Source organism: Pararge aegeria, chromosome Z (genome assembly GCF_905163445.1).
Source record: "Pararge aegeria chromosome Z, ilParAegt1.1, whole genome shotgun sequence".
In the NCBI taxonomy this organism is placed as follows: domain Eukaryota; kingdom Metazoa; phylum Arthropoda; class Insecta; order Lepidoptera; family Nymphalidae; genus Pararge; species Pararge aegeria.
In genome coordinates, this window is record NC_053208.1 from 9,901,232 (window position 1) to 10,005,000 (window position 103,769).

At 34.2% G+C, this 103,769-nt stretch overlaps 2 protein-coding genes across 15 annotated transcripts in view; both read right to left on the minus strand.

The window, feature by feature from the left end:
- Positions 1–9,132: 9,132 nt before the first annotated feature.
- On the minus strand, positions 9,133–80,649 carry LOC120636263 (eukaryotic translation initiation factor 4 gamma 3-like). 12 transcript variants are annotated; one of them, XM_039907668.1, is made up of 29 exons: positions 75,652–76,173; positions 64,283–64,308; positions 62,315–62,469; positions 59,412–59,527; positions 58,289–58,423; positions 56,320–56,372; positions 54,847–55,023; positions 52,266–52,328; positions 49,306–49,388; positions 48,434–49,178; positions 38,898–39,281; positions 38,278–38,619; positions 37,895–38,025; positions 37,646–37,799; positions 37,102–37,271; positions 35,651–35,854; positions 35,252–35,392; positions 34,583–34,667; positions 31,111–31,460; positions 30,198–30,365; positions 29,480–29,636; positions 28,724–28,804; positions 27,249–27,531; positions 24,980–25,166; positions 24,653–24,829; positions 24,309–24,467; positions 14,989–15,220; positions 14,217–14,318; positions 9,133–12,347 (listed from the first exon to the last, which is right to left on the minus strand). In XM_039907668.1, exons 1-29 carry the CDS (start codon positions 75,705–75,707, stop codon positions 12,268–12,270), a joined length of 5,196 nt encoding a protein of 1,731 aa, XP_039763602.1. In that variant the 5' UTR covers positions 75,708–76,173; the 3' UTR covers positions 9,133–12,267. The 12 variants fall into 12 exon arrangements, with proteins under 12 accessions (XP_039763602.1, XP_039763600.1, XP_039763597.1 ...); XM_039907666.1 differs by having other exon boundaries at positions 62,315–62,478; XM_039907663.1 differs by lacking the exons at positions 64,283–64,308; positions 75,652–76,173 and adding an exon at positions 80,355–80,649.
- Positions 80,650–84,849: 4,200 nt separating this feature from the next.
- Positions 84,850–103,769, minus strand: part of LOC120636265 (facilitated trehalose transporter Tret1-like) — a 44,448-nt gene continuing 25,528 nt past the window's right edge. For all 3 annotated transcript variants that reach the window (XM_039907669.1, XM_039907671.1, XM_039907670.1), the window contains exons 5-14: positions 100,867–101,022; positions 99,265–99,348; positions 98,383–98,470; positions 97,387–97,520; positions 94,949–95,158; positions 94,021–94,089; positions 88,829–88,927; positions 88,200–88,345; positions 87,403–87,523; positions 84,850–86,864 (exon numbers count right to left, since the gene is read on the minus strand). In XM_039907669.1, coding sequence (XP_039763603.1) covers positions 86,778–86,864; positions 87,403–87,523; positions 88,200–88,345; positions 88,829–88,927; positions 94,021–94,089; positions 94,949–95,158; positions 97,387–97,520; positions 98,383–98,470; positions 99,265–99,348; positions 100,867–101,022 — 1,194 coding nt within the window. In that variant the 3' untranslated portion in view covers positions 84,850–86,777. The remainder of the gene's footprint in view (positions 86,865–87,402; positions 87,524–88,199; positions 88,346–88,828; positions 88,928–94,020; positions 94,090–94,948; positions 95,159–97,386; positions 97,521–98,382; positions 98,471–99,264; positions 99,349–100,866; positions 101,023–103,769) is intronic.

Genomic DNA, 103,769 nt, shown 5'->3' on the forward strand with positions numbered 1-103,769 from the left:
GTTTTAGGCATTTAGTGTAACTTCTTTACAAAGTTTCTTTTACATAAGATAATGGCACAAGGCCTCGAAATTTAGTCGCTTCGGCGGTAGATGGTTCCAAGATCAGGCTTCAGTTCAATTTGTTAAGACAAAACAGGAACCATTCATTAAAGCGAAGAGTAAAAGAGATTCGATACAAGGAACGTTACAGAGCGTTTCATCATCATCATCATCATCTCAACCAATTGACGTCCACTGCTGGACAAAGGTCTTTTGTAGGGAGTTCCACAATGCACGGTCCTGGGCCGCTTGCCTCCAACGGCTCCCAGCTACTCGCCTGATGTCATCTGTCCACCTCGTTTGGGGCCGACCTACGCTGCGTTTACCGGTGCGGGGTCGCCATTCCAGCACCTTAAGACCCCAACGTCCATCGGTTCTCCGAGCTATGTGCCCCGCCCATTGCCACTTCAGCTTCGCAACTCGCTGAGCTATGTCAGTAACTCTAGTTCTTCTACGGATCTCCTCATTTCTGATTAGATCACGTAGAGACACTCCTAACATAGCTCTCTCCATCGCCCGCTGAGTGACTCTGAGCCTTCTTATGAGGCCCATAGTTAGCGACCATGTCTCTGATCCGTAAGTCATCACTGGCAACACGCACGAGCGTTTACAGTGTTCCAAACAACACGTCAAGGCGGGGTAGGTAATTGGGCTTTGAATTATTGTGATAACGGAGAATTTTTGCGTGACCCGAAACCAGCGAACTCCTTGCTGTAGCATTCCAAAAAATACCTTTCTGTACATGTGGAAAAGACTGCGAGCTTAATTACTAGATAGGTACGATCGATAAATGCATTATTAATTTAAAATTGTTGATCCTTTTGGATCAGAATTACAATCAGTATTTTATTGACATCAAACTTTTTGCCCCCAATTATGTGTGGTTACTTGATACTTCCTTTTTTTTACATTTTTTTTTTGTAGTTTTTTTATATATTTTTTATTTTTCCCTTTATACTATATGAATTGTCTATATTATGATTACAGTTATATTTATTAAGTTTATATATACGTATGTGAAATTATAATTTATTTAAATTATATCTAAGTATTATTTTGTATACACCCTAACCCTTAAGGCTTCTTAACAGTTAACATCATGTAGTTTGGTGGGTTGCCCTTTTGAAATCGCTTTTAAGCGATACACGGCGGCGTGTACACTTCCTTTTTTTTCAGTTGTACTTTTTATTACTTTACGAACAATATCCAAAAAAATCTATTTTGATATCATTATATCATGTGCAAATATTATTTTTCCTGCATTAAGTAATGGTAGTAAACTTACTGATCACATTGCTTCAAGAGATTGTTGAAGTTTCGAAACCCGAAAACGAAAAGTCCTTAGTAGTAAAGTTAAGAGTTAAAAGTTAAAGGCCTTTTGAAGGCCACGGCTGTGTAGAGATCACTTACAGACGGTTTCGATGTGTCGTGATATTTAGATGATTTGAGAACTGTCCGGAATTTTGGCACGACAGTGCAGTTACATATTGTCACAAAAATGGTGATTGGTACATACCAATTTAACAAGGGATATACCACGTGCCCACCTGCTAAATCACTGGAACATGGAATAGGAGAAGTTTACCCCCGTTTTTTAATACACATATATTATTTGGATATTATTTCCACTTGTGCGCCAGTGCTCTGAGAGTTGATAAAGCTGTGGGAGAAGATAAATTTATATCCTTTTGTCTCCTGGCCATGCTAGCCGTGCTGGCGGTATAGTTGTATACCCAATGTACTAGTGCCTACCATTGGTACGGTGAGTTTATAACGTGAAGCGGTTAAAAGGTTTGAAGCGTACCCATGTCAATAACTTTATTTGTGCACTTTAGTAAGACAGAGATAGCAATATAGTTTAAGAGGAACAACATTACGTTAGAATGAGACATCACGTTTTTTCAGTGGGTAGATAATATTGTATGTTAATACATTTACTTACGTGTACTATTAACTAATTACATGTAATCAAGCTTTTGTTTATGTACTTAAATATAATGTAAAGGAATATTTATTGTTTCTGTAAACTTAAAACTACTTAGGGCATAATCAAATCACATATGATAGATGCGCATAGTTACTATTTACTATTTAGAACTACTTATTCTACGATTATGTGTATATATATATATTTATATATATATATATATATATATATATATATAAATAACTACGTCTCCTCTGTACAATAAAATAAATATGGAGTAAGTTTTTTTATATTACCGGGAGATCCGGTATGAGAAATGTATATCTGTTATTTATAAGTGATAAACGATAATTGATAGATAATAAACGCATTAACATATCACGAATACGTGGCCTAATCAAATCGCTTATGGATAGTATTAAATAATATTTCTTTAAATTAATTTTAGGAAACCTACTTCCATCATAAATTATTTAAAAAATCCTACACAAGTTAAGATAATATACCCTGCAGAGTTAAAAAAGTAAAGCTTGCCTTATTCCCCCTGTGCCCAACTGTGGGCTTGCCAGGTTTAAGCAGGTGAATGAATGAATGAATGAATACACTTTTATTGTACACCAAAGAAACAAAAAGTAGTTACAAAGATATAAATACAAATCAAGAGAGTACAATTAGGTGAGTACCTACCTAAATGTTATCGATATACATTCATGAGTGATGATTATTTGATCATATTATGTTATATAAAATTAAAGCTATTTTTTAAATTATGTATATTATCAGTTGCCTTATTAAAAACTTGGTTAAAGATGAGATTTACTTTAACCCCTACTTTGTTTCCACGTTTATTTTTTGTTGACTTCGCTTATGCATGGTTGCCTGGATTTAAAGTGCAAATTTAAAAGCGAGCGGCACGAGTTACTGTCTTGCCTGCCTCGGTAAATATATCAGCATATCAATCAATTTCCGGCCCACTACAGGGCGCAGGTCTCCTACAATGAGAAAGGTTTTAGGCCGTAGTCCACCACGCTAGCCCAGTGCGGATTGGTGGACTTTTCATGCCTTTGATTATGGAGAACTCTCAGGCATGCAGGTTTCCTAACGATGCTTTCCTTCACCGTTGGAGCAGTGATATTTTAATTACTTAAAACGCACATAACTAAGAAAAGTTAGAGGTACACACGCTTGGATTCGAACTCGGTCCCCCGAAAGTGTTGCCAAAGTCCTAGCCACGGGGCGATCAACGCTTCGTAATATACATTGATATATTAACTATGTCCATGGACTCATGACGTATATGATAAACGAGGCTAGAGTGCCTAAGAGCTGCTTTGTAAGAAAAAGTTGAAAATGCTTCTGTTTTAAGTAAATCCCACTTTAACATTGCAAAAAAACATTCTTTTGCATAAACGGTCTTAAACAACATGAATTTTCAAATTAAATTAGGTGTATACCTAACGGAACGCATCTAAGTCACACTTGGCGCTCGCGTTTAAAAATTTCGCCTAAAATCTACCATGATTGGACCAAGTTTTTATTAAAAACTTCGCAGTAAGATACAGAATAAAATAAGCTTTCATGATAGTATATCGATAACATTTAGGTACTCACCTGCTTATACCTGGCAACCCCACAGTTGGGCACAGGTGGAAAAAGGCAACTTTTACTTTTTCATCTCTGCAAAGGTATGTTCACTCAAATGGTGTACCATTTTTCTTTAATAACTTATGAGGGAAGTAGATTGCATAAATTAAAAAAAAGTATAAGTATTATTTAAAAGTATCCGTACGCGATAGTACTAGGCAACCTATTCGCGAAATGTCAATGCGTTTATTACCTATCGATTATTTTTATCACTTATAAATAACAGAGGAGGGTATAAATTTCTTATACCGGATCTTAAACTATATTATATATTACTATATTATATATTGTTGTGAACCTTTAATAAGACATGGGTTGATATCAGGAACCGTAGGTACGAAACATGCTTCTATTACCATAAGCAAGTTACCTTGGTCTAGTCCACTCTTTATATCGTCTCAACAATTAGCGTCATTGACGACCGGTTGCTCATTTGCCAGGTAACTTTTCAGCCGCTTTCGTGGCTCCTCTCCTGTGTCCAAAGATATTAATGACAGTTTTCATTTACGATGGACAAGGTAATGCATGAGTACTCAAATAACACCTAATAAAAGAAAATTCCTAGGCATACATTTAACTTTTACCAATCGATTTTCACTAGGCAACTCATATAATCTTGTGTATGGTTGATGCCACTAGGTGGGGTGTTTTGTGTTTGTATCATCACAATTTTCATATAGACAAGGTTAGGCAAGGGATATAGGCAAGGTTATTAAAATAACCGATATTTTTTTTACATCTGTCATGTAAGTTTGAGAGTCCCCGAAACTTTCCGATCCTCCGGTGTCGTACCTAACTATAAATAGCGCCTAACGTTGTTAGCCATCACAAAGGAGTTTTTGAAACAATGCTTTCTCTAGGAATCACTGAAATCGCCAAATGCCTAGGCGTTCGATAAGGGCTATTACTAGGTTTAGTACATAAGTAAACGGACATAAGCATCTTGCGCATAATGCTGGACATGAATTGTATTTCTTTACTTAGGTGCCAAATCGAGTACTTTTTTATTCGGTGTGAAACTGTTTTACGTGATCTTTAGCACCCTGTATTTTCTTAACAACCCGCTCAGGTCTGCTCCCAAAATGATAAGGGTTTAGACCGTAGTCTACCTCACTGGCCCAGTGGGGATTGGTGCGCTTCACACGTCTTTTAGAACAATATTGAGGCATACAGGTTTCCTTACGATGTTTTGTCACCGTTAAAATTTAATCGCTCTAAACACACATAACTTATAAAGTTAGAGCATGGATTCGAGCTCGGCCCCCCCGAAAGTGAAGCCGTAGTCTATAGCTAAATACTAGGCTATCAGTTCTGTATACGAAGCCACAATTCTAAACTACTATTTACCCTTATGTATTTGAAGTCCGCATTTGTAGTCGCTTTGACCCAACTTTCATGACAATATAAGAGAGTGGACCAGTACTAGTCCACTAGGTAGGGTAGCGTAGTTTCCAAGTATGATTGTTGTTCAGAGCAGCGACCTGAGAGCAGAGCTCCGGTGTCAGTCGTAGGCGCAGGCCTTTTTTCACAATTACTCTTAGCTGAACTGCCATGCTGACAGTTAGGCTAAGAGTAAATATTGTTCTTGTACATTGTGATCGTGAGTATAGCTTAGTCCTACACAGGATAATTATTGCGTGGTCAGCAAGTAATTGCGACGGAACTCCTTACCGAGACAGTCTATTTCCATTTTAGTCGCAGTAATTTGAAGTAGATAAACTGACTTACTATCGCTTGAAGCAGTATTACGTATTTTAATATGGTTGACGCTATAGTTTTAAATTTTTAATGCAAATAGGAATATAGAAACGTCAAGGTATTCCATATATAGCTATCATTTGAAAATATTATGCTTTAAGCGCTGTTACTTAGTCTTCTTATGACACTGCTTCAAGTGGTAGTTGGAATTTCGAAACCCAGATTTCGATTAATTAGTTAATTGTAGAAATCTCCGGATTTCCGACGCGACAGTGTTTTACATAATATACTGTCACAATTAATGAGGTAGGTATTTTCGAGTTTGTTTATTTTCTAATCAGTATAATACTTTTCTTTTGAGTCTTTTGGTATTGTTTTATAACTGAGTTTATAGTCCATCGGCATCGAGGATAGATTACTAAATAGCACTAATTTCTTTGTTCCTTAATTAAGTCAGAAATTAAGTTAAAGCTTTTTTTGGTTGTTGGATAATTGTGTATAATAAATAAGAACAATTCCTTACCTACGTGAAAGTGAAACAGCCATAATATTATATTATTATAACTTATGTTTATATACTTATATATAATTACAGGAATATTATGTGTTTTTGTTAATTTAAACCTACTTATGGGATACTAAAGTTTTAAATAACAAGCATTTACTATAAACTATATTGTAACACTCCTTTGTAAAATTACATAAATAGATACCGGTCATTTTGACCATTTCATATATTTATTATTAATAAAAAATAATGAGATATGTAGAAATATAAATATGAACGACATACGGTTAGGCACATGTTTTATATCTACTACACAGGTGGCGATATTCTGCAAGGGTGCTATCCTTGCTAAATATCGCCACATAATTTACGTGGCGCAAAAATGTTTTTTTTTTTTTAATTATTAGTCCTATTTCTGGTAAATATATTATTACTTTGCCTCCAGCACCGCTACCATAGGCAGGAGACCAAAAATGTATCACTCGATTATATCCACTGACAAGAGATAAAATAGTCATGTCATTTCCATTAGACAAAGCAGGGCGACAGGGACAAAGCCTGTTTGAAATTACATTTATATTATTGGTATAGTATTTCCACTAAACTAAAACTTGTGGATAAAACTATGGAGGATGATAAACATTTTGTCCTTTCTCAGTAGAAAAGTGTCTTTGCCCATGCTAGCCATGCTGGGACTTTAAGCAGCATAACCACGACAGTAACATTTATTTTACATCAAATTATATATAGTTTAGTACGTGTTACGGGCCAAGTGATTGCAACAAATAGTTGCGAAAGGTGCAATTTTTGTATCTGCGTGGTTGTTCGGCACTATTGTTAAATATATAACAGTTCTGACCAAAAATGTCATACAAAACTATTTCAGACAACCAACAAACTTTCTTCAAACGGCTCCCGATGCGTATTTAAATGACCTAGAATATTACATCCAAATTCTCAATAATCTAGACACCGGACAAAAACACTATTTTTTCCAGGTTCAGATACTTCGCTCACAACTTTTGATAGGAGCCAATTCCTCCATCAGCTATCTTAGATTTACAGAGGCCATTTTTAAGAGTGCGAGTATCTTTCTCTTGTTTGCTTGTTACTTATGTACAGGTCAATCGCCGCTATCTTGATATATTGCTTATAGATATCTGCATCATGTTAACGGACAAACACTTTTTATCCCGGAATAGCTAATGGAGGAACGTTTTCCTAATACAAATTAAATTTAGCGCTAAGTGTCTACCTGGTAACTATTATCTGAAAAAATTTGGTTTGGCCAGTTTCCATACTTTCATCTAATCTAGCTTCTTTATCATTTTTATTATTTCCGGTCTTAATTTACCTATCCTCTTTAGGGTGTAAACGAGGAATAAGGGCACCGTTAAAATCTTAAGCTATCCTTACACTCACAGCAATTATGTAAGCCGTATCTCATATAAAATAAGATGTCGTGATAAGTCACAGGTCTAGATAATCGTTAGGGTTCTAACTTCAATATGAAACTTAGAATCCCGGTTTACTGGTCTATGCGTATGAAGTAATGCGTCCCTTGTAAGTTCCTGCTTTAATAAATATATTTTTTAATAAAACAAACGCGCGATAAAATTATCTAATAAACTGTAGGTAGGACTTCGAAAAAGGAGCTTACCGAGACCAATTTCATAGGGAATTTTAAAGTTCCGTAGCAGTAGAGTCGGAGTTCGAAAGCTTTACTTTGATAAGGCGGTGGAGTTCAAAAATATCGAGTTAACCTCAATTTTTTTTTCTTTAACGATAATAGTATTTGCAGTGTCGATTGTATCGATTAGAGGTGGGCGTTATACATACAACCCATTATAAACATACTACAGTCTTTATAAAGAGCTTTATTATTTTTAGCGACGATTCGCTTCAGTGATCAACGTGGTTCTACAATCCTGCTCATTCTGGTTCGTTAAATAAATCGTTTTTAAATAAGTGGTTGCGTCGCAAATTCTGTAATCTAGTTTTTATTTTATTTTGAAAAACGGTAAAGTTTTAGTTTTGCTGTAGAAAATGTTGACGAATTCTTCCTTACAAAAACAAAGTATGCGAGTTCCTTTTGACTCTTGACGCTACAAAGTTTCGATATATACCTAGTAAGGGTATCGATTAATCTCTTACTTAATGAACTTCTGTATGTGGCAAAGATTATTACTTTAGGGATAAATTATCTACAATGTAACAATTATTTGTAAGTTTAGAGAAAGTTCTATTATTATTTTACTGGGATATTTCTAATTATTACCACTTTGATTGTTTTGTTTTATTGATTGTATTCAAGTACATATTAATAATATATAAAATGGTACATTTAAAAATAAGGAGTTTTGATTATAATATATATTATACCGGTAAGTAAGTTTGAGTTTCTGGCTGATATTTCCACGAAATAACTGCAAACCACAAAAACAATAGAATATAGTTTCATAAAAATTTACAACAGATGTTATATAAAATTACAGTTCCGCCCACCTCTATAGAGTAATATTGTTTATGATTAACGATAGTTCTACGCCTAATAGTATCGGCGGTATATTCTTATTTTTGTAAGTGGTTATGTCCCAGCTGAATGGTTAGTTTGGGATTTATTACATTATATATCCAAATTAAAACAGGAATGCTATATCTTAGTAAGCACTTAGATAAAGCATAAGCATAGAACAAATTAACGAGTATTATAATGTAGTGTATATAGTACTTTTAGTCGTGTATTTCTTACAAGTTATCAATTGTGTCATAACAATAATATTACCTTCAAAGTCAACACACCATGACGGGCAACTAAGGAACTCTACAATGCGCGCCGATTTATCTACGGTTTCATGTTACATTTTCAATTGATTATACATACATTGGAATAGGAAGCACTCAGTTGATAGTCTTTTAATTTTTTTGTTAAGTATCGCAATGGGGGTTGCATAGCAAATTATACATGCCCCATATCATAAAATGCGATGGCATCTAAAAAAATCTAAAGACTTTTTAAGCCGTGATGGCTAGGTAAATATATAATGGTATTTTATTTTAAGGCCCGTTTAATTTAATCTACAACTATAAAAAATGTTGTTGATAAATCTATTATTGCAGCAATTATTACCCTTTAGTTCATAATATTATATGATTATGATGAAGTAAAAAAAAAGATGACAAGGAGTGCCAAAAAGATCTGAAGTAAATATTGAACTATAACGTACTATAGTACGAAGAAATAAAAAAGACTAAAATAGGATCGAAAAATAAAAAGGGTATACAATAAATAAAGATTATATTTCTTCATATAAAGTTTATTTACATGCAAATAACAGATAGTTAAAATAAAATAAAATAAAACTCAGTAGCGGAGCGAGCAATGCGAGTCGCGCAGCTCATCACATATTTGAGACAAAAAACGATGAGAAATTATCTGTAAAACTGTTTAAAATTGTATAAATTAAAAAAAAAATTATAAATTATGAATTTTAATTATTTTCCATTGAGTTAAAATTAATAATCAATTGTTAAAATTCGTTAAAATGATGCAAGTTAAATCCATTGCGAAAAAAAGACAACTAAGAAATACTTAAATAAATAGAAACTGAAATCATATGGATGGAAATATTCTTCATCTATTTATATTTAACTACCCTATTTATTAAAACTTTTTTGTAATTATATATTTTAAAATGGTACCAATTCTGTTATACACAAATTTCGAAACTAAAGGATGTCCCGTTGCGAAGGACCTACCAATTTCATTACTTTTAAAATTCATGCTCGGCGCATTTGTATTCAACATCAGTCAAGCAAATAATAAAGGTGTTCCTTTTAAAACTTCACTGCCGAGAAACTAAACCCGTGTATTGGGAAAACTTTTTTTGTATTTTTTTTTATATTTAATTAGCATAGCTGTCTATTTCTATACAAAATAACATGAACTTTATAGAGCTAATTTGCCATTTTCAATAATATTAACTAATGATTATTATTATAATTATTATTAAGTTGTATATTTTTATTATATTAAAGGATTATGAACATCAGCTGTCAGCAATTGTTGTTTCATGTGTGTTTTATTGTTTTTACCAATTAATAATCTTAAATAATTCTGAGCAATATTGGGTTGGTTGGGATGGCATCAGACATTTGATTTGGAGTTTCTAAAAATTCTATAACTATTAACTTCTATGGTAATTCTATGAATACAATAATTTCTATTATATAATATAAAGCGGATTCGTTCATATTTTATCAGCGGTATTACTATATTTATACATAGATGATATAACTAAGGCACAAGCCACGCTAGTACAAGCGCGCAGGGAGCTTAGATACCTTGCGTGGATATAGGTGATTGGTGTTTCCAACAGAAGTAAGCCATATTGAGGCGTCTACGTTTTACATTTAAACGTACGTACATTAACGTTTGGCAATACGTCCGCTGGTCGCAACCGTGGTTCACCACTCGTTTCGCAAGGATGAACTGCACTAGACGGTAGATCTGCGTATTAGAATTCATTATTCGGCAAAATATTTGACGCAGACGACAAACACAAAAATACGACCATCGACACAGAGGCGAATCGCAACGTACAGGTTTCGTATTTAAATATATATGCGCTCCAAAAAGCCTACTGAGAACAGGCACATGGTGCCAATTTTTTTAAAAGTACATTTCTTAGCCATGTTTTGGCGTGTTAATCACGCAGATCCGTGTCCAGTCCAGTGCAATAGGGATACGCACGCGCTGTACCAACGTGTCGTCATATACACTCTATTTAAATTTGGCAGCATGCGTTTTTTTTAGTTTTAATTTAATTTTATATTTTAAGGCATATGGAATTTGCATTAATAGCAACAGTTTTATAAAATGACGTGTAAATACAATAATTTGATGCATTATCCTAATAATATATCGCAGAAATCGCAGTACAATAAGAATGATATATATTTTTTGTACGATACATATTTTGTGAACCAGAAATTGTAATTGTTAAAGTTTTCATTTTTAAAATACTAACGAAATGGAGTTCCTATAATGTTTCGATTTGATAGTAGAATAATAATAGCATAACGAATATTTTACAACTTTTTCTAACATGCAAATTTTAGCATTAATTAAAATTTAAAACAATATTATACAGGCGCGTCATTTTGATAACGTCAGTGAAAGTCAGTAAACCGTAAGTTGGGATATTTGTTTCTGCCATCTATAACCAATTATTGTCAGAATATCAATTTTGTAACCGGCGAATTCTGCTTTAACATCACACATGAATTTATATACATGTACACAAATACAATATATATATATATATATATATATATATATATATATATATATATATTTATTTATTTATAAGACATCTAATAATAATGTATTAAAATAAATATAATCCGAAAAATTTAGTTGGTTTCTCATGTTGCCCTTCAAACAAATAATGTTAACATTATGATTACCAATTGATACTCTTTTTCTTATGAATTTTGAGAATTATTAAGAGAGTTCACATCTTGTAGGTAGTATTCTACAAAAAGAAACAAGTCAAAAATAAAAAGATACAAACATTAACGATTTCCCTATCAAGTTCCTAACTTTCATAGTTGTTCTTTTATAAAATTCTTTATTGCTTATTTATCTTCTCACTGACCGTTTTCAAAATAACCCCTTTATATTACTTTTTAAGCAAAGGCCATGTACTTAGAAGTAAACATCAGACGCCTTGTGGCAGTGGTGTGCAAATTTGCATACGGCGTGCAAACAATAACAATACGCACTCAAACACAGACGTCTTGGTTTAGCCTTTACTGTATTGCATATCAAGGGTTTATTTATTTATATTTGCCGCCAGTGTGGATTGAAAAACATCATTGCTCAACAAAAGGTGGATTTGTAATTTATGCTGTACGACTAATGTCAGTTAAATGTAAGAAACATCGTTTTTTAGACATTTCATTCAATATAGTGGTTCGTAGATTATTTTTCTAAGGGTTGTACCCTAGCATTAGCATTAAAATTCCAACTTTTGCAAGTCCAATCCCGTACTGGCTGAGCATGGGCTTAACGAGGCTTATGGGTCTGTTGTCCGAAGGAGCGCCGTAATATTTTGTGACAGTTTGTATTTCAGTTTTAAATAGATTGCTGGCTGTCATGCTTGCTATTTTGACATTTTAGTGTGACATCTGAATGAGTAACAGCAATAGCGTCTGTCAGAAAATGTTACGTCTCGTACGCCACCGACGGACGACACTATCATCATAAGCACTCGCACTTAATTACACTACACGCACGCGAGTCGGTCAGCAGGACGCCGGGGCGTGCTGCGGGCCAACTCGCGTGCGCGAGTGGAAGCCTGGGCTAGTAAATGAGAAGGTAGAAGGTGTTGCGACGCGGGGCGGCGACTATGATCGCGGAGAGCAGCGCTCCCGCCGTGGCGGCGCGTCAGTCCTCGCTACAAGACTCTTCGTTGTCTGCTTCTTTAATGTTCGTGAAAAATGACGTGAGCGCCTTCAACATCACACCTGCAATCAATCATTATCAACGTTTCATCATTCAAATTCAAAAACCGGCCAAGTTTTTTTTTATCTTAATACAAGCCAGCCCTCGACTGCAATCTTACCTGCTGCTAAGTGATGATGCAGTCTTATATGAAAAATTCAGAAATTATAAATTAAGAAATTGCCCCCACCAGGAATCGAACCAGGGACCCGCCGAGGTCGTCAAGTGCGAGTCAGGCTCGCGCACGAAGTGCTCCGTACAATAATTATAATTATCTTTTGCATAGGAGATTGCCTTAAATATTTGTTTTATTTTTATTTAATTATTTATTATTAAAATAAATATATCAAGCATCTACCTAATGCTGTTTATCAATACAGAGCCAAAATGGGGAAAAAAATCATGTTCTTTTAATGGGAGCTCCATTAAATAATTATTTTATTTTTTAGTGTTGTTGTTATAGACACATAACTATAGAGCCAATAGGAATACGTAAAAGTTCAACTAACTATCACGGTACATCATAAAGACAGACAGACAAACGAAAAACAGTCTCAGTAATATCGTCCAGCTTACACCTTAGGTACGCAACCTTAAATATCTTTATTAATGTAGGCCTATCACAGGCACTTAAGCGTTCGTATATGTTTCCAATATTGTTAGGTGATGTTGATAGCTACATTCGTTAACTTATACTTAAAACTAGGAGGGTTCCAAACATGCCCTGGTCAAGAAGAGCAAGCAGCTTTAGATGGTCATCACCATCAGCCTATTAACGCCCCACAGCTGGGCACAGGCCTCATCTATCAGTCTCATAGGAAATAGGGTTTTAGAGCATTGGGTCTTATCTGCTCTTATTTTGGACACACGATTATAAGGCCATTACCGAGGCATGGGTGGAGTCTTCTTCAGTTCTTAAAGTAGGGTCCATCTTATTAAAGATGCCTTAATTGTTGGCATGAGATCTAAAGATGTTTGGAAAGATGAATTTCAGAAAAAAGATCTTGGTGAGTTTCGGTGTTCTTTCTTGTCAAGCATGGTACGTCCATGCTGATACCATTTGTTACTAAGCACCTTTGCAAAACAGGATTCTCGATTCTGGTGTGAACAAAAGAAGAAGTCGCAATCGATTGAACGACACGATGACATTCCAACAATTTAACCCACATCCTCAAGTAAAACAAATACCAAAATGTTGTTTTTTTTTTTTAATAAAATCCCTGACCAAGACTAACAAGGCATCACCAATAGTGGAAAGATGAATTTCAGAAAAAAGATCTTGGTGAGTTTCGGTGTTCTTTCTTGTCAAGCATGGTACGTCCATGCTGATACCATTTGTTACTAAGCACCTTTGCAAAACAGGATTCTCGATTCTGGTGTGAACAAAAGAAGAAGTCGCAATCGATTGAACGACACGATGACATTCCAACAATTTAACCCACATCCTCAAGTAAAACAAATACCAAAATGTTGTTTTTTTTTTTTAATAAAATCCCTGACCAAGACTAACAAGGCATCACCAATAGTGCCATGTCCTCTGTACGCACAGAATCCCACCAAACTATGCAATTAGTTATTAAAACAGCCTATATCAATGCCGCTGGTGTATATAACTTTAAAAATAAATATAAATAAAAGTCCACAACACCGTATGTATCTTTTAAGATTGATTCATACGCCATCGAAGTCGCGAGGGGCAACAAGTCTTTCTTGAAACTATCAGTTATCACATTGGACCAATATTGTTCCTGTGTTACCTTTTCATAATAATGCACCAGTGATGATACAAACGTTTATAACCGTAAATAAAGTGTTTATACCGTAAAAGTATATAAACCAAAATGCTAAATTACTTTTTAGTTAATATGTCAATTCTTAAAATAAATACACACCTTTGCCTTCTGGCTCCATTTCTGATACCTCCCATGCAGTGAATCCTTCAACGGATATAATGTATTGTTCATGTAAAAATTGGAATATTTCTAATGCTAAACCTGAAACAGAGATTTTTTTATGTTTAACATAGGCCAAATACTTAAATTTTGGAAGGTATTATACTATTTAAAATTTTGGTGCAAATATAAGAATACTTGCATGCAGTAAAGGCTCTACCATCGCCGGTTTTCAATTGTCAGTCAGTGCGTAACATGCGTATTGGGAGCTAAGTATCCTGCGCTACTAAGAGACTATGGGATAAAATTTACATGTCCACCTGCCATAGCAGGGCAACAGGGAATGTGAGAAGTTTAAGAATAATAATCTTTATTTACAGACATTACATCAATTTTTAAAAAATAATATTAAAGTTTACCCCCATCTCTTATTACACTTGTATTAGTTGGATATTATATCCACACGTGCGCCAATGCTTGGAGAGTTAATGAAGCTGTGAGAAAATATAAAATGTTCTCCTTTCCCCAGGGAGGAAAAATGTCCCCTGCCCATGCTAGCCGTGCAGAGCAATTATTTATATTTGACTCAAAGACGCATGCTGTGGCTAGACTACTGTAGCATTGAAACTGAATTTTGCATATAAACTATCGTCACCATTACCGTAAATCTGTAATTTTATGGGTGACTAAACGTCTCAAAGGTTCACCAACTCAATACAAATTTGGCAGATTTACGGCACCCCAAAGTTGTTAACTTGAAAAGTTACACTACCTGGAGGATGTTGAAGTCTGTATATTAGCTGCTGAATTCCGAAGAGACAGCTCTCCTCCCTTTGTTCACGGGATTCACCGAACTCGCTGATGAGCGGCGCGAATTTGTTCATGCGCTCCTGACTGAAGTGTGGCACGTCGCGGCCTTCGGAACCGAATAGCGCATGCTCGCATATCGCCTGGATCAGTGCGCGAATGAACCAGCTCTCTCTAGATGACACGCCTAAATTATCCTGTGTAACAAGTTACAAAATCTAAGTTATTATGCCCACAAACACTTCAAAAATAGTCATCCTTTTTTTCTGTGTTATCGAGTAACGCAATTTTGGTTATAGCCTCATCATACTAAATTTGCTGACCAAGTTTTGATGGAATTTGGCATTTTATGTCTTATAATAATACAAAGTCAAAGTCAAAAATATCTTTATTCAAGTATACCCATAGGTGGCACTTTTGATGCGTACATAAGAATTACACGGTAGTGAGATGATGGCGATAACCACATTCGTAAACTTAAAACTAAAGCTACGAGGGTTCCAAACGCGTCCTGGTCTAAGAAGAAGCCCACAGCAAACTTAGCCGGGTGTTTTTTTTTGTTATCACCATCTCACATTGTCATTTTAAATTATAAGAAGAGCAACCTGGTTAGAGCAATAATTTACACCCAAGCTTTTTTATCGATTACGTAATCCTTTATACTATAATAGGACTTTTCTATAAGCTTACGTTTAATACAAACTTTGAACTTTTTAACACGTTGACTGCTGCCTAACATTAACAAATACGGTACACGAGTGCGGCAGGATTACACGCTAGGCGTGTTTTCAGCACTGGTGAAGCGTATTCGAAACAGGCGGTACGAACATGCGTAACTTGTGAATGTCATTTACGAATCATGATAAATAAATAAGTAAAAAAACAGTATTAAATACCTACTTACATACGAATGCGGATTGCCGACAAAGAACCAAATTTTAAAATAATATGCATTTTAAATATAATAATCCTTCCAGTAAATATACAGAACCATTGTTAAATTTACTTTTAAATTCGAAACAATAGTAACTCATTCCTGAGTAGTTTATTGGTACCGCTGGCCGCACCGATAACGTTTATTTAAGACGATAAGAAAAAATAAGGATGCGGATGCATCGTTTTGTAATTCTGTCGGTATAATGGAATGCAAACCGATATTTATAAAATAAATTATTGACGATACCGATACCAATGAAAATAGTGCAGGCGAACTCAGGCGTACAAATATTAAAAAATATACAAATAGACGTCAAACTTATGTTGCGGATACCTTTATTGCAGAAAAACATTGTAGAGTATGCTAAAATATAGGACGACGATCCTATATCGATATCAATATCTACTTCGCGTCCCTATAAAATATTTTAAAACAATGCTATTATCTAGGTGGGTATTATTTAGTGATCGATGGTATTATACTATTGTTGCAAATATTTGGTCGAAAACATGTTTTTTATATGAACTTGTTAGTTATACGTGTGATGGTCGATTCTCTCGATGGCATGGGAATTATTAAGAAAAACACTCATGTATAATGATTAGATAACTCACAAAACAACGAATTTTAAGTAGGTATACTGTCTAATATATAATAAAACGTAATTGCGTTAACGTTTAACTAATATTTAATAAAACGTACTTGCGGTAACGTATAACACACTTGTTGCGTAAAGGCCGCTCTAACAGTATATTTAAACAACACAGCGTTTGTGTTTGCCGCACTCGCAGAACGCCGGAAAAACACGCCCAGCGTGTTCGGCCGCATCCTTGTAGGTACATTTATTTTAACACGCCTAGCGTGTTCGAGCCGCACACGCGTTACGTAGTTTTCAAACACAAACGTTGTGTTTTCAGCAGCCAACGTGTTAAGAGACATTTCCAAGATGTCAATTGGTAGTTTATTGTAGAATTGTATGCAATTTCCTTTAAACGAATTATGAATTTTATGTAACCTAGTATATTTGCACTGTAAGTTTATTCTTACTTCTAATGTTTAAATTATTGCAGTCACATTTTTCTTAAATTTAGAAATGTTTTTATTAACGTACATTAAATTTTCAAATATGTACTTACAATACCCTGTCATTATTTTAAAATCTTTAAATTTATCTCTCAATGACTCTCTCGGACCCATTTTGTAGATCGAACGAACAGCCGTCTCCTGCAGCACGAAAATAGTGCTAATATCAGCAGCATTACCCCAAAGTAAAATTCCATATGACATAATGCTGTGAAAGTAACTAAAAGATACCAGTCTAGCAGTTTCTACGTCGGTCATATGATGTATCTTCTTTACCGCATAGGCAGCAGAACTAAGCCTATTCGATAAATTATTTATATAAGGGCCCCATTGAAGTTTAGAATCTAACGTAATTCCTAGAAAAACTGTCGTATCCTCCAGTTTCAGTTCCTAATTATTAAGTAGTACAGTGGTTTTCACGTGTTTAACATTAGGTAAAGTGAATTTTATAAACTTGGTATTTTTTCCGTTAAGAACCAAATTATTAGCTTCAAACCACTGCACTTTAGCGAGAGCGGTATTTACGTCATCAAAAGCTAGTTCACGTCGATTTATTTTAAAAGTCAGTTATGTATCATCGGCAAACATAACTATCCCGTGTTTGTCCTTGAAGAATCACTAATAATGGAAGATTCCACAGTTTTTCTGGGCATGACCTTGGATTGTAAGCTTCAGTGGGGTACCCATATAGATACACTAGCAGGTAAACTAAGCTCGGCTGCCTACGCAGTCAGGAAAATTAGTAAGATTACTGACGTAGAAACAGCAAGACTTGTTTACTTCGCGTACTTTCATAGTGTGATCTGTGAGTCTTACGGGATCTTATTATGGAGCAAAGCTGCTGATATTGAAACTATATTCATATTGCAGAAAAGAGCTGTACGGTCAATATATAAACTTAAATCACGTGAATCCCTCCGTGAAAAATTTAAAGAAATAGGCATACTTACGGTAGCCTCACAATATATTTATAACAATATAGTATTTGTAAGACAACATATTAGTCTTTATAAACAAAAAGTGCATATAAACAGTCGACTTAAAAGAAATAGTCATAAATTAGTGACATCTTCATATCGTCTGCGAAAGGTGCAGAAGTCATTTGTGGGATTGAGTATACGCTTTTATAATATGATTCCTAAGGTAATTTTGGACCTACCAATGCATAAGTTTAAAGAATGTGTTAAAACACATTTATTACACATACATTTGATGAGTTTCTTAATGCCAAGGTTGCTTGGAAGCATCCGGCTCCGCTTTCATCTCTCACAAGATAGAAAAATGAATGTTAAAATGTACTATACATTTTAACATTCATGTTTCGTAAATTTTTGATGTTGGAAAAGAGCAACTGCTGAGTTTCTAGCCGGCTTCTTCTCGGTAGAATCTGCCTTCCGAACCGGTGGTAGAGTCACTACACACGGACAGACTTGACGTTTCAAAAGTGCTTGTATTAGGCCTACTTGAAATAAATGAATGTTGAATTTAGAATTTTTTAGAATTTTTTCCAAGTGTCAAGCGCGTTTAAAATTCTTGGAAAACAATTTAACATAATCCCTAAACTCATCATTAGTGTTATATTGCATACAGCATACAATTCGTACAGCTTTTGCCTATTTTTAAGTTCAACTGTCGCCCACTCACTAAATCAGTAATCACAACCGACTTACTAGTAAATATAGAATGGAATAGTCTATTAAAAGTATTGAAAAAGCAGCTGTACATTGCATTTGGAGTCGCCCCTGAGGGTAGGAATGGGAGGTCATTTACTAGGCTAATTCTCATTTTCTCTATGCCGTTGGATGTTACAGGAACAAATGTTATTTTACGTTTAGAAACATTTTTCTTCACATTATCAAATTGAATAATTTGACCACAGAGTCTAATTTACTAATAATATTTTTGCTTATAGGAATTATATTTGTAAAGATGTTGTCCAAACAGGTGGCGCTAGTAGGAGTTATTCTTGTAGGCTCCATGAACATTTTTGATAGATTGTAAGTTTTAAATAAATTCAATAACTTTTCTAAAATGTTTACATTAAAATCTCTGCATATTATTAACTTTTTATTACACTTTGATATTTTAAATAACACTTCATCCATTACGTTTTCAAAAAGTTCAAAGTTTGACAAGGGTAGCCTATAAACAGTTCATAAATTGCTCTAGTTCAACCGAGGCTAGCTCTATTGTCCGTTCAACAGAGAGGCTCACAATATCGTTTCTGTTTTTAAATTTTTATTTAATAACATTAAAGAGCCTCCATGAATCGCCGTTACCCTGGTGAACGAACTACCAACCTGGTGGTTACAAAAATTAAACAAATATTCATGGGTTTTCAACCGGTGCTCAGTTATACATAAAATGCTAATGTTAAAATCATTTAAAAATAATTCAATCTCTTAAGTCTTTTCCTCTAATACATTGAATATTTTGGTGAACCCAGTTGATATAATTAGAATTTGATTTTTTATTATATTCTTGGTTTAATAGTAAATTGTGCAACCCCTTACTATAATTTTTTTCATATATGCCTGAGGGAGTCTCAGTTGTCTGCTTTTCTAAGTAAAAGAAAACCTCTGTTGTCTCCTTAACTTGTTTAAACTAAAATGACTGAATAATTTCCAAGGTTTTCATTCAATTTCATTCAAAATTACTACACTGCTCAATAAAAGCAGCTGGTTTAGCCAAGTTCTTGGCTGATATGGTATAATAATATGATAGCGAAGCAGCTATCTGTCTTTTAAAATAGTTTGATAGACAATACCTTTCTTGGTACAAATTATAATAAGGATTCACACACTTGCTAAAGTGATTAAATATTTTTTTTTTGTTATATGTACATAAATTGTAGAAAGTCATATTTAAATTATACCTAATAGTATTTTCTTGATGTGGCAATTTATCTAAATAAGGAAATGTGTATAATACAATACTATTCACTTTTAATGAATTTAATGTTTCATAAAGTTTTATCAGGTAGGGTTGGTTAACATTCCCTCTATTACCCATTAATATAATTAAATTCGTTTTAAGGTCATACATTTTCCTATTTTTACAAATGGCTGCTACAATAGCTTTTAAGTCAGAGTTGGGTAAACAGAAGTTCAAAACTGTGTGTCCGTTTAACTGTGAGTTAAGATATGAGCCCATATTACATCCAATTTCATCGCTGTACATAATTGTTTTCATTGAGTTTGTACTGTAACTATTTGTTTCATTAAGGGTATTATTAGAAATATTGATATTTTGTTTTGAGTTATTAAACCTGCCAAACACATCTTCCTTACATTAGAGGGTGATGGCAGACTGTGGATGACTGCCTGTACTAGCAAAATTACAGGTGGAAGTTGAGGCAGAAGTATTGAGGTGATTGTACCACTGTAAGGTTCTGTCTGATGTACATCTGTAGTCTGCGTGTACTCAGAAATCATTTCGTTTTGATATATTTCATATTAAGCTGCCAGTGCACATAAAGAGGTCTGTAGTCTGGCTATTTGTGCTTCTAAGATCTGTGTGTCAGATTCATATCTCAATCTAATACTATCTAGCTGTGAACTATACATTTTTATTATTTTATATTATTTTATAATTTTAGTTTAAAACTGATTTTTAACTTGATATAGGATTGTCGTCGTATATTTTAGCATACTCTAAAATGTTTTTCTGCAATAAAGGTATCCGCAACATAAGTTTGACGTCTATTTGTATATTTTTTAATATTTGTACGCCTGAGTTCGCCTGCACTATTTTCACTGGTATCGGTATCGTCGATAATTTATTTTATAAATATCGGTTTGCATTCCATTATACCGACAGAATTACAAAACGATGCATCCGCATCCTTAGTTTTTCTTATCGTCTTGAATAAACCTTATCGGTGCGGCCAGCGGTACCAATAAACTACTCAGTAATGAGTTACTATTGTTTCGAATTTAAAAGTAAATTTAACAATGTTTCTGTATATTTATTGGAAGGATTATTATATTTAAAATGCATATTATTTTAAAATTTGCTTCTTTGTCGGCAATCCGCATTCGTATGTAAGTAGGTATTTAATACTGTTTTTTTACTTATTTATTTAATGTATATTTAAATAATTTCATGATTCGTAAATGACATTCACAAGTTACACAGGTTAACGTTGCCGCGATTTTGAATATAGTAAAATAGTGTACCTACCAGATGTAAAGCCACTATATTTAAAGCTCTTTAGAAAATAATTATTTATGAAAAAAATAAAATCTGTGTTCACTATATTAAAGTTTTATTCTATTTTATCCAACAAAAAAAATACAAATTGCTATTCAAATGCGACAAATGTTGGGTTAGCATGCCGCATGCTCGTAGCGCATGTTTCGAATACGCTTAATCCTGCCGCACTCGTGTACAGTATTTGTTAATGTTAGGCAGCAGTCAACGTGTTAAATATACTTTTTAAGTTTATTAGTGCTGCAGGGTACCACATTTGTATCCGAGTTAAATTTCAATAATTTAGATAAACCAGTATTGACAGGAGGCATGTCCGTAGCAGCAGGAACCAACTGTGGGGCCCTATCAACTAGTGCTTTGTATAGGCTTTGAGTGTGTAGTGCTGTTGTGTTATGAGCAGCTTCTTCCAGTTCAGTTATATTGTTGTGGGCCCTGCCGCAGATTTGTGATCTGGCTCAGGGCCTCCTCGTACTCAGCACGGCACTCATCAAACCTATCTACCAACAACTGAAGTTTATCTCGCTCTTCTACCATGTCTACATAGTTTAGGTGCAAAGCCGATAATTCCGATTTTAAACTATTATTATTTCTAATGACTTCTAATAATTCCCTCTCGTTTTCATCCCTTTCACTATTCAATTGGGTACATAACTCCTTGCTAGCCTTCAATTCTTTCAAAGCCAACTGTAATTTGGATTGCTCCTGGGGCGCTAAGGCTCTGCGGGACATCATTTTGATCTTGAAATATTTATAACAAGGAGTAATGACACAAGGAATGCAAGATGACAGGTAAGTATTGGTGTGTTTTAACAATTGCAGCGTTATTTGTGGATAACGGGATATTGCACAGGCACGTATTTATGTCTCGAACGCTAAATAATTGTCTTAAAGCCAAAACAAAAACTATTTGCATCCAATAAAATACCAAAACTAAAGTTTAAAATTTGAATTTTACTAACGTAACTGTCACTTTGTTTACATAGATGAAAACTTAATTTAGCCACTTTAAACACTTAACTATAAATATAATTTACTTTGATTGTTTAAATTAGGCGATTAAATTGGATTTGGGCAATAAATACACACAAAATAAATTAAAAATAGAAAAAAAATTGAAGAGATCGTTTGAACAGCTGTTAAACGTAGTCAGTGGCGTGCATCTCATAGATGCAAATAAGCAGTGTATACCCTGACCTCAAGGCCTATCAGACCATAAGGACGACCTAAAATTTAAAGATAAAAAATTAAACAATTAATAGAAAAGCTAAAACTATGAAAGCGCCATCTAGTTTAAACCGGCCGCACTTCTATGTTAATTCAATGTTTGTCCATTGAATGATTACATTTGACATGTGACATGGTTTAGAACTAAAATAGACAAACTGCTTAATATTTCGATTATATTTTAAGTTTGATTGTAAACAGTATCCCTACATAAAAAGTAACACTTGAAATATAATTTAAATCTCATAATATTAGCTGGGGTTTTCACGATTATCCATTGCCGGTTAAATCGTTTATTCGTTGCTCGAATTAATGCGCCGCGCCGCCGCGGTCTGCATAGAAGCACGGCGATTGAATGCATCTATCGGTACTAGTGTGTGCGAGCACACTAGGAAGTTCTGGTGTGTAATGATATAATCGTGTGTGTGCTTACACAATATTTGGCTCTTTCTATGTGTGCCAGTTTTCCAGGTTTCTAGTAAAGGAACTTCGCTTGTGTGCAAATCTTAAAAGCACTGCTTGCGGAAATTAGAAATCCAAATGTATGTTTTGTTTTTTTTTATAAGCAGATTTAATTTGCTTTGTTTGTTATTGTTTTCAACGGCAATAATTCTTTTTTGTAATTAAAAAAAATATCAATGAATTTCCATACATTCAAGGTCTTTAGAAATTTATAAGTAGCTAATTTGCTCAAAAAGTATATTAAAATAACCAAATTAGGAATTGCTGAATTATGTTAAATAAATCTATCTTGTAAAGAGGCCCGCTTCAGCGGATGCACTTCGACCCTCCAGGATCTGTGCTCTAAAATAAATAATTAACGTTTACCAGGTGCCGTTGGCAACTGATGAAGTAATATTCTTTTTATTTATTTTTCAAATAACAACGTTTAATATTAATAGCATATGTGTACTAAGAAAATATTACGGATATATTTTGACTATGATATTTTCATTATCGCTGGCGATCGCCAAGCGCCATTATTGTTTACCTTTTACCTTCTGTCATAACAACTTATATTCACTGAATTAGAATTAACTACTGGTTTTTTCGTTTGCTGTACGTTTGTTTGTAAATAGTTAAAATTATTATTGTTAACATTAACCTTTGTGACAGCTTACTGTTTGTAAATGATTGTGAGGAATATTCGTAATGTAAGAAAGTTCTTATATTCGGCGTGTGATCCGATGGTTCAGTGTGCTTGGAAAATGTAGGTAAGTTTAGAGAAAATTCTACACTAACGTTTTATTGCGATTATTCGTAAAGAAAGGAATGCACCTACAACGAGCGGCACGTAAAAAGATACTGACTCACATAAACAGGCGAATAACAGTGATCAGTTTTTTTTTCATTATTTATTTATAATAATGCCTATGTTAGTTTATTGTTTACACTAAAAAAACATTATTTAAAGTAATTGCCGCATTGGCAGACAATTATAGCTTTTTTAGCTTACTATACTGGACATAGAAGATGCGATCTACATAATAACTACACAAAAAATGTTAGGTTAGGTACTTACTCACAAATAAAATTATACAGTAACATCAAAATACCATGTTCAGTTCCTATTTTTTTTAATGCATACCCTCACCGAAAACCCTGTGCACGCCACTGAACATAGTGTTGCCACACCAAGCTAAATACATATATACATTTTGTACGGCTAAATAAAATAATATTATTTATGCGACAGGTATTTTTTTTGTTGGACGGAACTTCCTCGCAAACATCATCCGAATTTACAACTTCAGTGTGGAAGCGATAGATGTAGTTGACCGTATAGTACCAAAAAAATAATATTCTGCAGGAAACAAATGTTGTAATACCTGAACCCATCCTCGTATGCAATCACAGTTCTCATCGGCATTCATAAGCTGCAAGAGTTTACTCTGCGTCTCGTTTGGCGTTATGATTTTCTTCGTTTCTTCGACAGCGGTGTCGCCCTCCAGGAATTCAAATTTATTATCTTCTAGCCATTTGGGGACCTAAATTTTCATAAATAGATTATTGTAGCATTTATTTACATTTTACGAACAAAGAAAAAACGAATAAATAAGGACTTTTAAGTGACATCCACTGTATATAATGCTTGTTATTTTAAAATAGCCACTTGATTCTGACTTAAATACACTTAAGTCTCGTCGTCAATTATAATAATTTTAATATATACCTGTTCTTCACTCATCCATTGCTTCAGTTCTAGCCCAGATTCTTGCCACTTTGTTTTTACAAAGAAAGGTCCCATACTTTCTTTTAAGTCTCTAATTACAGGTTTTAAGAACATGTGGCCATGATTAGATGTTATAATATTTTCACATAAACTAAATGTCTGTACAAATGTGATATGCTAAAAGAAAAAAATAACTCATTAAACAGTATTCTTCAAAATAAGACACTTTTTTAAATGCACAGTATAATAGTGGCACAACAAAGTGACAAGTGAAATATTTTTTTATTTGTGTCACTATCATAGTAAAGAAATATATAACAATTGTACCTTCTTTTCTATTTGTGGTGCAATAAATTTGCCTAAATATTCATACAACATTGGGATGTCTATGTACAAATCGGGTGCACACTCCAAAATATCAGACATACCAGTCAAGATATTTTTACCAGAAATGGCACCACTTGAAACGAGATGATGCATAGCTTTCGCTATTACATTAATATCTTTTGCTGACCTGCAAAAAAAATCATATTAATACAAAGTTACTGTTACAACAATATCAGTAAAGACATAATAAAGAATGTAAAAAAACTACAAATCCTTCTTTCATCACACAGCTATCATTAACCTAAAAGTTGATTACTTTTGGCTATTGTATCACTGTATATTCTTAAGGAATCTATATATTCAAAAGATGTTGATATAAATTGTTATACTTGTGAAAAGGCTTACGGTGGAAAACCTATATTAATTTAATTATAATTTATCTTTTTAAATCTTTTTGTTCTTATGAATTTACTCCAACATTGGACTTATCAAACTATTTGAAAATTATTCTTGGATGCAAATTTAAATAAAAAAAACTATAAGACATTAAAATGAATAAAAAATTACCAAATTTACTAAATTACGTTTTATTCAAGGTCATTTGGGAGGGGGATACTATGACATGAAGTAAAAACGAGTCACTAATAATCCATATCGGGAAATGAGGATAGAGTTAGTTTTTATACAAAAAAATATTGGAATAAATTATAAACTGACAGCACTTTTGGATGTTGTTTGTATGACTCCAAACTTTAAAAGTAACAACACTTGATAGTATATATAGATCAATATACTATAGACACAATATATTGTAGAATATATTGTAGAACCGTAAAATAAAAAAATTCGCGACAAGCTGCTGTGAGACTGACAGGCTAATCATTTATATGCAATACATTTTTAATAACAATAAGTTTTTTTCTACCATTTAGTATTTTAAAAGGTTATATAAATACTGTACTTTGCCCTAAAACTATTACATAATAATTGATCTTGTATTATTAAGCAGAAAACGGCAGTATGTAGTCTGCCGAATCATCCACTGTTAGTCATGTAATAAATTTACCATGATTATTAATTTCTTACCAATAAATAAATTGAAGATTGACAATTATTTTTATTTTATTGCTTTAATGCTAATTTAAAGGTGTTCTATTTCAAGCTAAGCAATGCATGTTTTAATGTATATTGTAATTTAATTAATTTAAAGATATAGCAAAAATTTTGTAGCTTCAGCATTTAGAATTTTATTGCCTTTTACAACTAGTCATGTAGAATGGCCACACAGTTTATTATTATGTACACGTTGTAAATGCAGTTAACTGGAAACTTTTCTGAGCAACCTATGAACAATTGGTTTATGCTTTTACACAGTATAAAGAACGTAGAATCGACACTAATTATAAAAATTATAAAGAAGTAAAGTTTGTCAGTTTGTGAATTTGTGACACTGTCGGGGGTAATCTCTGGATCTACTTAACCGATTTTGACCAATAGAGCCACATTATTTGTGAGTGCCAAAGGCATATTAAGCTGAACACCGAAAAGAACTTTTGGTGGTAGTTGGATTTGCAAAGTAAGTCTGCGAAAAAACGGTCGAACGAAAACGTTTCTTGCGAATACTGCTTTAATAATGATAGATATATGATTGAGTTCTATAGAAAAGTTGAAGAGCTTGATATTGCTTACAAAAAAGTCCGCGATAGCGTATGTATAACTTTTCTTTTTTTATATTAATAAAATAATTAAAATAGTCATGTTTATTGGTCATATTTTCTAAAAATATGAATTGTTATCAAAGTAAGTAAACTTATCGTCTCAAGTATTTAAACAACCGACTTTCTTCTTTACTGCATATAATTTGTACGAATGGTTGAAGATATAATATAATATTTATCCTATTAGACGGTTTTTTTCACATGTTCAACATGCCACTTTCTTTACAAATAAACTATGTTAGCTTATATCGGTTGACTTATACGCAGACGAAGTCGCGAGGGACCGCTACTTAAAGTATAAAGATATGCAGTAGTTCAGGCCTTTGTTGGACAGCGTCCTGACAGTATATATAGCTGCAGCAGATGATTAGCACTGCAATCAATTTTACTCCAGGCAACTCAATATCACTAATTGCACTTTAGTTATTTGCTCATTAAGTCTAAGTGGCAGGTTAACGCTAACGTCGGTGTGACCGTTAGTTCCCTTAAAGACTTACACTATACATATTGAGGTAAATTTAAATATCACGGTAGTAGCGGGAAACACTTACTTTTCTAAAGCAATGTTAAGTATCTCAGTAACAGCAGCGGCGTGGTACTGCTGGGGGAGTATCTCCTTCAAGTCAGATAGGAACTCTTCATCATTGAGATTGACGAGGTATTCCATAATGAGGATTTTGACAGCCTTCTGCTGAGGCTCAGGCAATGGTTCTTGGGCCAATGGAACAACAGGCGTGACTTCTGGCGCAGGCTTAGGCGCGAGGGTGGTACTTCTGCTGCTTGAGTTCGACCGCGGGACTCCGATTGATCCAGGGCGACCACCGCTATCGTTATCTTATGAAAAAGTACAAATGCGAACAATTATTGACTGTTTACTTAAACATTTATATAATATTACCTATAATTATTTGTTTTTTAAATTTCAGCTTATTTATGTTATTTAACATAGTTTGAAGTCGAATTATTCTGAGTTTTCTCTTTTCCTTTGCCAAGAAAATTTCGCTATCCTTCCAAAGTCCACTCGAGTTGGTTAAATCAGGAATATTCAACGTACCCAAGTTCTTTAATCGAAAATACAAAATCATCATTTCATACGCAGTCAATTTGACGATAGATTAAAAAATACCAAACGTTACTAATCCGCAAAATTCTATGATGACTACTATAATAAGGTAGTTAGAAATCTAGTAATTTTTTTTTTTTTAATTGTTTGTTAAGCTATTTTTCTTACGTATTACGCAATGAGGGGTTAAGTTTTCTTTCAGAAAACGGTGTTTCAATAGAATTTTAATGTTTAATATGTAATGAAATGTAGTAGAGTAACTTCGTCGTGTAGCGTAGGTGCTATGCGCGTTTTTGTCTTTTATCTTCAATGGGGTTGTCATAAGTAAGTTTGTATGGAAAACTCCTTTTGATATATTTTTACACGCACTTTTTAACATTATTTCGTAATTCGGTCACACATTGTTAGTTGCCATTAATAGAATTTGAAAATGACAACAATTTATACCACTTGTAATTGTTGGCTGGTTTGTTGTATTCAATATAAAATTAGATTTTCCCATTTTATTAACATTAAAAATTAACTGAATACACTAATGCCTGTTTTCACTTACGACGAACAAGGCAAGTAACGTTCACCAATCTATTTTCACTAGGCAACTCAACAACTTCACATGTCTATGATACTTTGTCACGAGGCGGCGTATTCTTTTTATCTGTCAAGTGGTTTACGAGTTACCTAAACATTACGCACCGCCGAATCGGTGTTGAAACTTTAGGTGGCGCCTAACTTTGTTACTCATCACCTACTAATGGTAAAACCTTTTTTTTTCGGCATCACCATCATGAGGTCGGTTTAAGCATTTTCTAGGTATAGTGAAAACTGACACAGGATTTATAAAACTCAGTAACTTAATGACTTTATGACATTAATCACACAGCTATCTCAAATTCAAAAGCTTATGAATAGGCAAAATTTCGATTTTTTTTTTGTGAAATCATTCTTTTTGGTATTAAAACTCACTGTAATCACCTCTGGAATTGAAGGTCGATCTCTCGATCGACTTCGAATGATGATGGTAGCTTGCGGGGATGTCCTTGTTGGCTAAACAAAATTTTGATAACATTGCATAAAAGGTATTTAATTAAATTTTTATATATTAACTAACTGTGCCCCGCTGTCATCACGGGGAACGTAGCTATAGTATATCCAATGTAAAAAAAAACTCTAGCAATAGAATCAATATTAAACTGGACTGGATTGTTCTTCTTTGATATGAAGAAACAAAGGTAGCAATGTCCTACTTTTAATCTGGCGCTTTAAATAATAGATACAATAAGTCTCATAACACGCCATGCATTTTCTTTATTCCAGAATTATAATCCCTATTTTATGGACCTCAAGGTATGTCATACAACATTGATACTTTAAAAGATACTGCTTTTAACTACGGTAATAACCACTCAGGTGATCATTGCACCCTTAACTTTATTGAACTTTATTGGAATCTACATTAGACTTATCTGAATGTGAATATGTGCCGAATAGTATTGTTAGGCAAAAGCCTACCAATACAGATGTCAGCAAATAAGAATTTTTTTTTTTTGCACTACTATCTGTTTCCAACCAGCTATCTTATAATGCTCATTTTTTCGACCTTTATTGTCGGATTTTTTTGTTTGTTAACTTAACTAATGATAAAAGGATAGTACAAAAAAAAATTAGGTAAAGTTATGATATTGTGATTCAGGTTTTTATTATATACAGGTTTTTACTTACTGTTGAGTGAAGTTGGATCACCTTGAATCGTATCAAGCATGCTGTACTTATTTTTCGACAGACTGATCATTGAGTTGCTACTTGTTTGGACTGGATTCTTGGCACCTGAGCCATGACTCCAGGGAGACGCTGGAGCTAATTTTATATTACTAAGGCTCTGGAAATAAAGATTAATAATTTGTTATAAGTTTAAGTCAAGTAAAATAAATATATTACGACAGTACACGGTTCGCTCCTAAAGTAAGCGTAGCTCGTGTTATGGGTACTAATATAACGGATGAATTATATACATAAACACTTATACAGGAAAACACACTGAAATAAATTCATGTTTATCACAAATTTTACATAGCCTCTGCATCAGAAAGCAGGGTTACTGCCCACTGCGCTAAGCGGCTGTCTAAGTGTTTATATTTGTGACCCGCCTGGCATGCCTGCCTGCACAAAAGCCTCTATAACTTGTAATAATCAAATATAATATGGATTTAACAAAGCTAAATTTTTTGTGAACTTCTTGCTAGACCAGGGTCTATGTTGCATGGTGCATGTTTGGAACTCTAGTACCTTTAGTTTTTATTTAACGAAAATAGTTATAACCAACAGCTCACTACAATGTAAAAAAAATAACTTAATTACAATAATGCTAAAAAACTAGCATATACTATGCTTTTCGCCGATGATGTACGCGTGTGTGTTCGAGTGTATTGATAGTAAATACCTTTGGAGTAACAGCTTTAAGTTTAGAAGTGTCAACAGTGTAGCTAGTGCGTGGGGCCTTCCACTGGTTATCCATGTATGAGTTGGAGCCTTGCCTCCTGCCTTCTCCACCGCGTTTGCCACGATTATCCTCGCGTCGGAATCCACCCATAGGATTTGCATTCATCAACTAAATTAAATAAAAAAAATTAACATCAACAGGAACAAGAAAAAATAAGCTGACAATATAAACTCTTGTTTTTTTTCACCATGTCATTTTCAATTTCATCCTAATTAACCCGAAAACGATATATATGTTGTAATAAAGTTAAAAAAATAAAATTTATTATATTTGATGCTATTCTACTTGATGCTTCAAAATCAGCTAAAGTTTACAATGTTCTAAACCCCAGGAACCTTATACCACATTAAAAACCTGTTGGTAAGAACTTTTTCTCTATTAGGAAATGAGCTAATAATTTTAACTCTACTCCTGAACGCATCTACATAAAACATAGCTATGAACTATCTCGATCACGCAGCTAAAGGCTCAACAAACCACATCATCCCTTCGGAAGACACAATACCACAGACAGGCATAGATACTGTTAAACCAATTACACTATAATTTTTATATGGAGTCTAAAAAGCATCATCATTCAGCATGAAAAATTTAAACAGATGATATAGGATGGGCATTTGAAAAATACAAAACGATTTGCTATTGTATCTTGTTTGTAATAACTGTTTACTACTGCACAAATTAAAGTTTTTTTACTTTCTACAAGGATCTTCACGTAATAAAAATGACAGTGGTTTAATTAAGGAGACCTTAATAACATTTAAATATGAGTATAAAATTTGCTTAGTACCAATTTAACCGATTTTTTTATTTAGGGTATAATTAATTTTTCTATTATATATTATTGTCTAACCTCGATATTACGTTGGTGCTGTTCCGCTTCCTTCTGTATTTGATCCATCATCTTGGGTTGGGAATCTACCACATTCTTGGTGACCCACCGTCCCCGTCGCAGATCAATAACATCTTGGATCATAAAGCGCACTCGGTTACTGATCTTGTTGGATTTACGATCAACAATTTCTTGCATTCTCTTGAACACGCTCTCAAGCTGTTCTTTCACTTCGCTTTCAACTTGTTCTCCAATTGTGGTAAGCAGTTTGCAGAGGCATTCCAATTTCTCTTCTTCCAGTTTATCAATCAAATATGTCATACAATACACCATGATTTTGGCCGTTAGCATTTTCAATTTATACAGCTCACCTGAAAAGATTGGTATTGTTGAAAACTTTTTTAAATTAAAATTTTTAAAATCATTTTTTATTGCTATTACACCTTCCACTTCAAATTAAAACTAACTTCACGTCTATATTAAAGAAAATCTGTCATTTCATTATAAATGGAAGACCAAACTTAGAATTTAAGAACTGCATACAAATTTGATAGATTTACAAACTTCAAAGTTAAGATTGTCAACTTGACTTGAAAGGTTCGTTGGGGCCTTTGATTGAAATATATTATTATGTTTACACGTTAACTTAAATACTACAATAAACTATTAACGTAATCGTTTACGTATATTTAAAATTGTTAACTCGAATTTTATATAAAAAAGAATTGTCTTTGGTTTAACCGCGTGGATTTATAAGGAGTTAATTTTTATTATTAAAATTTAAGAGTTCTTATATCCAACTTATGTCATCGACGTTGATAAACTATTACAACTTATAATAATAAACATAATCATACAGGCAATCAAGGTAACAAACATATAAAGCTCAAAACATAAAAATAAAAATGAGCAGAAAAACAAACATAACCAGGATTATATTTTATCTTCGCGCGATGCGTGTTAGTGTTCCTACAAATAAATTAAACATTGTTGCAAAACATTATAAGCATTTTGCATCTTTTTGCATGTTCTCACGTTATAAAAGTACCACGCGGTTATACCGAGAACTGTATTTATATCAAGTAGGAATTATGGTGCCAGTTTTTAAATCTCGCTTTATCTTGCGAGAAAATTAATGGATTATATTCAATAATCAATTTTTTAATATTAATTACTAAAATTAAGATCTGCCACACCATTTTTTAATCTCTGCATTTATAAAATATTTAAATGATAGCAATCAATATTTTTTTTAAATATAGAGCATTGCCGGGCGTTAGTGTTTTAGGAATATGACTAAGCTTCACGGCATAATATGGTTGTTAATTTATAATTACTCAGACATGAAATAATATGAATTTTAAATAACATTTTGCAACCAAGCTTAATTTGCAGGAGCTACATAATAAACAAAGTAACTAAAAAAATGTATTAGCATTATGAAATTAAAAAAAAGTATCTAAATCAATTTGTTAGTTCAAAAATTGCATTAGCAAAATAAAATTAAAACATGACTAAGTAAAATATTAATAAGAGAGAAGCGAAATAGGAGCCGAGTTGTAATAGTATTGTAAGCACTTTTTTTCCCTAATCCATTTTTTTTTCTAAGGATGGCGACACTAGATGCAATGAAAAATATTAGAAACATAATGTTAGTAGGTATACGTTCGCGTGATATCAGCTGCGCCTGTGACACATTCGAAGTGGCACAAATTATAATAAAAAATTACTCGTGCATTAATAATAACATTCGCATAGCAATTATAAGAATTTCGTAGACCAAATCATTCTTACTTGTGGTGTGATACGTGGAAAACATGCAAACAAACAAACAGACACATTTTCGCTACTATAATGTTCTATGGATATCAGGAGACCAAATAAAGTCATCAAAACATAATTAAAATCTATTTACTTCGATGCGTTACTTTTATATTTATTTTCAATTGTGATGACCCAATAATAATGTGAAACACCAGAGTTTAAGTATGCAAAGGAAATTTGAACATTATAATAAACGCTGATTTATACGTCTTAATAAATGTACTACTATAAACTATTTTAAATAAACTTCTAACGAGCGTATAGCTTTATAGTAGGTACGATTTATAAATAAAGTTAAAATAATTTATAGCTTATATTGGCGTGCGCTCAAACAGTGTGCAGTAGTACCACGTAACTTTTCAAGTACGTAAGTAATTAACTATTTTTTTACATTACCTACAAAAATGCCGAAAAAATAAAATTTAAAAGAACCCCGTTCACTTTACCGAAATTTAGGCGGATAGAAAATGAGTAGGCATTCGATTTCGCCAATGTACATGAACTTTGTTCTCATTGTGTAATAAAGTGTTAAGACGAGCAATAAAATTATCGAAGGCTAAAATGAATGGTCGACTTTTGCTTAGATGTATAAATGGTAATTAGATAGAATACTTATGCAGCAACCAATATCTATGTGACATTTGCCCTCTTGGTGTTTACTTCACGGAATAACAAATATTTTGTAACTAGAATGTAATTATTTTAATAAACCTATTTCCTTCATCACCATTCGTGACCAATAACGAGTTCAGAACGAAAGAATTGTAAACATATTTACTATGCAGCACAACTTTCATTAGTGGCCAAATTATTTCCATCAACTAATTTTTAGCTTGATGTACCCAGCTACGCTGTTCTATGCCTGAGTCTGATATTAATTACCGTTTATGAAATAAAAGAGAAATTTGAAATTAATCCATCGAATAATTTTCGACTTTTTGCGAAAAGTAACTTACGGGAGCAGAATTTTTACTTTTAAATATTTATATCCGTCGTCACTTCTTTAGAATAGTATGTAGAGGAATTAACGTTTGCATAATCAATTAGTTGGATAAATGATATTTCGAAATTGTGAAATTTTGCCATCTTTGTAGTGTTTCTTTTGATTGAATAATTTGATAAAAAAACGGTTATTAGGACTTAACTATTATAGTAAGACATCAATTAAGTCTTGCGGACTTTTTTGTCAGTAATAAATAATCACTGTCACAATAATATACAGTTTATTATGTTATATACCATCAATAATCTTCGCGATGCACGCCAATAAAGCTGTCAGCATATTTTTTTACGACATATTTAACATTGGTCGTCATATTTCAGCCAATTTCAAGAATATTTTAATTATACTTTCCTCATGAAGCGCAAAGCATACGTATAGGTAGTTTTGAGTTAATCGCGTTCAGATAGATAGACAGTTTTATAATAATATGTAGTGAATAGTGATTTCAAACTAAATTATTCTTATGTTTTTCGGAATACTAAATTGTTTGCAATGTTAGAAAAACATATGTTAATTATTTAATGATATCTAACTTTAATAGAAATCTGTAGTTTTCACAACATTGTTTTTGTTTAGCAAAAGCAAATGCAAGTTCACTCTATCTAATTATTAACAAAAGCATAATTTATCATAAGGTTAAAAGGTTGTTGAATTATAATTACTTACCGATAAACCTAACATTTCCAACAGATCGCATTCTGATGCGCCTATGTTCTTCAGATAATTGATCTTGAATCTCTTTCTTCTTTGCCTAAGGGGATAAAAATAATATTATTAGTTTTATAGATTTCAAATATAAAAAATTGTAACGTAATGTGGTCGTTTCCTATGGGTCTTATAAGAAGGCTCTCGAATCACTGAGCGGGCGATGGAAAGAGCTATGCTAGGAGTATCTATACATGAACAAGTCAGAAATGAATAGATATGTAGAAGAACTAAGAGTTACCGAAATAGCTCAGCCAATCGCTCAGCTATTTCAGCTGTAGAGAAAGCCGCTAGGAAAACCGTCGGACGTTGGTTCCTAAGGTGCTGGATCGGCGAGTCAGCACCGGTAAACGCACTGTAGGTCGGCCAACAAATGCTGGGAAAAGCTGGGAGCCGCTGGAAACAAACGGCCCAGGACCGTGGAATTTGGAACTCACTACAAAAGACCTATATCCAGCAGTGGATGTCAATCGGTTGAACAATCGGTTGAACTGGTGGTGATGATGATGATGATGATGATGATGATGATGATGATGATGATGATGATGATGATGGTGGTGGTGATGAAAAGGTAATGTAAGAAAAATAATAATTTCCCCTTTATGTTAATAACTTTAAGCAAGTACTTACAGGATCAGTACTCTCAGCTAGCTCCTTCTCCATTCTCAACACATTTTCATCCACCTTGTCAGTGGTGAATTGGTTCTGACATTTGCTAATGATGAGTGCACGGAAATTGACACATTGGTCGGGAGCATTGTCAGATGGTACCTGGAAATAAATTTAGTATGTCAAAAATCGTGAAAAAAGTGTTATTACCACTAATTTAATAAAAGCGAAAGAAGTGTTCGTTTGTTTTTCCTACCATCACGCAATAAATCAACTTGATTTTAGGCATAGAGTTAATTAAAAGGACGGAGAGTAACATTGGCCGCTTTTCAGCGCAGGCAAACAAACAGTTCCTCCGGGATTGTAAAACCGTAATAATCACAGACAAAGAACGTGGTCAACAGCTAGTGATTTAAATACCTTTAACATAGACAATTTGCTACACATCGCGGCGTAAGCTTCGGAAAAATTGGGCTCTTCAATAGCCTTCTCAAACACCAAATCAATCACACCCAGAAGGCGAGCCTGGGTGTTGATCTCAAGACCCTTTACTTTATCTAGCAATGTGTCGAATTTTTGTGGTGTCAGCTTGTTCAGGATACCACGGAACTTCTTGTACAGGTCCTGAAAAATAGTGTATGTCACAAAACCGAAATTTAACAATATATATCTAATTAAACCTTGGGAACCTAAACTATATATTTCATTCCTAAAAATCATATTATAATCATTATTTTATGGATCGAAGTTTAACTAATCAAAGTTCCTCTGACCAATTTATGCCGCGTCTCTAAATCACCACAGATTTTTCAACTACGCGGGTTTTTAGTGCACGCGGGTTTTATAGTGCACAAATGCGTGCGAAAACACAGGTGCACTATTTATTCCCTCACTCTCATACTACAATGAGACTCGAGGATCAAACATGCTAACCACTAGATGTTAAATCTCTCAAATAATATTGTGCATGAGTAAACCTAATAACAAATATGTACTATAAGCATAACAATTACTGTCAACAGTTGTTTTCAAAGTAAGACAGATCAAATTACTTGTTTTCGCAAAATGATATTTGACGCGGTTTCTACACTGACTTATGGTCTTATGTATTAAAATATAATTATCATTAATAAACTTTAAAGAAAATATAGATAACTTGACACTTGTCAACCAACTTGGTTGCATAAAGCTGTCTGTCTAAATGTACAAATCCTAAAGAATCATAGTGCCAATTTAGAAAATAAATAGAAAAGCAAATAAAAAATATTAGTCACTATGGAACATGAGTTAAAGGCCGATAAACTTCCAAAGACAGGCGCTTTGGAGAAGCAAATAGGCCCTGAGCCGGTCTGCGGAATACCCAAAAGCCTGGCGCAACTCACCCTACAAACCTATTACAACTACCATACACTCATTCGCTGGAGACAACTCCCACGAATGGACTCGAGTGCTAATAAAACCATTCAACAGAAGGGCCGCGTCTAAGGCATTAGCACTCAACAGAAAAAACCTATGCATCCTAATGCGAGCGCTTACGGGGCACTGTGGGCTTAACAGGCAATTGTTCAACCTAAAGCTGCAGGACACAGATCTATGTCGACTCTGTAAAGAGACTGCGGAGGTGCTGCTGCACTTAATCTGTTCCTGCCCCATGCTTATGCATAAACGCAGCACTCTTTTGGGGAAGCATATAATACAACCAGAGGATGCTAAACTTCTTTCAGCAAATTCCTGGCTGCGAGCAATGCTTGCTGGGAGATCTAGGCAGCGGCGTCACAATAGATATTAGCCGGTCGACGTGACACCAGGGACCAGGCGAACCTGAGCCGCAAGCAGATGAAGATGGAACATGAGTTACTTTTGTTAATTACCTGAGTTTTGAACTCATCCTCGGTAAGGCTGCCCTTCTTGAAACGAGTGGGCCTCCAGGCATCCTTGGACTGGTTCAGCTTTACTTCTTCACGTGACAGGGATATAGAAATATATTGGCGATGTGCACTACTTCCACTGGGTTGAGCGGCCAATTTCATGCTGCCTTTACCTTTGAATTGGGTGGATAAATAATATTTTAAGCACTATATACTTCAAATTGAATGATGAATTTTATCTTTTAGGCAGGTTTTTACAGTAAAAGTTTTCAATGGTTACCCAATGCTTGGTGTCCTTTGAATTGATGGGAGATTACTTTAACAGGTAGTATATTTCAAGAAAGCAATAATAAAGCACAGATAAAGTATGAAACTTGATAAAACACAAGGGAGAGAATACTACAAGAATTTAACACCCATAGCTGAAATGTTCCAGCATTTTGTAATGATCAATATAATTATTTTATTATATTATAATTATTATTATTATTATATTTATATATTATAATTATATTAATTATAATTATTATTATAATTATTAGATTACCACTCTGTGGCATATTTCTTCCATCTTTCTTTGGATCCCTTGGTGTGTTGCTCCTTGAACCAACACCCGAATTCTTCGCATAGTTGGGTAGAAGAGAATCAATTATAGGTCTTGAGATGGTATTGAAGGTCATTGGTTCCTGAATTGGTGTACTCTAAAAACAAACAATGTTTGCAGAAATTAGACCATGAATTATATAACAGAATAAAAAATTAAATACTTTGCAGTAATTATGCTTTATCAACATACCTTAATTATATTGCAAGCATCAAGTAATGGTATATTGGGCTTATCTTTTGTGAGTGGGTTCTCTTTCACTTGCATCAGGAAACCAATGTCATAGGATTTCTTGCCAGATTTGTTGAAAGGTGACCATTGATCTATAATAAAACAAAAAAATCTATAATACAAATGGTTTACATTTAAAATTCTGCTTTCATACATATATGTTGGCAAACCTAAAACAGTTGGATTGATTTATCATTTTTACCACAGTTGCAATTCTATTTAAGAATAATTTTATATAGGTTTAATGCCAAAGTTCCCATGAAATGATTAATTTTTTCACAGACAGGTGTGGTTGGGTTAGCGTAATTCCTATATTTAGTTTATAAAATACACTAATGTGTTACCATCTGAGTATTTGTATTTTGGAGCAACAGCTACTGGTGCTGCTAGTGGTGGTGGTGGTACTGCAGGTATTTTGAACAAAGGTGTATCTGTGTTGGCTGGTTGTTCATCATCTTCTGCAGTTATTGGAGTTTCTACCTCATCACTAACTTTATTATCAGTCTCATCATTTCCATTTTCATAGGATTCGGCTAAGTTTGCCTGTTGCTCGTTTGTTGGTGATTTGCTTGATTTTCTATTATTATTTTTTGCATTTTTTATTTCTTTTTCATTTTTGCAAACTTCATCATTAACTGTCTCAGCCTTTGTGACTTCAGTAGGTTTTCCATTGGCAGTATCTGGTTCTAAATATGAAAAGATATCAGTAAAACGTACAAATCAATATTTTATTAGTCATGATATTACTAATAATGACTATACCCATAAATTAAACATCACACAAGTACATTTATTATACATTAATTTTTTTATGCAACTTTGCCAATGAAGTTTACCATAGGTAATTTGATGGAAAAAAGATAAATACTTAACAATAATTATTAAAAGATAAACATTTAACAATAGTTATTTAATGAATCCTAAGCTTTCCTTTTGGATATAAAATATATTTAAATATACAAACCTGTTTTATTATTGAGGTTTAAATCTCTCATCTTAGAATCAGGATGATTACGTGCTACACTTGCAATTCCTTGGGTTAATTTTACTTGGGCTTGAATAGCAGTAGACTCTGCCTTTAATTGGTCTTCAGATTCTAATGGTTGTTCCTTAGCTAGCTTTTCAATGCTTGCTGATAAAAGTTCAGTGGCAGTGGGTGCAGACTTGGCAGGGAATGTATTTTCTCTGCTAATCACTATCTCAGGTTTCTTGTCAGCAGTATATGTTTCAGTCTCAGGTTCAGCAGGTAATTGTTTCACTATGTTTGTAAGCTCTGTCCCAAAGTTATGATTTACTTGACTAGTTGAAGGATTGATAGGTATCAGCAAACTATCAATTGAACTAATCTCTGAAAATATTGATTTAATTTATAGTGCATAGAAATGATCATGTACACATAACTATCCAAATAAAACTCTTTTAATGCCACTGTGGAATTTACCATCAAAGTTAAATATACTTGAAATTTTTTGATGTTTAAATTGAATTACATAAATGACCATTTATGTTAAAATTAGAAATACAGTTCTTAATTGAGGATTAGTGAGCTAGACTTAATGGAAAAATCATATGAGACATATACAAAGCAATGATGCATAATCTATAAATTTATGTAGTGGTTACTTTCACTTTGAATGTATAGTATATTGACCTAAAATTACAATATTATAATTATATTTATGACTGCTATTAAATCTATATCCTCAGATACTACTGTTCTAGATGCAATACTCATTCCACTCTCTTTAGTCCAACTAAATGTGGGCAATATGTTTAAGCATTCATGTCCCAAAGTGAATGAAAGTTATCTTCATGTGCTTATGGTAATGTCGGCAGCAATGGAGGTCACCAATGTAGAAATCAGTCTATATATGTATATTATTTGTTAGATAACAGATAATAAGAAGTCGTACGCGAATATAACACGACTCGATTAGCACTGCAAAATGGCAGGGACGAAATCTCGAGTACGACGTCTTAGGACTAAAATCTAAATCGAGTTTTTAGATTAACATATTTGAATGTATGACACATTCAAATAATGGGTTTTTCGCTAATTTTTAATATAGACTATTACTTTCGGTGCACCAAGTTCGAAGTCTATAAATAGAGACGTGAGGTATTTCCACGTGGGAGTTGTAACTCGCACTGTACCTGAGAATATTCGTCTAAATAAAATATGTGGCACTGTTAGCTGAATCACAGTTGGCAAATATATTAATTCGAAATAATAATTTAGAGGAACCTTAATTCGTAAGGAGCAATATGGTAAAAGAAAGTCCACTCGAAAGGTCACTCAAGGATCAAGAATAACTTTTAGCACTCGTTTCACATTTAACACTTTACTTATTTTATAACTTAGATAAAACTTTTATTCTATAAAATGCTATATTATGTGTATTAAGTTGTAAAAAGCTTGCAAATAATAATGATTTAAAAATATTTAAAACGCAGCCATGCATGGTACGACTGAGAACGTAAAAGCCGCCATGTTGAATCGTTCCATGTGGATTGCGGACAGCTGCCTGACTAGTGTTGTGCGCAGGCCACTGAATCGATCGATTTTTCGCTTTTAACGATTACTGGAAGTAACGTTTATATTAATTATTTAAATGAAAGAAAAACATTGGACAAAGATTGGAAATGTAATTAATAAATTAGATACTAGACACATACTTGCATCTATAATTAAGTAATAAAAATTATTGTTAATTTTATTGATGAATGGTGTGACTAAAAAAGTAAAAGCTACTATTTTGAATCTTTCAACATTGATTATGATTAGTGTTCTGCGCAGATCGCAAATCGATGGATGTTTATATTTTAACGATTATGGAATAGCATGTTTCTTGAATTTTTAAATAAGAAATAAAAATCATTTTTCACGTAATTTCAACATTATACACTACAGGAACACATGATTTTATTGTGGTTCAGTTATAGGTTATTTTAATGAATTAATATATTGAAAATCAAGAAAGTGACTAAAACGCTATCCACATTGAAATATTAAAGCTATTAAGATACCATTTTTAATATTTTAATGTGGAATGGGGATTGCGGAGAGCTGGGCTACTAGGAGCATTTTGTGCGCAGGTACAGAATTAATTAATGTTTCATTTTTAGCGATTTAATACTGGAAGTAACATGAATATTGATTTAATAAAAGAGAAAAGATTAATAATACAACTAGTGCTATTCATACATTAGATGTTATTTTTAGGGTACACTATTCTTGAATAATAAAAGCTTCGTGTGTTAATGCATTACTGGGACTATTTTGTAGGTTTGGTAGCTTTTCCCGAAGATGGCGACTAACGATAATGCATTTAAAGACCTATGTATTTGTCGGTGTATTTTCTTTAATGTACAGGTATTGGAACGTCTAAAACTATCACGACACCACTACTAAGTTGACTTTGACATCACATCATTAAATTAAAACAGTGAATATGGCAAACAAAACTACAGCAATGCATTTTTATTTATAATAAATTTTATATTGTAATTTTAAATTTATTAATTAACTTAATAGGAATAACTAGGCTGACATATTTCGTCCACATGATTTTTAAATATTATTTTTTGCAGCGGCTTTTATTGCGACGATGCAAAAATAAAAACAAACTAGAACTATAAAATATCAGAATTCTGAATCATTATAGGAGACAACTCAATAGCTTGAGTTTTTGATCCTGTAGCTTTACAAGATTGTCATGTTATACCTAAATACAAAAATATTGAAACCCCTTTATATTATGTTCTTTGTTGTAATATATACTTATTCAAATTAAATGCATGAAGTCAAAATGGGTGTCTCGCCGGCCTTGAACGAACAGGTCATGAGCTTATCACATACAGATAATCATTGCTCATATATACTGGTACATTCACATTACAAGATAACTATCATTACTCTAAGCAAAAAAAAATTTGTGAATTTGCAAAGCTGTAATACTTTATGATACTTTACCAAAGTATCCATAAAAATCGATCTATGGCAAAATAATGTACGCATAGTAGTACATCACTGTTACTATCAGCTGCGAGTTTAGCACACGTTGAATTTACTCGACTATGATCTATGGTCAAAGTCGAGACTAACGAAAATCAGTAGGTATGATGACTAATAAAAATAACTGCCCTATGATGTTCAGAAGTATCTACTATATCCAAAAAATATATTTTTACTGCAGAAATTGAAGGTTATATTAACTAAATAAAGTACAATTAATATTTAAAAAAAAAAACCCGCGAAAACGCGCACCGGGTCTTATGGCCTAACTTGTGACGTCGTAATAGCACATTAGAGCTTTATTATGTCCTTGTTCCATAGGTAAAGATTATTAATTTTCATATTGATAACAAAAAACTTAGCAACTGATAAGTAACAAAATACTTGATACAATCAGTTTTGATGTTCAAGCGGGACAAATTATGTGACGTCATAATTTTGGATACGGCGTATTACGTGTCATGGCGGATAGTTAGATTATGCAATTTATTTATTGAAAATAAATACTCACTTTGGATATAAACAAAAATATTATTTAATAATGAAGTACCAGAAGGTATATTAATAGCGCATTAAGTAGCTACCGTTTTATTTAGTGTCCAGTTATTTGAACATTTCCCCCCTGTGTTTGATCACTATTTTGAAAATCTGGTAGGTATATAAAGAATTTGGTTTTATGCTCTGGAGGGTTGAGGTACTACAGGTAAACTTAGTACTACTATTATCAGATTATGTAGGGAGGTACGCACTTTTGATTCAGTTTTTGAGTTTATTCCAGTTTATTTTTATTTAACTCCCTTATTTTGTTGTTCGCACATTGCGAGTCGAGCCTCTTGTAATATATTTAAGTAATCAATAATAACTGGAAATTAGTGATAGTGAAATGATAACAATAATTATGTAATTATTTTATTTTCAAATTAATTCTTATGGGTGAAGTCACTTTATTTTTGCAAGAATTTTAAGAAGTTATTTAATTATTTTTGTTAGCTTATGTCTGACACTGAGAAAAAAAAGTTATTTAAGTAATTTTGTTTGCTGATGACACTACGATATCTTATCTTGTAGATAAAAAAAATTATGTAATTCAATAAAGATAGTTCGCGTCTAGTAAAAAGAGCTGTAATGGTATCAAAGGGCAGTTAGCGATTATGCTAGTAATTACATAACTACGGCAGTGTTTAGTTTTTCATAAAAAACAATAATATAAAAAAAAAAAACAATTATTCATTTTCACAATTTTACACTAAATAAAAAATAAGTATTGATTAACTATGTCATAATTGAGTAATTTTATAGTAAAATGTAAATTTTATCTGCTACTAAAGTTACTAAATAAGCAAATATGTACAGTACAGCAAATAGTAAAATTTGTCAACTGCGCAGGTCCATCCTCAGAGCTCTTTTTAAATATTACTACGCGTTTTCTAAAAGCTAAAAAATCTTGATATCCAATTAAAACCAGTCCCCTTCTAATAAGAAATATTATTATATACCTATAATTTGGTTTAAGCAGTAAAAATTCAGTAGTTTCAATTATTTACCCAGGACCTATTATATTTTTTGATCAAGGGACGCCACCCATTAACGGCGCAATTTTTCAGCATAAATACTCACTTTGGATGCAATGCAATCGTAATGGGATAAAGTTGTCAAAATCCATATTCGCTGCCAATATATTAGGACTCAGTGCTTAGCGCTCCTCAAATGAGCCTTGTTGTTTCGAACGCAAATAAAATAATTTGTGTGGTGTAAAACACAAACCTGAATGAATATTACGAAATGTAATAATAAATGTACGTGACCGACGTTATAGTATTTTTAATATTTGTAAGTAGGTTTTCAACACTTAAAGTGTTGACCGAATGCACATCTAGACAGTTGTCAGTCAGCACGCGGGTCCTGTTGCTTCAAACAAAGGTGAAACACAAAGGGCGAAGATATAGAGATTACTTCTCAAAAGGATTATGTTATCAATTCCTGAATATGGTTTCTTAAGTATTCTGCGTCTGCCCGCTAGCGTCCTTCACATTTAAAATTTATGATATGCGTATTGTAGTCAACAAGACTATAGGAATAAATGAATAAATGCGAAGCGATTTTTGTCCGCAAAACGTCCATTATTATACGAAGTGAAGTCTTGTCGACTCAAGTACAAAACCAAGCCTAAATTCTGATTTCATTCATGCCAGGTTAGATCTCACAAATTCTGCTAATTCGCGCACGATGAATTAAAGACAAATTTAATTTATTAAACCCCAAACACAAGCAAATCTATTGTTCGGTGTCCTTGTTAACATGACAGATTACGTAATCAAGACTCCATAGATACTAGCTTACAACTTTATATATTTATTTAGTTAGAATTTCTTTACAAAGTCCCAATATTAAAAAATATGTCCAATAAGCATACGAAAACTGCACCATCATCAGAATGGGGTTCACCTAGTTTTTATTGTTCTTTGTCTTAAATATATGACATTATCTTTTCGGAGTTATGTGTAATTAAATATCCAATGAAGATCAGAACATTATAGCAGGTGTCGTTCGGGCCGAGTAATGAAATAAATATCAGAGAACTGGCAGCATCTTCCTCTGCGCTACTACTACCAACGTGAGAGATCCCCATAATGTCCACAAGGGTGTGCAATTTGCACATAGCCAGCGAGGTGGATACGGCCTTAGCCATGTCATTCGTTAAAGAGACCGGCAGAGTGATTAATATCTCGCGACAGCAATGCGACAGGCGTAAATCTTGCAATCACTGCTGTCAAACGTCACTTTTCCATACAATAAATAAACAAAAGTGACGTTTGACAGCAGTGATTGCAAGATTTACGCCTGTCGCATTGCTGTCGCGAGATACTTAATCTCCCTGCCGTTGCCTGTAGTGCGCGGTAATAGATAAAGTTGTTGATGATGATAATATTATACGATATTTTCATTACTCGTTTTTCATTCAACTTGACCTGTATGAAAATGAAATCTTCGGGAAAACAAGCGACCTCGTTGATTCTATAATTCTATTTATTGTCGCGAATCGACATCACTTTCGACTTTCGCTAAATTGCATATTCGGCGGGTTTCATATAAATTGTTTATAGTTTATTTTCAAGTATTTATTTTTGTTACCGTAACCTATATCCTATATGACAATTGATGTAGCAATAGTTCACAAGTGTTATTAAAGTTTTTTTTTATTAAACCTCTAAAGTCAACCAATATGACTTCTTTTGTAAATTTATCCTGTAATAGATGAATATATTTTTTGGTAGGTAGTGTTGAGTATAGAAGAGCCCCGACCAAAATATACTTCTCTTTTTTTACAGTTTACTAATATCGTAGGAAATCATTATCTTGACATAGACAACGTGTAAGTATGACAATTTTAGAGAAAGAACAATCAAGACAAAATAAGAAAGATAAAAGTTTTTCAGCTGACGTTGTTGCAGTTCCCGAATGGTTCACCGGCTAGGTAGATCCTCCATAAATTTAAAATGCAATCCTGTGTGGGTGCTGTAAACTGATTGTTGGCTAATACAGTATATTTTTGCCTTTCAATGAGTTTATTTTTACCTACATTGTAACGACCAAATGGGACGAATGACGTCCGTTTTTCTTTGTTTGGAACGGAGGGAACTTTGTAAAACTTCAATGTTCGATAAAGTTTTCTTTCGTAAATATAAAGAGCCAAATTTAAAAATTATATTTCGTATGACAAATGTTGGATAGATTAATGTAGGACGATAATTTAGTTTTTTTTTTGGTAAAATATAATATAGATAATTAAGTAGTTCACTAATGGGTACCGCCCGCTTTATTAAATGCCAAGTGTAACAAACAACTAAATCTATTAAAAATCGAGTTTTAAATTACATAAATCGAACATTCAGTTGATACAATTATGTAACTATGGACATAGTTACTGAAAAAAAACTATAGTACTATAGTTTTTTGTAAATATGAAAGGTATTTGCAATTTTCTTTCACACAATTATTTGATAAAAAAACTATTAATTACATAACTAATCGTTTCAGTTTTAAATTTGGAAATCATTACACATGTTTTTGCCATGGGGATGATGTCATCAAAAAATAAATGAAATAGTTTGTTTGTATTACAACCTGATCATACAGCATTGAAACTATCATATATACTCGTAACATTCCATTATCGAATAGGTTCATTAACGGTAAAAGACACACCACTCTATTCCTACTCATGAGCCCCCGATCCCTACTCGTAGTCTATCAAAATGATCATCCTAAATTAGACGAAGGTTAGGACATAAAAATTAACTAATCTTTAGACAAGTGGAGATTTTACAATATCCGTAGTGAGTTCTAGTTTTGCTAGTACATTTATACCTCGAATAGAAAAATAATGATAATCACAGAGCCGAAATTAATATTATTGTTGAACGACCGAGCAAAGCGAAGTCTTAAGAGTAAACTTGGACGTAATTGCATCTTGTCAGTTTATTCGTCTGTTAAGAATTCGAAATAATAGTTGTTTACCACTGCATTTGCTGCATTTTGTTTTTGGTGGTTTCGTATCGTTATTATAAAATGAATTCCTTTATTATTTTTTCTATATCCGAAAATGAAAGAAGCTAATCATGGACAACTTAATCGTTACAATAATCAAAACCGAGCCGTGCCGCCGCGGGCTTACGTCACTGGGACGGGAGTCGGGGGGCGAAAACGCTAGACAAACGCGATGCCCGTTACCATACTTAGTTCGTCTTAGGCGCTTGATCAAGTGTCGCCAGAAGAACGCGTCGCGCTCGCAAATCCGTAGTGATTATTACAATATCCGAATTTACAAATTGTGAGTAGAACAAAATGGTGCAATACAGTGTTTACTGAGAATTACGGCCTTTGGGCAGCCCAATGAATGTCGTATGAGCGCGTCTGCGTGGTTAAGGGATCTAGAGTCCTAAAGTCTCTAATAGTGTAAAAGGACAATCAAAGACTGCATCATGACGTCCAGCTCCCTATTCATCCAGATTGCTCCTTCATTCGAATAGGTAGGAAACCTTATTTCTTTCTTTCGACGGCCGAGTGGCGCAGTGGGCAGCGACCCTGCTATCTGAGTCCGTGGCCGTGGGTTCGATTCCCACAACTGGAGAGTGTTTGTGTGATGAACATGAATGTTTTTCAATGTCTTGGTGTGTATATGTATATTATAAGTATTTATGTGTATTATATTCATAAAAAAATATTCATCAGCTATCTCAGTACCCATAACACAAGCTACGCTTACTTTGGGGCTAGATGGCGATGTGTGTATTGTCGCAGTATATTTATTTATTTATTTATTTATTTCTTAGGACGCAGGATAACAGACGATAGCTTGGAACCTATACCCTATGGATAGGGTGACCATAATTATGTATATCAAAGTTCTAATCTTTCGAAATCGTTTATGTCTGTATTCCAATTTTAAACCTGCAGAAACCAACTGTACTTCCGGTTTCCCTACGTCCTTATTCCTCTCTCTTTTATCTCTATATCTCTAGATTATGATTTGATAATCGATGTCCTTGCCGAAATTTTGAGGTAATCTGTTGGGTTTAGGCGTATGATAAATTTCAGACAGAGTTAATTTCGAATTTGTAATATTAGCTAAGAAGTATTTTTATGTGATTTCACAAGTAATTTCATTGACAGTATTAGATTATGCCTTATTGTTTATTATTTCGCGCCATTTATAAATACAATAATTTCGTATGATTTTCAAATGTAAGAAACGCTTATTTACAACATTTTTATAAATTAGATCAATGTACGTTATTTATTTATGTAAGAATGTTCATGTATATTAATGCAATTCTTAGTAAAAGATGATTTGATTTTAAGTTTTAATTCCTATATTATCGTTTTTTTAGTTGACTAAAAAAACTACTACCGCACTTAATTTTCCTAACTGCAGATGTAAGTCGTGCTATTAACGACAATGAGTGTAAAACAAAAAAATCTATAGATGCAAATCATGTAGCTCTTGGCGCAATATGCGATCAATTGGAGTCATTACTCACAATAAATGTCAAAATTAGTTCGTCAAAAGTTCGACGTGAACGGTATATTTATTTCGTTAAATATTACAATTCGGTATTGCCTGAACATATTTCATTTCAAAATTTAGGATACACTTAATTTATTCACCTACCCAGAACTATTGATTTGTCTTAGGTGCGCCGTTATAGAATATTGTTACAATTTTTTTATGTTCATAGAATACCAGAATTATACAAATTTCCATAACATATGCTTCACAACTTGAAACACACAATATAGCAGTTTGCATAGCAATTCCATAATACGCCTGCAATCTACATTTTAAGACATTTTAAACGTAGAACTAAATATCCAGGATATTGGTAGTACTCTATAAAACAGTTATATACACACATGCGCAAATATTTTAGATGTGAAATGGTTTAGGTATATTAAATACTAACAAGTGATTAGATAGTACTCACCAACCGGAGTAGGGCCGTTGGATTTGGGAGTTTCTTGCTCTTGGTCCTTGGGTTTTAAGGCAATTTTTTCCTTATCCTCCGACCGCACTCGTTCCCTGGGTTCTCTTATTCTTTGAGGCTGCGGCGCGGGCATTTCAATAGAAGATGGAAGAGGCGTAATTGATGCGTTCGTTGACGTAGTAGACGTGTCATTAGAAGACGTTGACAGAGATATAGACGCCACTACGGGCATATACGTTGGAGACGTCACAACCGCTTGTATATTAATCATATGTTGAGGAACTATATTACAACTCACTATATCTGATTGCTTTTTTGATTCATCTTGAGGCACATCTGGTTTGCTTGGATTTTGTGTTTGTTGAGTATTAGTTGGTAAGTACTTATTATCTACGGCTAAATGTTGACTCTGTTCACTAATCTTGTTATTTTGTTTAACATTCATAGATATTTTAGGCACTACTACAGGACTATCCGATATGGCCGAAACTACCGGCGTTTCGTTGAACTCTATGATTTCGTTTTCTACAATCTTATTTTCATTAACATTTAATATTTCAGACTTTACTATATTCACATTATTTATTGCATTTATATGAGGTTGTATAAGGCTTGCAGTTGTAACAGGCACTTCGACTGTTTTAGTAACAAAGTTCAATTTACAAGCATTCTCACTCGCTGACGGCTGGTTAGCCGCTTCATTAACCATTCTCCCAAACTCTTCGGCAAAACTATGTGTCGGCTCCTGTACAAATTAAAGATAATTTAATTAATTTTATTTTCATTTGAAAAGCAATAATATTTTAGTACCTTAAAAGTGAAAGGAACCTCTCTAGAAGTTTAATTTGTGTTGTAAAGAAAAGCATTCTTACCGGCGGGAGATTTTGCCCTTCACTGGATTCACCACTCAAATATTGACTATCATTAGTATATAGTTCAGAGAATATATCTTGCTCTGTAAGAAATATGAAACAAAACTGTGAATGTACAAATATCAAAAGAGTTTAACGATTATAATTTTTGTGCGTATTTTATGCATTGCACTTCAAAAAATAATATGCAATCAATCTGTAGAATATATTTAGCCCACCCACAAACCATCCATCCATCTTATATTAAACATTATACAGAACTTTCTCTGTGAAATCTTGGAGATGTCTCTTAAAAAGTTCAAAGTTTGTATTTAACGTAAGCTTATAGAAAAGTCCTATTATAGTATAAAGGACTACGTAATCGATAAAAAAGCTTGGGTGTAAATGATAGCTTTAACCAGGTTGCTCTTCTAATAATTTTAAATGACAATGTGAGATGGTGATAACAAAAAAAAAACACCCGGCTAAGTTTGTTGTGGGCTCCTTCTTAGAACAGGACGCGTTTGGAACCCTCGTAGCTTTTACTTTTAAGTTTACGAATATGGTTGTCACCATTATCTCACTACCGTGTAATTCTTATGTACGCATCAAAAGTGCCACCTATGGGCCTACTTGAATAAAGATATTTTTGACTTTGACTTTTGACTTTGACCTGATTAAAAACGAGTCCCATCAGGTGTAGGTGTTAATGACCGACTGCTAAACCGACTTGCACTGCAAGACACGGGGGAAGTATAAAGGCCAATTTCTACCCATGGATGACCCCACCAGCCTGATGGCTGAAAACCATAATTTATAAACAGAGCAAACCTTCGCATGACATGCAAGAAACGTGCTGCCCTGTGTCCAAAAATATGAGGCAAGTATTATGCATCAATTGCCTGTAATTACACCTACATTATGCCCTACAGACGAACTTATAGCTGCAGAAATAAGCAAGTCTAGGTAGTACTTCCTCGAATGAGCTCTGTCACGAATAGCTCTACTGCTACTAAAAACATATATCTATATATTAGAAATAGAGATATTTTATTATTTTTTATTGTTATTTGCAGACTTAGATCAACGATCTTCAACCTCAACAACCGATTGAGTTGCGGTGTTGCAACCAGGGCACATCACACTGGCCCATTCTACCCTCTGGTCTCGAGTGAGTATCATTCTTTAAAGTTCGTTTTTATTTCCAAGATAGTAATTCGAAATAACAAATGTTGCATACTTTTTCCACTACTTAAATACAAGGAGTAAGTTTTAAGTAGCTCCCGAGGATGTCTAACATACATCTCTTGGCCTTATTACCAGACCCTCCTTACTAAACCCTCTTAACCTAAACTCAAGGATTTTACGTAGCCACTGAGGATTTCCAATTCCATATCCTGGCTCTATTACAAGACCCTGCTTATCAAACCCAGTTTATTGGACTCTTCTCAACAGATCATTGAGCTTAAACTCAATGGTTTTACGTAGTCACTGAGGAGATCCGATATGCGTCTTCTGGCTTTATTTCCAGACCTTCCATACCAAACCCATTATACTGGACTCGTCAAAACTAATCATATGGAGCTATATATAAATATAGATACTCGAGCATTTTCCTAGTACCAACTGAAGCGTATCACTCCATCTAACTCCTGGTTCTATAACCAGACCATCGCAAGCCCAATATATTGAACTTTTCAAAATGAATCATGAGCCAAAATTCCAGGGATTTACTAGTATATACTGATGAGTTCCATTCTATCCACCTCCTGGTCTATCATCAGAACCTTGTCACAAAGCCCCAATATATTGGATTCGTCAGAACGAATAATATCAGCCAAAACTATAACTAGGTACCACTGAAGAGTTTCACTATCCAGCTCCTTCAACAGATTAGCTCCAAGATACCAAAATAAAGTTTAGTCACACTACACTGCTTGTATATTACGTCATTTTTGATACTTTTCTTATTTATTTTATTTGCAACTGTCAAATTACTATCTTGGAATAAAAAACAAACGATATACTTATATACCTAAGAACTAAATTCCCTACACAATGTGACTACGAGCTGGCATTATAACACGAGCTATTGAGAAGTTGTGAATGGTGTAAATTCGGTTGTACACGAATCTCTAAACTAACCTATATTGACTGGTCTTAAAACAATGGAGTTACAAAACTCGGTTTCAAATTTTTTTAATTTAATAATATTCATTAAAGTTAATTCTTATCGGCCAGCTTTTATTACTACTTTTTTACGTTAAAGAAATAATAAACGCACATTGAAAACAAAAATGGCCGTATCCTTATATTCTAAGTAATGACTTATAGTGCCATGTGTAATCTGCGCCATAAAACACGTACACAGTTAGAAACCCGGTAACTTCGATTGGTCTCAATAGATTGCACTAGTTTCCGTATATACTTGTACAAACAAGATCGGATATTTACTCTATTTCCGCTTTAAAAGAACCTTTTAAAAAAAAAGGTGCCTTTTTTGTAATCAAACTCAATGGGCAATACAATTAATTAATACACTGACATTGCATTTTTTATAGTTAGGAAAATAACTGTTTTTATATACTGTTTACTGCTTATAATAATGTCCTAAAATATTCAAAAAAGCGAAACAAAAATTCGCGAGTTTTGGATCAAATCAGTTACAAATAAAATAAATAAATATGCGATTCATTTTCTAAACAAAGATATATTTTCGATTCGAGATCTCGGAAGATACTAATTTTAAGATACTATACTCTACGAGTACTCAAATTCTCGAGGAAGGTTATTTAACATCATACTTTAACCTTTAGGAGCAGAGTATACGAAGTAATTACGATTACAGGCAATGCAAAGCGATGGGTCGGAGTAGATTAGCGGATTTAATGGGTATTTTATGTGATAAATTTACTTATCAGAAGTTGTATGCAGACGAAGTTAGTGCTGTATAAAATAATAACATAAAAAATAACACTTACTAGTTAAAGGGTTAATTATCGGTAGCCTGCGAGAAGTTCGCTTTGGAGGGCTGGGACGTATACCTGAAAAGTTTTCGGAACTAAGATAATTTGTCTTAAAACTTAAAAAGCGACTAACTAGAAATAATTCTAATTGATTGTAAAATAATTTAAAAATAACATCAATTGGACGTAGTTCAACTAAAAGGACTCAACGAACTCACTTTTACCCAATATGTCGTTTGGCTACCAGTCACAAAAAAAGGATTTTTCCTTTTGCTGAACAAAAAAGTCTTTGCCTTTTATTATCCATTTCATTCTTGTTCATTTTTGGTCGAGACTTTGGCTCAACTACGTCAACTCTTACCCTATTATTACTGGATAACAGCAGGCGTTACTAACTAACATATATTTTATATTAAATAATAATAAGTTGATTAAAAAGTATATGATTTCCAAAATGCTTTCCTGGAATTTCGAGGATGTTGTTTGAACAACATCCTTTACTCTTATACTCTCAACCTACATCCACAGTGACACTGTGCAAATCTGCGTCTCGTGTGGGATAAATCAATTGGTCAAACCAGCGCATTGTGCTATTTTTCACCCGCAAGGCGCTTAGTTGGAAGTAGGTTAAGGCCTTGGTATTTTCTTCAATCTGTGACGTGCTCTAAAAACATTGACACGAGTTTATAATTCGATTCGGAATAAATAAATTTCAGATAACATTATGTTGCTAACGCTCTGATATATGTGACGAATTCGGTGAAATCGATTATATTTATTCGGTCCATGGCTAAAGTACGCCATGTATTCGATAAAATTACCTACAATGCAAAAAAAGATGTATATTTTACAACTGACCATAGAAACATTGGCATTAAACATCAACAAATAATACGATATTATCTAATATAATATTTTCAAAGCATGTCCTCTTAAAAATGTCTTTCAAATTATACTTTTAAATACCAGGTATCTAATATTCATCACACACGTTTCCTCATCAATATATAACATTCATCAGACTAAAAAAATCATAAGGCTCTTTGAATTGCTATTACTCACAAGTCAACTTTTGTATGCTTTATCTACTTATTTGTATAGAACCCAGAAGAAGTCGTTCTATATTTAATATGATATCAAATTTGGTAACATATCGAGCGCAGCGCAATCTACCAGATTCAATAAGGTAATAGGTATTTTTTAATGCCATTTACTAGCATACTAATGACACTTAATAGAATAGGCGCTAGAGTTAGAACCTATATTATCACCTACCAAGTATACGTTATCATGAAAATAGGTTAAGCCTTTATGTTCGTTCGTTTCGACGCCTTTTTCCGCTGTATTAAAGCTATCAGTTCCCGCCTTGGCAAACATAAAGTGAGATTCATGAAAGAATCATGTTAATTGGTTTGGTTGGCATTTATGATATTGGTATAGAAGTATAGATGTGTAGTAGTAAATCCATCACAAAACCAAATTACTCAAGTTACGCTAAGCCGAAAGATTCTGATCACTGTCCTATATTGATGAGAAGAATAGTGTTAACTGTTCTCAAGGTCTTGAATATTTTTTTTTCTTGCAGTTCATCTCTATGACTAATAGTTTTTTTAGGTCCACACCGATACTTCAAGCCTTGACTTTCTGAGGTTTAATATTTTTCCCTAATTTCATCTCTATGCTTACGCAAAGCTATAAAAATAATCCCATACTGAGAGAGAAGTCTTCGAAAATACAGTCTTTTTGTATAATATATAGTATTGTACAGTAATAAATCGTCTCAAATTACAATATTTTCACCATAATACTCAAGGTATTGAACATTACTCCAGTTCATCTTCCAATCAATTTCCAGCTACGACTTTGAGGTAACAATGCCGAGACTGTGGATTCGTTGTTCTGCAACGTGTTTCGTTACTAATAACAGTCACGGTGAGTCAGTGCCATCCAAACGCACATTTTGTATGTATACACGGTTGCTGCAGCCAGTGTATTCAATAAATATTAGATAACCTAAGACATGTCATTCCGGTGTCAGTGTTTTGTGTACGGAATAGGCTAGTCATACACGGCTACATTAAAGCCACGACGCGGTCGTGGTGCAAGCTTGAATATAACTGCTCTAATTAAAAGCTTGCTAAGCCGCTATGAGTGCACATTTCAGATAATCTGGTGATTTTGGCTATAAACAAAGGGTGATTATAAAATACGCTACAGATTATAGCAAACTGAATTAAATGTTCTTTGCATATATATGGCTTTCATAAAGTAACGCCTGCTTTTATCCAATATTTAACGTCAGCTTATTATACAGATAACTAGCTTTTGCCCGCGTTATTCGTCCGCTTTTAACATACCCCGTGGAAACTGTTCGTTTTCCTGGGATGAAAAGTAGCATATGTTACTCCCCGCCCTTTCAGACACTGTCGCATTTGGCATGTCGCACGGTCGCAAGCGGCGTGTCACCCTGTTGCATGCGGCATAACAACAAATAGAATGCGGCATGTCGTCTTGTCGCATGTTGTGTGTCGCCCTGTCGCATGTGGCATGCCGCCCTGTCGCATGCGGCATGTCAGCATGCGGGGGCAGTACTCACCCGGCATGCCGGGATGTATGTGCGCTGCGTTCGGCGCGTGCGGGAGTGGCCCCGGCGCGGCCTGCGCTGCCGGCTGTTGCACGAGCGACCCAGCGCTCGGCCGCCCGCCAGCTCCGCCCACAGTGTTGGCAGCCAATTGCTGACCATTCGACGGATAGTAGTCTGCGATGTCAAACACTATTACACGTCAACCGACTCGATTGGATACTTCCGAACCAGATTGTTACTTAACAACAGTATTTTTGAACAATTCCGGAGAGATTTACCAACTATGTGGAAATATAACGCACAAGTGTGTGCACTCTCTATTCTCTCACTCTCATAGTGCTATTGGCCGGCAGCTCGGACATGATCGGACAGAGATCAGGCGCCTGAACGACCACTTAACGTGCCCCCCGAGCCACACGGGGGAGCCACAGAAAATTTCGAAACTCCAGTCTGGTGCTGAGAATTTCTTATAAGAAAAACCCAATACCAACCCAAATGAAAACATTTGTTCGTTACCCACACAGTCAGTGGCGTTCATAGAGGGTATAATACACAGGTTATGCAGGTGATATAAAATGAAGAAAACCTATAGTACGAGTTATAAAAAACTTAGGGATAGGCATTGTAAGAGTTATAAAAAGCTCCTACCCTTAAGTATTTATAACTTGTACTGGAGATTTCCTTCATTTTATATCACCTGCATACCCTGTATGCACGCCACTGCGCACAGTCGATCATGCTAACCATTAGACAAATGAGGTAGTAAATAAATTTATGTAGATCTATATATAGGTCGAGCAGCTTGTCGATAACTTCTTTATCTTACAAAAAGATAGCCCTTAACTGCATCTTACCTGGTGGTAAGATAATGAACTAACCTGTTAGGGTTAGTTCATTGGTTTTTATATGATATAGTACCGGTACGCTAAACCGCTTGGCGGCTTGTCGTTAACTCGGCCACGGTCAAACCAGACTAGACCAGACAAGAGGATACTCAGAAATTATAAAATCCCAAATTGCTGGCGTTACCGAGGATCGAAAATAATAAATAAAAAATAATTTTATTTATTATTTTCGATATACGAAATTTCGTAATACGAAAATAATTTTCTAATTTCTGCGTGTCATGATTTAAAATATATTAGGATTTCGTTATTTTAAATTAGCTGTGAAAGTAAGTGATTTGATTGCAATAATTTTTATATTGACTTTGAAAAAAGTATTTCATTTAAGTTCACGTTGTCTCTTCGGAATTCATTTGAGTCAAAGGGAGGTGTTTCAGAGACCGCGGGGAGAAGGTGATGTTCGAAGCGGCTTCTAAATATTAGTATATTTTAAATGCGCCACTTTCTTATTTTTAATGTACAAGAAATTAATAATAAAGTTATGGCGTGACCAAGGGATATCTGAATTCATTTATATACATATATAGATAGAAAGCTAAGTAAAATACGAAGCAAATATAGAACATTGAAAAATACTTACATGGAGGTCCCGTGGGCGAAGTATAGCTTATGTAAGGCATATACTGGTAATACCTGTGAAATAAAGCACACGTTTATGCGAATGACACAAAAAAAAAGTACGAGCAGACCGAGCGACAAACTGAGATCGCATGCTCGAAAAATTTTCTCCGCGCATAATTAAATTAACTCCGTATCCATTTCAAATATACAGTAGAAAATAACACACACGATAGATATGAAATATGAATAGGATGAAGTTAAATAAAATTTATCAAAGCCACATTGAAGTATTTTTAAATAATTTATGCCCGTTTTCACTAAATCTAGGAAACGCATAAATAGGATTCCTATTGATATGAGTGATAAACACGTTTCACAAACTCTTAGATGATGACTAACGACGCTATCTAAACACAACACAATACGGCGGTGCGTAATTGTTAGGGAACTCTTAATCTGACTTGACTATTATATTTGATTCATACTTATATTTTTTCATGTGTCAAGTTAAGATAACTTGCCATGTGTCTAATCATGAATCATGTGAAAAAATATAAATTCGATTTTATTTCCAATAACCTTAAATCGATACGGTAATGCTAACGCAAAATACAAGTTATATGAGTTGCCTAATAAAAATCGATTCGTGAAAGGTGAATGGTATATGTACGGCTAGGATTAGGCGTTACCTACTAGGCCTTGTTTGTGGTTAGTGTAAACGAGCATTAGCGCCTCACAAATAAATGTGGCATAACGTCGCAATAGTTATGCGTTACTATGTTACACTTCAAATGATAGCCCCTTTCGAATTTAAGAGCGTGGAATAGCTCTATATCCTATGACAGTCCACGGCTCAATCTAAAGGCCTACTAACGCGAGGCCTACTAACTAAACTCTAACGCGAGGGTTTGTCAATGATCCCCACGCTGGGCAGACGGGTTGTTGATCGCAGTAAATGGTAGTAGTGCTCGTTCTACAATATGGGATGTATTATGGCGCTATAAGGCGCCGTGTACGATACCCGCGGGAAGAGAGGGGCGGTGACAACTATATTCAGAATTCACCACACTGCACATGGTTGGTGTGGTTTCGTCTAACTCAGATATAGGCCAGTTACATGACCACTTTATTAGTGCTTAAATCATTAGCTCTACATATATGAAAACCGAAATGAATGAAAAGTAAAACAAAAGCACTACATAAGTTTTCCAGATTAAGATTAGTTTTACAACTTGTGTATTTATAACAGTGGGAAATCTGCACGGGCATGCGATCGGAGTTTGACGCTCGGTCTGCACTAACCATTATTAAAAGAGTTTAGTCACCCGTGATCCACAAACTGAGATTTCCTGTCCATAACGTCGAAAGGCAGCATGTGGTAAGAATATTTTAAATAAAAACAAATACATAACACATACATAATCACAATAAAAACAAACAACACATCTTTAAAGTATTATATAGTTTTCCTAACGTAAGTACCTCAAAATGGTGAGATCAATAGAGAAATGGTATAGTGCCTCATACAAAGTTATATTCACGGGGTAGGTCAGTGCGTTACCACCAATTAGATTACTGAGAGATTACGTCATCTTGGAATATTCCACACTTCGAATGCACTGCGTGAAGTCTTAGTAATGTTTGTAAATACGGCAGTTCTAATCCATATACAATCACGTCCATTTTCTATATTTAATCTATCTGTATTCTACAGATTTACCTCTGTCGTACTTTGTGATTGTAAAGGGCAAACCTCTGAACTAGTGTGTCTTTGTTTTAGCAAAAGTCTCAAAGTTGTTGGGGGAATTGACTTAAAATATCGACAATGTTGCATTTCTATATAAAGTACTTTGATTATTTGACCTAGCTAGTTAAATATAATTAAAATAATACTCTTTAATGTTTCTGGTAACCCTTACAATGTTTGTATTTATCTAAAACTAAACTACGAGTACATTTATACATAATAAGATATATAAATGAATTACCCCGTGGAGTTAGATCTTGGCTGTTGAAAAGTCTGTGGGATTCCCATTGGCGTTGGTTGAAATACCACTGTCGGATGATACATAACCGGACCAGTCGTTGAGGCACCTGAACCTCCCATGTATGGTTGTTGTTGTCTTAAAATAGAAAATAGTTACGTTATTAACACATTAAGTTAGTCGCAGTTATTTTTTTACAAATACTCTGGCACTTTCAATGTTAGCTTCACACGAGCATTTTCAAGATCAAGCTTACGTAGAAAGCGTCATTTATTAGCTTTATAATTTGACAGCCGATTGGCGCAGTTTGCAGTCCAAGGCCGTGGGTTCGATTCCCACTACCATAAAATGTTTGTGTGATGAGCGTGAATATTTTTCAGTGTCTGGGTGTTTAAATGTAAAGTTTTGTCTAAGTATATTACTCATAAAAATATTCATCAGTCATCTAAGTTCCCATAATACAAGCTAAGCTTACTTTGTGGCTAGATGGCGATGTGTGTAGTATTGTCGTAGTATATTTATTTTTATTTATTATTAAATAACAATTAGATAGCTAGACAATGCATTCGCCAGCGAAAACAATTTTTTTTTTTGCTAAAATCACTACTGCCCGCTTTTACTAAACCTAGAAACCGCCTTAATCGTATGCCTAATGATTAAGGTAATGTATTTATAAAAAAAAAAAAACATTTCACGAACTCTAATGTGAAAACCACTGGTCCAGTAGGGATGTATTATTAGTAAGCGAGTGTATCCTTAGAATAGGCGTTACTCATTTATGCATAGCCTTGGTCTTCAAAATTGATTGTGTGATGAACATTAATGTTTTTCAGTGTCTGGGTGATAACTTTTTTATTATAATTACTTATGTATATTATTCATGAAATTCAGTCATCTTAGTACCCATAACACAAGCTACGCTTACTTTAGGGCAAGATAGCGTTGCGTGTATTGTGTTAGTATGAAAAAAAATCTGGAAGGGGCCCAAACTAACTCCAGGCTCGTACTAGAACATAGTAGAGAAAAACCCAACAACTAAAATTTTCCGCCCTGACCTTGGATCTGTACTCGAACACGGTAACCACTAGATCAACAAGGCGTTTTGAGAGATTTTTTTAGTAATTACCTAGGATGTGTAGTCGGACGATTCCCGTGCTGCGCTGCTCTATACTGGGAGAAGTTAGGATACTGCGGCCGTGTCGACTGTGTTTGATTTTGCGGCGACACGTAGCTCGGCCCAGGCTGGAAATTCAAAATTATACAACTTTTAATATTGCGTAATTTGACATCCGAAAGAAGGAAACAAACTCCTAGAAGTAATACACTGTTCCTATTCTGATCACTGGTTATCTTTATATATATATATATATATATATGTTGTGTGCGTGTGTATTTCAGTGAACTCCTCCTAGACGGCTGGACCGATTTGAATGAATTTTTCGGTATGCGGGTAGCACCCTGGATGGTTTAGATTCACAAATCATCCCGACAGATGGCGCTGGGGTCAGCTAGTTATCTATATAATTTAAATGTTACAATGGTATGATATACCAAAATTCATACAAGCACATACAGTTCAAAACCCAAGGTAATAATAGTATTGAAAATACAATATAATACCTACCCATTTACCAAAATACCTCACTAATGAGTGAGTGTCTACCATGAGCTAAAAATAAAATTTCAAACGTACGCTACCTTTTACCTTTTACAGCGCGTGGGCGGTTGTTGAATTGAGTTTTGCTATTTCTGAATTTAAAGGCGGCCCGACATAATAGGTTAAATCGAACCATTAGAAGTATATTTTTAAAATAAGCGGTGATAGCCAAGTGGTTAGGAAGATGGCCTCACTTTCGGTGGGAATCCTCGGCACGCACCTCTTAAACTAATTCACTTATATAAGCGACAGGTTGATCCTCGGCACGCACCTCTTAAACTAATTCTCGAATATAAGCCAAAATTAGAGGTTATACAAATCAATTTATAAATTAACTACATATACTTATAAGTATGTCCGGTTTTGAACTAATAATCGTGTTTTTTAATGCTCTGTTAGTAAAATTCTTTTTATTTTCTTTATTAGCAAAATTCTCATAATGTACTATTTTGTTTTCTAATGTTGCCCACCAACGTGTTTGAACACGTATGCACGGCTATGTGTGAGATAAAGAAACACCATTTTACCACAGTAGGTGGCGCCGCCGGTACGTCGCCATAATATGAAGCCTTAAATAGAATATTGATTATTAATTTGCTATGAAACATCGAGTTTTGCGGGTTCAAATACTAGCTAGTTATCGCTAATTATTTTACTTTTGTAAAAGTAAAGGCTGTAATGCTGTATATCTCTTATCTCTCTCTTTTATTTAGAAAGATTTCGAGACCAAATCTACCTTCCTAATTTTTGACATAATATACGTAATAAAATGTCATAACATTATTCTTATAATAACTATTTGCACTAGTGTATAATTTTAAAAATATTAAAAAAATTCTATTTAACTGGAAAAATATTTGTGTGATGAACATGAAGGTTTCACAGTGTCTGGTTGTTTGTCTGGGTGTATGTCTGTATATTATTAGAGCGAGTCTATTGTCGTAGTATATTTATATTTATTTATTATTTACATCCGTTTTTAAACACCTTTTAACAAAGTAATAATATGTATGTTTTTTTTTAAATTAGTATATATCTGACTTCATACCACCACATTGATAAGTGTATGTGTGTTCGCGTGTTAATTATATATTAATATTTTAAAGGACACTGCCTTTTGTGATGCCGACCGATCTTTCTTAAACCGACTTAACTCATTTCGCCTTATTTTGAAGTGTACACTCCATATCGGTACTTTGACTGGGGACCCCTCGACTTCGATTTCAAGCTATGTAGGTGATTAAATTATGCTAACCCGACACAAGTCCTTACATTTGTTTATGTAACTAGATTGTTTATGTTATTGCATTCATTAAATGTTTATATTTCGGTCGTTGAAAGAATGCCTTGACGAAGTGACATAAATTATAAGCAGCGTTGTATTACAATTCAAAAAATATAAAATATTTAAAAACACAGTTTTTTTTTTAATAATCATGTGATAAGAACAAAGCTATTAACGCGATTAGCCTAGTGGTGCGGGCTTCGGCCTCCCCCTTTCGTAAGGTCCTAGTTCGATCCCCGAAATAGGTGCGTTTATAATTAATACAATTAACATATCACAAGTGCTTTAACTGTGAAGGAAAGGATCGTGAAGAAACCTGCATGCCTGTAGATTACGGCCAAAACCCTGCTCATTTTAAGGAGACTCCTGCCCTGTAGTGGGCCGATGATAGTGACGAATAAGAAAATATTTTTTTTGAATTCATACTGTTATGTTTACGGTTATTTATGTATACTTTCAGCGACCGGATTATTAGTTATGCTTAACATTTGCAGGAGATAAAGCTAGTAAAATTATGTAATTAGTGGTGCAAACCATTGTATACCTAAAATTATAATTCTTAGTTCTTCCTCGTTCGGCCTTCGTCGGAGGAATGGATTAAATAGCCATACATTTCAAAAATTAGACATTCACTTTAATTATCTATTCCAAATGCCACTTACTTGCACTGATTAAAAAGAGGTACGTACGTACGTTTTCCTTGTCACATAATTATTTTAAAAAGAAACCGCTTGTACGAATAACTCGTGATGAAGCCAGTGTGAGCTTAAATTATCGAATGATGGTTTAATTTCACCGGTAATGTGAAAATAAATGGAACATAAGCAAAACAATACATAATCCTATCGTTTGTTCGTTTCTTTAAAGGTGTTTGATTTTTTTTTTGTTTGGTCTTTTCACACCCGAACTGAGCAAACTAATGAAATAGATTTTTGACATAGAGTAAGTTGAAGGGACGGATGCTACTTTAGGCTACTTTCCCAGGAAAACAAACGCTTCCCACGGAGTTAGAAAAAACCCGTTACAATCGCGGAAAAAGAAGGCAGGCAATAGCTCGTAATTAATAATAAAAAATATAAATATTTACCATAGTTGTTTTTGACATATCTTGCTGGGGCGCTGGGGGTGCCGATGGCTGAGGAGCTGACTGTCCTCGCATGTTCTGTGAGGAGTTCTGGGAATTCCCCGTTCCCGACATAAACGAGCTGCCAGCACTCCCCGTCTGATGGTAGCATTCCGGTCCTGCAAATACTATACCATAAGGTCGTAAATTCAAGAAAAAATAAAAATTCACACAAGGTGCATTTTACGAGCTTATTTAAAAAAAATCCCAAAGTATATGAAATTAGAGTTGCCAGCAGGTTCCGGGTGAAATCGTATTGAAATTCTAATATTTTTTTTTTAATAAAAGAAGTCGATTGATTGTTGATAACTCATTCCCGTCAGAACGTACTTACTTAAGAAAGTTGTTTTTAGAAAACGATAACCAATCTATTTTTTAAACTTTGTGTGTTATTAGAATGGCTGTTTACGAAGAAATCCGAAAAGCTGTGGCAGTTTAACTTGGAAATCATAAATCAATTCGACATATAATGTGCCATATTCATAAAAGGCACATTGGAAACCAAAAGGTCTTACTTGAAGTTACTTTAGTTTTTTTCTAGCAACGCCGCAAGTTTTCACAACACTTGCTCGACAATGACCAACTGTCTTGAGGCAAAGTAAGTCATGACGGGCATAAGGTTAAGCGGGAATGTTACTTGATTTGAATATGGAAACATCCCGTATCGGAACAAAATTACTCGCCACAGTACGTGTAGCAAAAATTGCCTCAAAAATTAATGTTCATTAAAATTTTATTTTATTTTATTCATAATTAAAATGTCGAATGCCGTCAACAGCAGTTATTAATCTGTTAGTTATTAAAATACACGCTCAAATTTTTCCATCATACTAGCCCTGCTTTGATTTGACTCGTGCTGTGTGCAAAGGGCTAGCATGCGGGCTCCGAGAGAATTATGTCTACACTTGTCTTGTTTATCTCTATAGAAAAAATACGAGTGACGGCTAAAGATATTCCCCCTGGACATCCCCCCTTCCCGCACACACTTCAAACCCAGGTACAATGTAGATGCATCACCCAGTCAAAAAACGAGTGTTACCAAAAAAATCCCGCTTTACGCTTGAGATTTTTTTCGATTGTCATGTCGCTCAAGTGGATCAATGTATTTCTAACATTAGAACAGAAAATTACTATACGGCAATTTTGTGGTCACAGGTAACATCATTATATAATTATTAACGCGAACTAATTAATTTACAGAAAAATACTGATATAACCAGACCTCTCGCTTATCGTGAATATGCCAAGATTATGGTATATACATGTTTACATAATACTTTAATCATTTAGGTACCGTATCTTTTAAATATTATATATTATATTGCATTGCTTGCGACTATTTCATGATACCTACTACTACATTGGATAAGAATTTCCGCTTTGTTTGTAATTTTGAGTTATTTTAAATAGATTATTTAAAACGCTAAAGGCGAATTATGAACCCACAGACATTTCATATTTTGTATAATAACAATCGAGTTCGTGCAAATTGGCGGACCCAGCTGTATAAACAACAAAATTAACTACCGGCTAAAAGCATCCCTGTTGGAAAATAAAGTTTAAGTTAGAAAAATGTCGATACCTACAAGGACTGGGCCCCTTCCACGACTGGTCCAGTTAAACTATAAAAGATTAAATATTACGCAATACGTACCTACCTCGTTTTGGATTTATCAATTATTTTACGATTTAGTTTACCTGTCCTAGATATTTAAAAACTACCAAAACATTATCATTTCTTATGATCAAGGCGTTTCAGTTTTATTTTTTCTTGTTTAACAATTGTTTTTTTAACATCCATCTCCAAATAATATTGATTGATAAGAAGCTTCAAATATTTTTAGTAAAGTTAGTAAATCATAAAAGTGATCCTGGTGTTTCGATGCAAGTAAAACTTATTCTGTAGACGTTCTTCGGCGAAAATGAACTTACTGTGTGGTGTTGATGCCCTAGGATAACTGAAATATGCTAAGGAAATTTTCTGCAATATAATTTGTACACGCGTTCAGCACACAATTGTTAGTTCACGGTGCATTACATACCCATATCGCTATGAACATAATATTTTCAAGTGCAGCATTAAAAATAATGACGACCAGTTTGCAATAATCTTATCGGTACAGTAGGTAACAATAATACACTGAGAACAATGCACAAAATGGGGTTAAGGAATATTATTTTATCCGCTTAAGATAAAAAGCGCAACATAAATGGCAACTACAGGCCAGGGCCGTGCGTACAGGTAATGATAAAGAAATAAGAGGGCTAATAATATAAAAAAATAAAAAATCTGCATGACGAGTTTAAAAAAAAAACTTAAAAGGTAGAGTAAGCTAGGGGCTACTGACTTCATTATGACTTACTGGTTTGGGCCAACAGTCTGTAATGATGAGAAGGCAGCATGCAGTTCGAATTTGAATAGCGCGTATTCTGCTCGTGCTTCAGACTAGCTGGTGTCTGTTGGGTCATCAGGAGCGATACGTTGTTAAGCGTCGGGAGGTTGACTTGGCTGGCCGAACCAAGGCTGCCGTGGCTAATATGGTTGGACTGGTTGCCATGGTTTGCGTGGTTTAGGTGGCTACTGTGATGACCCACTGACTGCGTAGCACCGCTGTGCTGCATGCCCAGCGATGTTTGTAAGCGATGCGTCAAGTCGAGCGCGTTCTGCTGCCCTCCGTGAAGCCCACATCCGTGCGATACTGCGCCAAGGGAACTGTTACCGCCTCTAAGCCCTACCATTTTAATTTCATGACATAAATTCTTTAAAAATTGTATTAGCCAAATGTTGAACCATTCCCAGAACAACGGAGGCACGATCATATGGCGATCTCTACATCTACATTATCATCTCATGATATTGAAACATTAATTTTCTTTATTATTGCTTTACGTTAACATTTTAAAAAACTATATATTATAAATAACGAACTTTGATAAAGCACCTCTGAATATTATAAAATTTATTCTATACTATCATATTTAAGGCATATCGTTACAACTTAACCATCCGCATTCACTATTTAAATAGTAATTTAATGCAGCATAGAGAAAATCGATAAGGAAACGGCGCGGCACATCGCTCCTCGCACACGATAAACTTATTACCACCGCGACACTTTCACATTTAAATTAGTTTAAATATCACAAATTCCTGCACATTTGACACTATTTATACCTTAAGAACTAAAAAATATTAGTATTTAACACAAGAAACTGGAGATAGACGAAGCAGTGTAAGGCCCAATCAACATTTCGTTTCGTTATCCAAGAGAGGGATAGTGACGCAAGAAAGAGACAGACATATTTCGTACAGCGCCGCTACGCTTTTGGTACCGTCCCTATAGCCGTAAGCCACCCTTGTGCATGACGTTCCGTAAGGCAAAAAATAGAAATAACAATTACGCCGATTCATGAATGCCTTTTACATTTAGAGATTACAAGTGACGAAAATATGAAATGATACACACAACTCAAGTTAGCGAAGAGTATTCAAGTGATACTTTGTATACGAACGTGTTATTTCATAAATCACAGTTAGAGATAGAAGTTATATAATCGGGTCCTTTGCGAGCATCCTACGCTTATATGATGCAATTTTCACATCATTATATTGCTGTTTTAGATTATTTTACTGCTAATATAGACCAATTAAGCAATCAAATCGCATAGCGTGATTTTTGTTTAAGTTGTAAGTTCTTATAAACGAAGTTTGCAATATCGATAACTTGCTAGCAGGTAGATATTAAAAAATAGATTAGTAAATGGCGGCCGGTGACGTACTATCTAACTATAATATTAATATTCGTAAATCTGTTTCCCGTACGGTTAGCATTTAGGTAAATATTATTCCTTCCTATTCCTTCCTGTCAACCGATTTATCTGAAATTTTGTATACACTTTGGATTTTGGTGACAATACAATTATGTTTATTCATTATCATTATAAATTCAAGATGGCCGCCGCTACAAAATGGCGGATAACGTAGGTTTTATCAATCCCATCAATATGGGTATCAAATGAAAGGGCTCAACAAGCAGAATACAATATACTATAAAAAATTTAAATACAAGATGGCGGCCGCTACAAAATGGCGGATAACGTAGGTTTTATCGATCCCATCAATATGGGTATCAAATGAAAGTGCTCAACCAGTATAATACAATGTACTATAAAAAATTAAAATCCAAGATGGCGGCCTCTACAAAATGGCGGATAACTTAGGTTTTATCAATCCCATCAACATTTTTAACGACGAATTAAACGATTCTTCTATCGCACATTAAGTCGATAATTTGTAGACAATTGACGTGCCCCACGGTTTTATTTTAGTCTAGTCTATGCATATGTTTATAATTCCCACGACTGTATCTATTTTATTATTTTTTGGTTTTTAGTACATTTATCTTAAACATTGCAATGTATGTTTAACATAAAACCGTTTAACTTAAAAAGTTTTTTTACCTATTTTTATGGTATTGTTTTGTTGTTTCCCTTATATTGTATTTTGTGTTGTCATTGTTTTTAAGTAGTCGAATGAGGAGCAAAGTTATTCTTACTAATAGTAACACAAGTAAAATAACCTAGATAGTAATTAAATACTTCGTTAAAAAAGTTAAAATAAAACTAATAAAAAATAACTTTACCTATTTACGCTGTCCATACTTTAATTAACAATACTTTGAGCTATTTTTAAAACTTTTCTTTTACGGCACGGCTTTATACCTACTTGCCGCGTAGCCGGAAAAGTTCTAAAGTTAGGTGGGCGTTTTCATTCACTCCCGCATAGATTTTATACTTTTTTATATAGGTCGTTACTAGCCATTTTTAGGACTGCCATATGTATATAAGCAACAATTGAGACTAGACTGAGAATGTTGAAGGTACATATATTGAATAGTTTTGGATATTATTAATGTATTCCAAATTGGTACTTAGCTAAATTAAAAAAAATAGGGAATTGAAAAATGATTGAGTTTCTATTGCTATTGCTATTGCTTTTCAGTGTCATTGCCAACGTGAAACAAGTTTCTAATTTCCAGGAAAATCCAGTCGGTTCTTAACTCAGAAACTATTCTACTTGCAAAGCTGCGGTTAGAGTCCGAGACAAATCAAATTTACAGTCTTTCCAGTTGGTACATATTTTCAATTATGTTGTTTTAGTAACACTACTAGGCTATATATATATTTAGGCTATCTAATGGAAAATATTTAATAGATGAAGAAAATTCATGTTTTAGCATAATTTAAAGTTAATAACATTAATAATACCAACTATTATAAGACAAAATCTATTTAGGCTAACTGCGGAACTTATAGTTTTTCATGGTCGTCAATCCGTGGCTGAGCTTATATTCTTATCACTAAAAAGCAGTAATTTTTGTGAGGGTAGACATATTATTTACACAGACGAAGTGTAAAATAAAGTCAAGAAACAAATATTTTTTATAGGTTGGGTAGGTAAAGGCGTAGACCTAAAATGGGTTACTTTTCCTTTCTATCTCAAGTTTGGATGGATTTTTTTTTAAATATTCCGGACGTGTGAACAGCATTAGTAGCTCGATTAAAACCAATTTGCGCAATGTGAAGATGTGAATTTTTGTTTTTTTAAAACCTGGCATTAAGGTTGTTTTTGGAAACAGTAAAAAAGTAAAACTATAAAAACTAAGTAGGGTAAATATCTTTGAAAATTTAGTAGATGAATTTGTAAGTTATGTAAAACAGCTCTAGTAACCTGTATGTCTGAGAGTTCTCAATAATGTTCTAAACTGCGTGTGAAGACGGACAGACAAACAGAGGATAAATCAATAATTTAATGTAATGATAGTTGCTATTTTAACGCATGCAACCCAAACAAATCTCAGATAAATATTCGCTAGTTTTTAATTATTTTCATTCAGTTAACTCGTCGCGATAACTGAGGGTTGAAAGAACTTAAAATCTATGTCTTGTTCTTTCACAGCGAGACAAGATATACGTAACGTTTACCTGACTATTTCTAAAAAAAATGAAAGTATAATATCATATTATTAAAAATTTCAGATCTAATAAAAAATACTTTATATGTAGACGGTACAGAGTATTAATTTATTTTTAATAACTAACTTATACCAATATTTCCTGCAAGTGTAGGTCAAAACACAATAAAATATATAAAGCTTATTTTATATTGAATCCGACTACTTATGGGCCAGTTTATCAGCGTCAGGCCGACACCGCGGCCAGGGCAACAGGTAGTCTAGCGTCTAGCGGTAGACTTCAAAGCCCGTCCAGTCGATTATCAACGTGTTTTTCATAAAATACAATATGCAGCACCATAATAGGTGTTTATAGGCATCTCACTGAAAAAAAACACGATTTACTCTGGCGGGAGGTACGCGAGTCGCGAAATATCAATTGCCTACAAAATAAAATTTTGCCATTTGTAGATAGAGGTCGAACCAGGTGGGCATATTAATAACGATACAATTTATAAGTTTTTAAAATATTAATTATTGTCTTAGAAGCATTTAGGTACCTGCGTCTTTTGCAATGCATATAATAGTTGAGATTTTGATACGTTATTCGGATGGCAACAGTTGAACGTACATATTGACAATGAAATTGATGTTATTCGAGTTTTGTTATTCTATTTCAAGTTACGGAATCCCAAAAAAAACCATCGTAAACATTTGCTTATTTACAAATTACCCTTCCAATTAGTGCCGACTAGTAACGATGGATTAATTAAATACAAACACTGCTTAATGGATTTCACTTTATATTTCATAAACACTCCTAAAATTTTTCTTCAAATAGTATCAAATATAAATTTCACATTTTTTACTACAGCACCTACTAGACTTAGTTGGCTGGCAAATGGTACCTAATCCATACAATATAATAATATGTGGTCGGCCGCCACATAACACATAATAAACCACCAACAAATACTTGCCGCCTAGCGATTTAGCGTTATGGTAAGTAAGGTAAGATACTAGGAACCGATTATACATTTATATATATATGCCTAACCTAACAGGTCAGCAGCCCGCTATCTTCTTAGACTGCATCAAGTGTAGTGTAATGCATTTAATACTTAATTTTATAAATCCGTTCGCGTATTTTGTCCTTCCTTCACTTCCTAACTAGGCATACAATCAAATTGATATTTGGCATAGAGCAAGCAATAAATGCAGACGAAGAACGAAAAAAATTAAGTAAACCCTAACTTTGCTAATTTCGGACTACAGCGGATAGATTAGCCTTATAAATAACTTTAACCTTATTAATAATATTGGTATATTATCGAGTTTACTTATTGCTTTACAAACATCGTCATCATGCTCAGTCCGTTAAAGTCTCACCTCTGGCCACTGGGACTGAGAGTTTTAACTCGTTGCGCCGATGAGGGTTGGTAGGTTTTTAAGGATTATTACCGGAACCGACATGCTCTCTCTCACTCCAAAGCACGGGCGTGGACAACGCCAACTTTCAAACCCTGTACTGTGACCTTACTACCATATCTTAAAGCAGTATTATCTTTAACCCAATACACAAACAACAACTAGGCAGACTGACACGCAATTTAACATACTAAAACTAACACACAAAGCTTGCGATAAGAAATTCGCGAAAATTCTAAAAGTCAACGCATGAGTTTTGAAAATAACATATGCACACGTACCTGTATAATCGTCGCATTCACCGCAGTACATGTTATAGTAATAATAACCACCGCCCTCTAAATTGAGATCATAAGCATATTCTGTATTATACAATTTACACGGCAACGGTGTCCCAAAATCACATTCAGAAGAACTATCATCGCTTACATCAAACATTTTGGCAATCGTTAATTTCACTTATCCGTCGTTTTTCAATAATCATTTGCACTTGCACTCATATTTAGATATGGATTAAAAAGATTATAAAAAATAAAGACAAATCCTTCACTCGTTCTCACTGCTAATAAGTTAATAATGTTAATGGCAAGCAACGGGCTAAGATAATATCACTTTTCTAACTACCCGACTTCATTCAAAGAACATCTCAAGGGGGGATTCAGAGAATTTAACATTTACATCAGTATCATCTCAAATAGAAATATTTATAAATAAAAAGTAGATTCTTGCGGGAAAGCTAAGAGTTAAAATTTATAAATAGAAAAGATACACTTTAGGCCTATAATTTTTTTGTGATTTACTGCTTTAAGCGATGGTAGTAAGTTCCTGTTCAGCATATTTTGATAAGCGATAGGTTTCAACTTCAGTCGGTCAGATAGGATGAGTGTCACGCCGTTTCGTAGGTAACCAAACCTGACACTACGCGATTAGGTTGGGTTTGGTTAACAAAACCTAGTAAATATGCTTAATTATAAACGGAGAGCTTATAAGTACCTACTTGAAGTAAAATCATTTTTTGTATGTGCGAGATAGTTGCATACCGTAAAAAAGAACCATTATGATGTCGCGTCAGTCTGTTTACCACTTTTTATTTTCAGTAAAAGCTAATGTTTGTGTTTTACTTTTAACGAAACATTTTAACGAAATTTAGACTTGTTATAAATAATTCGTCTACATCTTACCTCTGAGGTCAAGCGCTGGTTTATATGAATGAAATTGTGGAAGAACTGAAAAAGGACAAACTTTTTTGAAAATGAACAAGAGTTACAAAAATAAAAGGAAAATATTATCATTCGTCATGGCAGAATATGTTCGGTCCTAACACCGATATAGCGTCAGAAATATACCGTAAGGGCAGAGTTAGGTATACTTCTAACTTCATCTTATCTGTACCAAGATTAAAAGTTTACTATCTACGCACGGCGGGTAGGTCACACAATGAACCAAAATTTCATACCTCACATTGCAACAACTGGCACCTAACTTATACTTTCACGAGCCATAATATTCTACCCGTATCACATTCAACGTACCTGGCAACCAACCATAATTATATGCCATCTAGAAGACTAGATATTAAGAGCGGCCAAGTCAGGCCGAAATAGCGGGCGCAACCGGCAACGATACGTAAACCGCGAAGATGTGAACTCAAAGTAACGAGATATCGTCGGCCTAAGGACGTCTCCTGTAGGACCCAACCGCGACTCATGCCACGATTCGAATGACGGGAGGGTTAGTTTGTACGCCTCAGTCTGTGGGAGTGAGCCCACGTCTGGATGACGTAAGAAAAAGGAGACCCCCTCCAGCGTTGAGTTTGTGATACCTGTAGGTGTTTTAATCCATATGTCTAAGAGAGGTGGGTGGCGGGAATTCAATACGACCAAACCCTTTGACATCATCTTCGAGGAGCAGGCATAACCCGTAACACCACAAACTTATGTAACAATTGTATGTTTAGAAACGTGACTTTATACTTCTACTTATTCTTATATTCCCTAGATAACGTGGGAACGTTAAATAATAAGTACGTAAGGGCACGAAGATTTTAATGTTTCCGTTTTTTTACGTAAGTTTCAATGCGCGAATAGAATGGTACTTAGACGATTGTTTTTTTTTTTTTAATTTACGTGCACGGTTTGCAAACTTTACTGGCGTACGCGTTTAACATTAAAATTTATAATTGACTAGCGAATGCCTGGGACTTCATCTGCGTTGGATTTCGGATTTATTGTGAGTTTAAGAAGTATTTTGCGCGTCGCCGTATTTATTTCAACGAACTCGTTTTAGCGAAAGATCATCGTCGATGACTTTCTAACTATACATCCTATTTACTTTCTGTAAGAGGCAAACATTGTGTACTTTAAATATCAGAAGCGATAAAGTATTTCTTGATAAGAATAAATTTAATATTATAAAATGTAAATTATAAATAGAGTATCCAATTTATTTCTCACTGTTATGGCTATAATGGCTCCCTCATAGATGATAGAAATAGGCTGTCGCGGACTTTTTTAGTTTAAGAGTAACAATGCCTCCTTATATTATTTTCGTATTACTCTACGCTGCGTACGCCAAGATAGTTCTCAGATAGCAGTTTTATATTTAGGCCAAGTTACACAATATCTGTTATATGATGAACTATATTACTGGTAAGTATTACAAAAAACCGTTCAGTAGTTTTTCCGCGAAGAGTAACAAACAGCAATACATCCGCAAAACTTTTCGCATTTATAATATTACGAGGACTAACTTCTGCCTGCGACTGTGCAGAATTCGATTATATTTTTTCAGTCGGAATTACGGTTTTTTTTTTTTTTAAGTTGCGATCAAAGCTGGAAGATATACTGAATAAGATATGGTATATGTCTATCTGTTTGACTGGATGACGTTCAAGTAGAAATATATTATACATTTAAAAGATACGATTAATATGCACTAAGTATTATTATATCAAAACAAAACGTCGTAATTTAACTCTTTCTTAAATTAAGTACCTCAACATAAAATTACTTACTTTAAGAAAAAGTTATATGACGACGTTTTGTTCTGATATAATAATAGTTCATGCATATTATGTCGTATCTCTAAAATGTATAATATATTTCTACTTGAACTTGAAACCAGAGAAAAATTTGCTAAAAACTACCAAATTAGTCTTTTACAAATCCCATGGGAACCGTTTGTTTTCCTGGGATATTTAGTAGCCTATGTTACTCTCTTTCCTTCCAACTATCTCTATGCCAAAAGCAAAGTTCATTGGTTATTTAGTTACGAAGTTAAGGAAGGACAAATAAACAAACATTCGCTTTTATAATTAGTAAGGATGAATAAATATATTTTAACAACGGCCTTGAAATTTTCATGCTCTCCGATGAACTAGTAAAATCTAAGCGCTCGTTTGTGGTTGGAGATTCTTTAGCCGAACAGTTCAGGACTGAGAAAATACAGAAAGTATAAACTATCGAATTGCCGCTCTCGAGGATCGAACTCAGTACTACCCACTTATAAGACAACAGCGATCACCACAGCGCCAGCGTGGTAGTGGGCCTTCTCAAATCATCTTTTATATGTGTATACAATATTAATTTTAAACGATTCTAAATAAGTTCCGATGGGGGATTTAAGCTAATGTACCTATTTGAAAATTAATTATGTTAAACAAAGAGATTTTTTAAAAATTGTTCTAGTATAAAAGAAACAAGGTTAATGACTTAAACTAATAAAATGAAATGGATTCGCAATAAGAATGGCATAACAATCGCTTAAGCTTAAAATAGTGTGTCTGTCAGTTTGTTATGTATAAGTGTATTAGTATAAGTATGATAAAATAATATGTATATTCAATCTCGAATAATTAATTTATTATAATAAAATGAATTTGAATGAAGAAAATTAATAAAAAAATTAACGTTATAAATGTTATATAAAACTTTAAGGGTTCCGCACCTCAAACAAAAAAAGGAGCAATTAACGGACTCCATTGGAAATAAACTGCAATAACTGCTAGAAAATTTGATGAATATTGTATACTTCGTGAATTGCGACCAGAAAAGGCTTGCTGTGCAATTCAGTTTAGTCTTGCAGTGAACTATTATAGGCTATTCATTGAAGGCTTAGCCTGAAAGAGGAGTTTTCCGTTTTGCCTCAACAGTATCACTTTGATGATTTTTGATTTCCGTGTCTGTCATGAACCATTTTCTCAGTAACATGTTGGTGAAGGTATCAAAATTAATATAAAGTGATAATGCAATCCAAGGCTCAAACAAGGTAAGGCAAAAAAAAAATAAACTCCTGTATCAGCACATACAAAAGAACCTACCCTATGAGGTACTTCCTGTAGACTGATGAACTTTATGATCTGTACCTGTACACACGCTAAAAGATGACCAGAGAGTCAGTCATACATATATTATTACATAATATTTCATTATTCACACAACATAATTTTGGAACAGGTTTCTACAACACCACCCATAGAAAGTATCAAGTGATATATTTTATTTAGTTACCTTTGTGTTTTTGTTTCTTTAAAATAATAAACATCCAAACCAGAAAATGGTTTTAAATAACAGTACAATAGATTGCTACATAAGTATGTAGCAGCATTGATCTGGTGGCTTACTACTATTGCATAGAGCAGTACTATTTTAAAGTGGCCATTTATATGAAACACATTGATTTACAGAAATATAAATTACAATTTAAAAAAAGAATTTATAAATGAATATTAAAATACTCTGCTTTAAGCACTGGTAGCAAGCCATCTCAAAATATGTGCAGACTATTCTTTAAAAAATTATCTAATTTGGTTTGGACATATTTAAATATTTTATAGAAACAATAAATTATTATAGTTGCCACTAGCTTGTGTTGCCTTATGTGTGTAGAACCTTATTAGACACACAAATTTTCTGTGAGTCTGTCATCAGAAGAATCCACACAGTAATCATATCTTACCACATATAAATGTGAAAGTTTGTGTGTATGGATGTTTGTTGCTCATTCACAACACAATGCAATCATTGTGAGTGTGTGCATCACAAACCAAACTACTTCAATAGTAGTTTGGATGAAATATGGAATATGTAAAACTCATTACCTAAAATTATAAGCAGGCTCTCTCAAAGCTGAATTTGGAAGTCGCTAGCAGAAGCTAGTAAAGTAATATATTATAAAAAGTAATTATACATAATTAGCACAGTATAAAATGTTTGTTTTGTAAAATATGCAAAATAAACATACACCTTGAACAACCATAGAAAGAAAGAGTGAGGAAAATTATAAATAATTAGTATGGTGTTTCACTTACCAGAGTTAAAAGAAGGCTATGTTACTTTTTCCCGCGATGAACATTTATGTAGTTATTATATTAGATACAGCAGATTATCTATACAATACCAACCATTACATGGCACATTTCCATACACAATTTAATTAGACAAACACTTCTACACATTTGAACTAACCAATCAGTAAATAACCTTTTTTCAAATTAGGATAGGAAAACATTCAGTCAGACATAAATAAAATAAAAAAGAAATATTTTATACAAAAAAAAACAATTATAACTCAATCAACAGTGAAAATATTAAAACAATGTGAATTTACTTTATTATCATGAGTATCATCAATGAGTTTGAACTTTGCTTCAGTGTAAAACCTTCTATTATAAATTCCGATTTTTTTTATAATTAATTTGAGTATGTAAATATCATGTTCATAGAGTAAGAAAGATTAACTTTTAAAACTTAGATTGATAAGAATGTCTTGTCATCACAAAATTTTCGCAAAACTTTGTGATAACAAGACAACAACACACGTACAGTCAGTCGCAAATGCGCTACTACCAGATGTTTTAGTGGTTTATATTACGTAAATATTATTTTGGAGCACTTGTAAACAATTTTTTCAAAAGGATACGGTCCGGGTCCTCGCTGACTTGGCGCCAGCGGCACTTGGTTGCCGTTGCCACTCATAATCTCGGCAGCATAGGTCTCACAACACGTACACCACTCGAGGTGGCACGTTAAAATACAGCCCTAACCGATTTTAGGACACATCCGGCAATATGTAGAGTTCAACCGACGTCAGTTTGACAACCAGCACGAGATCAATTTAAAATCTCCGAAAGCAACGTTACTAGCAAAAACATTGTACGCCACATGCGAACATTCAATATACGTTTGCTGGAAAAATGTATAGCATCTCTAAGAAATAGTACCAGTCACTAAACAAACGACGGTACAAAATGGCGGATGTTAACCAATAAACAAACCCAATAGTCACTAATATTGCCCTAATTTAACACTTATATTTTGTCTAGTTTCTTGTTACTACTAAATAATATTAAAAATTGTAAAAATATTGAATCTGTAATATTAATAATAGAATAAATATTTTTCAAATTTCTATAAAGTCTGTCATTCGATGGTTCACGTCTACTATGCACGTCACGCATGCAATGCGTCGTATGTCACTTGTCACGTCATTTTACGCAAGGTAGATTCTATAACAGCTCTACCAAAGAGCTCTACATTCTATAATCTTGAGAGTATTCAAATTGAGTCAAAATGCAAATTCTGCTACCAAATTCAGTCACCAAAATCGGTAAATAGTATACCGGGACAAGTCATCAACATTTAGAATTTAAGGTGGTCTATTTAAGATAACAAAATTATTTATATTCTTCTTAATATCTACAGGCCTCTATTTTAAAATAAATGTAACATATTAAATGTTTCGTTCTACACGTATTTTTCATACTATCACTCATAATTAAAAACCATGTGATTTATTATAAATTTTAAATATCCATCTCTCCAATAATTTTAATCAATCAAACACTCGTTCTCTACTTCATGTTTGTATCCTCATGGACAGGATTTTTTTCGTTAGGAATATTTACGCATAGGTGTGTCTAGTTCTTTTAAACAGTGCTCAAACGCTTCCTTATGCCCAAGCTCAGATTAAAGCTATACAAAGCTCAAATCAGGTCCACTAGTCACTTATTTTGGAACATCTCAATACCATATTCTGAAGATTTGATTGTATTAATACCACATTTCCTGCCCCTGTTTTATGACTGCGCCTCACGCTACAGAAACCAATATCATCCCCACAATTTGAGTGCCTGGTATTCTCCTACTACTCATAATGTTAATTTATTTCTACCGCACACTTGCAAATTGTACAACAATCTACGATCTGGTATGCCTAGGAAATGAAGTTATTTAGGCGAGGGAGGCAACACATCGATGGCTTCTTTGGTTGCAATCATTCACATCAGGGACCCGCTGACTCACTTTTTGACTGCTATTTATATAAAAATAATAGTAAAAACAAGAGTAAATATGAAGAAACTTTGTTTTCTGAATATGCCTAAATTGAACGTGTCAGTTTATTTTGTCTACGGTGCTTACGTTATAAGTGCAAATAATATGAGCAAATTTTCATCAACAGTGATGCCAAGCGATGAAGTGTGAAAACTGTTAAAAGCATAATTATGATGAAATATATGTAAATGCCTGACCAGCGTACCCATCTATAGTATTACTAAAATAGTGACTAACGCTAGTGCATCTTAAAGTTGCAAATTGTTTACATAAAACTTCGCAAAAACGAAACATTTTAACCGTTGCAGACACTTATTTTTCTATGTGTTAATATTCTTGTACTTTTTGGGTTGCAGGACATTTAAATAGGTATAGAAAATACGTAGTGGGTTTATCTTTCTTCTATCCCAAGAATCTGTGTTTATTGTCTATAGACGATATACACGATTATTTGAAAAATACCTTTTTTAAAACTAGACGCACTCGTGGCGCTTACGCATCGTCGTAATAGCAGTCTAGGCTCTCCACACGCTCGGATAACACAATTATTGACATACAGTGAAAGATGATACCCGTAGGCTGCTAAATGAGGATTTAAAGAACTTCAAACTATTAATTATCTATGTAGATCTTCACAGCAAAAAAAAGAGGTTATTCAGATTCAGTAAATTAGCAACTTAAGTACGTTTTTATTAGTTTATTTAATAATAATAATAAATAAAAAATACTATTTACTATACACTACATTTATCTGTAGTTATTAATTAGTAGTTTTCTTAGTAGTCTTGTTGAACACAAAAATACGACACGAGCGTGTGGAACGAGTGTGCACAAGTCTAGGCGAGCGGGCCTTCTTCACATGGCGAGCGGAAATTCGTCTCCATCACTATCTAAATAACTGTTAAACTTTTTCTACTTACAAAGTTTCATCAGCTTTTTATGGTTAGTTTTAAGGATCAAAGCTTGATATTAAATGTGTATAATATCATTTTATTTCTAATAAGCCATACAAACATTATCAATGCTTATAATGTGCCTTTTTGTTAATTATTTATGTTCGACTCAACCACTGAACCGATCTTGATGAAACTTGGCACTGATTTAGCTAGAATATGGGCATGGGATACCTATTCATCCCGGACGTTTTATGATCAAAAACATATGGTAAACGCATTGAATGATTTCTAAAACACTCAATTTGATCCCGTGATATCGGATAATAAAGCAATCATTAGCAAATAAACATAAGAAAACAAGTATTACAAACAGAAACAAATAGTATCCAGCAAACCAGGCTGGCCAATTATTGTAGATTATTACGATATTGGTAGACTTCTTAGTTCACACGCCCGCGAACTTTCAGATGCGCCTGTTTGAGCGAGAATCTTCTCTTGTGATTGGTTAAACGCAGGACAGAAACGACCAATTACAATGCCCTGGCTAGGAAGCGTGCTTCTCGTGATTGGTACGTTCTTCAACGTCGCTAAGAACCCACATTGTACGCCGCGATTAGGCCTTGCGAAGTCTAAGAGCACGTGCAAAGTTTTCGTTTCTTTAAGGTTTCGTTTCGTTATAAATACTCATAAGTAGCTATAACCTACTTATGAGTATTTATAACTTAACACCAAAAATTACGTTGCTTTTTAGTTTTTTTTAAATGTGTATTACCGTTTTAAAAATTTCAAAAAGGTTGAAAATAAAGGGCTACCAATCAATAAAACATTATTTTTGGTGTTTAAACATACCTAAATAATGCCAATATTGTTTCGTGTTCCATATTTCCTCATGGTACGGAACCCACCATGTACGAGTGTGCATTTAGTTGGTCTTAATTTTGGAAGAACGGAAATTTTGCTAATTGATGAATAAATAATAAGAACCTATATACAAAGTATAAATTAAAATCGAAATAATACTTCAGTCTTTAGAGTAATCTGTAAAACCAAAACTCTAATAGTCTTTAAGTAAACCATTGCCATAGTATTTTTGAAAAAAATATATACATAAAGCCCTAACATCACATGCAAAAGTAAAATCAAGTGACTCTGGTTACTTTAGGTATGCATGCGTAGAGACTTGTACGTGTCGGTCTTTTATCTTTATTTATATTAATTACCAATATTTAATATTTTTACAGGGTGATTCCTTATGAAATATACTTATACAGCCTACAACAGTATTTCGTCATTCCGTTACACATAGTATAAAGAAAGATATGCTTGTTGTTTGTTTATACGTAATCGAAAAAACTTTTTGACGAAGGAAGCGATTAAAATCAGTCGTTTTCCTGCCATTGGCTAATTTGTGCAAAGCCAGAAAAAAAGAGGGATTTATCCAAAAATATCAAAGGATTTATTTAATTTCAGTAAGTTAGTTTAAGTTCAGGAAGGTAGTTTTTACATTGCACATCGCGAGGAAACCTGAATGCCTCAGAGTTCGCCATAATGTTCTGAAAGTTCTGTGGAGTCCACCAATCCGCACTGGGCCAGCGTGGGTCTACCACGCTTGCCACGGTCTACGGCCATATAGTTTATGTATCTACTCATTAATAAATAAGTTAATGCTAAGATTTTTGGTAAATAATTTTCTAAACGATCACTAGTTAAGTAAGTGTCTTACTTTACAGGGTGTTCTTAAAACTTCGATGGCGTTAAAATTTAGAATACACAAGCTGCTGTTGCTACCTGTGATAGTTAGTTATATATCTATAAGTTTTTGTAGGTAATAATAAGTAGGTACTTCAATGATGGCACATAATTACTGTTGTATGTAACATCTATAGTTTTCTTAGCGCACGCCAAGTAATTTATGTTTATAGGATCATCAAATTTTTGATAGTAAATTATGTTATGTAGTAGGTATGCTATGTTATTTCGTGATAGTTAACATTTCTTATGGCGAAAAAATAGTTAAACCTATTTAATATATTAAATCTCTTTATAATATTAAGTATAGTTACACTCATACAAATTTTCACGGCTTTATGAGGTTTAGAATTTAAAAACATTTAATTGGCAAATGATAACTGCAACAGGATCCTTCAACAGATTTCAATGACAATGTGACTACTACTGAGGACCACTAGGAAATACTGTTCACACATTTTTTTTCATTAGTTAATAAATGACGGAATTCTGAGAGAGTTGAAAGCATTTAAAAAAATCAACCGATTTGACAACAGGAATATTACGCCCAATTTGAACTTCGTGATTAGGTACCTACCTAGTTAGTCCGCCGTGGGTATATGCCTTTGGAGTGATCTTAAGCCCTCTTTCTTATATCCTTGCTTACCTTCGTAAAATAATGTACTCGTAGGTCGAGGAGTCGGTGGTCTGCGACATATTGCTGGACAAATGCACTCGTATTCAAGAGAGTTTATGCGGGCAAGGCATCCGCACATATTCCAGTTATCTACCAACTTAATGAAATCTTCATAGTCAGATTCGGACGACCAAGCATATGAAACACTATTAGATAATGAACTTTCAGATGATGAAGTGTCACTCGAGCTCTCTTCCTCGTATATTGGTGATATTTTCTTGAAGGGTTCGTATAATCTTTTGATTCCCATATTGAATCAACACAAAACTACAATCCACAAATACTATATTATTTTTTATGATATATAATTATTATCTTCGACGATCACTAAAACTTATTGCTGTTATGAATGACAGATGTGTGCAAAATAATAAATTACTTTTGTAACTACCCTCATTACGTCATTCATTTAATTCCAATAGAATCCATAATCTTCTATATACGAGTATATATAAAAGAGAAAGTGTGTGGGTATGTTCCGTATAGGCTCCGAAACGGCTGTACCCGATTTCAATGAAACTTTCAGGGAATCTCCGAGTAATCCTGACCTGGCGAGTAATCCTGTAAAGTTTGGTGACGATAGGAGCACTCCTATTTTTGAACTGTCAAATACATCTTTTATTTACTATGATGATATTCTATTGTTGGGTGTACATGGGTGTAGATAATGATCTTCACCCGCTCGAGAAGAGAATAGAAGAGAATGAATACGGAGAGAAATAAATGATTTAAAATATTATGAGACTTAAATTAAAAAATTGATGATGTTTATTGTTTAAATAAAATAAAGCAAAATATAGCCCGGCGAAGCGGGCTTGGTACGCTAGTAATTTTATAAAGTATCATATGAATCAAACACAGGGTTCACTACCACTACTAATTTTATTGCATCATTATCATGTTCATTATTTTATGTATAATAATGATCAAAACTTCTTCACTAAATTTACAAAGATTTTCTATTTAAATCCGTTCTAGCAATTCGTTGTGAAACATGTATTTGTGCGTCTTGACAGTGAAATCTTCCGTCAGTATACTCTCCTGTGCGTGCGACGTATCCCACTGCCCACATGACATCGCTAAGTGATACACCGCATCGTTGACGGAAATGTGATTATTATATTATGTCATAAATGATAGAAATTAAGGTTAGAGGATTATGAGGGCAGGTACAATTTCAATATTTATGAGCACTTAATTTAATGTTTAATAATACTCTACTTTCCACTTCTCATTCCATACTCATCGAAATAATACTACTTTTACTCGTTAGCAAATCTGCCTTCTTATGTAAATTTGGTTAAAGATAAAAAGGTACTTCGTTCAGACTGGTAAAAATTATGGATAATCTGTGCTCGGTATAAGTTGGAGTAGAAATTTGAAATGACAGGAACCCAGATCAAAAAGAAAGGTAGTATAAAATGGCGGGGAAAATAGAGGTACAGAGGAGTACAAACAGATGTGTCAAGAGAAGATTCAAGAAGTTAACTCTTTGTAGTTAATTAACAGTGTGATATAAGTTCAGATAGATTGATGTTTGAGTTTACAATCTGCCATGTAATTAGAGATACCTACTTAAACGATTAAACGTTGTAAGATATGAATATGGTGTTTCTTTTATACATATCTGTAAAACCGAAACGCCAATATTTTTTGAGTTAACCATTGGCATAGTTTTTACTGAAAGAAATCAGATACAGCCCTAACATCACATGCAAAACTAAAATCATGTGACTCTTCTCACTTTATTAGATGAGCGTAGAGTAGCGTAGGTCCTATGCACGTGTCGGTCTTTTATCACACATTTAATTAAACACTTTGAATGTTTTGATTTAGTTTGTAAAGAAAAATAAATATGCTTCTTTTGATGTAATATTTTACAGTGTGATTCCTTATAAAATATACTTATGCACCCTTCAACAGTACTTCTTAATTCCGTTACACGTTGTATATAAACCTTACGCGGACTAAAACTCTCAGCCAAAACATATTATGCATCAGGAGCACAGCTCAATTTTCTATTCCTTTATTCTTTTCCGTTGGGAAAGTATGGAGGGTAGAGGTAAGGAGAGTCATCTGTGTATATGAAAAAGTGTCGTCAAAATGTATTAAATTAGGATGGCGCCACATTTGCATCAGGGTAACTCTTAAAAGAAGCGCCAAATATAAATATTGTTAGAGTAGGCTTGAAAAATAAACAAGGAAGTATGGAGATACAAGGAAGTAAGGTTATATTTACAACAATATTTTGTACAACGTAAGTTGTTGAAATTCTCAATAAGTAACTACTTTAGTCGATAATGACATTAAATTTTTTAACTCGGCATACTTCAATTCATCTACGATTGCTACATTCATACTATACCCTGTGCATCCACCAGCGCCATTGTGGAGGATTTTTGAACTGTTATTTAGCGCATACACTGGACACTTTTTCAACTTTTCTCCCATATAAGATGACTCTCCTTACCTCTACCCTCCATATGGGAATGCTGAAGGTCACAGCATGACGTATTTTATCTTTTTTATAACTGACTTTGCTGCTCTGGGTCCTAGTGTTTTTGATCCTCTGGTTTTTTTTTTTTTTCTTAATATAGCACAACAAATAAAAACAAAGTAATTATTGTTGTACATGGTCTACGTTGTCTGTGGTCACAAAATGAGTGGTTGGCGGGTATCTAAGAATAATGAGTAATAAAACATTGTTCCTAAGCGAAACATCAAGGGTAAATCATGAAACTTAATATTATCACGATTCACTTAGTGTTTTAATAATAATCATTTGTTAAAAATATTCATTTGTTGTTAATGAAGTAGAATAGTGAATGTTGTTAGATTTGTTCTCGTTTTATTAATTTTGTTCATTTTAAATAACTTTCCTTTGACATAGGTTAATATTTTATTTTGTTCTTTATTATATTTAAAAAAGTATGGATCGTAACGTAAGCATACAGCGTGGCTAGGTACTTTACTCCTGAGCCCAAAGCTGCGGAGTGGATATTCCTACCTCTATGACACACTTAGGTATATATATATCCGCTAACACCTCACATACGCGACTAACCTTGTGTGCAGTATTCCAAAACAACAGCCTGCAGATTCAGCAAAACGCCTTTGATTGATTTTAGAAGCTCAAAGGTACTTTTGACGACGTCGTACACTACGGTACGAAGACGTCCGCCTTGGTGGAATATCTATGTCCATACAATTGCACGGAGAATGTTCGCCTGTGCGGACAACGTACCGTGCACCTCGACGGCATCGCACTAACAATCGAACGATCGACAGACGGTCGCTCACTCCCAAGTTAGTGATGACAACGACGTGAGGACCACCACGGGAGACGGCCTTGAGGCACGAGCGACGGCGAACCCATCGCTGTAAAGGTGGAAGCTCCGGGGCACGAGGACACCAACAGGCCGACGCGTCGTAGGCAGGTCTGAGCACAAAGAGGCCCTGGATAGACAACTACAGGTAAGTCAAGCTTCCCCGCGAATCCAAACCGGGCAAGGAGGCGACGTTACCTCGAAGCCCGTACCCTCCGATCGACCTACGTTTTTTATTTCATTAACGCCCGTCGCCCACGTCATATAATTTAATTTTTTTCCGAGGTATCTCTCAAACTATACGTCCAGATAACAATATTTTAAGAGCAAGGTATTATGCATATCTACATAAGATTGTCTTAATAATAAAATGACTTTTTTTAAGGATCTATATTTTAGAACATAAAATGAGTTATTGTGGCTTTTTTTAATAGATAGGTTTAAGATTGGTTAAATATCAATATTTTTTTCAGTAGATATATTTATTATTTACGTATAATGTATTATTCATTATTTGTATTGTATTATGTACCGAACTACATACCTATATTTAGTCAGCGCAGGAAGTTAAAGCACTACGTTTGTATGTTTTCTTCTGACTTAATAACTGAAATAAAATAGCCTACGTTACTTCTGGATTAAATAACTTTCTAATAGTTAAAAAATATGAAAATCGGATTTAATCGGATCGGATTACCTAATATTTGGAAAGTTCCAGAGTAAGTATAATACTCCGAATTTCAAATTTTGCGCTTTAAATATGGAAAAGATTTCTGCTGTCATTTGTTTATACTAAGTACATAGTACATATTTATCTTAAAAATATCTTAAAAACTACACCTAAACTAAATGCAACACAACCAGGACCCTCGGCTTTTCTAACCATTAGGGATTTAATAGATATTTCTTGCAATTATAATAATAAGTTATCTAATCAATGGCCCATAATTGGCCCTTAGCACGGCTAAAATTTGGTTTTTACAAAATTAAGCGTATACCTATTTTCTCGTCTTATTTCATAGAAATAGGCTAAGGCTTCATCTTCATCTCGTATTTTGAAAACAGAATAAAATACAAAATGTTTTATTAGTAATTCAACGTAAATTCCATAGATATATTTATACATTATAAAAACGTTATAACAGGCAACACTTTATTAATCATAAAATTATGTACAATTTTAATCTTACTTAAATTCTTCGATACTATTAAATACGTCTACGTCTACTATAAAATATAACTGTAAAATTGGAAGGATTACTGCTAAAATTTAAATGAAATATATTGTTATTAATTTAAGGGAATAGGTATGCTTACATACTACAAACACTTACATATTTCCCTATGATTTACTAAACGTAGATTTGGACGTAGTTAAATAATGTTCTCATCCATAATGATTTTATTGGTCTTTGACACGACAACCCATTTTTTTTTATTTTGCGCGAAACAAGAGCGGATTCGATTTCTAATCATTTCTAGGTTTAAAATGTTAATATATTTAATTAAATTTTATATTTAAATTAAACAGGACTTGGAGGAAATACCATGTGCCTATGAATTAGTAATTAAAAAATTAGAATAATTAAAATTCACAGAAATGTCATCATAATTATAGAAGGAGTACTCTTGATTTTATCGCAAATTTTAAGTAATAATTGAATAAAATATACTTCGAATTTTCGTTAGAGATATGTGATGCTGCTCTAAGAAACTGCAACGCCGCAAAGCAACGCACACCGAAATCTTAGGTATCCGGTCATGCCACTCTCTTAGCTACGTGATATTGTAAGTCCAAAGCACAAGTTGAAGATATAAGCAGAGCAATGTGGCCTTATTGAATCAATTTCTTAAATAATTACACTACACAATTACATTTCGTAATAAATAATTACCTTTAACATTTAATTTACAACAACATTACAACTTAACATGTTTAATAAAATAAAGGTAAGCAGAATAGGTATCGATATCAATATTTATTTGTAATTGAATCAATACTTATTTTGAAATTGAGTTAAGCTTTCAGCACTTAAAATATTTCAAAAGAGATGGTTCATTTTATTTTGTTGTTATCAGAAATATATTACAGGCTATTTACAAAATAATTAATGATTTAGTATTTAGATAACTTTATAATATAAATAACAAGAAAATACTTTGTTAGGTACTCGTATAATCTTTACATATGTCTCACAAATAAAATATAAGTATGTATTGTACTTCCACTCTTACATTTAGTTAAAAATCGACAATCGTTTACCGAAATCCGAACTAAAAAGTGTTGACAAACCTTCCCAACAACTGGTTGTCTGACTCACTCATCGCAACCGCATACTTACTTAGTGGAGTGAGGTGAGATATTATCTTTTCCCTCTTTTCTATTGTGTTGTAGCAAGTAAGTTGGTATACATAAGCCAATCACATTGTCCTTCCTAAAATTTTATATACAAATCATCACGGTGTCGGGAAGGTCTGATATCACTTCAATTAAAAGGTAAGTAGATTCATAAAGCCATTTTTAACTATACGGTCGTAGGTATTATGTACAGGTTTAATAAAGTTACATTACCTGAAATTTAACACATATTCTAACAAAAACTATTTACAAGGTTCGACAAAACGTCACTAATTTTTAATTAAATAAATATATTTCAAAGGGTATTTATTCTATTTTGCCGATTCGAACAATTTTCTGGATAAAAACAGATTCTTTTATGTTACAATCACGGGCAGGCCCGAAATTGATACGCAATTTCATTTCCAGTAAATGTCGTTTCTCAGTGATAGAGCTACAAACATCCTTACATTTTCACTTACATAATGATTTAATGTGGTTCCATATAACATTGTAATATTGCCTTATTCATTTGGGTTGTTAACCTAACCTAAAATAATAACATAGTATTTTTAATGTTCAATAACTGTAACCTAGCTATTAAAAATTTAAAAATATTACATTTTAATTTTAAAAATATTATGTTATATTTTCTTCAAAGCATAGTCAGCGTGGTCTTCAGAATTAATTTCTACCAAAATTTATGTTTAAACTAATTAATTACTATTTCTATAAATTTGTGTTGTCTCCTTCAAATGTTGGATTTGTTGTTCCTTTTAAGTCTCTCATTCGAGAGATTTCTATGCTCATATTTTTCTGTAACAGACAATTTTATATTAAGAATCGTTTAAAGCATATACTGGTACTTTAAAAGTTTTGCACATTTAAGACATATTTTATTAGATACTACAGTTTTAAGTAGGTACTATCTGAGCCAGTGAGCTCGAAGTAACTCTTTTTTGCGGTATTTCTAACGAAATTGATTGTTTTTTGTACCGATTTTCCTAAGAATTTCACGATTTTACAATAAATTTAGTAAATTATAAAAAATATTATTATTAATTATTTCCCAACATTTAGAGAAAAATTGACAACCATAACATCAGTTGTGTGTAGGTACATTAAAAGGTTGATTATGAAAACAGATTGAATTACTGCCTAGATAATATTTAAATCACACACCCGTACCTATACACGCATAAGTACTTATGAATTAATGTGACGGTAGGTTGTTCTTCCCCGGACGAGCTCTGTCACAAAAAGCTACTAGGTTAGATAGGTACGTAAACTATTAGGTTTTTCGAGACCACTTAGATAACGTTAATAATTAGTACTCTGATATATTTTTACGTACCTGTGAGCGGTAGACTGTATTGGTCAGGTTTTTCACTCCAGCAAAATGATTTTCTATGTCATTCAGTTTTTTGCCTTCCGTTTCTGGTAATATGAAGTAGAATACTATGCACCCCGTCAAACTGTAAAATATGCATTAAAATACATAATATTAAGTATTTTGAGGAGTGGGTATGGAAAAAAAACTCTTCTAGCTAGTCCTTTTTGGGCATTTTGTGGTGGCGGCAATCTTGGATTTGAAATTACTCATGTTGTATAACTTATATTATTTTACTAGTCAAGCCTATTAATTTGATACCCATATTGAATGAGTTTTGGAAAAATAGATAGAGAGTATATATAATCGGCCATTTTGTGGCGGATTACACACACTTGCTATTTCAGGCCATCAAGCACAGCTAAGAACTGATCCTAATTAATCATCATTTCAAACAAAAATAAATTAAATTCAAATTCAAATTTGATTTATTTCAAGTAAGCCTAATATAAGCACTTTTGAAACGTCAAGTCTGTCTGTTTGTAGTGACTCTACCACCGGTTCGGAAGGCAGATTCTACCGTGAAGAAGCTGGCAAGAAACTCAGCAGTTGCTCTTTTCCAACATCAACAATTTACATTTTACATTTTAACATTCATTTATCTTGTGAGAGATGAAAGCGAAGCCGGATGCTTCCAAACAACCTTGTATTAAGAAAAAAACAGTTTATCCGGTCGGCGCTACAACTCCATAGAGAGACACACAAATAAACACACACAGACACTTCAAACTGCTAACAATTTAAATAAAAGACTAACGTACCAAATAAGGCCGTACAAGCCATATGTCCCCCATATAGAGAGAGAGTCCACCATGGTTATGTATATTTTGTTGGTGAGAAATCCGAAAACGTAACCGATAGCACTTGAAAGACCTGCAGCGCCTGATCTTGTTTTAGCGCTAAATACCTGAAAGCAAGAATAAATTGTTAGATAACTGAATACAGATGAGATGATTATGAGAGGAAATTTAAAAACAAAATCAAACAGGGATGGAAAAGAAGGAAAAGTTATTGATTTTTAGCAAAACAGTCATACTCTTAACACCATGAGTTTTTGGATGTAGTTAGCTCTATTATTATATTAAACGTAATAAATAATTTCTAAAAACCTCTATCGACAAGTACGTGCCGCGATGCGATTCATCGTTCCTACATGATGTCGCATAGAAACCATCTTAGACTGCGTCATCACTTACCAGGTTAGTTTGCAGCCTAGGGCTATTTTGTTGTGGAATAAAAAAAAGAACTGTGTGAACACTTTTTCTGAAGTAGGGCGGGCATAAGCAACGACGGAACTAACGACCGCCCGGCTTCAATACACGTGTTTCGCCGTTGACAACTACATCCGTTGAGCTATTAAAGCTATAAATATCTCTCATCCAATACTTGCCTCTCCAATAAGAATCCATGGTAACAGTCGGATACCAGTGTGAGTGACTAAAGCTAGCAACATCAATAACGTTGTGGGAATCCATGAATAGGGATTGTCCTGAAAGGAAATTAACGAGTGTAATCATTTAATTAAATATAATCAAGCTTCCAAATAACGAAGGAGCTTTGTAAACACACAATAAATAAAAGTACGCGCATAGGCGAAACTTAATGCCTGGAGGCCTGTAGCCATTTTGTACCAGTCTAGTCTCATTTTGCCCTTTGGTTATATGGACGGGGTTTTAAAAGCTAACAATAATAACGCGCAACGCGGCTTATTCCGTTTGCGGTTCGGCGCATCACAACGAGCGGGTGCGTGCCACGTGCAGGGGTGTATTTTTCTAGGCCTCTAATATTTTAAAAAGGCAATATTGAGTAACTTGGCTTACATACTCGTCAAAATTGGCGTGGTTAGAAAAAAACAAAACTGTAAGGTTTTTAAGTATGTAAAAAGAAAAACAAAACCAAAGAAAAATCTATTGGGAAACATAATTTACTCGTTCGGACAAAATAAAAAAACCTACGAAATAAAGATTAAATAAACCACAAATATATAATATAATAAATACTATAAATACCCAACTTACAATAACTTTTTTAAAGTTTTGATTAACTTTTTTGATATTTTAATCGTATAAAACTAAAAGGCCCATGCCTAAAGGTTAACCGTTATTTTAGATTCACCTAGATACTTGTTCAAGCGCTGCTATGGGTATTACCCCTTTATATAGACCATCAAATTTTTTTTTGTTTCTTAGGGTTTAACTTCCTGGAGGTCAGACGGAATTGCGACCAACTAAAAACAATGTACAAATCTTACGATGCTCCAGATCTTTATAAACAACTGTGTTGTGTACGTGCCCCAAAAGACAATAACCTACGTCCACGAAAAAACAAATTATTCGTGGTCCCTTCCTGTAACACTGTTGCACGAAGCATGGCACCAATACTGTGTTCATTGTCATCATTCAATGCGCTTTTGGATAGCAATGCTCAATGGCATCTATTCCATGACGGGTGGACAGCATTGTTCCGTGAATTGTTGAGAATATAGAATAATGACCTTTACTTCAATATTCGCTGAGTATTACTATAGTACTCGTAGACTATATTAATATCATGTGTTTTATAGTGTAGTGTATCATCTCTCATTCATTTGTCTTATCATCGTCAAATTCAAATTCAAATTCATTTATTTCAAGTAGGCCTACTTCATAAGCACTTTTGAAACGTCAAGTATGCATGTTTGTGTGACTCTACCACCGGTTCGGAAAGCAGATTCTACCGAGAAGAGCCGGCAAGAAACTCAGTAGTTGCTCTTTTCCAACATCAACATTTACAATCATTTTGCTATCTTGCGGGAGATGAGAGCGAGGCTGGCTGCTTCCATTCTACCTTGTCATTGAGGAATTCATCAAATGTATAGTAACCTAGTACTAGATGCGTTTTTACACATTTTTTAAATGTATGCATTGGTAGGTCAAGAATTTCCTTAGGAATCATGTTGTAAAAGCGTATACTCAACCCCACAAAGGAGTTCTGCACCTTTCGCAGACGATATGCAGATATCACTAATTTATGACCGTTTCTGGTAAGTCGATTGTTAATTTCAGCTTTTGATTTATAAAGAGTAATATTTTGCCTCACAAAGACTATATTATTATAAATGTATTGCGAAGCTACTGTAAGAATACCTATTTGTTTAAATTTTTCACGAAGCGATTCGCGTGATCCAAGTTTATATATTGATCGTACGGCTCTTTTCTGTAGTATAAATATACTTTCAATATCTGCAGCTTTTCCCTACAGCAAGATCCCATAGGACAATACTGTGAAAGTATGCGAAATAAACATTCACCACATCAACCCATGGCCGGTTCACTACAGAGCACGGGTCTCCTCCCACAAGGAGAAGGGGTTAAAGGCTGTATTCTCCAACGCTGGCCCAGTGCGGATTGGTGGACAATTATATTTGTCTTATAGTTATTCATAAATAATGTAATTCTATCTAGTTAGTGTAAGTAATAAATGCGACTTTAGAATAGCACACACCTATTTTTTATTATGGTGGGAGGTTTCGACGGTGTCTAGTTACCACCCTACCGGTTAATACAAGACGCCAAGAGAGTTAGCTATCCGGTCCGATGTCGCGTGTTATCCGATGAGTATAACTATACTGACCCACTGATTGGGTGTCTGTGTGTTTCGTTAAGATGGCCGCCGCCACGAACAAGCGTGTTACATATTTTTTACAAAATACTAATATCAAATGAAAGATTTCAACTAGTAATAGAATACTGTATAATCTGACAAATTTCAAATCCAAGATGGCCAATAACACAGAATGGGAAACTAAATTTTTTTAATTTTTTTTTCAGTATGGGTATCGAATGAAAGGGCTTTACTCGAAGAAAAATGCTAAATTTAATAGTCGGGGATTTTTTAAATTTAAATTTATATATTTATAGTCGAATAAACTTGCGCTTAGCGATTATCCGCGGCATGCCTATATAAGCAATCATGCTTAAAACAACTATGAGGTGAGGAGCCAGCTTTCTTCCATATATAGTACGGCCCCCAGCCAGGGCCGTCCCGGCCGCTTAGACCGTCATAGTAGGGGGACAAAAATCGGCGCCATAGGAAAGGAAAAATAACTGAGAAAAACAAATATTTTTTTCTTTTCTTTTTTCAATTTGAACTATGATACAAATTCCCAAGATTCCGAGCTCGAAATCATATGCAGGCAGATGATTATTGCCCGTATTTAATAAACCTAGGTATCGTCTAACTCGAATGCCTACTGATTTAAGCGATTTCTATAGAAAAAAACGTTTCACCAACTCTTAGAAGATACCTAACTATTGATGAACGGTTGTTGTATGCCTAGGAATATCCTTGGATAAGGCGTTACTTATTTAGGCATTGCCTCGTTCGTCGTTAGTAAAAACGGGCATAAGCGAATTTACCATTTGCATGAGACTTGAGACTTGATCAATGGTTCGCATGCGCCAATTTGCATAACAAGTTTACCTGAACACAATCGATTTTTAATTATTGGCTTGATCGGTTTCAAGCGTTCTGCATAATATCTATCTCGACATCTGTTAGGTACGAGTATATATATCGGTAGTGATAATGAAGGTGGGTATCATGTTAATTTTTTTTTTATTCTGCTACATGACAGCTCTTGACTGCAATCTCGGTGAGATTCACCTTACCACAAAAAAAAATGGTAGAGGGCTAACCTGTTAAGGAGCATGGCAGTCGTATTAAGCCCATACCCATAAACGGCTTCTACGCGACATCCTACCGGAACTTAGCAACACGTCTTTGTCTGTAGGGATACATCACTAACCCAGCCGAAGCCTCCCACCAGACCAGGCCAGAAAAAAATCAAAACTTCTCAAAATACCTATGCCAGGAATCGAAACCGACCTCCAAGCTCAACGCTTCGCCAGGGAGGTCGTCATTTGGGACATTTTCACGGACTCATACCATTGAAAACCGAATTAATACTTCACAGGCTTTAGAGGAACATTATGTACTGTCTCTGAGACTTATCTGTGAAACCGAAAGCCAATAGTGTTTGAGTAAACCACTGCCATAGTTTTCACTGAAAGAAAACACCGTGACTTTATTGGGCACGAGTTACTGCCCAACTTTTTGGGCACCAGTTGTGAGAATCGAACAAACGTCCTTGGACGCAGAAAGCTGGGTCGCTGCCCACTGCGCCAACTGGCTGTTAAATATGCGGTCTTCTAGAACGTTTGTAAATGTCATCATCATCATTAGCACCTGCCAGAGAGTCACCGTCCACTGCTAGACTAGAGGCCTCTCCTATAATCACCACCCTGGGCAAACGGGTTGACGATCGCAGTGTATGGTAGTAGTAGCACAGAGGACGCTGCTGCCCTGTCTCCGTTATATTCTTTCGTCGACTCGTACGACACCCGTGTGAAGAGGAAGAGTGGTGGCAACTGTATTTGGAACAATTATCTAAATTCGAAATACTACAAGCATTGAGGTGTCTTTCTATTAAATTATAATCGTTTAAAATTCACTCTTTAACATAAATTGTTACATAAAAGTTCACAGCTCTCTACCTTGCAGGGGCTTGCTACCAAACAGTAATATTATTGTAATGTTGTTGAGGTTCTTGTTTAAGAACTATGCTCCATAGCCTAGAGTTTTACTGCCATTAGTTTTTTAAACAGTTTTCTCTTAAACCGACACGTTATTTTGGATACCTTGACGTTTTAAAAATAAGGATTATAATATTGAAAAGATGGTAGTAAAGATTCTGGTGTAGCGTTAATGACTAGCCATAATAGTTAACACTGCACTAGTGTAGTATAAAGTGAACTCTTTTTTCGTTACTTTAGAAAACTACACAAATTAAAGTTTGTGATGTTAAATTTTACAGTTCTTTTAATAACCTACGTCTAAAAAAACATTAAGATTTCAATGCCATAGAGAAACAGGGCCCAGAAGAGTAAGCAGTCGAAGAGAAAGTTTGTACCTATTTATTCATAGGAATGTATTACATAAAGGAGACTACACACTGAACCAACCGACGCCGTCTAACGATTGCGCGGCGCTCTTTAGCCTTAGTAGGTACCTACAAGATTTAATCGCTCGCAATCGAGGAGTCGTTTTGAAATAAAAAGCGGAATAAAAAAGATCTTATTTTCCTACAATTCTTAAGCTGGGGAATATTAACACGTTTGCAAAACAAAAATCAGAAAGGTTTGCAACTCTAAAACGTCTAAATCTTGTACTAAAGCTATTGGTGTCAGGGTTTTTTTTATAAGAAGCCGTCGCTCGGTGGCGCAAGAACCACTGGATTTGACAACACCGAACGCTCAGCCATCCCATTGTTGATATATTTTTATTTTTCTTAATTCTTCGTTCTAATTTATTATTCTTTTGTGGATTTAATACTTAGTTTCATAATAAGTATGTTTTAATTTTTTGCGCCTGACTGCCTTAATGACAAATAAGTACCTGCCTATTTCAACTAGCTAGGTTAAGGTGAAGGCGCCATGACAATTTTCTTGACTAGTTAGTGCAACGCTAGCTTAATAAGGTTGGAAACCCCTGTCCTAAGCATTTAAATGATGTTTAGTGTGGAAACTCCCTTATAGTACTTACAAAACTGTTACTGTTGACTCCGATTGTTGCATTGTGTATTTCCGAAGATGTTTTGTTTAACACATCGTGCTGCAAAAAAAAAAACTTGTTTAGTCATGTCACAAACCGAACAAAGAATTGAACCAATGTCCCAATGCTGGGCACAGCAAACCCGATTATCTCAGTTGACATCAAATTTAGCTAGCTGCTGTGGAAATTTGGCACCTAATGACCTGTTAAATCCATATATTGCATGAAACCTAAATTCTACTGATATCATTTCAAATCGGTTGGCAGGTACAATTACACAATGTATAACCACCTTATAATGTTTTGGGCGTTATTGAATAGATTTGTGTTCTAATATTAGTTAACCTTCTTAATATTAGTTATAAGTTAACTTGACTGCAATCTCACCATGTGGGAAGTGATGATTCAGTCTAAGATTATAGTGGGCTAACCTGTTACCTAACCTAATCGGTTTCTAGTGATGACGTACTAGAACGCGTCCTACTAAATACTGCCCCATATCCATCAACCTGAGACGTAGGTGTTCAGCCTCATGTGCATGTTATAGCACCCGCACCCACGCCATCCAGACAGGAATAATACAGCTTTGCTTTGCGGCACAAACAAGCGGTACCTAGTAGGTACTTCCCCGGACGAGCTCTGCCACAAAAAGCTCCACTACTAATGAAAATTAATTAATTGGACGGCTGCTTTCTGAGTCCTAGGCCGTGGGTTCGATTGTGTGATGAACATGATTGTTTTTCAGAGTCTGTGTGTTTATCTGTATATTATAAGTATTTAATTCATAAAAATATTCAACAGCTATCTTAGTACCAATAACACAAGCTACGCTTACTTTGGGGATAGATGGCGATGTGTGTATTGTCGTAGAATATTTATTTATTAAAACAAAAAAAGAAAATGTTTATAATTTACTTACAGTTTTAAAGTAACCATCGTAACCAGCTACCAAAATACAACACACTCCAGCAGCGGCAGTGGAGAAGAAGGTCAAAGGCCGCTTTCCAGTGTAATGTACCAGTATCACACACGCGCCAGACCCTACGATCTGCAGAATGCCAAGAATCAGCGTCGCATAGTACTTATCAATCGGCGCTTCTAACATCTGGAATATGGAAACTGCGTACGTCTGTAACAATAAAAGAACACTTTGAATGCTTTTAGTAGGTGAATGAAATTATCGTATTTTCTAACCTAGCAAGTCTCATATTCATTATAAGTCTATTTAAAGTCCCTAATGTCTACTGCTAGTATTGAAATTTATAACTTATAGATGAAATATCTAGGTACGTTTATTTATAAATTTAAAATGATTGATTCCGTTATACCTACTACACTACTACTATTTTAAATATATTTATGACTTAGTTATTATAATTATATTATAAGGTAGATTCATCATCATCGTTTATATAACTAGGCATCAAGGCAAATCATTTGTGTAGCTGGTATTCTACTGTTAGCTGTGAAATAAAATTGGTAAAAAAAAAACCTGAATATTTTAAGTTCGTTGCTTGGTATAAATGGGATAATACATGAAAACATAGAAAGCATATTTTTTATGTAATATTTTTTTTATCCATTCCATCCATTCGCCCCTTTTCGTTTTTTATGTAATGTTGTTTTTCTTTTCTTCTTCTTTTAATTTTTTTGGTACTTTCCTTAGGTACCAAGTAGTGGAAAGAATATATTAGCAGCCGTGCTGATACATCATTGTAAATTAATACCAATCCTTGTCAATAAACATATCATTATATACAATCATATTATTATATCACCAACATCGTTAGGTATATGAGCGGTGTGAGCAAATGTAGCCTCTAAAGTGGATACATTTTGTTTGATTAAATGATTAGCGGATGCTGTCTCTATGTTCTCATTACTGTGCCGGTGTAAACAGGAGGTAAGGTTTGTTTGTAACTCGAATATAGCTAAACTTATTATTCTGTTATAATCTTCTACCTTCGGGACGCATTCCGCAATACCTAATTCGGTAACTATGAAAGTTATACCTAGTAGGCGCTTTTTTATAATCTATATCCACAGAATTAAGAACATACATAAACCGTGTACATGACTAATATTCAAGCATCAAAATACACTCCACTTTAGAGTTGTTTTCCGAACAAACGGTTAGTAAATTTTTACCATTTAGCAGTTGAAAGTAATTATTTTACTACTACAGTTAACGTTTAGAACATTAAACGTTTACCATAGAATGGGAAAATTAGAAAAAGTTCCTGTGCTGGAAACATATTTTTGAACACAAAAACACACACACACACACACACAAGAATGGCTGAATAAGGATTCTGTATGTTCTTAATGCTATATCCACTTCTACTATAATAACTTATCCATTGAAATGTATGATTCTGTACATCATAAAAATACAGTTGTGTAAGTAGGTATAAGGTTCATAGTGTTTTACTACATGTACCTTAGACTTACTACAACTTAGTGTTAAACCTTGAAAGTTTGTTCGTAGAATGTCCTAACCTTATCATCGTCATTCCAATACATTGCCGGCCCACTACGGGCCACAGGTCTCTTCCCAAAATGAGGAGGGTTTAGGTCCTCTACACTGACCCAGTGCGGATTGGTGGGCTTCACACGTCTTTGAGAACATTATGGATAACTCTCAGGCACGTTTCCTCACAATGTTTTCCTTCAACGTTAAAGCAAGTGATATTTTAATTGCTTCAAACGCACATAACTTATAAAAGATTGATGTGCGTGCTGGAATTAGAACTTGCCCCCCCGGGAATTCAAGCCGAAGTCACAACCTACCATGGTTAGATTGTCCGTGTAAGATTGTATTAGGTATTTTCAGTTCTAGTTTCCTTTTTTAGAAACAATTTCCTCATTTGATCATTAATTTGATTTTGCGTTAAAAATCAACAATCTAAACTTTATTTAAAATCTGACAGACAAATAAATGTCAGTTGACCCTCTTATAGCGAAGCTACTCAATGAGGGTAGGTAATTTAATTACCGAGCTTGCAGTCTGTTGCGTTAGCAAAATTAAATTTTTGCCGGCGCCATTAATAGGTACTCCACGCGATAAATAAATGAATTACCTGTAGGTAAACGCTTGTAATTAAATTATTATTGCTAGCTACGTTGAATTATTTCAGAGCTTCAAAAATTTTATTCAAAACGATACCTAAACTATTATGTGCCTGTTCTTTGTTACATACCTTACGTTACTACTTTAAATACCTCCATTTTAAAGGTTTCAAATATTCAAAGATTCAGGTTTATTAAAGCGGAACAACATCAAAATTTTTCCAGTATTTAAGGTTTAAGAAATCAGGAGCCCCATCTGTATAATTTTCCTGAACAGTTTTGTCTCACCTGCAAAGTTGTCATCCCACTAAAGTGGCCAACAAAGAAGCTGTAGGAGACCAGGAAGAATGGCACCAAAAAGCTTCTGTCCAGGTATTGAGATATTTTCTCTGATAAAGTTTCTTCTTGATCCTCGGCTTCAGCTGGAAAATTCATAAAAAATATTATATTAACATATTAACATGCTGCAATTATCGAAAGGGATTAAGTATGTTAGTATTCTTTAAATCGCCGCAATGAATGGACTTTCAATGTAGGTATGTACAGACTGTTAATCTTATTTTTATATTGATTTTATTAAAGAACACACATTTATTTGTACTGCAACATTACATGGTAACTGGTGTTAGTAGGAATATAAAAAGAAAGAACGGCAAAATAAAAGATAAAGGTTGCGCCTCTGGTTATTGCTGAAGGTTTTTAACTGAAAACTTGAGTTCTGATATTCTGGCGAAACAGAACAACGCACGAGCTCGACGGCATCACAGCAGTCACGCTTTAAACGAACTGAAAACTTACTGAATCACGAGGCGGTAAAAATTAGCACACAAAATAGTAGCTATCTAGCAAGTACATAAAATAAAAATACCATCTTTAAAATTATATAAATAATGAAGTAATTAGGGCTTTGACAGGTACCTAACCGATGAATAACAATTTGGGCGATTCCGGTAAATGATTTTATTTTAACTACGAGTTATATGAAGTTAAGTGACAGTGAAATTTCCTACGTGACAATAAACACCAAGCAATACCGATAAGTAGACAAAGCTTTTAATTTCAGCTTTTTTCATTGTTCCTTACATAGGTAGGATGCCAATAATACCTACCTAGGTACTGTTTTATTTTAAACATATTGAAAATTTTGCAACCACGTTGCTACAAGAGAAAAGAATATTAGTATGGATAAGTTGTGCCTCGTAGGTATATTTATCTACTTTTAGATTTTGAAATAGGTAAGCACTTCAAACTTTAAATTAATTATCTATTCGTATAAAGTTGTACCTTTTTTTCGTTTGAACAACGCTTGAATGTCCCTTAGCTCGCCTTCAACAGCTTGGGGACCAGTCCAACCTCGTAACCACTGCAGGCTCTGTTAATATAACAATTTGTTGCATGTTCATTATTTGCATCAACATCAACAGTCACCTTAAGTTTATTTTAATTCATTAACCATTTATTTATGAATGGTCATTAATTAAGCATTAATTCTTCCATTTTTTTAATGCTTCAATACCAGGAAACTTACCTCCTCTTTCACGAGCGAGTGAAAGAGTAATAGATTCAAGACACTCTATGTTGCTCCATTGCTTTCACAATAAATAATTTTTTAAGTGGCTTTTCCTTTCAGCGTAACTGCTCGCACCGGTAAGTATCGCTCAGAAGCAGTGATGTATACGATCCTATTCTCGTCATCATCAAAATAATCGTCATCACAAACCCATTACCGGCTCACTACAAGGCTCAGAATGTGTACTACGCCGGCAAATTTGCGGATTGGTAAACTAAACTTTGGTAAATTTATATAATTATTGCGATTTTTTATTTCCTCAGGGTGTGGTTTTCTTCACCGAAACCAACGAACTTGGTGCTTGAGTTCAAGGACGTGGCAGATTAACGCGATGTCAACTTGAGATCCCGGCCACGTTGCCGGAATGGCCGGAAGTGCACATTGCCGGGGGGGCTAGAGAAGCGAGCAAAACACAGAGGAAGTTCGACGCACAACAAGTGACGTACTTATTATGTGCAGTAAACTCCCAGAGAGAAGAACAACTAAAGGAAGGTTTTATTAAAATCCTAAAGAATGCATATAAGGGCAAATACCTTGTAAAAATATTAACTTACTATTAAGTTTTAAATTTATTTACTATAAGGCATTAAATTTACCTTTCTTGCGTCCTCTACTCTTTTTCTGGATACCAGCCAGTGAGGTGATTCAGGGACGAAGCAAAGTGCAATTACAGCTAATACCTGAAAAATTATAAAATTCATCATCATGAGCATATCGACCCATTACCGGCCAACTACAGTGTACGGGTCTCCTCCCACAAGAACAGGTTAAGGCCATAGTCCACCACGCTGGCCTAGTGCGGCTTGATGGACTCCACACTCCACACAAAAATATCAATAAATCAAGATTCACAATTGGTAAGAATTAAGTTTGGTTTTTAAGAAGTCGGAAGGATTTACTGTGATGCGATGCGATACGTCCCACAGCTGGGAATACTTCTCCCTCATAGCTGACGGCCGATTTGCGCAGTGGGCAGTGAGAGTGGGTTCGATTCCTACAACTGGAAAATGTTTGTGTGATGAACATGAATGTTTGCCAGAGTCTGGGTGTTTATAAGAATTTATATATTATAAGAATTTATGTTATAAGAATAATAGAATAATAGAATTTATGTTATAAGAATTTATGTTTATTATTCATAAAATTATTCATCAGTCATCTTAGCATCATAACAAAAGCTACGCTTACTTCGAGGCTAGTAAGCTATGTGTGTATTGTTATAGTATGTTTGTTATTTATTAATAGTTCGGGATTGTGAACTCTGAAAGATAATTATTTTATGTTAGTGATTATAACGGGACCAGAGTCTGGGTGTTTATCTATATATTATAAGTATTTATGTTTATTATTCATAAAATTATTCATCAGTCATCTTAGTACCCATAACACAAGCTACGCTTACTTTGGGGCTAGATAGCGATATGTGTATTGTTGTAATATATTTATAATTTGTAAATAGTGCGAGATTGTAAAATCTAAAAAATAATTATTAAATGTTGGTGATTTTAACGAGACAGATGTTTTAAGGTACTTTCCAAGGCATCAATTCAAGTCAATTTCCTAACTCCAGAGAGCATATCTCCGGTGGCCTTTTGGAATAATCGGATTTACCTCTATGGCCACATTCTTAGTTTCATGAACAGCCAAAAATAGTCCGTAGATAGACTAAAGGTCCCAAGTCAAGGTAAGAGAGTATTCCCATAAAATCGAAGACAAGTGTTACAGTGAATTTATAAAGTTGGTAAAAAATTAAACTTTTGATAACTATAAATTCATATTTTCCAGATATTTTATTAAATATGTTTCAAGAAACAATTAAAATTATATTTGATTATCAACCAATGAGTTGGTGGGTGTTTTGATATAAATACGACTGCATTATCGATGCATACGATGCATTATCGATGCATCTCAGTCTTACATGGACTCGAACGATGCAAAGATACTCGTACCTCCCGGTGTCGTTTATCACAATTGAAGAGGTTGGGAATCGCAGTATTTGGTAGTAGTAGCACATATGACGTTCGCCGTTATATTCCCTTAGTCGCCTCGTACACTACCGCAGGATGAGAAGTGGTAGTAGCAACATTAGAGCTTAACTCATTTAACAATCATTACCAGCACTTCAAAGGTGCTAATAAAAAAGTTAAGAAACACTGATAGTTGTTGGTAGATAAAAAATAAAAAGAAAGCCAAACCGTGAATATGATATTGACGAGTGCCACAGTGCGCCAATACATGAGAAGACCGAAGAGAAACTGTGTGAAGACCCCAATTATGATGCACATCGAACTAGTCGCCGTCAGCGCGCCGCGAAGATGTGGCTGAGTGATCTCCGCCACGTATGTCAGCACCTGCGTCATATTACATTTTCATGAATAGCCCATAACAGTCCAATGCTACACTAAAGGCCACCGGAGAGGTGATCGCAGTAGATGGTAGTAGTAGCACAGAGGCCTTTGCTGACAGTTCTCCGTTATTTTCCCTTAGTCGCCTCGTACGACACCCGCCGGGAGAGTATTCCGCGGGGTAGTGACAACTTTATTATGATCGGCCTTCACTACACGGCGCACATATTTCATTTTACAGTTTCGGAAATAATATACAATAGCCGCAGTGTAAAATTTCTTCATAATTATCATATCAACGCATTACCGGTCCACTACAAGGCAAAAATGTCCTCGCACTATCAGAAGGGTTGAGGCCGTAGTCCACCACGCTGGCCCAGTGCACGATCGTCACCTGGTTGCTGGTCACGGGAACTCTTCCGCTTACACAGTAGCAAACATCAATCGACCTGGCCTCGGGATATTTGGAATTATATTATGGAACTAGCTGTCGCCCGCGTTCTTAGTATGCGTTTATTACGAATCCCGTGGGAACCGTTGTTTATACTGGAATAAAAAGTAGCGTCAAATAAGGTCGTGCAAACAAACAAACACACTCATTGACTCGTGGCGCGGCGTGAGTATAATATACCAAGCATGCAAAGGGTATCGCCACGCGAAATTTCTCACAACGCGATTCTGTGGCTGTGGCTCCTTGTGGCCACGGGAAGAATCGCGTTGTTTCTATTAGTCCGACGGATGCAAAGAAACAAAAGTTAACTGAAATTCTGTAAGTTTTTTTGTTATTACTACAAAAAGGCCAAAAAAAACCACGGGAAGAATCGCGTTGTTTCTATTAGTCCGACGGATGCAAAGAAACAAAAGTTAACTGAAATTCTGTAAGTTTTTTGTTATTTCTATAAAAAGGCCAAAAAAATTTACAAATATTGATAATTTTTGTAGTTTAGCCAAATAATAAACTAGACAGATTAGACAACTACGCCTATTATTAAGATTAGGTGCTCTCCTGAAAGGCAGATGTTTTGAGTTTAATTCACATTGTACCAGTCGAGTAATGCATTGTGGTCGAGACCACATTAGGTGTCTACCTGCCTTGTTACTAAACTAAATGTTGTCAAATTAACAGACAAACTTTCTAGATACATTTTCTTTTCTACCGTTTTGGTGCTGAACCCCAATAACTTGCGATATTGAACGTTTGTTTGAAGTAGGACCCAAGTATAATTAAATTGTCTGCCAATTTAAATTTTCCCCTTTGTGTCTGATACTCTAGTGGTTATTGTTAATTAACCTGTGGTTGTTCTCTTACAATATTAAAATTTTATAACAATGCCCTCTGTTCAATTATTATAAGTCTACCATATAATAAGCACCAAAAGTGCTTTTGTTCTTCAAACAAAATCAAATTTAAAATCACCTATTACATTTTTTGTTAGGTACAATCTGCGCACACATTACATCTTTTCCGGATAGGACTGTCGTAATTGGATTATTACTCGACATATAATATTGTTAACTTCGCGTGTTTACCGCGACTTCGCCCACGTTTGTAGAAACAGTTTATTTGATAGACGTATGACATTAAATTTAGGTATACTTATACTGATCATTTAAGGTTGTGTACAAATTCTTGAAAAAATCGGGTGTAGTTTTAAAAAAAAAATTCAATTCACTTAACTAATAAATAGAATAAAATATTTAAAAAGAAATGTTTTGCTTAGGCGAGTCCTGATTGTTTTAAAACTCGTGATAACGTCTTAAATAATGTCCGATTGGAATTAATTTTAAAGATATTTAGTGCTATATATAGGTATCCTTGATGATAAAACCATTTATTTGAATAAGAATAAATACTGCGATACTAATATAAATAATTAAAAATTTAGAAAACAAGAGCTGCTAATGCGTCTTAACTATGATAGTTAGATATATACCCTCGATGATTTTTTTGTAGGTAATAATGAGTTCACTAATACTTAGTTTCCTCAGCGCACGCCAAGTAATGAATTTTGTAACCAATTTTTGCTACTTTGGGTTACATTATTTGAGGATGTATATTTTTATTGATAGTAAATTATTGCCTATTTTCTTACTAGTTTAGCTTTTTTTGGTGAAGAAATGGTTAAAATCGGTCTAGTAGGTACACTCGGAGTCTATTGGGTACAAAGAAACCAACAAAAACAATGTTACTTCTTTATAATATTACTAGCTGTTGCCCGCGTCTTCGTCTGCGTTATATTTTGTTTAAAAAAAATTAAAGTATGTAGTATCCTCTATCTCCAACCACAGTTTGGGCAAAATTAAACACATATTATAACCTCTAGAGTACAAAAATAATTATTTAAGTCGGTTATAATTTGTCGGAGTTATGGTGTAAAATCTTGACGATTTTACGACACACCTCGCCTCTCCCAAAGGAACCGAGTTTAATGTCGGGTTAAAAGTATCCTATATTACTTCTAAAACTTCCAAGAATATGTGTACAATGTTTCATGAGGATCGGTTAAGCAGTTTTTGCGTGAAAGCGTAACAAACAAACTTACATTGACATTTATAATATTAGTAGGGATTAGTGGATCTAGTAAAGATAGATATAATATTATTAATAATCAAGTATAAATCAGAAATAATTTTGTAGCTACTGCGTTCCTCAAAATTTAAAGGGCTCTTTTCGATGGCAGGACGAACAGACGACCGCGTGTCAGAACGCTACAAAACTCTGTAAGAGCTCGCTTCTCTCCGTCAATTAATCA

Excerpts from the sequence above, each read along its gene's own strand:
- LOC120636263 (XM_039907656.1), bottom strand. The coding sequence starts at position 65,170 with ATGATCGTGCCTCCGTTGTTCTGGGAATGGTTCAACATTTGGCTAATA. Across the intron at positions 49,179-49,305 it reads AAGGGCAAAATCTCCCGCCG|GAGCCGACACATAGTTTTGC; the intron begins GTAAGAATGCTT and ends TAATTTGTACAG. Across the intron at positions 24,830-24,979 it reads CACCACAAATAGAAAAGAAG|CATATCACATTTGTACAGAC; the intron begins GTACAATTGTTA and ends TTTTTCTTTTAG.